A 130,083-nucleotide genomic window follows, 5' to 3' on the forward strand; every position below is an offset into this window, starting at 1 on the left:
TTTATAGTTTTGTAGTGATCGCACTATTAAGAGCGGTTAAGGCTAAGTAACTTGAGCATGGACATGATCATTTGAAAATGGATGCACACTATGGTCACTCAGGTTTCTAGAAGTTCAAATAAGTGGTTCTCAAACTATATCTCAAGAATATTTGGATTTCATTCAAGACTCAAATCAGAAAAGACAAAATCAGAAAAAGTCTATACACCGGTTTAACCGACGCTCTCAATTTTCTATACGTCGGTTAAACGAAGTCAGCAGAGTCTGGACAAATTCAATACACCGGTTAAACCGACGTGTTTGAATTTAACGTCGGTGCATTGGTCCAGAGTTGGTTTTTCCAGGGAAATTCAAGTTCTATTCACCGGATTAACCGACGCTGTTTGAATCAAGACGTCGGTGCAATTGACCAGTGAGATGGTTTTTCAGAGGAATTTAAAAGTTGTACTCACCGGTTAAACCGACGATAGGTTTGAGTTAACGTCGGTGCAGTTGTCCAGAGACTTGATTTTTCAGTGGTTCAGTGGACAACTACACTCACCGGTTAAACCGATGCTACGTCGGTTAATCTGCCCTAGTTGTAACGGCTAGTTTTCAGAAGAGGCAGTTTACATTCACCGGTTAAACCGACGATGACAATGGGGGGTACGTCGGATTAACCGGCGCTACGCAGTTTTCTGACAGCTTTTCTCCAACGGCTCTATTTGTGTGAGCTGCCTATATATACCCCTCCAATGGGTCATTCCGGGAATCGGCTCTTGCTAGTTCTTAGGCCTCTGTTTTAGGTTGTGGTTTAGTTGTCTGTTACGTTCGCTAGGACCAGTCACGTGTAGGATGTTCCGATCTAGCAGTGAGGCTGTTACCATCGTGGGTTAAGATTAATTGGACTCGATTGAAGCAGTTTTATAGTGATTTGCTCTATTTGTCATATCCGGATACAATCAGATCCCATCTGACACCGGGACTCGATCGGCTCTTCAAAGCCGATGCAAGAGTCGTCCCGGGGAGCCGACTACGGCTCGGACTTACATTTACGCGTGTCTTTGTATGCAGGAAACTGTTCGGAGCACGTCTACACCCTCCTGATCGGGTATAGGTCAGGTGGCACGCCCGGCTTTCACACATCCTCCGGGCGCGTGACGGAATTTGCGGGCCGCCGACGAGGGAGCGGTGCTTGCCTGCGCACCAGCAACCTCCCGGCTCTTTGTGTTGCCCGTCGTTGCTCGCCGGTGGGTTTCGGTCGACAACAGGCCTGTCGCCCTATGGGAAGGCGACCGAGGGATATTTTTGAAATATTTCAAAACGAACATATATTTTTGAAATTTTTATTTTTTTAATATAAAAAAGAAAAAAGCGCCCTACATTGGGCCGAGCGAAAGAGTGACACCTCGCTAGCCCATGAAGCCCAAATTCCCGAGGGCATGGGCTATGCGCGGCCGACTGTGTGTAATGCAGCGTGTATATATGTAACGAGTGCCTTGCACCGTAATTTATTTACTTGTTTCTGTTTGGCAATATAAATTTATATAGAGATTTATAGTAGATATATAGACAAATGAATATATATAGATAGAAATAGGATATTTATTTTTAAAACAAAAAAGATAAAAAAAATAGTAGCTAAAATCTGACGTCTCAATCTCGCCGTCGAAGACGGCCGGGAGCGGTCCTCGGGCATCTCCTCACCATGCAATGCGCGTCTATCATGCCCGACTTGCGGCACCGCGGCGTACCGAAGCTAGGCCGGGTCGCCCGCCAGTGATGACATAAACTCGCCGCACCCGTCGAGGGTGTGCCCGGCGACCCGCCCAAACTCGCCGCGTGGCTCTCCGGCCTAGCTTCACTGTTGTCGTTGCAGTAGAGCGCACACCCATTTGGAGGCCACCAAATTTACCGGTCAAGAGTTCTAGATTCAGATATTTTGTAGTGACTGAATGGAGAGCTGATGCGTGGACCATTCGTGTCTCAAGGCTTCAAAGATTACGATGGCATGGCCGATCACATGCACCGTCAATTTAGGATCGAATGGTGGGAATCTTTTTTACTGACGTGGCCGGTCTGCCCTTGTGCCGACCTTCGGGGCTATCATATATAGAAATTAGGGCCGTGATTAGATTCAAAAAATTTATCCCAGAAACGTCACATCAAATATTTGAGCACATGCATGGAATACTAAGTAAATTCTATTTATAAAACTTTTTACACGGGTAGGTTGTAAATCGCGAGACGAATCTAATGAGCCTACTTAATTTATGATTTACAACAGTGATGCTACCGTAACCGTTCACTAATTATGAGTTAATCATGAATTAAGTATACTCATTAGATTCGTCTCGTGATTTACAACCCATCCGTGCAAAAAGTTTTGTAAATATATTTTATTTAGTATTCCGAAATAGCAAAATTCTCTTTCATCCGTAGCCATCGGATCGCGATTGGACGGGCCAATTTTTTTTTGACCGACGTGGACCTATCGGCAGGGCGTCGCCCTCCGGGACTATCATCGGAATGGTTAAAAGTAACTGCCCTGTGCTCCTCTCCCCGCACTTCACGGGACACGCGGCGGCATGCCTGCGGGCATTTTTGCGAAACCACCCTTCTCTTTTCTTAAAATTGCATCGCAGTCCTTCCACCCATCCTCATCCACCATCTCCTCCTCTCCTCCCCAGAGTCGTCGCTCTCCCCCACCCCCCACCCCCGGTGCCACGTGCCGCACCCCGCTCCCGACGCCGCCCCTCCCTGCCCCCCTCACCGCGGCGCTCCTCCCCTCCGGATCCGGCGAGGGCCGCGGCTGCGGGGGCAGCGGCTGCAGGGCCGGCGGGGCACCCCACCTTGTCTTCCGGTGCGGGTGACCCTTCTCTCCCTCGCCCCCCCTCCTCCGTTGGTGCTGGTGTAGCGGCGGGGCGGCGGCCTGACGGCCCCTTCTTTCTCATCTCTTCATGCACTTCTCTTTCAGCTGCTTTGAATCAATCGTGCCTTGACCTAATCCGCAGCTTCTTGCTCTTCCTGTGCAGGTGCAGATGCTGATATGGATTCCATGACCTGCTCTGAGGAACGCCCATTGCGGCAGCCTTCTTGGGTTTGAGCCGAACGATCCCAGGGTGAGCTTGTCCCTCCTCTGTTCCTTTCCATGTGTTTGCAGTTGCCCTATATTAATCATCTGACACTGGCTTTGGTATCTATTTCTTTTCTCATGTCATTCACAAACCTTTCTTTTACCTATCTTACATAATCAATTATTAGTGTTGGCTATTCCCAGAAATGTTTGGTAGTGTTGGGTCATCCCGTGTGGTGAGGATTTTTTTTCCGTTTTAGAAATTTTTTTGGATTGCAGATGGCTAGATTTGAGATCCTTGCAAACTCAGATCTTCTATAACTAGCTGATGTCTTTTAGTGAATAACATAAGTAGAAGTTCCATCTCAGGTTCCATCTTCTATAGTAATTATATTGTGTTCTTTGTAAAGCTTTTGTTGGAAAGAAGACCTTCTGCTGTCACTGTTTTATTTACTTGTAGAAGGAACAAGAAAATTTTGCTAGCAGTAAGGCTGCTGATATTCTCATCTACCTCAGGAATACACTGAATCACGGGTTCTTAGCTAAAGCAGCAGTTGTTAGATATAAACTAACCACATATTCAGAGTTATGAGGCCTCCAAGCATAGGTGGACAGCCATTCCTTCTAGCAGCATGCTTGCTTGTGGAAATACATTGCTTGAACAGTGTTTAGGCCGATCTGATATAAACCAAACCAAAACTGTGAACACATTGCAGAACCTCTTGCTTTTATGGTTCTCAGTTATCAAACCAATTAGGATTCCTTAATGTGGTAGTGAACCAAACATTGTTCTCAGTGAAGGGTTGTGTTTATTGGTTACCCATTTTTGTGTTTAAACTATTCTGAACTTTTCTAAAGAAAACTATTTCCATACACAATGGGCTGGTCCGGCTGGATGGGCCACCCCCCATAGTTTAGGCCTGAGTCAGGTACGCCTTCTTTGTTGAGTCATGTGCTGCTACTGAGTTATTGCTTGTCTGCTTTAGAAGTTGTGATCATCCTGGAATGTGATAACTTAGCACTAATGTTGGCAAATCTGAGATAGGGTGGGTCTCCATCATTGCATTTCTATTTGTTCGAATCCATGGATTGCATTTCTGTCTGTACTCTAATGATGCAGTTGGGGTATAGGTGTGCGCTCTTATAGACTTGCAAAATTTTGTTCCTCGCCTTGAGACTTAAGTGCGAAGGAATGAAGGGCTCATCCTAAAGGATGTCAATTCCCATGTGATTGTTCAGCTTATATTGCACTAATTTATATGTAAGCCTAAGTCCTGGTATTCTTTCAGCCTATTTTATTGTGGTCTTATTTATTGTACTCAGGAGCTTCCTCATGTAATCAGGGATTCAGGGTGACCCGGTGAAAGAAGAACTAGAGTGAAGGGAAGAGAATTGGAACTATATGGCTGTTCAACAATCAGTACAGCTGAGAGAAGGTAAATTCTTTTGCCAATTTTTCAGATCAGATGAATTCCCTATTCATGCCTCTGTGCTCATTGCCTGTTTTCAGCATGTAATCTTTGCAGAAGAGAGGTGGAATATTGTATGTGTGTTGGTGCAATTATTTTGCAGGACTGCAGTAAAGCATGCACTTTGTTAATTAAATCATCTTAAATTCTGGTGTGATTTTCCCATCTGGATGGTAAACTTTGATTTTCAGCTAAGTGTTTGTTCTTTTTCCAATGCGAAGTAATGGAACAAATTAATTGATATGCTTCTTATTTGTCTTGAAGAATCTGGTTAAAGTAGTAAAATTGAACATGCCCCTCCTTTCTCTAATGAGCCTTTCCTTTACTTTCTCCATGCTTATGTGAAGCTTTCAATTTTCTGTTTAAGCTGTGCCACAGGTTGCAAGACTTAAATGCGAGAAGCCAGAAACAAGGGTCCATTGGTTACTCAATTAAATTTGAAGATACTCCATGTTTTCTAAATTCCAAGAAAAGATTAGTCTTTGACAGCCCATCTGAGCATTGTATGGGATTGCTGTTTCTTTCTCGTATACCAAAAAAAAGTGCAGCAGTCTGAACCTTTTCTGATCAGAAGCATTACTCTGATAAAATAAAATACATGTAAGCTTCTACCCTCACATATACACTGCTTAGATGAATATTATTTCTATCAGTGCTAATCGCTAACCTGCATTTGTGATTCACACTGCTCCTGTTTTTGGATGTTAATGAAGTCCTTGCCTGAACTGTTTTAGTGAAATAGGCAACACATCAAATTAAGTTTTGTGTGATTTCAGATTCACCTGCGGTGAGATTAACTTAGCTTGCCACAGTAAACAGTAACAGTAATTATTTGGAGCTAACTCATGGGATATGACAAGCAATCCTTTCTGTTGTTTGTTCTAATTGTTTGCCTAATTGCAATTACTAATTCGTTACAACTTGAGATTATTAGTAATTGTTTTGGTCTCCTGTTGGCATTAATTTGTATCCACTTGAGACTGAGTACAGTAAAAGAATAATTGTGGCCAGTGATGCATAATAAGGCTCATGCTCGTGCCTCCTTTGGTTTCAGTTATAAAGAACCTAACCTATCTTGTTGCCTGTATATGGAATCGGGATAGCAATTTTATATGTGTTGATCACTCAATGTTAATATATTCTGATATGATTTGATTTGAGTATACTGTACAAGTTTCAGCATGCTTGTTGGTTTATCGTAAGTATTTTCTTATTACAATATAAGCAAACTAACCTTCCTAATATGTATAACTAAGTGGCATTTGAATTAATCTTATGTTACTCTATGTAGACTGAAATGTAGCAAATGAATGATGTTCCCTTCAGTAGCCTTGCTTTCTAATTTTGGTGTATCTTGACACAGGACAAGGCTTTGGTTGCTGCTGCAGATGCACCTGGTAGCTCCTCTACAAAGACATGGAAAAGCACTACAAAGAAAAGGTTATACCTGTCAGCGACCCTATTTTTTTTTTACTTCTACCAGTTGCTTATTGAACATAAAAACCCATATTTGTACTTCTAGGTCCTGTCCATCCCCTAACAAGAAAGTTGCTAAGAAGATATTTACTGGTGAAGAAACTGCAGATGGTAGTTGTAGCAGTGACGGTGGTGCAGCCACCTCTGATTAGAACATGTACCTATCTACTTTCATCAACCTCCTGTATGTAACAGACCAGTGTTGAACAGTATATAACTCTTGCAACTAAGATGTTTGTGGCATTCATACTTTCAACTAGGTTCAGTTTATACCAGTGGAAAGTGATGCAGCCTAGCTTATGAGTATTTAGTACCTCATCTGATATGTAAACAGGGAAAGGATTTTAAGGTAAAATCATTCAAGCTATATGATTAACTCATAACATAATCTGATAGTTTAGTTAACTGATCATAACGTGATATTTTTATGATAAGAAAAATAAGATCGACAAGGCATGTAACCACGTAATCTTGGTTAATCAAAGTGGCCAGCCGAGATAACTTAACAAAATGTATTAAGGCGCAGAAGATAGAGAAACACTATTGTTACTATTTTGTTGATCTTTTTAATTAGCAACCTGCAGTCCTGTTTTTAGAAACCATACAAGTAGCTGATCATTTCGAAGTTGTTACATGTACATGACACATGCTAAACTTTAAATTATTATCCTTTTGCAGTCCAAGCAAGGATGCATGAGCAGTGAAGCTCATGTTGCTTTTGTCTAACAGTTGCAGCCGGCTTTTTATGTGCCCTTGGTCTCCGGCAAGAAGAGTCCAATGCATGGGACCTAGACCCTGCATTGACCTCAATCTGCAAACTGTGTAGCACGGTGTCTAGCTTGCTACCAAATGTGCTGATTTTATATTGAATCCATCTTATACCATGCGTATGATTTAGTTGTTATTTTTTATTATCTTATGCTTACTTACATTTGACAGTTTAAATGGCAGGGCGCGTCGGCGCCTCGCCGAATGTTAGTATATAGGAAAACATGGGCTTCCACAGTCGTGTGGATCGCAGTCGTTAACGGAGGGAGAGATGATTCCTCCGAGCAGGTTCGTTCATACAAGTTACAACTTGCTTTTCCTTATGTCTGCCCGTGCTCGGTTGGTGCAGTTCAGCTCTGCTATTCTGCTAAACATCGTGATGCTCGTCTCCACGGCCGGTACAGGTTCGGCCCGCCCAAAAGGAATAGGATTAGCCTGCCGCGAGGCGAGGCCGCGAGGATAAGCACGCCAACGCCGTGCGAGCATACAAGGGCGTCCGCAACAGCGGGCGATTTGGGCCAGCGATTTCATTCTTTAATCGATGAACAGTAGACACACAGTAGTGTTTGCTAGCGAGGAGTTCGGCGCCGATGGATTTGAGCGACGAGAGAGCGCGCGGGCCCGAAGAATAAATGCAGCCGGCGACGTCGCTAGCAGCTGGCGAGGACCGTTGCGGACGCCCTAAACGCGGCCGCCGTCTGACACAGACTGCTGCGGACGGATCCATCGGGCGGACGCGTGACGAACGGGGAACCAAGCCTTTCCTTTAGGGTCTGTTTAGATGAAATGCAAAACCTTTTTTATTGAAATCTTGCTAATTTAAAATATTAAATGAAGTTTATTTATAAATTTTTTTGCACATATGGATGGTAAATCGCGAGACGAATCTAATGATGCTAATTAAGTAGGCTCATTAGATTCGTCTCGCGATTTACAGCCCATTTATGCAAAAAAAATTTGTAGATAGACTTTATTTAGTACTTCATGCATGTGGCAATATTCGATGTGATAGTTTTTTTTTGCGTTTACAGGTTTACGGGGATGGGAACTGTGCACGGCAGTGCAAGGACCCATGCATCGTCCCACACACGGTTCAATGCACTCGCCCCGGTCGCCGCGTCGATGCAAATAATCAGCTCTCTGGCGTCCGTCCACGCTGTGGCGCGAGCATGCATTTCCGAGCGATGGCGGCCATGGGCCATGTCGCGTCTCGTTTTCCCCGGTGGAGGGGAGTGATAAAAAAATTTCTATCTCTATCCATACTATTTCTAAATTAAATAATATTTATTTGGTCTATCAATTAAAATTCTAATCGAAATCTGAACAAATCAATCTGAATTATAATTAAAATCTGGATAAATTAACACGTGTAATGATCAATGTCTCTCACAATCACGACATGCCGTGTACAGAAAGTGAATAAATATAAAGTTAATTATATTCACTGGTGGTGCAATGTCAGTTAAAGAATAAAGGCCGGATTAATAAACTAGCTAATGAACGTTGCTTGCATTGCCTGCAAGTGAAACCAACAACTACTAGAGTACCGTCTCCAAAAAAAAACAACTACTAGAGTATGGAGTACTAGTTGCCCGGCCCCGGCACCAGGCCTGTGCAGAGACAGGCGGTACCACACGTACACGCGCCGCAGAGGATCGCGTCGCGGCAGCCTGTCGCGGAGGATAGTGGATAAGCACGGGCCTTACCAGCCTATCCATTCCCTCGCCGGCCCGGCCGCCTGTCCCCCTCCGCCTGATTATCGTCTAGCCGCATCATCATCGTCCTTCTTCAACCTTAAAGTTTAATTTATCGTCGCCGCACCGCGCCGCGGCTGGCTCATCAACTCTGCTCGATCCGAGCTCAAAGGCTCAAAGCACGAGGGGTCGAGGGGCTCCATTTTTCTAAAATCGGATCTCGGCTGGGTGGTAGGGCCCTCTCTTCTGCGATCCGTGTCCGAGTTACCGTTTTACCCTTGCTGTTCTCAAGCCACCCCGATGCCGTAGCACTTTCGTTCCCGTGCTCTTGATGAAGTTACCTACATCCAAAGGCGTGCCGGCATAAATCGGGGCCTGTGCGAAATTCTAAAGTGATGCCTGCTAGACTAACCATCTTTATATTTATAGTTGCTAAAATTATATTTTCTAAATCGATTTGCAAAAAATATGATTTCAATCGATCGTTTTTTAACATAAAAGATGAAAGAACAAAATTATAATTAATCCATTAAAGACTCAAAGGATACAAGTATATATGTATATTAATACAGTTGGAGAATTAAAAAAAATATCTATTTACCTTCTCCTTAAGCCAGTTAATTGCGTGAAGAGTTGAAATTGCCGACATGTCGTTGCTGAATTCTCCTCCTACTTTGGGGCCGCCGGCCGGCTGCTGCACCGCGTCGCCGTCGCGAACTCGCGATCATGGCCTCGGCGGTGACACGGTGTTGCCTGTCCTGCCGTCTGGCATCTTCCTCGACAGCTCGGCTCTTGGTGTCGTGACTCGTGAAAAACAAGAACTGAAGATGAATCGGCACAGGATTAAAGGAAGACGGCACAACAACTAAACTGGCGGGCGGCGGGCGTCAGGACTCCTCAGTGTTGCGGGCCTTTTTGTTTTGTGCAGGACAAAGACGTGGTATGCGTCCATTTCATCATTTATATTAGGACCGGCTAAGTAGGAAGAATGTAGAGAGTTAATAGTCTGCTACAAATTCTATTTAGGGCCCAGAAAATGGGGTCCCGTGCAGCCGCAGGGGCCGCACGCCCCTGGGCACGGGCCTGCGTACATCATCGTAGATCGTACCACGTTTTCTCTCCTTCTCGATTGGTTTTGATTAGCTTGCGGGCTCCGACGTGTCTCTTTTTTTTATGGGAACTCTATGCATCTCTTGAGTAGACCACGTCAAAAAAGATTGGTTCAAATCCTTTTGGCAAGTTAAAGCCGGACCGACCGGCCTGATGCACGTATCGACTATTGTTTCTTGGGCTAGGTCGAGCATAACCAGGAATTTCACAGGTTTCTATTGTGGGTTGAAAAATCCAGATCCTCACAATCACAACGGGCTAAAAATTCAAACCCAAATCTGGATTCGTCGAGTCGATTTACCGCACTCGGCGCCCGAGCATATATGAGTGGCGACCTCAATTTTTGTATAAATCATGGATTTATCCAAAACTTGAATACCATATCAAATAATACTCGTTGAAGGTATGAGCGTGTCACTTGTGAATGTAGTTGCTAATAATTCATCAATCTGGCAAAGCAAGATATCAAATAGTTCTCTATGGTTCATGTAAAGGTAACCTCGGTATTTAAAACAATTGAAATATATACCCTATGCATACAGGAAACGTAGTTTCATAAGGTCAGTCTCAATGGAGTTTCATGCAGGGTTTCATAACATTGAATATCATCAATTTTGCTGACGTAACAAAAAAGAGAAAATATAAAATTTTATGGAGGAGAGTTTCAATACCATGAAACCCATCTGACACAATTATCTAGTTTCTAGCTTAGGTAACTATGTCTATGAAACTCTCACTGAGACTTGCCTAATAAACATGCTTCCTTCATTTAGATCAGTGCACATCTTTCGCTCTTTGCATTGACATTGCAAACCAACCATGCCATCGGAATGGTTAAAATCCACCCCTCTGCGCTGTTCCCACCGCGTTTCACGTGAGAAAAGGGACGCGTGTCACGCCGCCACGAGTTCTGGTCATTTTTCAAAAAAAACCCTTCGAGTTTCCAAAAATCACAGCAAAATCCATCGAGCACCAGCAACCACGTTCATAACTTTTCCATTCAGACCCTCAAAATAATATTTATTTCCACACAAATAAGGAAAAATTCGATAATACTATCATATTTGCAACCCCCCGAGCCACTTTTTCGTTTGCCCCCTCCCATAGCCCCAAACCCTAGCCCCTCTCACTCTCCTCCCCGGTGCCCTCTTTCTCCCACGCTCCCCGCCGTCGCCTCCCCTCCCTTTTTCCCTCTCCGCCACCTGCCTCCGTTGCTCCTTCCCGCCGGCGCTCCTCCTACTCTCCGCCGCCGCCGCTAGCTTCCGCGGGATCCAGATCCGGCACGAGGCGTGGCTCGGAGGGAAAGGAGGCGATCCTGGCGAGATCCGCGACGGCATGGTGGCCCGGGAGCCATGCGCGGCACCTTGCCGCGCTCTGCGTCGCCTCTATAGCCCCGATGACCGTGCGCCCCTCCGCCTGGTGCTCGCGCTCAAGCACCGCTCGCGCATCGAAGCTGGTTTCAGCCGCATCGAGGAGGTCGAGGAGCCGCTCGACCCCGTCATCGGCTGCGCCGACTACCCTGCGTCTCAAACCCGCGCCACCGGCCACCACCCGCTCCCGACAAGCGTCATCCGTGGCTCCGCGTGGACCGCACCCCTGGCCAGCATTCACCGACCCGGCCGCCCAACGCCCGCCGCACGGTCCTGCGGCCAGCGCCCCGAGTCCCTCCCCTCCTCACCCCTTCGCACGGCATGGGCCGGCGTGGATCCGCTGAACTTGCCCGCGGCGCGGCCGGCAGCTGCGCCGCATGGGAGACATAGCCACGGTCGGCAGTATCTGTGCCGCGCACGCGAGGAGGAGAAGAGAAGCACCAGAGACCACGCGGCGTGGTCGTGCAGCAGCAGTCTAGCATCATCGGTGACAGCAATGCCAAGGTACGTCTGGGCCTTCCTTTCATCTCTTCTTCACCTTGGGTAGCAACGGCATGACCTGATGCTTCTCTCTCTTTGTTGCAACAGGAATATGGGTATTTCTCTTGACTGAATTCATCCTCTACTCAGGCAAGCTATTGATTTGAAATGCCCCTGCCTCCCTCCTCCTCTCCTTGCGGTAGGAAGGGGGATTTCGTTTTGATTCGATTTGTTCTCTCCCTAAAAAAATTATAGATCTAAAAAATTCCTCATCATGGATGTAGACTGCTCATCAATCTTGGATATGAATCTCTGACCATGTATATGCCAAACTGATTTAGGCGCGTTAGATGTCCCTGATGTTTAATCTTTGTCCTTGAAAATTTTGATACATATTTTGCACTTTTCTAGGTCACGTAGATTGACAGCCAGGGAGTTTAGGAGGAGGAAATTGTTGATGCATGTTTGTGCTGCGGCTGCATATGCAGTTTATGTATAGCGATAAAATTGATCGATCAATGTCGTGGTGTGCAAACCCATAGCCGGGTAGCGTAGTGCACCCGCCTAAACCCAGAGGGTGAGTACTCGGGGGGTAGCTAGGATTAGTCCGATCTAGATACAAGAACACGATGAACACAGAAGGTTTAGAGTGGTTCGGGCCGCCGGAGCGTAATACACTACATCCACTGTGTGTTGTATTGCTTGTGCTCTCAAGAGGATGAGAACGGGATTGTTCAGAGTGAATTCGAGCTTGTGTTGTGTCTGTCCTTGGCTTGGCCTTGCCTTTGGCTTGCCTGAGACTAGCGTGTCCTCTGAATGACTGAAAGTACATCTCGGCCCCTAGTGTGTTTTGGTGGATTGATTGACACCACGATTAAAGGGCTAACTATCTTGTTAAGTATATGAGCAGAAATTGATTATCACAATTGTAATCCATGTGATGAGATGAATCAAGATTCAGGACACATGCTCATATAACAAGATGAATGACATGTTCTAGTATGAGAATATTAACAAACAACAGCTACCATGGAAATTGGGATATGTATCAACGATAAAGAATTTATTCGTATATCCAAATGAAGCTTGTTGATGTAAGTGGAATTCAAAATAACAAGCCAAGGTATTGTGAATGAGACAAAGGTATATGCTTAGGCATAGTCTCACAATTGGAGAAACTTGTCATAAGGAATGTATGATATAGTTGATGATCAAGCAAGCATGAAAGAAATGATGTTCATTGTAATGGCAAAATTAATATGAGTTCAAGAGGGCTCTTGAGGATAAATGGATGGGATCGAAAGGCGTGTTTCTAGAGGCTATGTAAGCAAAGACTTGGCATGAGCAAAGAAACCGATAATGATCAAGTCCAAAAATTCTAAGAGACATGGAGAATTTCATATTGACAAGTGTCATTCATTAGAGAAGAAAAATTGCTTGTGGATCAAGATAGATTTCACTGTAAGTTAAATGTGATACAAGCCTACATGAAGCTATATGTGATGCAAGGATGAAGAGTTGGAATTCGGGAATGGGTTTTGAAACGCCCCGACCCGAAGATCAAGGCTAAACCATGTATTAATTACCGAATAAGGTCTCCGGCATAATACATGTTACATCAAGTGGAGTTCAGAGTCATACAGAGCTTTATTTAACACGTACATGAGGAGTAAAGTGACAACACAAAGCTACACAGAACAACCATAGGATAACAACTAGCATAGCGACATGAAGGACTAGCTCTTCATCCATCACGGCTCCACTCGATCAGCTTGGGTGCGGACACAATCTACTCGTAGTCTTCTGGCACAAAGTCAGGATCCTCTGGAGAAAGATCAACAGGGGTGAGTACAAAAGTACTCAGCAAGCTCCACCTCACCCTACGGGAGGGGAAATGACATGCACGACGCATAATAAGCACATTCTACTAATAATGCAGCTAATGGTATGCAACTCTTCCCGACACAACACACAGTAGGTAGCTCACTAGTTGTCAGGACCACACCGTAGCCTGTCCATACCGTGGACACGGACCATTCGAATGGATTATACACTCTGCAGAGGTCGTACACTGTACCCACACGCTCGGCTGCCCGAACGGACAACCGACATAGCCGACACCCAGCCATGGCTCAACCCCGACTAGTCGCCCCCAAACCCTCGGGTCTGGACCAATCCAGGTCTCACCCCAAAACATATCCACCTCGGATGACTACCAGGTTAACCAGTGGGATTAGGCTAAGGTTTGCCCATACAAACTCATGTGGTCGTACTGAAAGTAAGCTAGGTGAGATGTCAAAACAACTCGGTCCTTATGGTTCACCAGGGCAGCAACCATCCCTCAACATGTCAACTCGAGCCTACCACCACGGTAGCACTCACCTGCCAGTCTACCACCACGGTAGCGCCGGCTCCAGCATACCCAGCTGCCCTGGCCTCAGCCAGATCCCTTCGTATCATATTCTCAGTTCTGGATATGCATGACTACTCAGATGCATGCATGAGCACACTCAATCACTCAAGTACTGGTATATGTAATCGATCTTAGACCCAGGCTACAGCTAAACGTCCTCACATGGATGCAACCGCTCACGTAGGGGTCGATGAAACTTGCCTTCGCTTGCGTACGCGTCGTCGGCGGCGGCTTCCTGCTCGTGGTACGGGTCTTCTGGCTCCTTGGCGGGCTCCTCCTCGGTCACTCCGTGATCTACGGGCGAGAACGGCACAACCGGCAAACAAACACAAGCAAGCAATAAGCTCAAATGGAGATGAAAATAGGAGGAAAAAGAGTTACGTGAAAAGGAGTTGATATGAAGGAGATTTTGAGTTTACAGTATTGATTGGTAGAATGATTTGGATTAAGTGCTCACGGCCTGGGGGTGTTTTGGGCCTTTATTAGTGGAGTTAATGGTCGGGGGAGCTGCCTGCCATCTCACCTTGGCGTGGAACAGCTCGAGGAAGAGGATCAATTATTGGAGCTTCGTTTCGTGAGTGAGTTGGGCTCGGGAGGAGTGGTTCAGCTGGTGGAGCGAAGCGGCTCGGTGCGCTTGGGCTGGTGACGGGGCTCGTCACGGTCTTGCTCCTTTTATAGGCGAGGAGAGCAGCAGCGGCGTCGCGCAAGGACGGCGACGGCGTGGGCTGCGGTAGCTCGCCGTCAACGCGAACAGTGGCAGCACTGAAGGCGTGAGCGCCGAGGCGGCAAAGCCGGCGAGGGCGCTGCAGCGGCGTGGGCGAGGTAGGGACGCGGGAGTGGGCGACACGGCGTGATGCCGGCGGCAGTGCGCGGTCCCATCATGGGGCCGGCATGTCGCGCGTGCGCGAGTGAGAGCGAGCGGGTGAGGCGGTTCGGCGGAAAAAATCTCGGCCGGCACTGTGCGTGGCGACCCCGATTTTTAGCGAGGTGAGTGCTGCCATGACGGGTCTTTTCAAGGTCAATGGTGTGGGTACTCTGTGGCTTCCAGGGAATGATGAAGTTATGGCAAAGGAGGTAGGCGCTGTCATGATTGTCTGGGAATTATGGCATGGTACGGTGACTTGAGAGACTTATATGGAAACGAGATGATTTTTGTCGTAGGTGTAAGCATGCGTATGATGGTTACTGGAGGGAACGAATGTACTAATGCAAGGCAAGAGTATAAAATAGTGTACCTAGTAGTTATGTAACACCTCATATAACGTTAGTATTATTTTACGTTGCTAGTTTAATTGCAACATAAGTTTTATTTTAGTGATTGTTGGAATTTGAGGCGGCCCTACTAAGTTGAGGATCTACACCAACTCACTTCAGAGTCGGTCAGCTTCTAGTTACTTAGTGTACCGGGTCCTTTTGACGGCAGAGCCGTCTTTTGCTTCCGGGAGGCAGAGCCTACCAACAGATGAAGCTGGCTTCCGGGTGGCAGAGCCAACCTTCGATGAAGCCCAGACCCTTTTGTGATCCCGGGTGGCAGAGCCAACCTTCGATGGATCACAACTTATACACTAAGTACTTAAATTTAACCGGGAGACTAACACTGATAAAGACGCTTACCTTATTGAAGCAACAAAGGAACACACCTAGCACACTCTACCTATGCTCACTTCTACCATGCCTTTGAATGTGTGTGGGATGGAGTGGAGTTGTATGGCATGGCAAGGGGTGGCACCCTCCTTATATAGGCACCCATACCCTCTTGGATGAGTGACACTTGTCACAATCTAGGAAGCTCCCTACAAATATCTAAGTTCCCTACAAATATCTAATTCTAGAAAATTCTAAATTTTACCATGGCAAGAAAATATCCAAGCTTCTTGTCTTCTTATGATTCTTGTGGAACATTCTAGAATCTTGTCATGGTGAACAAAATTACGCCATGGTTTATTCATATTTTTATAGAACCTTATAGAAGTTTGCTTTATAAATTTCAACACCCCCCCCCCTTAATCGTGATGAGTGGGATGTTACAAACCTACCCCACTTAGGTTGAATCTCGTCCCCGAGATTCAGCTTCACCACTAAAGAGACTGGGAAACTCGGCTCGGAGCGCATCTTCTCTCTCCCAAGTTGCTTCTGCTTCCGAATGCCTGCTCCACTGAACTCGGCAAATCCTGACTTCTGAGTTGCGGGTTCTTCGCGTCACAGTGTCCAGAATTTTTACTGGTACCTCTTGATATCTGAGATCATCCTGCAGGTCGATTGTCTCTGGGGCCACTTGTTCTTCTGGTACTCGCAGGCACTTTCTGAGTTGGGACACATGAAATACATCGTGTACATCTGACATCTCTGCTGGCAACTGAAGTTTATAGGCTACCGCTCCCACTTTCTTGATAATTGGGAAAGGTCCAATGTAACGTGGGGCCAACTTCCCTCGTACCAGGAATCTGCGTGTGCCGCGAATTGGGGAAACTTTAAGGTACACATAGTCTCCAACTTCGAAGCTGAGAGTACGTCTTCTTTTATCGGCATAACTTTTCTGGCGAGATTGTGCTGCCTTTAGATTCTCTCTGATTTCTGCTATCTTGTCTTCTGCTTCTTTAATAAAATCTGGGCCCTCAATAATGCGGTCACCGACTTCGGTCCACATGAGAGGTGTGCGACACTTCCTCCCGTAGAGGGCTTCAAATGGCGACATCTTTAAGCTTGACTGGTAGCTGTTGTTGTAAGAGAACTCTGCATATGGCAAACTGTCTTCCCAATTTTTGCCATAAGTAAGAACACAGGCTCTTAGCATGTCTTCAAGGATCTGATTAACTCTTTCGGTCTGGCCATCAGTCTGAGGATGATAGGCTGAACTGAAGTCCAACTTTGTACCAAGTGCTTCATGTAACCTGCTCCAGAATCTCGAAGTGAACTGGGTGCCTCTATCTGACACAATCCTCTTAGGTACTCCATGCAGCTTCACAATACGCTCAATATATAATTTGGCTAATCTATCACCTCCATAAGTGGTACGCACTGGGATGAAGTGTGCCACTTTAGTGAGTCGGTCAACAATCACCCAAACTGAGTCATGACCGCTCTGGGTTCTTGGTAGACCGGTGATAAAATCCATACTAACTTCATCCCACTTCCATACTGGGATCGGCAACGGCTGGAGTAATCCACTGGGCTTCTGATGCTCTGCCTTAACCCTGTTGCACACATCACAATGAGCGACAAATCGAGCGATATCCCCCTTCATACCATTCCACCAATACTTCTCCTTAAGGTCCAGGTACATTTTTGTAGTGCCAGGGTGAATGGAATAGGCTGAGTTATGGGCTTCATCCAAGATGGTCCTGCGGAAATGACCTTGCTTAGGCACACATAATCTCTTCTTGAACCACAAGACTCCATCTTTATCTACTCTGAAATCTGGGGCTTTGCCTTCACTGTTGCGACCTTTAATCCATACCAATCTTTTATCCTCCATCTGAGCTTCCTTTATCTGGTCATCCAGGACGGGACGGACACTAAGATTATAGTTGCAAGAGCGGCGTACAACCCTTAGGTTCAACTTCCTCATTTCTTCACTCAGCTCTGGGGCTTGTGTGACTAAGTGATGGCAATATGCTTTACGACTGAGCGCATCAGCCACCACATTAGCCTTTCCAGGATGGTAATGAATTTCCAAATCATAGTCTTTGATCAACTCCAACCATCTTCTTTGTCTAAGGTTGAGATCTGACTGGGTGAAAATGTACTTCAGGCTCTTGTGATCCGTGTAGATTTCACATTTATTCCCAATCAGATAATGTCTCCAAATCTTGAGGGAATGCACCACTGCGGCTAATTCCAAGTCATGGGTGGGGTAGTTCTGCTCATGTGTTCTCAACTGTCTTGAGGCATAAGCTACAACTCTTCCTTCTTGCATAAGCACACAACCTAATCCTTGTCGGGATGCGTCGCAATAAACGACAAAGCTCTTCCGATTATCTGGCAAGACTAGCACTGGGGCAGAAGTTAGTCGCCTCTTCAACTCTTGAAAGTTTCTCTCGCAAGCTTCAGACCAAACAAACTTCGTGTCCTTCCGAAGTAACTCAGTCATAGGCCGGGCTATCTTAGAGAAACCTTCGATGAATCTTCGGTAATAGCCGGCTAATCCCAAGAAACTCCTGATCTCCGAGGCTGAGGTTGGCTGCTTCCATTCTGATACTGCCTTGACCTTTTCTGGGTCCACTTCAACACCTTCAGCTGTTAAGACATGACCCAGAAAACTGACTCTCTGCAGCCAGAATTCACACTTGCTAAACTTGGCATACAACTGGTGTTTTCTGAGCTTTCCCAGCACAATTCTGAGATGTTGTCCATGCTCCTCAGCACTCTTAGAGTAGACCAGTATGTCGTCTATGAATACCACAACAAACCGATCTAACTCCTCCATAAACACCTTATTCATGAGGGTCATGAAAAAGGCAGGGGCATTGGTCAGACCAAAAGGCATCACTGTGAACTCATACTGGCCATAACGGGTCCTAAAGGCTGTCTTAGATATGTCCTCTTGTCGAACTCTGAGCTGATGATAACCTGACCTTAGATCTATCTTGGAGAAGAACTTAGCTCCCTTCAGCTGATCAAACAGGTCATCAATCCGAGGCAGAGGGTACTTGTTCTTGATGGTGACTGCATTCAGATCACGGTAGTCCACACAAAGTCTCATGCTTCCATCTTTCTTCTTCACAAAGAGCACTGGGGCTCCCCACGGAGAAGCAGCAGGTCTAATAAATCCCTTTTGTTGAAGTTCCTCAAGCTGCTTCTTCAACTCGGCAAGCTCTGGGGCTGCTAACCGATAAGCATTCTTTGCTATAGGCTTGGTTCCAGGAACTAAGTCAATAGTGAACTCTACATCTCTTTCTGGAGGCATACCGGGTAATTCATCTGGAAACACATCTGCGAACTCCAGAACTACTGGCACCTCTTCTGGGGATTCTGCTTGGATGTGGTTCACCATGGAGTCTGACAGGCTAGGCTGGATTTGGCATGTGACTGTTAACCCTTGGCGGTTGGTGACTGTCACTGCTCTCTCAGCACAGGCTATGTTTCCGCGGTGTTTGGTGAGCCAGTCCATACCGAGTATGACATCTATCCCTTTGGAAGTAAGGACTACTAGGTCGGCAAGGAATACTACCCCACTTAGGTTTATAGGGATATCTAAAACACCTAAGTGGCAAGGTATATGACCTCCAGGGGAACGGGTCATTAGTGGCCTCTTAAGGGCTATAGTAGGTATATCATGCTTTTCCACAAAGTGGGAGGATATAAAGGAATGCGATGCTCCAGAATCAAAAAGCACTGAGGCTAGAGCTGATTGGACCAGAAACTCACCGAGAATCACTCCTGGTGCATCCTCTGCTTCTTCAGCATTCACATGATTCACTTTTGCCTTGCCGAAGGACTGTTGCTGGCTCTTAGCTGGTGTTGCACGGTTGGCTCCAGTTGGCTGCTTTGGTCCTTGAACAGAGTTGGAGAAAACAGAAGGAGCGGGTTGATTGAGATACGGACAGTTGGCCTTGTAGTGTCCGGCTTCGCGGCAGTGGAAACAGGTCTTCACATTGGTTACTTGACTTCCGCCAGTCTGTTGGGTGCGGAAGGTACTCTGGGTCTTCATAACAGGAGCTGACTGAGTGGGCTTCTGGAAAGAACCGGGCTGCGCTTTGAATGAAAAGGCACCCTGGCTCCTTGGACCTGAGTGAGCCGGATACTGGGTCCTCTGGAACTTCTCCAACTGCTGGGGCTTCTTGCTTTCAAACCGACGTTTGCGTTCACTGAGTTCTGCCTTTCTGTTCCTCTCAGTGGTGATGGCCCTGTTGACCATAGCATTAAAGTCACTGTGGGTGGTGACTTCAACCAAGGTCCTGATTTCAGGGTTAAGCCCACCAAGAAAGGCTTCTTGCTTCTTCTCGTCATCATTTATATCCTCTGGTGCATAACGAGACAACTCTGTGAACTTATGAAGATACTCTGTCACAGTCATACCACCTTGACGAAGCTTTCTGAACTCATCCCTCTTGAGCTTCATAACACTGCTGGGAATGTGATGTTCTCTGAAGATTTTGACAAAGTCAGCCCATACCATCTCATTAGCATTTTCATTTATTTCCCGGTAACTCTGCCACCAAGCAAGGGCTGGTCCCTTTAACTGCTGTACTGCGAGTAAAACCTTGTCTCTGTCATCTGCATGGACCACTTCGAGCTTCATTTCAATCTCTCGCAGCCAATCATCTGCCTCAATGGGGTTATCAGATCCTCCAAACTTAGGTGGCTGCAAGCGGTTGAAATCTGCAATTCTGCTGCCATTGCCATTATGATGCATTGCAGGTCTATTGTTGCCAAGATTGCCTTGAGCTTGAGCTGTGAGAGTGGTCACAAGAACTTGAAGGAGTTGGTTCTGCTGCTGCAGTATGGCTGCCATGTCAATGGGTGCTGGGGCACGGGGAGGTAGCGGCGGTAGTTGCCCATTTTCTGGTGCTTCTGGGGCTACATTCAGAGGGGCTTGGTTTCTCGGGTTGACCTCATCACCGTCTTCCTGAGCATGGAGTCCCTGGACTCGGCTCGAGCGACGAGACATCTACGGTCAAGGAGGGCAAGATTAGGTGACTCCCCTAGTATAATGCTGGGGTATATTTGTATATATAAAATATTTTGTACCGCACAAAGCACACAAACAAATCATTCAAGCACCAAACAAGCATTCATTCAAACAAGCAGGGATACATGACACGACGGATTACAATAACGCGGCTCGACTTTTAAGAGTCGGCCGGAACAACTTGACTACTGGTCCCTATGACACGGTCTTCGGGGTCACTGTTTCCGGGATCTCGGGGAGATGCGGGAGGCGTGGGCGGCACTGATTCACAAATCCTCCTGCGTGGTTGGGACGAGGAACATAGTGGAATTCCCTCTAGGATTGGCAGCTCCGCGGCAGTCCTGGGATGGCGTTCCTTGCGCTTGGCACGGTCCACTAGGTAGACACCCCTAAGGAGCTGACTGTGGCGATCTGCCTGCTCCCTAAAGTTCTCTTCGGCCATAGCAAGGCGGCTTTCAGCTTCGGCTGCTCGGGCTTCTGCCTGGGCTACAGCCAGTTTAGCCTTACGCCAACGGGACTCCGCTTCCTCGGCACGCTGGATTAAATCTCTCACACGCTGATGCAGTTGGTCGCACAAATCGTCGAGGCTAAGCAAATAGCCAGACATAGCGACAACTGTGGGGTTCTTCTCTATCCCTGCGGGGCTCTCCAGGTTGCGGATCCTCGCCGCCCAAGCAGGACGGTTTCGATCCAGCGGGGGAAAGTACTTCATGGGAGTGGAACCCAAGTGCCATTCAAACATCTGGCACAGGTAGCGCAGCGCCTTGCGAGCTGCAAGTTGAATGGTGTCAGGCATACGGGCTCCAGTGGCGGTGACGCTCCAGGGTTGCATCTCTAAGTACTTATCACTGGCGCCAATATGGATGGTGACCTCACAGCTTTCGGTGCCATGCTCCATGAACTCGCGACCCATGTACTCCGGTCGTTCCGGAATACCAAGTCGCACTGTGGCAGCATAAAGCACTCTGGGGAATCCATCTTCGTTGATGCAGTAGGTGGTGGTCCAGTCATCCGCCATCTGATTTTCAAGGGTAGGGTTAGCATAACAAGGACAAAGTTTAAGGAGTAATATATTTTCAAGGATTGACCATCCTACGGCTCCTACGGTCATCGTTTACTACCGGTTCGCGTCCTACAGCCAAGCATGGCTCTGATACCACCTGAAACGCCCCGACCCGAAGATCAAGGCTAAACCATGTATTAATTACCGAATAAGGTCTCCGGCATAATACATGTTACATCAAGTGGAGTTCAGAGTCATACAGAGCTTTATTTAACACGTACATGAGGAGTAAAGTGACAACACAAAGCTACACAGAACAACCATAGGATAACAACTAGCATAGCGACATGAAGGACTAGCTCTTCATCCATCACGGCTCCACTCGATCAGCTTGGGTGCGGACACAATCTACTCGTAGTCTTCTGGCACAAAGTCAGGATCCTCTGGAGAAAGATCAACAGGGGTGAGTACAAAAGTACTCAGCAAGCTCCACCTCACCCTACGGGAGGGGAAATGACATGCACGACGCATAATAAGCACATTCTACTAATAATGCAGCTAATGGTATGCAACTCTTCCCGACACAACACACAGTAGGTAGCTCACTAGTTGTCAGGACCACACCGTAGCCTGTCCATACCGTGGACACGGACCATTCGAATGGATTATACACTCTGCAGAGGTCGTACACTGTACCCACACGCTCGGCTGCCCGAACGGACAACCGACATAGCCGACACCCAGCCATGGCTCAACCCCGACTAGTCGCCCCCAAACCCTCGGGTCTGGACCAATCCAGGTCTCACCCCAAAACATATCCACCTCGGACGACTACCAGGTTAACCAGTGGGATTAGGCTAAGGTTTGCCCATACAAACTCATGTGGTCGTACTGAAAGTAATCTAGGTGAGATGTCAAAACAACTCGGTCCTTATGGTTCACCAGGGCAGCAACCATCCCTCAACATGTCAACTCGAGCCTACCACCACGGTAGCACTCACCTGCCAGTCTACCACCACGGTAGCGCCGGCTCCAGCATACCCAGCTGCCCTGGCCTCAGCCAGATCCCTTCGTATCATATTCTCAGTTCTGGATATGCATGACTACTCAGATGCATGCATGAGCACACTCAATCACTCAAGTACTGGTATATGTAATCGATCTTAGACCCAGGCTACAGCTAAACGTCCTCACATGGATGCAACCGCTCACGTAGGGGTCGATGAAACTTGCCTTCGCTTGCGTACGCGTCGTCGGCGGCGGCTTCCTGCTCGTGGTACGGGTCTTCTGGCTCCTTGGCGGGCTCCTCCTCGGTCACTCCGTGATCTACGGGCGAGAACGGCACAACCGGCAAACAAACACAAGCAAGCAATAAGCTCAAATGGAGATGAAAATAGGAGGAAAAAGAGTTACGTGAAAAGGAGTTGATATGAAGGAGATTTTGAGTTTACAGTATTGATTGGTAGAATGATTTGGATTAAGTGCTCACGGCCTGGGGGTGTTTTGGGCCTTTATTAGTGGAGTTAATGGTCGGGGGAGCTGCCTGCCATCTCACCTTGGCGTGGAACAGCTCGAGGAAGAGGATCAATTATTGGAGCTTCGTTTCGTGAGTGAGTTGGGCTCGGGAGGAGTGGTTCAGCTGGTGGAGCGAAGCGGCTCGGTGCGCTTGGGCTGGTGACGGGGCTCGTCACGGTCTTGCTCCTTTTATAGGCGAGGAGAGCAGCAGCGGCGTCGCGCAAGGACGGCGACGGCGTGGGCTGCGGTAGCTCGCCGTCAACGCGAACAGTGGCAGCACTGAAGGCGTGAGCGCCGAGGCGGCAAAGCCGGCGAGGGCGCTGCAGCGGCGTGGGCGAGGTAGGGACGCGGGAGTGGGCGACACGGCGTGATGCCGGCGGCAGTGCGCGGTCCCATCATGGGGCCGGCATGTCGCGCGTGCGCGAGTGAGAGCGAGCGGGTGAGGCGGTTCGGCGGAAAAAATCTCGGCCGGCACTGTGCGTGGCGACCCCGATTTTTAGCGAGGTGAGTGCTGCCATGACGGGTCTTTTCAAGGTCAATGGTGTGGGTACTCTGTGGCTTCCAGGGAATGATGAAGTTATGGCAAAGGAGGTAGGCGCTGTCATGATTGTCTGGGAATTATGGCATGGTACGGTGACTTGAGAGACTTATATGGAAACGAGATGATTTTTGTCGTAGGTGTAAGCATGCGTATGATGGTTACTGGAGGGAACGAATGTACTAATGCAAGGCAAGAGTATAAAATAGTGTACCTAGTAGTTATGTAACACCTCATATAACGTTAGTATTATTTTACGTTGCTAGTTTAATTGCAACATAAGTTTTATTTTAGTGATTGTTGGAATTTGAGGCGGCCCTACTAAGTTGAGGATCTACACCAACTCACTTCAGAGTCGGTCAGCTTCTAGTTACTTAGTGTACCGGGTCCTTTTGACGGCAGAGCCGTCTTTTGCTTCCGGGAGGCAGAGCCTACCAACAGATGAAGCTGGCTTCCGGGTGGCAGAGCCAACCTTCGATGAAGCCCAGACCCTTTTGTGATCCCAGGTGGCAGAGCCAACCTTCGATGGATCACAACTTATACACTAAGTACTTAAATTTAACCGGGAGACTAACACTGATAAAGACGCTTACCTTATTGAAGCAACAAAGGAACACACCTAGCACACTCTACCTATGCTCACTTCTACCATGCCTTTGAATGTGTGTGGGATGGAGTGGAGTTGTATGGCATGGCAAGGGGTGGCACCCTCCTTATATAGGCACCCATACCCTCTTGGATGAGTGACACTTGTCACAATCTAGGAAGCTCCCTACAAATATCTAAGTTCCCTACAAATATCTAATTCTAGAAAATTCTAAATTTTACCATGGCAAGAAAATATCCAAGCTTCTTGTCTTCTTATGATTCTTGTGGAACATTCTAGAATCTTGTCATGGTGAACAAAATTACGCCATGGTTTATTCATATTTTTATAGAACCTTATAGAAGTTTGCTTTATAAATTTCAACACCCCCCCCCTTAATCGTGATGAGTGGGATGTTACAGGTTTCTAGGTACTAAGCTTGGAGAAGGGCAATTGTGGTTGTGCCGAGGAACCAATGCTAGGGTGACGAAATGTTCTTTGGGTTCAACTTGAAGAATCTTGGTCATGTGTGGTGTTCATGTTTGGAAGTATCAATCTTTCTAGAATCTTATTATGAAGACGGTGACTTGAACTAGAGGTGGATTTCATTCGAAGATAATGGTTCAAGGTCACTAGCTCAAGGAAGATGTGCTCAAAGTAAAGAAGCCAAGTTGGATGCACACCTCATATTGTGATTGATCAACACACGGCTTAGGATGAAAAAGAGAAACTCAAGAAGTTGAAATGTAATTAATCTTTGATCTTGAGTTTAGGTATGCCGTACTATCAAGAGGGATGCATCACAATGGTCTTTGGTTTAGTCTCAGTGCTCAAGTAACCCATGTGAGTTGAGAGAGACACAAAAGCCTCACATACACATATTAACTTTGCTGCTAGGGCAAATCCGGAAGTTCCGGATTTGGCACACGTAGTACTAACGGCTAGTTGGTTTGAAAACCCGGAGGTTCCGGGTTATAGAATCCGGAAGTTCCGGGTTGTAACTGTCACATAACGGCTAGTTTTATTGGGACCGGCTATTTATACCCTTTAGCCCCCTCCTTGGTGCGCCGCTGTTCCAGGCTCTATTCTGTTCATTGCTGGTCGTCCCAAGAAGCTTGGTAGCCAAAGTTGAGCTCTCCCCAACCTCTCTTTGTGAGATTGTGTGATTAGTGTATATTCTTGAGTTGGGTTGAGAGAGTGAATGCTTGAGAGCACTAGAGAGCACAACAAACCTTGAGCATTTGAGATTAGCCGTGATTTATGTGATTCGCATTTGTTACTCTTGGAGGTGAAGCCTCCTAGACGGCTAGGCGTTGCCGGCTAGCTCCCAAGGATTGTGGTGAGCAAAGGCAAGTTTGTTGCAGCACCGATCTTGTGCCACGAGGGCGCATGGTCATATAATGGAAGGACGAGATAGCTTGACCTTGGGGTCGACATAAGCTTCCTCAACGGAGACTAGGATTCACACGTGGGTGCACGGGGTGAATCTGAACTTCGGTAAAACAAATCCTTGTGTTCATCGCATTTACATTTGTTTTGTGGATTTAAGGAGCTCTCCATTAGACACTTGTGTCTTGGAGATATTGTGTTTCGTATGTGCAGGATCTACGTGAACCTGCTCAAGGAACTTCTCTGAGCAGACTCTACAATTGGGGTTTGAATTTACATTCATTTATTAGCACTACTCTTTGTGTTCACTCTGTTCTGAGTGAACTCGGAAGTTCCGGATTGACAAACCCGGAAGTTCCGAGTTCACACACTGTCTAGCCCAAATCCGGAAGTTCCGGATTTGAAACCCAGAAGTTCCGGGTTTGGTAGATAGTGAATTTAATCCGCTGTATTTGAGTGAAAATTTGTAGGTGCGCCTATTCACCCCCCCTAAATTCGGAGTGAATTCGAGCTTGTGTTGTGTCTGCCCTTGGCTTGGCCTTGCCTTTGGCTTGCCTGAGACTAGCGTGTCCTCTGAATGACCTTGCGTACTCCTCCCTTTTATATCTCAAGGGAGGAGTGTACATAGCCGTTGGGTCCCCGACAGATGGGTCCAGCGATGTAGTATAAAATAACATACTGTACAAACATTATGGTGTTGCAGGTGATGGAGATCTTATTCCTGGATTTCCTTGCTTTACCCGTGGGAATCTTCCGTCCGGCATTGCCATGCCCTGTCTTGTCGAAACGGCGCTAGGGCGTAGCTTGCGGCGCAGCTTGCCGTAGCCTGCCGCGTAGCTGAACGGCCGTGTAGCTTGCGGCGTAGGTGGTATGATGAAAGGGTGCTGTGTCGTCGTATCCATTTAATGCGGCAGACGGGCTCTGCGCGGATGCGGCGCATGCGGCTGCACTGTGTACCTCGGTAATATGCGGGCTACAGTGAGGCCTGACAAAAGCTGCCCCGCGTGCCGCGGCGGCAGAGCACGCCTCAACCACCCGCATTGAATGCGGTGGGTGGGCGAGTCTTCCGCAACTCGCGCCCGCGCTGCGCCTGCGGGACACGTGGCGGCCCCAGACCCCGCCCCGGCAGTATATTGGTTCTACGCGCGTGGGAGGTCCGGACGGATGCGGGGAGGTCTCGGACCCATATGGGGGGTCCGAGCCCTCGGCTGTTGGCGCGGAGCTTCCCCTCCTCAGGGACACGTGACGTCACTGGACCCGTTCCCAGAGCGGGGAACGGTTTCAGGGCCGTTGGCCTAGTGAGGTAGGAGCCGGACCCCTGGGACCCGGCTGCTCCGCCACTTAGGGCGTAGTTATGGATGACTACGCGAGTCCTGCCTTACTGCAGTAGGAGTGGGTATCTCTGCTACAGGGTACCGACAATCAACAATAAAATGTATAGGTTCAACAAGATGCTCAAATAATATATTAGTCTGTTTAAATATGATATTAATATCTAGGTTGATAAGAAGTGGAAAATATATAGTTTATAGATACAACAACAACAACAACAGAATATGGTGGTAATTTACCACCTATTACAGGAGGTGCTCTCCTTTTACCATGCTAGCTTCTTGCATTTGGGGGAAAAGATAGTAGGCATTGAACTAAAACAAACTATAGAGTGGGATACTGTAGCAGATCCGCCTAAATTTAACCGAATTAAGTGCGCTAACTATTATCTTAATGAATAATTAAGTTACCACGCACTTAAAACGGTGTAATCCGGCAGTCCGTCGGGTAAATCCCGATTAAACTACTGTACTCCAGGATCACATTTGCACTGAAGTCTCGCACGAAGATGAGCACAGGTGATACAAACATACAGAGATACTCAAATTAATTTACAACACAGGTTTACATAAAAGCTTTAAATACAAACCACAGAGTTCAAATATACAGTGGAAGTTAAAACCGAGTTCGAAATACAATAAAGTACTACGGATGATGATAAAAGTGGGCCTCACATCTTGCCCACGATGTGCTGCCAACTGGCCCGAACTTCACGGAGAAGACGGGACCCACTCGACGGTCCAACCCGTAGTAAGCGGTTGTCCAATCCAGGACGCACAGACCTCCTCGAAGTCAGCGGGGATACAACCTGCTCAGGAGGGTTATAACAACAACCCTGAGTATACTAATACTCAGCAAGGTTTACCCGACTATGGTATATACTTAGCCGACTCCTAGACATGCAGGCTTTTGGCTCTGGGTTTGTTTTGTTGAAAAGGTACTAATGCTGGATCCTTACTTTCAATATTTTAGCTACATTTCGTTTGACAAGTAACAACTAGATTAGCCTAAACATCTAGAGCACACCTGGTAGATCGCATTAAACCTCTATTAAAACCATTCAAACGTCTTCAACTCATTCTTATTTCATCCTTTACTACGATGTGACGAAGTGACCAAGGTTCTCTTAACCGAGAGAGACGGCGAATCGATCCGATTTAACCTTGCATGGTGGACCTAACTCACACGACACGCGTAAACCCCGTCGTGTCACACACATCAACCGTTCCCCTCTTTACTCCGATGTTTGAATCACGCCTGCCAAAACCCGGGTGAAGGGCCCCCACGGCGAACTCCCGGAGACCCGGAGGCGACATACACTCCAACACCCGCCATCATCCCACTCCCAGAGTAGCGGGTCGTGATTCAAAGTATCGTTGCAAATCAGGTAATTAGCTTACCGGTTTCGACTACCTCCTACTTCCGGCATGTGGTTAGTACTGTTCAAACTTGGTCAGCACAGCCAACAACGGTACGGTCCTCAATTGACACAGGCGGAGGCTACTTTTCATTCCTTTCATATCCAGATCCAACTCATCTCCGCCCGGTCTCCATTTCTCTTTACTCATCAACTCATTTCAAAGCCATAGCTAAGGAATCAAGATCCTAAAACTCGCGAGTGACAGTAATCACTCGACTTTTACTGAGATCCTACTTAGCAAAGCATTGCTAACAATACCTGCACACTAGTATGGACTCACAGGTACCTAGGAAAACATGCATACTAGGGTTTCATACAACTCCTAAAACTTAAATGCACAATTACTTAAATAAACATTGAATACTTAAATTAGGGTTATGCTCTGGGGCTTGCCTTGCAGGTCAGCGGGGTTAGCGACTTCTTCGGAAGTGGGTTCGACTGCGTCCTCCTGCTGCTCTCCCGCTTGCGGCTCCTGGATCGGCTCGGCAATCAGCTCGTAGGCGACTTCGGTTTCAGCGTCTACACGAATAAAATATGCCATGCATGAGACTCATGAAAAGATGTAATGCAATGTAACACACAATGAGAGGCACGGACCAAACTCTAAAAGTATTTACGAAGCAACCTCACAACTATGGTTACGACAGAAATGGTTTAGAACTGATGTGCAGTCTTTGATTCTAATGCCTTTTAGCCTGAAGTGTTTCCTTCAAAACAACAGCTACTAAACTACTTAGGACGACTAATCGCACATCTAGAGCACAAGAAAAACATAAAACTACAGACTTAAAATTAACTAACCACAAGAATAAGGGATAAATATTGAAGCTAAGAACTAATTAAAGATCAAAACGTAACACGCCACAAGGATCTGGTAGCACAACTTTTCTATCATGAAAAACTACTGATAAGGAGTGCATAAATAAATTACCAACATTTATTGATATAGAAAAGTATTTCTTTTAGCCCTAGAATGGAAATCAAGCAATATTAGATCCACAAACATGCACATAAGCTATGCACCTGAAAATTTTTCAGTGGACTACACATACAAAGAGTAATCTACTGAATAAATTTCATAATTTTTCGACAACTATAGCCGTAGAAATAAATTAATTAAGCTTAAGCACAAAGCAATTTATAGCACAAGCAACACTGATGTAACACAAGCAAGGATAATTTTCCTCTAAAGTTCTGAACCTCACGAAGCTAACAAAATTGAGTTTGCATTTATAGCATTTTTTGTGATATGATATGCATTTTCAAAGTTTCAGCCGAAATAAAATAAAAGAAAACAAAATCTACCCTTAACCTACCCCTCTCCCTGACCACGGGCCCCACCCGGTAGTGGAACAGAGAGAGAAAGAGAGGGGGGCTCCCTGCTCTGCCTGCCTGCCCCGGCCACGCACGCCGGCGGCGCGCCTGGCGCGTGCGCGGCGGCCGTGGGCCGGCCGGCCAACGGGGCAGCGCGGCCGCGGCCCGCGCAGGGGCGGCACGCGGCGAAGCTAGGCGACGGCTGCGCGCAAGGGCAGGGGCGGCGGCTTGCGGCGGCGGTGGTGGCCGGCCGTTCCGGCCGCGGCGAAGCAGGACGGCCGCGGGAGGGGGCGGCGCGACGCTGAGGGAGGCTAGGCGGCCTCGGGACGCACAGTGGTGGCCCACGGGCTTGCGCAGGGCAGCCCGCGGCGGCACAACGGCTGCGTCATGGCGGCCACGGCGGCGCGGCGGTGGTCCAGCGCCGGTGGTGCGGGATTCGAGCGGGGAAAGGGTTGGGAAGGAAGAGGGGGTCGCGTCCGAGCTCACCGAGGGTTCGATTTGGTTGGAGGGTGGCCGGAGGAGTGGGATCTACGGAGAGGCAGAGCTTTGGGGCTGACGACAATGGTGGACGGCGGCGGCGGCCCGATTCCGGCAGGGAAATGGCCTAATCGAGGTCGGGGCGGTGCGGCGTGGGTTCGGGGTGAGGCGAAGGAGGCTCTGGCGTGAGGAGTCGAGACAAGGCGGCGAGGAGTGGCCGGCGCGGCGAGCGATGGCATCTTCGCTAGGCTCTGCTCGCGCGAGCTCGAGGATGGGGATGAAGGGAAGGAAGGGAGGAGAAGCTTCCGGTGCACGCGAGAGGATAAGGGCGGCGCGCGGAGAACGATGATCGCCGGGATGATCGACGCGTGGAGGAGCTCGCCGGCGTCGACAGTGGCCGGTATGGGCGTCGGCGAGCACAGTGACGAATACAGTAGAAACATAGTGAATTCAATGAATTTTGACTAATTTTTGCTCGCGTTTGACCATCCAAAACTCAAACTTTGATATAGAAACTTGAAATTTGGCCAAAATAAAAGTTGTAGGGGAAGAAAAGATCTACAACTTTACTTTTGGGCGAAAGTTGATCCGAGGCTCGGATCAAGGAGAAAAACGTGCTCGAACTCAGCTAAGTTAAGAGTTACTATGCAAACTCGATTAGCGCTAATGACCGTGATTAACCCTAATTAGCGAGTAACCACATGATTAGCACAAAAAATTAACACCGGGGTGTTACAGATACCCTTACTATTCTTCCACAGCACTGAGCCATGCACCCATGGATCAGAGCAAAGTCATATACAGTTGCTAGATGAATCTATAAGATTTCTTTCTTTTAAATAAATAATATACGCCTTTGTCCTCCGCAATTGTGCTACTATTGGTTCAGCAACGCAAGCATTGATCTGTTAAAAACTTTCCATTCACTTCCTGTATTCTTTTTCACATGAAGAGAGGTACATATTTTTAATGAATTTTTTCCTTTTCAGTGTCTCTAAAGCTAAGCTTCCAGAGTATCCACAAAAGACTGAAGCAGTGCATGTACATTTGCAGGTAACATGCAGATATAATGCAAAGTTTTATCTATAGATGATTTCCTTGCATCAGTGAGGTTTTATATTTTATTATTCCAGTTAAATCAGTTGTGTCTTTGAGCTGTAGTTTATTTATTCTTGAATGAAATTAACTGATCGATACAGGCTGAATTTCCTCTCTACAGTAACCTCTAAAAGTTGACTAGGATAATACATCACATTCCGCTTGCTTTTTCCCCCAAGCTTGTGCATAGTAATAGAATGATATTTATGCTATCTGTGTAAACGAGGATCTTCTTGAATTAGTTGTTTGGTCAGCAAAGTATAAAATGGATAAGCTGGAAAGACTCAGATATGGTCATATGGAAAGCCTGTACGGTGTATGCCCACAGCCCACATGTTTGTTTTAGTAGATTCTTTTGGTATTCTTAGATAAGATACAGAAGGACATGATATGATATGATTGACAAAAATATTTGCTAATGCATTTTTACCTCAAACCATAAGCTAATAAGCTTTTGTTTCTCAAGTTCAGCTTACTAAATTTCAGAAATACTTCAGTTTGCAATTTCTACTTCTAAAATATTTCTTTGCTGCTTTTATGCTGCTGAATAATTGATAGAGCCATGATAGGGAGTGAGTTCTCCAGTCTAGGAAATATGCTTATTGATTCAGACATGTTTTTCTTGTGTCAGCAGGGAGGGTCGTGAATAGGAGCAGCAGAATTTAAACCTTTTCAGAAGCTCTGATCGTTCTTGAACTGGTTACACCAGCAGCATGTTTGGCTGCCCTTTTCTTTTTTGGCTGCGCTACTGCAGCTGCAGCACACCCCACTCTGCCTAGCTCGCTCCTCCCGCATGGCAGCCAGGTCAGCTGCTGCTGCTCAGGCACTATTGGGGATGAGGTAGTATCTTTCTCACAATCTATATATATGCTCATTTAGCCGAAGATGCAGTTTTGTGCATTTGCGCGCCCATTCATCTATATTTGGCTTCCTTATGTTGGTCTGCAGACCACACCACGAGGGAGTAGAATGCTTCATCTACACCTATGGAGTTACCAGCAGCAAGACATGATAGTAATGATGCTCTTACGCATAAGGTACAGCAGCTCTAATACACTAATACTAATCTTTTGGTTTCTGTGAGTGAAGGATGTAGATATAGTATGATCAAATGTAATCATTTTGCATCTGAACAGGAATAAACATGTCTCCAAGTAAAATAGCATAATCCTTTTTAAAAGTTAGGTATGACTCAGCTAAAGTAGATTAAGATCATGAGGTCAAATGAGCTCAAAAAAGTACTGTGTTTAAGCTATTCTGAATCTTTGCAAAAAAAAATCATACACAATGGTCTGGCATTTGCCTATACAATTGGCTGATTTGCCACCTCTGTGTATATTGGATCTCAAATAGTTAGCTATTCAGTGTGTGATCTTACATCTTGTGCTTTTTCTTATGCCTGCAGCAATCTTTCTGTGTTTGAGCAGCAGTCTTCTTGGGTTTGAGCAGCAGTGTCTCAGGGTGAGTTTGTCTCTTCTCTGTTCCTTTTCTACTTATAGAAGGTTTGGAGGTGAAATTTCTGCTATAGATTAGCAACATCCATGCATATATTGTGAATAAACCAGCCTGAAATTGATAGTCTTATTGGGTAACCAAGTTGGTCATTATACGTTGTTTAAAAATATCAAACTTATGAAAAATATCAAATCTCATGAAATTAGTTTGATTGGATAGATAAATATGAGATTCTATAGCACTGAATCAGAGGTGCCTTCCTTATGCATTGACATTTGAAACCTGTCGTCTGAAAACCATACAGGTAGCAGATCATTTGGAATTTGTTGTTACATCTACATGACACATGCTAGATATTAAATTATTATCTGTTTGCAGTCCAAGCAAGGATGCACGAAAAGTGAAGCTCGTGTTGATTTTGTATCTACCGGTTGCGGCCAACTTTTGTGTGCACTTCAACTCCAACAAGAAGAGTCCGATGCATGGGACCTAGAGTTTGCATCGACCTCAACCTGCAAACTGTGTAGCATGGTGATTAGTTTTTGGTTTCAGTTATTTATTGGTAGCTATGCATACTTGCTGTTACATGTAGATTTATGGTGTTCGGATATGCTATAATATTGATGCTCCAAATGCAGAATAAATACCTGATGTTAGGATAGATTAGTACTTGGATATAACCATGGTGATTGAATGGATTGTGATGTTGATGATTAAAATGCCGGACAAACACCTCATCGATATGATAGCTTGGTGCTCGGATATGTTTAGATGCTGGACAAACACCTGATAGGTTGATAGCTAGGAGCTTGATGGATGTGCTGTAATATTTACGATTCGAATGCCGGATAGAGACCGATTGTAATATTTATGATCCAAATGCTGAATAGACACTTATGTTAAATATTGATCTGCTTGTTACTAGATGTGGTTTCGTATTCAATTCATCTTATGCCATACATATAGTTTAATTATTACTTTTTATTGCTTTATGTTTACTAACATTTGATTGTTCAATTGGTAGGGCGCGCATCGCGCGCCTAATGTTCTAGTGAGATATAAAGCACCCCCAATCCACATCAACACAGTGTTTCTTGGTCCCTATCCAATACTATATCCTTCTAGAAAAAACTGTCCAAAATGCTGACTTCTTAGACCACCTGATTCAAAACCCACCCAACGACAAACCAGAATATAATCCGGCCTAATCCAAGATCAGACTACCAGGGGCATCGCGGTAATTTGTCTCCACGAGTCCACGACGCATGCATGCACGGACGCGCACCTGAACGGCGGAGACGGCCCGACCCATCTGATCCGACGGCGGGGAAAACTCGCAGGGATAGCTCCAGAAAAACTCGCGTGAGGCAGTGTGCGGGCCACGTGACCCGCCACGTTATTATCTCGTCCCCCTCCGCCTCCGGCGAGCCGACCGGTGGTTGCGCGCCCCATCTGTGTCAGCTCCGGGCTCCGGGGGCGCCCGGTGGCTCGCCGGCTTAAATTAACCCAAACCCCCGTGGCATTCTCGAGCAGTGCCGTAGTCCCACGCTCCTCCGCCTAGTTGCTTGCTTCGCCATAACACTTTGCTTAATTAGAGCGGCGGTTTCAAGAGGTGGGCGTAGTACTGCTACTCGCCTAGAGGATTTGACTGGTGTAGGAGGGAGTGGGAGAGTAGCTGCGGCTGCGGCTGCGGCGGCAATCCGGGCGGGCATGGGGAACGCGAGCGCCAAGGAGGGGGAGAACGGCCACATGGCGTCGTCGCCGGAGCTGGCGGCGCCCAACGGCGGCGGGAGCAGCTCGGCAGGGGTCACCGCTTCGAGGCCGCCGCCGTTGTCGCGGCCGGACGCGGTGATGCTGGAGCAACCACCGCCCGTGCCCTACCTCTTCGTGCCGCAGGTGATGAACTGATGATGATTTATTGGTACCCAAAAGGAAGGAATGTTTCGAGAGGAAAAAAAAACCCTCTTCTGATGTTCTTGACACTTTCGCGTGATGGAATTGTTCCATTGCCTCGTTTTGTTGGTGCTTCGTGCGGATTGTGGTAATCCTAGGGTCTTGCAGATTAGCAATTTCGTAGAGGAATATTGCTGCTCGGTTGCTTTCTGCTCCTGCTTCGCGGACAAATTCAGTTTTGCTCGCTGTGGAGTTGCTTATTTTTTGTTGGTGACAGAACCTGCGTGCTTTCTTTTCTTTTGTAATCCAACATTGTTAATTAAATCTGTTTCGGCTGTAGGAGTGATGCGTATACCTGGATGTATCCTGCAGATCTGTCGAAGGACTGCAACTTATAGATCTTTGTGATGTTCTCAAAGAATGGAATCTTGTTCAGGATAACAGTGCACCATGCAAACATATAAAAAAAAAGGATCGAAAAAAAGAAAGATAAAGAGATAGGCAGTGCCACAAAAATATTACAGAGGGATTTGGCTGCACCTGGATTCTGCAAACGGATTTGGTAGTTCTGAATCTCGGATTGGGTTGGGTATAGTGGATAAGTAGGCCCCCACATATATACTTATTTAATCCTTCTGTTAGATATTTAGCTGCGGTAGCAAAAGTGACTAGATTTGTAAGTATTTTTGATTGTTCCATTTTTCGTCCACTCCACATTGTGACAAAACGTCTTGGTTTGAGGGCATGTGTTCTCTTTGAATGCATACTGCGGTTCGACAGTCAACGATTTACATTGTAGAACAGATTGCTTGCTCTTGGTTCTTGGATGGTCCCCATAGAAGGGGGAGATGTTAGGCGCCATGATCTAGAAATGTGATTCACTATCAGAAAAGCTTCTCGGAAAGAATCATGTGATTTCAACACAAGTACGGTACTTTATTTGAGGCTGCTTAAATGTGACCATTAGTTAGACCTGCAGCTGCACATTGTAGTATTTGACTGCATCATTTGATTATCTCCTCACCTGCAATTTACATGAGACACAGATGGCTGCCGCTTGGAGCATTAAGCTAGTAAGTCTAGTTGGATGAAGTTTTTTATTGAAGTATTTGTTTGACTCAATGTAAAAGATCTGCCATAAAGCAGATGTTTGGGCAATTTGATCCAACAAAAATGTAACAGTTCATACTCCTAATAACTTCCAGTTGTGTTTATAGTAACTTTGAAGTCATCTTATTACTAGCAGTATATAAGCCTCCCATTGACCTATGAATTCTTCACCACTCATCTTATATTACAATATCGAGTATTCCCACACCAATGTACAGAGACATAACCATACGCTTGACATAGTTATCCACTTGACTTTCTCCTCACAATTTCCGTTAAACTTATGAAAAGTTATGTACATTCTTAACCCTTCACTTTTCTGAAAGGAATTGCTAATCCTATCAGACTCCTGTAATGCTGGGGAATTTATGCATGGATTGCTTTAAAATCCTTTTATTGTAGGAGTATTACCTCTAAGCATATTTCAATATTGCTTAACTCATTTTCAGCTGGGACAAATTGCATTTATTGGCATTGCTGCTGGTCCTGCTTCAACTGACAAGTAACTGTACCTTGCAGGTTCCAGTGACTCCACTTCAGAGACCTACTGAATTTTCTCCTGTTTTCAACCATTCACCGATAAATGGAGCAGACGAGTCCACCACCAACCACTCCCAGGAGAAGGGGATTCCAACTCTGATTACATGGAGTCAAGGAGGAAATGAGGTGTTTCTGGAAGGATCATGGGATAACTGGACATCGAGGTATATGATAAAATCAGACTTTGTGTCTTCAGAAACCTTATTTATTACATCTCAGATTCAGGAGTAAACTCATAAACTCGGCATGTTAATCTCAGGAGAGCATTAGAGAGGTCTGGCAAAGATCACACCATCTTACTGGTTCTGCCGTCTGGAGTATATCATTACCGGATCATTGTGGACGGGCAATTGAGATACATCCCTGAGCAACCTTGTGTAACTGATGAGAGAGGACAACTGGCCAACCTCCTCGATGTCCATGTCAGTAAGGATACTATATTTCTGTTTCATCATTCAAACTTGTGAGAACCTAAACAGCAAAGCAAGCAAATTACTGGGGGTATTTTGCTCTAAGCCATCTAAATAAAGGTGCTCCATAACATAACGGTGTTTCCCATTTCATCTGAAAAACATCTTTAAATTGAACAGGATTATGTGCCCGAAAGTCTCGACAGCGTAGCTGAATTTGAGGCACCTCCATCACCTGAGCACAGCTACGACCTGCAATATCCGGGTGACGAGGAATTCGCCAAGGAGCCACCCACCCTCCCTCCCCAACTTCTCATGTCTGTCCTTGGTGATACTGATAACATGGATGATCAAGCTCCAAAGCCACAGCACGTCGTCCTCAACCATCTGTTCATCGAGAAAGGGTGGGGATCGCAGTCGCTGCTCGCCCTTGGAGTCACTCACCGGTTTGAATCCAAGTATGTGAGCTTTGTGCTCTACAAACCTCTGAGGAGGTGATACTGCTGAAGAAGAAAGGAGTAGCTGACATGGTAGTATTGTACAGAAGGGAACTGCAGGATCCCCTAGCTGTTCTTTTTTTTAGTATGCTTCTGAAAGTAATAAATCGGTTTAGTCGCCTGTGCTGTTCGAGAAAATGAAAATTATTGGTCTGAAAAGGACTTCCCTCCATGTAAAATTATGTGGTCTGAAAATTGTTGGAGTCATGCATTGTGCAGATATCTGGTCTCTGTTCTGTGCTGTAGAGATAACGAAAGAAAGCAGATAGTGAGACCAGCAAATCAGTTAGCAACTTGGTTGTATCGCATGGATAAAGCTGATGTGTCGATTTGCTGGAGAAAGGAAGTGGTCGATGTTTGACGTTGATGGCCACCATACAAACAAAGAGGTAAAGATAACGTTGCGCGATCACAAGCTACCTGGAATTGTCAAGAAGGTACGATGGTGACAGTGGCAACTGGCCATCAAAGAGCTGCTCCTTGTCAGTAGCGGTGGATCTCCAAGATACTAGAAAAAATCGCGGCGTTGCCGCTTGTGGGCAGTGAACATGCCCATTGTATTACTGAAGTTGATGGTTAGTTCAGCCAAAGATAAATTTTGCATACTCCAAATCATTGTTTGAGCTACTGCTTTGTGTATCATAAAAGTGTTTCTTTTTTTTCCCTTTGTAGTTAGGTATATGAGTACGACTAATGTTATCTGAATTATTCTTTGTGTAGTATATTAGTGGTATTTGTTTGTGTTAATTGGAAATTATCATTTACCGGTGATTATATATGTCAACGGTAGATTTTTCTTTTTTTTGTTCTCTATATATTTTGAGGGATAAATTGTCTTGCTTTTATTATATAAGTACCATTTTTTTTGCATTGAGATATATGTATTATGTTTATTGGCTATGTTTGTTGTGGTTGAAGAATGGTGGTAACTATGTGTTAAGGTGGGAAAGAAGAGTTAGTATTAAGCTTTCATATTTGCCCATTAAAAATATAGGCAAAGGTGTACAGTTAAAACAATTATAGTAAAACATACTCTATTATGGATCCAACGCATAAATATATTCATTGAGGATTTCGAAACAATTTAATTTTCTATTTACAATTTTTTCTGTGATTTGCTGCGCAATTTCAAAGTTTGAGCAAATTTATTCGTAATTGGAAAAGAATAATAGATAAGACAAACCAGCATCGGGCCGAATTCGGCCCACTGAGGCCGACGGAGCGAGTGGCAAGCTAGTCCAAGAAGGCTTGGACGGCGGGTTGTATTCCTGAAAAGTTTGGGTTTTTTTTGCAAAAAGAACTGAGAGAGGAGGTTGGACCGCGGGTTGATTTTGAAAAATATTTAGGGTTCTTTTGCAAAATTTCCTGAGAGAGGAGGTTGGACCGCAGGTTGATTTCTATAAAGTCCGAGGACTTGTTTGCAAAATGGCCGGGAAACGCAAGATCCGGGCCGTCCGTCCGGCTGATCCGACGGCCGGGAAAAGCTGGCGACGTGGCCTGCTTCTCTGGCCTCGGAATTGGCCGCGAATTGTAGGGTAAGATTGTATTACGTTTGCAAAAAAACAAAGTATTTTCGGGTCTTCCATGCTTCACGAATCACAACTAACGTTTGTCCGGCTGGGCTAGGTCTGGCCCTAGCAGACCTTTTTCATTTTTATATTAAAAAAAATTTCAAAAATATATGGCGAATAGGGAAATTTTCAAAAATGGGTGCCTGTCGCCCCACTAATGGGCAACAGGGTGGCTGTCGCTCATCCAGTGGGCGACAGGACCTAAATGTAAAAAAAATTACATTTAGGTCCTGGCGCCTAGGGAGCATTAAACAGTGAACTTGTAAAATCGATATAAAATCGTAGAAAAATCGGAAAAATACAAACTCAATTGTTCTGGATTCTATGAAACAAGATCTACAATTTTTGTTACATAAAGTTTTTCATTTGATCAATGTATCTAAATCAAGAAAAATAGTTCTTGTACCTAGAAAATTTGAAATAATTCATTTGGTCTAGTTATACTTATCTAAAATTTACCAAACTTTTTTATAGCTCTTAGGAAATAAAATAATGGTACTGTAAAAGTTATGGTTTCTAATACTCAGTATAGCAGCATGGATAAATAACCCATTTAAATTGGACATATTGCAAGATCTAATTTAAAAACTTATTCTAGAAATGTTTTCTGGGCCTACCAATTTTTTACAAGTCTATGCTCACCATATGAAACACTCTGGCCAAAGATGACATGCATCCAAAGGATGGATCTTAAGATTTAAATAAAAATGCATTAAACTGGTATTTAAAATAGAGCAAGATACATTGATCAAATGAAAAACTTTATATAACAAAAGTTTTAGATCTTGTTTCATAGAATCTAGAACAGTTGAGTTTGTATTTTTTCGATTTTTCTACAATTTTATATCGATTTTACAAGTTCACTGTTTAATGCGCCCTGGGCGCCAGGACCTAAATGTAATTTTTTTACATTTAGGTCCTGTCGCCCACTGGATGGGCGACAGGCACCCTGTCGCTCATTAGGGGGCGACAGGCACCCATTTTTGAAAATTTCCCTATTCGCCATATATTTTTGAAATTTTGATTTTTTTAATATAAAAATGAAAAAGTTCCGGCCCTAGCTTTCCAAGACAAAATTTCCAAGCCCATGATCCAGGCCCAACGCAGCCGATAGGCTCCGTGTTTTAAATCCGGGCTAATCATTTGAAATTTAAAGGTAATCTCAAAAAAAAATTGAAACTTAAAGCCGTAGAGACCATTCTGATACACAAACATGATACGCACGTGTTTTTTACAGGATAAGGGTGGTGTGTAAAACCCAATCTTTGTACACGGCGGAACTAAGTATCCAGGATGATCCAATAAAAGGAGCCATATCTCATTACAGCAAGCTTCAAATTTCAGATATCGACGACGGCAACAACCTTTTACCTTGAGCACCGGGCTCTGAATTTGAGAAACATCGGACTCCTGCAAAGCTGTAACAATGTCTGAACTTAGCAGTGTCTAGCAAGTACCAGTTCCTCCTACTTGGTCAGAAATCTCTTTTGCGGTTCAGGGATCAGGACTCCAGAGTCCTACGCATTCACCGTAGTTGCGACTAGAACAAACAGCGCTACTTCATCAGGCTTGCACCATCTGTATCGCGTTCAACTTCATCCAGAAAACAAATGCAGATTTTACGTGCTTCAGATCAGCAGGACTGCAAGCAGGCTTCGTCGGTCGTGCACACCACAGGTAAAAGAGACAGTCCAATATCATTACAGGAATGTTTGAATGCTTTATCTCGACGCCGCCAGCACTATAAATTGAAGGCCGAACTAACGTCTCCATCCACAAGAATCAGGCAAAGCGCCATAGGATCCTCCTAGCTCCTACATCCTACTTCCAAGACCTCCAATTCCATCTCTTTTAGCGATGGCGTCGCCCAAGATCATCGCCCTGTTCCTCTCCTTCGCCGTGGCGGCGGCGGCGCTGCAGCCCTCGGAAGCGGCGAGGGTCCAAGCCCAGCACGGGATGAAGGCGCCGGCGGCCGCGAGCCACGAGGCAGAGAAGGTGTCCGTACAAGCAGACGGCGGCGCGCCGACACCGCCCGGCCTCCCCGCCGGCGTCCAGCTCCCCCCGGGGCTGCTGCCGGCCATCCTGGGCCTGCTCTTCCCGCCGCTGGGCGGCATCATCAGCATCATCCAGCCGCTGCTCCCGCCGCTGCAGGGCGGCGGCCAGCTGCCGGGCGCCTCGCCTGCCCCGCCGCCGCCGACGGAGTGTATGACGCCGCTGGCGGCCTTGGCGCCGTGCACGGGCTACCTCACCAACGTCACCGCCGTGGCGCCTCCCCCCGGCGAGTGCTGCGACGGGCTCAGGGCCGTCGTCCGGGACGCGCCCATCTGCCTCTGCCACGGCACGAACGGCGGCATGAACCAGCTCCTGCCCAGGTCCGTCGACCCCCTCCGCATGGCCGTCCTCCCGCTCGCCTGCGGCGCCGTGCTGCCGATCCAGACGCTCCTCATGTGCAACTGTAAGTTCTACACATCTTTTTTTTAATAAAAAACCTGCAGCAAGTTACTACGTACAGTATCCTGCATTGTTATTTTCAACAGATTTTATATGATGACTGTCCTTGCAAATTGCAATGAGATTGACCTGATGATCCTGTGTGTATTTGACCTGGCAGCGAACCAGGTGCCGCCGATAATGCCACCCACCCCGCCTGCCACACCTCCTCCAGTGTCACCGTAGACGATGGCGCCGTCGAGGTTGTCTGTCGATACTACTCAGGCTAGTTTGTCTTCTTAATTAGTTTCAAGATGGTACTAGCCTATTAGGATAGTTTAGATTAGAAATTGAAGTCATCGTAGAGAGTGTTAAGTTAGATGTTTGAGTCGTGTTAGTGCAGAGTGAAGTCATGTAAACAGCTCTGTTTCTTGCAACATATATACTACATGATGATGCGTCAGTGGATTGGATGCCATTATTTGCTTCTGATTCTGAGTCTGATCGTACAAGTACATGGCTGCACATCCAATACCTATTTTCATCTTCTGAAAATCATCACTGGACTGGATAGAGTTTGGCGGTGCTGCCGCCGCCTCAATGCCTCGTCTTCTTCCTCTCCTCGCCGGCAGCGTCGCTGCGGACGGCGCGAAGCTTACCCGCGGATGGATGATCGCTGCCCGTGGGCCTTTTTCGTTACAACGGTGCCGCCAATCAGCCAGCCCATCGATCGAAGGCCCCCTTCTTACGCTTTTTTCATTTTTATATAAATTTTTTTTCAAAAATATATGCCAAATAGGGAAATTTTCAAAAATGGGTGCCTGTCGTGGGGGGGCGGGGTGGTTATCGCCCATCCAGTTAGCGACATGACCTAAATGTAAAAAAAATTACATTTAGGTCCTGGCGCCCAGGGCGCACTAAACAGTGAACTTATAAAATCGATATAAAATCGTAAAAAAATCAGAAAAATACAAACTCAACTGTTCTAGATTCTATGAAACAAGATCTACAACTTTTGTTACATAAAGTTTTTCATTTGATCAATGTATCTTGCTCTATTTTAAATACCAGTTTAATGCACTTTTATTTAAATCTCAAGATCCATCCTTTGGATACATGTCATCTTTAGCCAGAGTGTTGCATATGATGAGCATAGGTATGTACAAAATTGGTAGGCCCAGAAAACATTTCTAGAATAAATTTTTAAATTAGATCTTGTAATATGTCTAGTTTAAATTGATTATTTATCCATGCTGCTATACTGAGTATTAGAAGCCATAACTTTTACAGTACCATTATTTTATTTCCTAAGAGCTATAAAAAAAGTTTGGTAAATTTTAGATAAGCACAACTAGACCAAATGAATTATTTCAGATTTTTCTAGGTATAAGAACTATTTTTCTTGATTTAGATACATTGATCAAATAAAAAACTTTATGTAACAAAAGTTGTAGATCTTATTTCATATAATCCAAAACAGTTAAGTTTGTATTTTTTTCGATTTTTCTATGATTTTATATCAATTTTACAAGTTCACAGTTTAATACGCCCTGTGCGCCAGGACCTAAATGTACCTGTCACCCATTAGGGGGGCGAGAGGCACCCATTTTTGAAAATTTCCTTATTCGACATATATTTTTGAAATTTTGTTTTTTTTAAATATAAAAATGAAAAAAAGGCCCTTTCTTTACTGGGCTTGGGCTTGGAGTGAACCAAGAAGGGAAAGCCCAGCAAGATTAGAAGTACGATGATCCGATCCGGTGGCATCGTATCGTGGCCAGTATTTTCACGCAACGCGACTTTTGCGAGCGATCTGCGTCGCGGCGTACAACACTACTACAAGTGCATGTCGAAGTGCACAACAGCTGCACAAGGACACACGTCCGGCTGTTTGGTCTTATGCGTGTGCGGTCACGGAAGCTGCTCGATCGCGCTCTGTCGCTTGACTTGTTCTCGTCGCTCCTTGGAAGGCTAAAGATGCCGCATCACCTCATGGGAGCTGGAAAAAACGCCAACGTTCGTTTCGCGCATGGACGTGGCAGAGGGATTAAAGCTGCCTAGCTAGCCCTATTAGTGCACTACTATTTTTTATTTTTTTAATTTAATTGTAGGTTGTTTTAGAATTTCAGGGTATATATTGATTTTGCTATTCACCTTGAATATACACTATGTCTAAATATATAGATAAATTTATGTATCTAAATCACAAGCAAAAGAAATTATATACCTATACTAAAGTGCCAACATTTGGGGAGCTCCCGTGAGTTATGGCCCCACGTGGGATCCATGGACTGTTCATGCAGGTCCCACATACTGTTTAGGCAGGACCCATTTACTATTCAGACAGGACCCACGTGGGACCCACATACTATTCAAGTGGGACCTGCGCACATTTGGTGGAGCCTACGGTTCTATTAAGTGGGTCTATCTTTCAAAAAAATATATCTTCCTTCCATTATTTGACAATATAAAATATATTTAATTATTTTCTGCATATAAAAATAATAACTAGACTTTGTATACTACATTCCTATGTGGCAGTCCTACTATTTTTTGGGTTTTGCTTTCACTTCGTAAACTCACAAAATATAATTGAACTATTCATTCATTGCTAATCTTACTTTTTTCCCTACAAAAATCAATAATTAATGTAGCCCAATCCATCAAATATACCTATTAACGTAAAAAAAAATTAATTTCTAAGGAAAATTTATCTGTACCTCTATACTAAAATGCTTGGGATTTGCGCGCTCTCGGACTCTGAACTACTATGTCGCTTCACTGTAACTTTTAGATTTGATTTTAATACATCGATGTAATGTTGCTTCGAATATAGTAACAGATAATATCTTTCCATTACTACTTTAGATCAATATTTTTGGTATAGGCGCGCATAGCGCGCCAACCTAACTAGTATTACTCCTATAGCATCACGTGAGTAGGAGTTGGGGATCGGAGCAACACATGACACGCACCGTCTGGTAACCTCTGGAACCACAAAACGAATGGTCCATTCAAATTCAAAGATATAATAAAAGTTGAAATAATTAAAAATATTTCTCATCAAGAATAGATCCACTATATCCTCATAGAGGTTCCATTTGTCAGGCTAAAAAGTTTGACTAAAGGGATAGAGTTCTTTTTTTATATATGAGAAATATTTTCACCAAAATTCTAATTCTTTTTACACCAAAATATCTATCTACTCACCTCCTGTACCCGCATATTACTTTCTTTGTCACACACTTTACTATTTTTGCACATGCATTCACCCATAATTCACATCATTATTTATTTTGGAATGGTAATAATTGAAATCATTGTTTTATAGAGAAAAAAATATGTATTATTTTTAAAATAAAAATAAATGACATATATCGTTGCTTGATGGATGGAAAATTAAATACGTGCCATCCCACTAGTAGTCCAAAGACTTAAACATATTCTATGTCCGACTTTTATTAATTTTATATTAACACCGTCAACAACAAACACACACCATACATTTAACTAATCCTAGAAAAAAAATCACATACCGCTGGCCATAGTGTCAAGCTCAAGATGGATTGACGGAACATGGAATCTTTGGTTGCCTAGCGCCAAAGAAAGGGGGAAAAAAGGAAAAATAAAAGCCAAAAGGAAAAAGGCGTGGCGAACCGGATACAAAAACCACGGCTAGAACTTGGAATCCTCCCATTGCCTCACCGCTGCCTATAAAACCGGCCCGCGGGCCGGGCCTCCCCGTTCCCCCATCCGCGCAGGCCAACCAACAGTGCCCTCCCTCCTCTCCTTCCGCGTCGCGTGCCCTCGCCGCAGCCCATCCCCATGGCAGACCAGCTCACCGACGAGCAGATCGCGGAGTTCAAGGAGGCGTTCAGCCTCTTCGACAAGGACGGCGACGGTACCCGCCTCACCTGGCCCCTCCCCACCCTCTCCCTGCCCCGCTAGGTTCCCCGCGATCTATGCTCTGGCGGCTGGATCGGGATCGAGCTTTCAGCCCCGACCGATCCGGCCCGAATTGTAGGGATTATGTCGGAGCCGTCGGGGGTACGGCTCCGGATCCGGCCGGCCGCGTGACGTGGTGCCTAGGGTTTGGTGATCTGTGAAGTAGTTCGGTGGTGTTTTGCCGTTTGGGGGCGTGGGTTGCGCCCAGCGATTCTAGCCATCTAGGGACGTGTTCATTCCCAGCTACCAGCTGTTTATCATCTAGGATTTTGCTCGCAAGGCGGGAGAACAGTGAATTTTTTTATGATTTTGCAGTGCTATCGAGGGGAGATCGATTTGGGGATGATAGTGAATCGTTTACTTTCGGAGATGGGGTTGGAATTCTAACTAATATCTAGGGGAGCATTCATGTACAATGGAGTAATGGATAGTGAACATAGTATGATCCGAGCATCTAACTTTGTGAGACAGGTTATTAGCATAGCGTACATATGGTTGCATGATCTACTCATCAAGTATCGGATATATCTTATGGAAAGGGTAGTTGGATATAGATCATGGAGACTGTATGCTTATGATTTTGAAGAAAGGGTGCTGGCTTTGAGCTATGCCTAGAAATTAAGGTGTGAATCTGTTGTGGTATGGTAGTATGATGTTGAGCAGTGGTCGTTTTAGCTTGGAAGAAGAAGTGTTATAAATGTTATTTTACTTTGATTTTTTTTTTTTTTTGCTATGATACATGATAGTCTTGTAGCATATTTGTCCTGCCTGTTTATGAGCCAACAAGTTGGTCATAAAATGTTTATTGTGTAGTCTTGGACCAGGCATAGTAGTGCACTCTTTATCACACTTTGCATTGTAGCTCATTTCTAAATGTCCTTTGTTCTGTTGAATACATATTTTGACTTTCATGCTAGAGCTGGGTTTGATTACGCAAATTAATAGCTGTGAAGCATGTTTATTAAAGTGGCAGGAAACTGATTATGGGACTAGAATTAAAACCAGTCACTGCATTAATGTGTTCATGTTGCCTGAATTATGGTCACTATATTCTTAATTCCACTATTTATATTGTTATGTGATAAATGAATCCATAACTTAACTGTTTGTATTGAGATGTTGATGACCAACATCATAGATATTTTCTGAAAGTGACCGGCATTTTACTATTACCTGTCATTTTACTTGTTTGGCATAACTTCCATCCTTCTGAGGTGATGCAATACTTTGCTCCTTTAGGTGGCTTTTCATTCAAGCAATGCTTGTTTATCAATTCTTTCCTGCTATAGTAAGCTATTATTGTAATTCGATGGGTGAATGGAAGTCCTTGGCATGCTGAAAGTGATCATGTCATTATTATGTGCTCTGTCTTGTTATAATAATGTGAGCTAAAAATAGCCTTAGTAGCTATGTAGTATTTGGCTTCAAATTGAACAAGCTAGGACTTCTATGATTTATAAATCCTTTATGAGAAGATTGCTTGTTTTCTAATACTAATCTTAAGTTTGATTTGTTTTTCCTTCGGCAGGTTGCATCACTACCAAGGAGCTGGGAACTGTTATGCGCTCCCTTGGCCAGAACCCTACTGAAGCAGAGCTGCAGGACATGATCAACGAGGTTGATGCTGATGGCAATGGTACCATCGACTTCCCAGAGTTCCTGAACCTGATGGCAAGGAAGATGAAGGACACTGACTCCGAGGAGGAGCTCAAGGAGGCTTTCCGCGTCTTCGACAAGGACCAGAACGGTTTCATCTCGGCTGCTGAGCTCCGCCATGTCATGACCAACCTTGGTGAGAAGCTGACCGACGAGGAAGTCGACGAGATGATCCGTGAGGCTGATGTGGACGGTGATGGCCAGATCAACTATGAGGAGTTTGTCAAGGTCATGATGGCCAAGTGAGGAGCAGTCCCCCAAAAATAAGTTTGTCCAAAGCAAACTGAATTATCAGGCTCACAAGCTGTACTTTGTCATGTCCCGTTGATGAGCACGTATCAGTATCATGCAGGTGGTAATGTTGAGTAGTGGTCGGGTTAGGTGGTGTAGTCATGGGAACGCGACATCAGATACCTGTTTCTTTTGATTGTGATGTTGTTATCTTGCATTATTGCGCCTGTTGGAGCTTTAGGATTTGTTGAAGTTCATATTTTCGTGGGTATTGTCTTTCTTTTTTTGCGCAAGTCCTATCTTTCGTTTCCAATCCATCTGCATTTCTGGTAATGTTAAATTTGCGTGCATGATATGTGGGGGTGGATGTTTTTTTATTGGTTCTACCCTCGCTCTAAGTGGCCATGGACAAATCTGGATTGAGCAAGTGTTTGCTTTGACCGTTGTGTTCTTGAGGAGTCGTGCCAAAATCTTTCCAGTATGCCGGTCCAGAGACATTGGACTATGATGGAAATGGAAGTCCGGTGATTCCTTTGATAATGCATCGTTCTAGAAAGCGCTCATGACTAGTGACAGCAAATCTCTTGCGGCGCTGTTCCAGCTAATTATTATTCAGGAACGAATCATGAACAGAGGAACAGATTAGGTGTTGTTCCAGGCTGTTGAAACAAGTTGGTTCTGAAACGACAGTTTCATCACCACTGTCTCCATGGCTGCAGTACGAGTTGGTATGGGGGAAGAACAATCAAGGTGTGGAAAAAAAAAGGAATTGAGTGGTGATTGAGGGGCCGTTTAGTTGCAAATGCGAAAATTTTTGGATGTCACGTCAATAGTTTGACCAGATGTCGGGAGGGTTTTTCGGGCACTAATTAAAAAACTAATTTCAGAGCTCACTTGGAAACCACGAGACGAATCTTTTGAGGCCTTTGACCGCGTCATTAGCACATGCGGGTTACTGTAGCACTTATGGCTAATCATGCACTAATTAGGCTTAAAAGATTTGTCTCGTCATGTACATCCAAACTGTGTAATTAGTTTTGTTATTCAATTACATTTAGTGCTTCATACATGTGTTTAAAGGAGAGGTGAAATTTTTTGGGAACTAAACGTTTTGGGAACTGAATTGTTAACCTTTGATTTCAGCTGCTCCCCTCTGTCCCCCTCTTTGGCTTCTCTGATTCTGGCAGACCTCTTTTAATACTGCTCGTGTCAGCTGCCGGATCTCGATTGGTTGCTGCTAATCGTGATGGGTTAGGTGAGGATCATGGCGGCATGGCCTATCTTTACATGCACCCTAGATTGCCAGATTGGATCACGCCAGGGGTGGATGAAACGTCGCTTTTGTGATTACTAGGTGCTGCCACTGAATCGATTTAAGTTTGGCTATTCCCTGCCTGACCAAGAAAAAGTGGCTTATTGCCAGATCGGAGATTGGAGATGGTTTGGCTTTCCCTTTTGACCTGTCGGAATCGAACCATAGAAAAACTCTGCACTACTTTCTCGAGAAAAAACAGTTAGCTGGTGTGCTGGGAGAGCGAGCAGCTCGGGCGAACATGGCGGAGAAGCTGACGCCGGAGCAGGCCGACGAGTGCAAGGAGATCTTCGACCTGTTCGACGCCGACGAGGACGGCAAGGACGCCGCACCTAGCTCTCTCCGCCGCCACGCACAAAAAAAAAACTATTTTTTCCCCGTCTCCTTCCCCTGCAGGTCGCATCGCCACGGGCGAGCTCGTGACGGCGCTGCGCTCGCTGGGCCAGAACGTGGACGAGGCCGAGGCGCGGCGCTTCCTGGAGGACGCGGGCGTCCCCGCGGGCGCCGCCGCCATCGACCTCGCGGCGTTCCTGGCCGTGGCGGCGCGCAAGATGGGCGCCAGGCCGTCGGCGGAGCGCCTCGCCGAGTGCTTCGACGTGTTCGACGACGCCCGCGGCGGGTCCATCCCCGCGGAGCAGCTGCGGCAGGTGATGGTGAGCCACGGCGACCGGCTCACGGAGGAGGAGGCCGACGCGATGCTCCGCGAGGCCGACCCCCGAGGCGAGGGCCGCGTCGACTACAAGGAGTACGTCAGGGTGCTGCTCAGGGACAAGAAATGATCCGGTGGCCCGTCGTCCGTCGCCGCCGGTGGCCACGTGCATGTGATCGCCGGGGATCAAGATTATTCGGTGTCTGTCTGTCTGTCTGTCTTAACTTCGTCAGTGACTCAGTGTTGATGAATTCTGGGTTTTGTACCAGTCGCCACAGGCGATTACCATTTCTTCCGGGTAATCTTGTGTTAATCAAGCTACTAGGCACTCTCGCAAAAAAAAAAAAAATCAAGCTACTAGGCCCGAGCACGAGCACGACCGCGATCACAGCTCGCAGGATCCATCAGCGCCGGAAAATTTCAGCGTTCCAATCTTCGTCGTCCGGTGGGCTGGGGGGATCGCGATTGCTTCGTCGTTGGGCTGAGGCCCGTTACATAGGCCAGAGCGCTCGCCCAGAGCCGCAGAGCACGCGCACGCAGCCGCAGCGGCAGCGGCAGCGCGGTTCAGCTAGCTGTTCAGTCCCACCTCGCCCAGCCAAGCGAAGCCGTGGCGTCAACTCGCTATATAAGCAGACCCTGGCCGCCTTCTCAAAGCATACCTTTCTCGGCCTTTTGGCTAAGATCAAGTGTAGTATCTGTTCTTATCAGTTTAATATCTGATATGTGGACTATGTGTCCACTTCGATATTAAATTTATTTTTTGTGGGGAAGGGCCCACCACAGTGGCTTGCTACTGGGGTCCTTGAGCGTCGCCCAGCCGTTGCACTGCTGGCAGGGCCTGGCGCACCCCAACCAAATCTAAATCAAATCTAAATTAAACTTGACGATTGTTTCTATTTTGAATTGAAGACTTCTTGAATCGATTTGATTTGATTATCTCTGCTATTCAGTTGGAGATATCTCTGTTTGGAGCTTATTTGGGCCCGACGGACTCAAAGGGAAGGCCCAACAAGTGCTTCGCTCGCAGACTTCTGCCAGCCCACGCCACGTCAGCCTCGTCCTATCCTCTGGCGACGCCGCGTCACCGACCACGTCCTATCCACTCGCCCCCCGACTGCCTACTGCGCCAGCCATCCAGCACCACCGCTCGCCCCGACACACCCCGCCGAGCGCGAGAGCTCGTCAGGTTCGTCTCCATGGCGGTCGCGGCCGTCTCCACCTCACTGTGCAGCGGCTCAGATCAGCTCGTTCCGAGGCCGAGGTCTCTGGACCACCATCTCGGCCGCTCGCTCCTCTGGGGGCGGATCGCCGGACAATGTCGGCGCCGAAGGCCGACGGTCTTGGCCGCCGCTCGCAAGCCGCCGGGGGAAGCAGAAGAGAAGGTCCCCGCGTGGGCCAAGCCCGGCGCTGACGAGCCGCCGCCCTGGGAGCGCAAGGGCGGGGCCGTGCAGGGGCAGGAAGCCGGGCAGGTGCCGTTCTACGCGTACCTGCTCGCGTCCGCGGTCACCGCCATCGCCGCCGTGCGTTTCTTGCTTGGAAACTCCTCCTTTTTCCTTTCCCCGCACGCGCGATGCGCTCGCCACTCACCGAAGCCTGGCTCGGCGTCTTTTCTGACGAAATGGCTCCACACAGATCGGCTCCATCTTCGAGTACACGAACCAGCGGCCGGTGTTCGGGATAATCGGCTCCGACAGCGCCCTGTACGCGCCGATCCTGGGCTTCTTCGTCTTCACCGGCATCCCGACCTCCGTACGTATAGACATACGCACCGGCACCGTGCCTCCTGTTGTGGGGCCTGCCTGGTGGTTGTTGCTGACTGGACTGACTGAAGAGTTGCCGTGTAAATTTCAGTGGTTTCTGTGGTTCAAGGCCGTGCAGACGGCGAACAGGGAGGCCGAGGAGCAAGAACGCAGAGATGGATTCCTGTGACTTCAATTCATTTGCCGGTGCAGAAGAACAAGCACAACATCGACGGCATACTTAGCCTCGGCTGATGTAATGTATCTGTGTTTTAGAACTGAAGAGAGCTGATCAGTTTGCGGCGGAGGAAAAAAAAGAATATGTGCAGATTAAAGAGGGTTTTTCTATATGCTTGGAGTAAGGTTCTGAGTGTCATCATATGAATGGAAAATATTTGTTTCCTTGGTTTAAAATATAGTGTGTTTTGCACTTGAACTGAATGCTTCTTGCTTCTAGCATTACCCCACCTAGCATTGTTGTTATTGAGCAATTGTGGTAGATCTCCAGTCACATTTTGGCTCAAGTTTGAAATCTCAAGTTCTGACTTCTGCCAAACTGGAAACATACCAAATGTACCGGCAAATTCCAAGTTCAAGGCCGGTCACACTGGGGCCAAAGAAACCAGCTGAAAACTACTTTTTGCCCCCTAAACCCTAAAAACTTTTTGCCCCCTCATTTGACATTAAGGGCTTTGCATCGCCGTCAATGTTAGTGTGTTGTGGTCGTGGTCATAGCAGTGGCCGGCAAATTGTATCCACTGATGATGTCTTGAAGATGAATGTGTGTAAGAAATTTAGAGAGATGGAAGCAGTTTGACAATGAGTAGCATATTTACGATCTGTCTGTACTCTGTCACCACATTCTCTCCGGATGGCCACAGGTTGAGTACGCTGGCAAGGTTGTCGAGTGTTGCCAACAGCACGTTTGGAACTCCTCAGTCCCCACAAGCTTCCTTTCCAATTTTTTTGCATTGTTCTTGTAATTTTCTGTTTAGACTCTGCTTTTTTTATGATTCTATTTTAGGGTGTAGAGAAGTTGGTCCAAGTTGATTCCGGAGGGGTCCAATGGAGAATTCACTTGGTGCACCAAAACTCGGGCCTGTTAATTATGTTCTTCATTGTTCTTTCTTTCTTTATTTTCTCATAGGCGTAAGCAATCCTATAGTCATTGAGCTCTGATAATAAAAACATACGTGGGGTAAAATTGCACTTAACCTTGGAATTGAGAACTTGAATGCTTATTGCATTGTATATAGTGATACTATGATACTTTTGTATGATCGGTATTTTTTTAGCAAATTTGTGTACTTTGAGAGTTCCTGTCTTCTACTTTTAGGCTGTTGCTGGTTTAGCAGCTGATGAGCAGATAGTATCAAGAGCAAACTAGCAAAGTCAGAGTCCGCCAATTATGAAAATTGAAAAATATTAAATCTTGATTATACACTACTGCTTTCTCAGAATTATACTCTAAAGCAGCTGTATGGAGAACCCATGCCTGTAAAGGAGTTCGCTGATCGTGTAGCTAGCTATGTACACTTTACTGGTGACTTAATAATCATTTTTTAAAAATAAATTAGTCAAGGACCTAGTAGTGTGCTTTGATAATATGTCTGCTTGACATGTTTGTTGCAATTTGGTTCAGGATCAGGCCTTTTGGCTGAGTTATTCTTGGAGGTTATCATAGGGATGGGCCGCAGCTCTACATGATCCAGTCTTCAGGGCTGTTCTATGCAACATGCAAGTTCTTACCATTATACTTGAGATTGCCTTCATTTTATCTTATTTAATTGGATTAAGAAAGGAGTCAACGGCATACTGTCTAGTTTATAAGAATATATAGGCCTTATGGTAGTGGCTGGGTTTACCAGCATATGTGATGAGCTGATTTGCATTTCACTTGCATTCGCAACTTTGTTTGATTGTATTAAGAGTAGGATATTGCAAGTAATGTCTATTAGAAATGCGCAGTGCTCGTTTCATGATTTGCGCATTTGTTATTTGACTAAAATGTTTTGGAGCTGCACTGTGGAAAGAGAAATAAGCTGCTAAAACGTGGTCAATCATTTCAATTTAGATTATTTAGCTATTTGTTTTCTGATTCTGCCCTGTTTTCGGATTCTGCCCAGTTCCCTTTGATCCTTTCTTTCTTTTTTCTCACCAGGACACATTTAGTAGTGTCACATTCGTATCATATTGCGCTAAATTAGATTATCGCATAAGGACCCCATCTTAACAGTTTGAAGTATATGACTTTAGGGTGTTATGCTTGTGCTCTGTTCTTCTGTGTACAATTATGCATCAATGACCCCTCTACAGCTATCATTAGTACATATGCTTGTTTTAATGAGTAGCAGTCCATGTCAAATACTCAAATGGGAAAGGTGCTCATATTCTTGTGTTGGGATTCGGGATTAGCACATACCAGAATAGACTTAGTTTTTCATTTTGATGTATAATCTACTCTTCCATCTATTTACCACCTTTTTTTTCCTTTTGGATATTATTAATAAATACTAAGTAAGAAACAATCTCTTTTCTGTATCCATGACAGCAATAATTTGCTGTTACTTATTTTGGAGTAGACACGAAGCTTGGCCAGAGGCTGCAGTTCATAGGACGACGAACAGATTTTGGGCTTGTTTAGCAGAGCTCCGGCTACTCCAAAAACGACTCCGGCTCTGGCTCTTTTAGTGAAGCGGCTTCTCTGATGAAGCTGAAGCTGTTTCGAAAAAACGTTTGGCAAAATAGCTCCAGCTAGCTATTAAAATACTGAGAAAGTATAAAATGACCATGATACCCTTCTTTTTTATTTTTCATTCTTATTTATTTTTCTTTCTTCCCTTATCCTTTCTCCCTTCTCCCCCAATTCGCATCCTCCGCCAGCCTCCCTCTTCGCCCGACGCCCTACCCTGCCCGGTCTTCCGCCGCCGCCCGGCTGCACCTGGGGCACAAGTTCCCGCCGCCGCCGACCTCCTGCCGCCTCTCGGCCGCACTAGGGGCCCAGGCTCCTGCCGCCGCTGGCCTCCCGCCCCGCTCCGCCTGGCCTCCCGCCGCCGGCCTCCCGTCCCGCCCCGCCCGGCCGCGCAAGGGGCCAAGGCTCCCGCCGCAGCTGGCCTCCCGCCCCACTCCACCCGGTCTCCCGCCGCCGGCCTCCCGTCCCGCCCCGCCCGGTCTCCTGCCGCCCGGCCGCGCAAGGGGCCCAGGCTCCCGCCCCACTCCACCCGGTCTCCCGCCGCCAACCTCCCGTCCCGCCCCGCCCGGTCTCCTGCCGCCCGGCCGCGCCAGGGGTGCAGGCTCCCGCCGCTGCCGGCCTCCAGCCCCGCTGCGCCTCACAGCCGCTGCCTCCCACCGTGGCCTGCCGCAGCTCGGCCTCCACGAGGAGGCGTAGTGCGCGCAGGCGGAGGGCAAGGGTAGTAGGGGGTCTCGCGAAGCTACCGGAGCCGCGCGGGGCCACGTTTTTTTGGCTCCGCCTCCACTGAATCGCTCCAGAGATCATGATTCCCGGGGCTCCCCGGGGCTTCATTCTCGGAGCCGTGTCTCTGCATCCCATTTGGGATGGGCTCCAGCAGAAGTCGGTTTTGGAGCCGGAGCCCTCCCAGGGCCTTCATATGAAAAGATGTGGTTGCATCTGTACAACCATTTTCATAGTCGCTAGGGGCTTTGGGGTTCTGGAAAGAGCTGCCAATTGGCAGCAGAATACAATAGGCTAGCAGCCTAGTTCTCTACTAGATTAGAATAACAATAACTGGAGGTTTTTTCTTGGCACGGATTCTTGTGATTTGCCTTATCGAGGTGCTGGTGCCAGTGGCGGTCCTGTTTGAGAGATTCCATGATTCCACACCAGAGAGTAGTGTATACTTCTGTTGAAAACTAGCCTTAATTAAAGTGGCATGTTAGAATTACCCCCAGAACCGATCATTCACAATTAGCGCAACTTAAGTCCTCTATTGCTCTTGAACCTTATTCATTCTTTCCTGAATCTAACGTATACATGACACGACGAAGCCACGGACAAAGCTTTTGAGAGCTGGAGTGGGGGTGTGAAGTGCGATGAATTGGATCAGGCGTCGGTGCGCATAATGTAATAATCGGACCACTAAAAAAGGCTAATTTGTTTCAGTTGGGAAACCCTTGTTGTCCCGGTTTCCCAACCGAGAACGCCAGGCCGGGACAAAGTCCTTTTGTCCCGGGTCTGGCAACCGGGACAAAAGATAAACCAACCGGGACAAAAGGTGCTGCCAGCGCCACGTGGCTGGCGCACCCTTTTGTCTCGGTTGGTGTTACCAACCGGGACAAAAGGTCCCTTTTTCCTGATTTTTTTTTCTATTTCAATTATACTTTTGCATTTCAATTAAACTTATGTATTGGAATTCAGTGTGTATGATCTCCACTAATATATATATAGTTACTTATATAATATTTGTCCTATATAGTTTTCATATATAAATTAATTCACTTATATATATATACACATATCTATACATGTGAATTCCTTTACATATGAAAATGTCTAGGACCAATATTATATAAATATATACTCCCTCCTTCCCCGTTTATAAGGCATGGTGAAACATGACACGGTCTTCTAAACAACACTTTGACCATTTATTTATCATATATTATATCACTTTTGATTATAAACTTATAATCATTGTAAAATATATTTGATTATGAATCCAATCATATGAAATTTGCATTATAAAAATAAAAATTTAATAGTCAAATTATTAGTCAAAGATGACAAGGTTTGAATCTTGATATACGTGTATGCCTTATAAACAGGGAAGGAGGGAGTATATATTATTGGAGTGCTTATATATAATACATACATACTCATAAATAGAAATTTAATACATACACACACATATATATTTACATAGCTATATTCGTTCTTAATTACATATATATGCGTATATTATCATATTTGCTGCGATTGTCAATATTAGATAGTCCATCATAGTAGAATTCGCCTTTTGGATCGAGGACTTGCTCAACAATAAATCCGGACAATTGTTCTTGAATCGCCATAATCTTTTCCTCCGGTATGAGTTTATCGCGCATCTCCTCGACCTATGGAAAAAAGGGATAATTAATTTCGACTAATTAAAATACGAGTTCAAATATTAACAAGTTTTTTACTTACTTCCTCCTCCCAATCTGTCCAGCCCTTTGGAGGACCTACCAGACCATGGATGTTCTCGCATACATAGTATGCGCATAAATTAGTGTATTGTTTCTGTCTCATACACTTTAAGAGAGAAGAAATTATCAGGTATTTACATGAATATATAATAAAACTAATGAATCGTGCAACCGGGATAAAAGGCCACCCTTTTGTCCCGGTTGGTGCCTCCAACCGGGACAAAAGACCCCTGTCCCCCCGCTGGCCCGGCTAGCCGTTGGACCCGGGATAAAAGCCACATATTGTCCCGGGCCCAAAGGCTGTCGGGACAAATGGCCTGGAACAAAGGCCTATTCTGTAGTAGTGGACGACCGTTGCGGACCAAGAAGCAAGAGCCCTCCAGACCGGGAAATCTATTCCCCGCGTATGCAAGGCGAGCAGAACATGTCGCGGGGAGGGGGGAGGGGGGTTGTGACTGTTCTTCTTCCTCCTCTGGACCCCCACTGTTGGCGAGCTAGGGGAGGAGGAGGGAGCGGTTGGTGGGCGGAGCGGTCGATGGTGGATTTTAGGTTCCGTGTTCCAGTGGCCACTGGACCTAGAGGAAGGGGCCGAGAGCAGCGGTGGAGAGCAAGGAGCGTCGCTGGACCACCGGTTGGCGGTAGCCATCGGTGAGGGTGTGCGACATGTCGGCGGCGCTTTGCATATACAAAGAATAGACGCCCCCCCTAGGCTCTACCCTCGATTTTGTTACATTGTCTTGGAACTTCTTGCTAGCTCGCCTGACATACATGTCCCGGCAGACCTTTCGAAGCAGATGAAAAGTTGGTACGCACACGACGCTCCATTGAGATTCAATGACATTGCCACAGTGACATTGAGTCACTGAGTCGTGACGAACATTGTCTTTCTTGGAATCGTCGGCACCATAGACTACAATACTGCTTCCATCCATATAAGAATACAATTCTTGTTTTAAGAAGAGTCAAACATTTAAATTTCAACTAAAGTTATATAAAAAATTAATAACATTAATGATACAAAATAAATACTATTAGATTTGTTATAGAATATTGTAATAAATTCATTTGAAGATACAAGCGCTAATATTATTTACTATAAATTTGATCAAATTTGAACTAGTTTGACGATACGTATCCCATAGTTGTTTTTTTTAAGACGGAGTAAGTCATGCAATTGATCTAAAAAAAAGTCATGCAATACCGCAAATATATATAAAACAAAAATACCGCGGCATACGCACGAGCTTGTCAGTTTCATTTCCTGGACGCCGAACTGTCTCTCGTCAGTTGGATTCTGGCTGAGGGGTCCCGGTGGGCCACGCCGCGGGCTGCCTCGTGCTCCTCGCCTTTGGGGTTCAGCTTCTGGTGTCTGATCTCTTTCGACACCATAGCAACAACAACAGCGTTTCCGCTCGGCCTCCGCGCCGCGCCCGCGCCCCCGAGCAGAGAGGACACCTTTTGATGTTAGCACTCACAAATAAAGACGGACTTGTTTAGTTTTCTTCAAAATTTCAAAATTTTACGAGATTTTTCATCACATCGAATTTTTTAACGCATATATAAAATATTAAATATAACTAAACAAAATAACTAATTACACAATTTATTTATAATTTGCAAGACAAATTTTTTGAGTCTAATTAACTCATGGTGGAACAATAATTATTAAATATAAACGAAAGTGCTACAGTGCTTTATACCTTAAACTTTATGTATCTAGGCCTGGACTGCAATCTTGTTGTATGCATCGTCGGTCGGCCATAATCGGAACACCATGGTTATCGGCTACAATTACAAATATACGGTGGCTTGCATTCTCAGTTGGCAATGGAGCACGAGATCGGGCCCTTTTGTGTAGTGACATTGGCGGCTTATATTACAACATTTTGATAAGGGCATGTCTTTGAAATTTTTTCCATTCGTAAAAGGTACATTTAGGATTTTGCTTTTCACATCTAGTCTACTCCCTCCGTTCCAAATTATAAGTCATTCCAAGAATTTTAAAGAGTCAAACCATCTCAAAGTTTGACCAAAATTATAGAGAGAAATATAAAGATTTATGACATCAAATAGGTGCACTATGAAAATATAGCTAACAAAGAATCTAATGATATTTAATTGGTATCATAAATTTTATTATCTTGTCATATAAATTTGGTCAAACTTGAAAACTTTGACTCTCCAAAACTTTTGGAATGACTTATAATTTGGAACAGAAGGAGAAGCTTTTATGGGCGCCGGAAATGCCGTGTTTACGCATTGCCTTAAAATATATAAATGTGATACCTCTCAAAACAACATCCTATGGAAACCAACAAGAACACATCTGGACATACTTTTGGTTTCTAATACAAATAAGCTTTTGAGATGCTTTTGAGATGCCAATTTCAAAAGCTGGCTATTCGCTTCAGCTTATGGCTTTTGGTCAAAAGCCAAAAGAAAGATCGAAACAAATAGTACCTAACTCCAACGTCCTGAGTTAGAACTAATGTTGTGATATCTCACCTTAACGATTCAGATTAGTTCACCTAACATTTCCTATTTAAGCAATCTTTCTCAACACATGATTTAGATCCAACGTCTCGGATTGATCCTAGCTTCATATATAACATTCCAAACCCTAACCCTAACCCTAACCCATCCTTCCCTACCTAGCCGCACTGCTCCTTAGATGTTTCCATTGTAGCGCCGCCATCCCACTACCTTGTGTCCACCATCTCTTGTGCCAGCACATCGCATCTTTCCCATGCCCATGGATCCCCGCTTCTCCACCTCAGATGCCACCGTACCCCGTTCCGGAACCCCATCGAGCGATGCCGCCACCATGGAGGGCACCATTGGAGCAGAGGACCCATTGGCATCGCTCTCGCAAGCCTTAGTGGTGTGCGATGCTCCTCTTCCTCTTCGGCAACCTCATCCAACAGATAGCATCCACAACCAAGGCGAGCGGCCCCTCCGCCGCCTTGCCATCCAATCTGATGTTGGTCCTGCGGCCTTCTGGCGTTCCCACTACAAGCACCAGCACATGTAAGTCCCCATATTTTCTAGTCTTAACCTAAATTGCTAGTTCCTAAAATTTGGCAGACGGATAATTAGCTGTGAATCGATCAAAGATGAGTAATTTTATTTGGATATGATAAGCTGCTAAAAAGAATAGTTTTTTGGGGAATTTTGCAAAATTGTCTCTAGTTTTTTTATCCTTTGTGCATTATAAATTCATTGTCCACATGGTGTTTTCCTTTTTATTTTCTGTAGTTAGATATGCTAGATGATAAAATTGTGTGCATGCGTCGATCTTTGGGAACACAGGGTTGAACCAAACCACTTGGCCACCGTTCCTTGTAGGTCGCCACCTTTTGTTTAGCCAGAGTCTGAAAGTGGACGATTTTTATTTTGACGAACTAAACCGGAAGAACCAGTGTAGATCTTTTATGCTTGAACCGGATGACTTTGTGCCTTCGTGTAGGGAAACCTCAATTACAAATTAAAAAGTTCATAATTTTTTTAACAAATTGCCACTGATTTCGACCATGGATAGTGAATACCGCACGAGTGAGGGGACCTGAGGTTTTCATGTTTCCTCCCATGTTGTCTCTGGTATCTCTCTGACTCTCTCGCTCTCCGTCGACCCCTTGCTCCTCTATCCCGCCCTCTGCCAGGTGGAGCAGAGACCAATCCGAGCTTGGATCCACCTCCCCTCTTGCTGGTGAGTATTGCCGGGAGGATTGCTCTAGGCATTGGCTGTGTTTTTAGGGTAGCATTTCGTTGCTGCGGCTGTTGCAATCGAATCCAAATCTCCCTCTGTTTCCCCTTTGTGTGTTAGCTGCTGATCTACTAGTTGTGTGTCACCATGCGGGCTAATTGATGTGTCATCTATCCACGATTAGGTTTTGGTCCTCCCCCGCATGCGAGATCAATACACCATTGTGTAGGTATTGTTTATTTTGTTGAAAAAAAATTGAGGGTTCATTTGGCCGCTGTGTTCCTATCGGCTCCTCCACAATTGGGGTAGATTTAGGGGGTTAAGTTGATGTGGTTGTTTCCTAGGATTTGCTAAATAGTTGTGCTTGTTTGGCCATTATCCATGTGTATTAGAGGCAGTGACGGACCTAGGCTATAAAAATTAGGTGTACATGACCTCTAAATTTTTTTTGTACTTCACCATTTTCTAAATAATAGTCATTATGACTGGTTTGAAATATAAATTATTTCACAAATTAAATGATTATTTTCCTTACGACTTTTGTGCATTATTATATAAATATTATTATAACCATATATGAGCATTTAAATTTTGAAATAGGGTATCTTAGATATAAAATGTGCAAGTCAATATATATGTTGTATATAGTGTACAATATTCCTTCTAATCTTCTGCTTCTACGGGGCTTTCTATATATTTTTTTTGTTATGTTGATTCTATCTGAAATGTTAGGTATAGTTCACTACATTCCATCTCTCTTTAGGCGAAGACCAAATAATAAAGATTTCAAATATCTTGAGTACGGTCTTCTAATACTTTATTTATAGCTCATGTTAGTTGTTATATACATATAGTATATCTATCATTATAATTTTTTGCTCCACTGTATTATTTGAAATGTTGTAGGGTATGTTTTTTTTAACACTAAGGTAGAGTAAGATTTTTTAGCAGGAACAATTTGTTATAATACTAGCAAATATGCCTGTTTGTGGCCACATGATCATATTGTAGAGCATTTTATAACTTCATCTACTTAAAAATAATCACGATATAATTTAATTTTACATGACAACATCTCGTTCAAAATCCTTTCAAATAAAATTTTGACATCTAGCATCTTGACCTTAACAATGCTGGCTATCGCGGCCTTGACCTTAACAACGACGAGGATGCACGCCATATTATCATGCATGCTCGTCTCAGCACTATGGTTTGATGAGTGAGCCAATCCTTTTTTGTTCGCCAATTGTTCGCCCACCGATATTGTCACCGGTTTTCTTGCGCGGTTACCATACAATGCATGGTTACCTTGCGAAGGTCGCCTCCATTTTGATGGGCGGTGTACTTGATCCTGCTCATGACCTTGTCCTTCCCTTCTTGCTAATCATCTATCTACAAAAGAAGATAAGTAGGCCTCGATCTTAAGTTCGAGGTTACTGCAGCCCCGACGTGAACTCCATCCACTTTTAGTTCTGTATCTGATGAATTATTTAATGACCGAAATTAATAACGAGCTAAGGAAACAATTTACTCTTAAGAAATAGGTAAATATATTATTTAAAATGTTAGAAGCCAGTACTTAATAAAATTGTATGATAAAATTTAACATAATATAACTTTCTAGATTTGATTTTAAGAACACATTCATTTTTTTGCAAATCACTATGCTAAAAAAGATCAATACCAACAAGATGTTTCAAATAGTGGATCGCAAGACATCAATCTTTTCAAGATTTTCAATATCGTCAATCCAAACATCATCTGTTGTAAGTACTAAATCAAACGGTTGTTCTGAACATCGTATCATTGTTTTTCTTAATTGCATTTCTTAAGCCATCATCTAAAGTTGAGTTGAAGAAGATAGACGCTTCCCTAACTTGTCTGTTAGATATACGTTTTGCAGATATGCGACCTTTCACTTATAGTAGAAGTTTTGATGATCAGTATTCATATGAAATATTATTTTCTCACCTTTTTTTGTGCTAAAGTTTCATATTATGTGTACGTATCTAAGATTTGGATCGATAGTTATTGGCAAAATAGCTGCAGTGTTAATTAATTGGTATAACATATTTTATGTAGCCAAATAGAACATTATTAAATAAATGACCACATATTTTTATTATTTCATCTATTATATTAAAAAAGATAGCATTATAAAAGGAGAAAGAGTGGTAAATAAATAAAATGCGTCGCTGATTACCTGTTAAACTGCTGAGCACTCACGATTCATCCCTATCATTCAGTAGGGATATCAGAAATGCTTGAGACTTGCAAGCTGTTTAAATTTAATTTGCTAAAATCTCTATTCAAGCTGCCAGCTAGGGTATATTAAGAATCAAGCTGAGCATGGATCTAACCTAGAGCTTCGATCCAAGATCGAGCTATTTCTGTTTACATGATATGATATGTGCATGCATCACTGCTATCTCTATTAAAATTTCAACCATTCAAAGTTAAAAATAATATAGTTAGAGGTTGTAGTTTTCCATTACCTAGCAAGCTGTTGTGTCGCATAAGTTAAAAGAGACACAAATAATAGGACTAAATATCCATATATGTGTTTCTTTTTTCAACTTCTCTTTCCATTTATTAATCAAATTAAATTCGTCTCTTATACGTGCGTCTCCTTATGGTATGACTGCTTTGAAGTCGTTTTGTCGTGGTATCAATAAAATTTAAATTTAAGAACATCTATAAAAAAAATAAAAAAGTAAGAACAGATCGGACTCGGCTCGGGATGCGAGGTGGCAGGCTCGCTCGAGCTCGGCTCATTGACACCCCGCTCAGGCCTCACGGCTCACGACTCAGGCCCTCGGGTTCATCTCATTTTTCTCTCCAACTCTCTCCTCCTTGCTCTTCCTTCGCTGGCGGCGACGACTGGGCGAGCGGCGGCGCCATTTGTCACATCTTCGCCCAGCGTTTGCCGGCGAAGAGCATCCACCAGGTATGCCCGCCCCTTCTCTTCCCTTTCTGCTGTGCGAGACAGAGCACCCCAAACCCTATCAAAACTATTTGTATTCGGATCTGAATCCAGTTACAATATATTGCCTACTAACTTCGATTTCGTTTGCAAAAATTATCGGGTGTACATGTGTATACCCATGTCCTATACTGGGCCCGGCCCTTGGAGGGGACTGTGGGGGATTGAGGGAGAAATTAGTTCATTCCCCTCCAAGCCACTAGGAGAGATTTATCCAAACGAGCCTGGATGTTTTAGGCCTCAGGCATGCTGTTTCAGCGTAGGTTCGTTTGGGGTTGTGATTCCTTAGGTTGGGGGTACTTCTCCCCCATTTCGATATGAGTTGCGCTCGACGGAGGGGGAGAAGCCTCGTCTCGGTGGCACCAGGGACTAGTTCAAAAGGTCGTTTCTTTAAACACTATTGCTATAAGGCCCCGCGAGATTGCGCTGGTGATTGGCGCATTGATGCATGTTAGATCCAATGTGTTTAATTGTTTTTGAAGGTACCTGTGCGGCGAACCTTTTCGGCTTGCTGTATGAAATGTGATTAGTAAAAGCATAACAAGTGGGATGCTCCTCGACCCAATTGATTTCTGCAAGTTAGAATCCCTGGTGAAACTTTGCAGTGAAACCATCCAAATGATTGTTCTGTTTCGTACAAGCTATTTTGCCAATACACTGCAGCTGCCATTCTACCTCCCACTTCATACACCCTTTTCCAACTTCATAGCTGATCACCAGCCAACTTCCTTGACATCATTGACACCCTGTTGCCTGTCGGAGACCAGACCACAGTCCAAAAACATATCCAGTGCACTACTAGTTCTCTGTTCTGAATCTCCTTGCCCCTCCCCTTGTTTGTTGCAATCATTGGCAAATGCACGGTGGTCAAACCATTTGGTTTGGATGGTGGATTCACGATGATTCATATTGAATAGCACAAGGCGACAAGGGCTTGAGGCTTGCTTGTACGAATTTGGTTTTGGCATGGTCGTCAATTATGCGCCAATAATGGCTAATAAATTTGTGTTACATAGAGTTCGTGACAGTCAATGGGTAGTACAAAGTGACTTATGATATAAGAAAAACTACTGTAGTAATTGGTCCTAAAAAAATACCATTATAATAGAATTGTGAAGTCTTTTGTTTGGTGAATATTTCTTTTAGCAGTACTTTGCCAGCACAATTTGTTCAGAAAAAAAATATGCAAAGTGACTTGTAGGGTGAGAAAAGTATGCCAGACTGTCAATAATGCGTGAAGTTCATGTGCAGGTTACATCTGCTTGCATTTTTTTCCTGGGGTGCAGCTCAAGAATTTGTTTTGCAAATGCAATGCTCTTAAGGGGTTTCATTTTCCAATACTGCACTAATATTTTGCTTTCTTTGGCAGGAATTTTCATACATCTGAGATGTACAGGGCCTCAAATTTCATACCTGATCCTAATCAGGAGCTCCTAGATGCCAAGCCATTAAGGTCTTTAGCTCCCATGTTCCCTGCACCCATGGGAGTCAATGTTAATCAGTCAAGTACACCACCATTGGTCTGTGTCACTCCGGTTGGCCAATTCCCAACAGGGTTTGGTGCGGGGAACCTTCCTGCCTTTGGATCGTTTGCTACTTTCAGTGCCACTGCAAATGGAGTTTCTTATGCCGGCACCAGTGCCAACGGCCCCATTGATGCTACCCCTATCTCTGCATACAAGACGAGATCAAACATGTCAGTTGATGGTGATGATGATCCTTACTTGGGTAACCAAACTTTGTCATCTGAACGGAAGAGGAGAGGCCGTCCTCCTGGTTCTGGTGCACATGGCTCAAATGGTAAGTTCAAGAAACCTAAGCCCACGTACAAGAATTTCGTTGCTGGCAAGGAGCTTGCCTTTCTGCCATCTACATCCGATCCCAGGGAGATTGTGGAAGCAGTTCACATGACCTTTGAGGCACTCCGCCGAAGACATCTGCAGATGGATGAAACACAGGATGCTAGCAGACGCGCAGACCTGAAGGCTGGCGCCATCATGATGGCCAGTAACATCAGGGCCAATTCTGGTAAGAGGGTAGGAACTGTCCCTGGAGTTGAGATAGGTGATATTTTCTATTTCAGGATGGAGCTGTGTATCATTGGGTTGCATGCACCTAGTATGGGAGGCATTGATTACATGACTACTAAGTTTGGAAATGATGAGGATTCTGTAGCGATATGTATCGTCTCTGCAGGCGGTTATGAGAATGTGGATGATGACACAGATGTGCTGGTGTACAGTGGTCAAGGGGGAAATAGTAGGAATACTGAGGAGAGGCATGATCAGAAGCTTGAGAGGGGTAACCTAGCTCTTGAGAGGAGTTTGCACAGGAGGAATGAGATAAGGGTTGTACGGGGCTTCAAGGATCCATTTTGCTTAACTGGAAAAATTTACGTATATGATGGCCTCTACAAGATTCATGAGTCCTGGAAGGAGAGAACAAAGTCTGGTATCAATTGCTTCAAGTACAAGCTGCTGCGTGAACCTGGACAGCGTGATGGAGCTGCAATATGGAAGATGACTCAGAAATGGATAACTAATCCTGCTACCAGAGGCAGTGTTCTACTAGCCGATCTGTCATCTAAGGCTGAAATGTTGCCAGTTTGTCTTGTCAATGAGGTAGACCATGATAAAGGACCTGGACATTTCACGTATACTAATCAGGTCAAATACTTGAGGCCCCTTAGTTCTATGAAGCAGTTGCCGGGCTGCGGATGCCAGAGTGTTTGCCTGCCTGGTGATTCCAGTTGTGCTTGTGGACAACATAATGGAGGTGATTTACCTTACAGTTCATCAGGACTGTTGGCATGCCGCAAACCAATAATCTATGAATGTGGTGATTCTTGCAACTGTTCTACAAATTGCCGGAACAGAGTGACCCAAAAGGGAGCCAGGCTACATTTTGAGGTCTTCAGGACCACCAACCGAGGCTGGGGTCTTCGCTGCTGGGACCCTATTCGTGCTGGTGCATTTATATGTGAGTATGCCGGCGAGGTAATTGATGAGCTCAAAGTTAATCTCAATGACAGTGAAGATGATTACATTTTTCAGACTGTATGTCCTGGTGATAAGACTTTAAAATGGAATTGTGGGCCTGAACTGATAGGTGAGGATAGCACATACGTAACAGCGGATGAATTTGAGCCACTGCCCATCAAGATAAGTGCAAAGAACATGGGAAATGTCTCACGTTTCATGAACCACAGTTGCTCACCGAATGTCTTCTGGCAACCAGTTCAATATGACCATGGAGATGACAGGCATCCACATATAATGTTCTTTGCACTGAAGCATATTCCTCCCATGACAGAGCTGACTTATGACTATGGTGTTGCTGGAGCTGAGTCTAGTGGTTCAGGTTCTCGTAGGACGAAGAACTGCATGTGTGGATCACGAAACTGCCGGGGTTTATTTTGATTTGTCAAGACTTACTCGTTGTGGTTAATCAGATTCTGCTAGGTAAGGTTCTTTTACAGATTGGTTTATTTGTTTCATCATACATGCGGATATTTCTGATCATGCAATCTGGCTTCAGTCTGAACACCAGTAGACATGAAAATTCTGGAAGACACATGATTACGTAGTCTAAGAGTGTAGTAGGCTTTTAGCATCTTTTAAAAACAATAAGAGTTTGCTACAAGCTGTAGCTTTTGTCAATATCTGTATCTTTTGATTTATCATCTATCAGGATCTTTCATGCTGAGTAGTACAAGGTAGAGTAAACTAAGAACAACATTTTATTTTTCATGTCCATCTAGTGCACAGAACAAAGCCGCCTTGCACTATACACAACAAATTCATATTATTTGTGATGTGTTACTCCCTAAATTCCTAGTTTTCTGGCTTCATTATATGTATCAGAATCAATCATTTATCTTCCCTTAGTACCAGTTAATTTTATTCTATTTACATTGTGCAAGTTAATTTTGGAGCTGCACATGTAGGGGGGGTGATAGTTTAAGCTCCCCACCTTTCTTTGTTTAGTGTAACGGGGTGTTTGGATCCAAGTGCTAATGCCCCAAAGTGCTAAAGTTTAGCACTATTCTATCCAAACGGGAGTGCTATGGGATGGGCTAAACTTTAACCAAGACTCAAAAACTTTAGCAAAAGTATTAGTGCTAATATGTGCTAAAGTTTAGCACTCAACTTTAGCCCATCCAAACAGGCTCTAAAATGAGCATTAGACTACTACGTTTTGGTTTTAGCCTTGTATCCTTTGTTGGTGGGTGAAATCTGCCTGACATCTTCTGTTTTACTGTTATTTCTGTAGTAGATCAATTCCACCAAGACCCAAGTTTGAGCTATATGATGTTGCGCCACAAGGATGATGCACCAGAAGATGCCGTCGTTTGCGAATGTGAACTATGAAGACAGAAAATCATTGTCGGACTGTAGAATTTCCATTTCCTTTGTCATATGCCGCACACTCGCACTGCGTGGTGTCGGTTGCCCCGCCGTTTGCTCCGATGTTCATACGTAGGGGCATGGATGCTGCTGCTGCTAATCGTGTCTACCAGTCGTACCTGCTTTAGTAGTCCGTAGCCCTGTTTGCGCCGGACGCCTGGCTGTTAGCCGGACTCCTTAGATTCTGTCGTGTAAAGTTATCTGGTCTAGGATCATGTTGCTTTGACTTGATTTCGTCGTCTCCCTTGCCGTTCGTCTTGCGCAGCGTTGTAGCTTGATTTCTGTCAGGTTCATTTTTTTTTGCGGGTAAATCAGGTTCAGGTTTATGCTGAAATGTTCGAGGAGACCGACTGTAGGGTCGAGATGGCGGACTAGAGGGGGGTGAATAATTCTTTCTAAAACTAATTGCGCCGGCTAACCGAAATTTATGCGGAATTGAAACTATTCGCTTAGTCAAGACTTCACCCCTCTAACTATGACTCTAAGTCACCTTCAAAAAGATCTTATACAAAGCAAATGGAGTGCCAAGCTAGCAAGAGCTCTCCTAATAATTCTAATGCCAAGCCACACAAGTCTAAGCACTATACTTCACAAATCGAGGGAGCTCCTACACAATTCTAATGAGCAAAAGCATAAAAGTCAAATCTAAGTTCACTAGATGCTCAAGGACAAGGATGCACAATCCAAATTCAAGAACTCAACTGCTTAGCTACACAATCTAAGCAAAAGCAATTAATTAAGCTACACAAGCTAACTAGTTAAACTAGAGAGCAACTACACAAGCACAAGATATAAATGACAAGGTTTGTGATTTGGAGAATGCAAACCACCGAGAAGAGTAGACAAAATTGACACAGTGATTTTTATCCCGAGGTTCACTTGGTTGCCACCAAGCTAATCCCCGTTGAGACAAGCTCCAAGGTTGCCGCCGATCCTCTTGCTAGTGGTGACTCTCAAGTCACACTCTCCCACGTGGAGTACTCACACCGAGCTCTAGCACATGATCCGGCCGAACCACTTGTTGCTCTTCACGTCTCGCTCAACTAGAGTTGCTCTTCGCGGCTCCCGCGGGGTGAGCACAATACCCCTCACAATCTCTTCTCCGGAGCACCGCACAATCTTCTTGCGGGCTTCAACGGAGCCTCTTGCAACCAAGCCGTCTAGGAGGTGGCAACCTCCAAGAGTAACAAGCACACCGGCTTGCAACACGATCACCTAGTGCCACTCGATGCAATCTCTCAAAGCAATCGCACTAGAATCGCTCTCTCACTCGATCGGATGAATACTATCAAGTTAGAGTGAGTAGAGGGCTCTCAAGCACTCTCACATATGGACACCAAGTCTCCAAGGTGCTCAGCCACCTCAAATGGACGGCCACACCCTCTATTTATAGAGGGAGACCCCAAACTAGTTGTTACACTCAAATCTCGTGAAAACAGAGTTTTCGCGGACTGTCCGCCTCACAGAGACCGGACCGTCTGCCATTCAAAACCAACGGCTAGAACTGCAATGATTATGTGTTAGAGTCGACCGTTAGAGCCCCGGGCGGACTGTCCGCACCCCTGGGGCGGACCGTCCGCGGTTCAAAACTTCGAACCAAGCGATTTGCAAACGTCTCTGACTAAATCTGGAAGTGACCGGCAGACTGTCCGCTCCCCAGGAGCGGACCGTCCGCCGTTCAAAAAGTGAGGACACACAGAAACCGCAGTGTTTCTGTCCCAGAATTTTCAGTAGGAGGCGGACCGTCCGCAGTACAATTTGGACACCCAAGACAGACCTACCAAGTTTCTGCGCCCGTTTCAGCTTTTAAAGGCGGACCGTCCGCCCCCATGGACCGGACGGTCCGCAGTTCATTTTGGACCACCCAACAGAGCCAAAAACGGTTCTGTTCGAGCTCATCCGAGATAACGGCGGACCGTTCATCCCCAAGGAGCGGACCGTCCGCAGGTCTATTTCCAGCAGAAATGTACCTCAGTAAAACGGCCATAACTCTTAGCTCCAATGTCCAAAATTGGTGATCTTGGACTCTATGGAAAGCTTATTCAGAGGGTTACACAACCCAACTGAATATTTGATCCAAAACACAATGGATCAAAGCAGTATTTCACTCCAAGAGCCAACCTAATCTCCGAATAACACCGAAAAGTCTTTCTTGATTCCCCAAGTTGATAAACATCAACTCCAATTCTTTCTCCTTTGCAAATGTGCCAACACACCACGTGAACAACACCACGTGCATGTGTGTTAGCATTTCACAAATGTTTTTAAAGGATTTTCACTTGATCTCACCACGCCACTCGATCCTAGCAACATCGCAATGTTAGATCGCTCAAGTGGCACTAGATGACCGATATGCAAATAAGTTTGCCTCTCTTGATAGTACGGCCATCTATCCTAAATCCGGTCATGCACTTCTCTACACAACCTTTGACCGGTGAAATGAAATGCCCTACAAGTCATACCTTTGCCTTGCGCATTCCATTTCATCTTCCAAATATTGATGCCACACAAGCACCAAACTCCATCAAGCCTTTGCCTTGCGCATTCCATTTCATCTTCCAAATATTGATGCCACACAAGCACCAAACTCCATCAAGTCTTTTGATCATCATCATGAGTCAACACTTGGCTTGATCTTTCTTGAATGATATGATCCACTCCATATTATCACATGACCTCTTTGGTTCATCGATCTTGACCTTGCTCGCTCTTCACCGTTGCCTCGGTCCATCGGCGCCAAATCTTGCCCAAGCTTCACCGCCTCGCGGTCCCTCGCTTCAAAGCCTTGATTTGCCCTTCTCCATTGCAACCGGTCCATCAATCCAAGCCTTGTCTTGATCTTCTCCACTTTGATCACATAACTCCATGTCATGTCTCATATGCAATGAGCTCCTCGATCACACTATATGAGCATAGCATCAACCCTTAGCCATTTCTCCTCCATGGCACATGTTGCTCATACTAGTGTCTTTGTGTGGACTAATCTCCTGTGTATCTCAACATAAACACTTATTAGTCCACCTAAATTGTCACTCAATTACCAAAACCAAACAAGGGCCTTTCACCGACCTGTTCCATGCATCGTGGGTGCCGGCGAATGATGCCGTGTTTAGATCCATTTAGCTTGAATTTTGAAAGGGCATTTTTTCATATTTGAAGTATTAAATATAGACTAATTACAAAACTAATTATATAAATTATCTCTAAACTACAAAATGAATCTAATGAGTATAATTAATCCATTATTAGAGCATGTTTACTGTAGCTTTACTGTAACAATTTAGTGTCTAATTACGGTCTAATTAGGTTCATTAGATTCATCTCGCGATTTACAGTCCATTTTTGTAATGTGATTTTTTTACTACATCTATTATCTTAATACAATAGTGTTAAAAAAAGCCACCACATTCGCCCGAGAGGGTTTAGAAATTCCCACGTTAATCTAAAAAAGAGAAAAACTTACACCGTTGGATTTTATGAAGATCTAACAGTCTATATTATTCTAAAGAATTTATATCACATAAAAATCAATAATATTGGATAAAAATTATATATTTTCTATTAAACTCCGTCGCCGTTAAGAAAACATCACATCAATTAGACTCTGGCTCCATTAAGGAAACATCACAAAATAAGTACATACATGTCCATTTATAGTTACAACAAAGTTTTAGTACGGTTTGTGGCTAATGTTTGTGCACCGTTTGTGTCTAGAATAAGAAAATAAGGAAACGTCACATCACAACACGTATTTTTATGGAAATAAAACTTTTTGTTGCTCAGGTGTCGGGACCAAGTCTAACACGTATTCTCAAGCTTATAATATATAAATATAGCACCAATACAATCAACTTTTTGTCTTGCGCAGACATCTTTTAGCCAGATCTAGCCGAAAGGATTAGTCCATCTTCTCTCGACCAAATCGCCTTCTTTTAGTCAGATTGCAGGGACGCCTTTCTTTGGCCAGTTTGTCAAGGATTTGTCATCTAAATCGCAAGTATTTGGAGAGCGTTAATCAGCTAGCACAAACAATTTGGACCAAGACTAGGGCATCAAATTTATTACCTTGATCCAGCACACTGCTACAGAAGTAAGTAATTTGCAACTATTTAGACCTGAACATGAGCTGACCATCAAATTCTTTTTATACAGGATATATCATTATGGCATGCAAAAGAATTAAACAGTTGACAACAAGTGGACAAGCAGGGAACATTAAAGTTAAAGTAATAAAAATGTGGGAATCAATCAATTTTGCAACCGATGAACTTATGAGCCTAGATATGATTCTTATGGATGAGCAGGTACATCTTTCCCGTTATAATTTTATCATCAAGTAATTTTTTTGTCTTTTTATACATGCATCTTAACAATCATCATCATGTTTAATTACTGAACACAAATTTGAAATTGTTAAAGGGCGAGACTATTCATGCTACTATTTGGAAAACTCTAATCAATAATTATAAAGCCAAGATCAATGAGGGTTCTATCTATGAGCTAAGCAATTTTAAAGTCCAAGAAGATACCAGATATCGTCCAGTTAATAATGCTTTGAAAGTAGTTTTCATTTTTAATACCAATGTCAAAGAAGTGGAAGATTGTTCAGATAAATTTCCAGACTATTACTTTGAGTTTGCCTCTAAAGATACACTGCTTGCAAGGACAAATATAGATAAGCAATACTTAGGTATGTGTATTTTTATTTATTTATTATTTTTAATATTCATGTGCGTTATGATAATAAATAAAGTATCATAATTTAATCACTAATTTGCAGATGTTATGGGATTATTGACAAAGATTAAACAAATAAAATCTAGAATGATATTGAAAAATACAGCTAATCCACGCCAAAAGGATATTCGCGAAATTGAACTTCTTATCATGGTTAACCTAACCGGTGGGAACCGGTCCGGTTTGACCGGTTACCGGTCAAACCGGTCCGGTCCGGTTCCGGTTTCGGCCGGTACCCAACCGGCCAAAATTCAAATTTTAAATTTGAATTCAAAAAATAAAAAATTCTCAAAAAATTCCTAAAAATACTTCAAGGTGTAATGAATCTAATGGTGTCAAAGTTTCTCAAAAATTCATTCATTTAGTATAGTTTGTGGGAATTTAAAGTTAAATCAAAAAAGAAAAAGAAAAAAAATGGGCCGGCCCATGAAGGCCCACCGATCAAACCGGTCAAACCGGCCGGTAAACCGGTCAAACCGGTCGGTAAACCGGTCAAACCGGCCGGTAAACCGGTTGCACGGGAGCTTTTGAATTTCAAACCGGTCAAACCGACCGGTAAACCGGTAAAATCGGCCGGTAAACCGGTCAAACCGGCCGGTAAACCGGTCGGAACCGGTTGTATGGGAGTTTTTGAATTTATTTGAATTTGGATTTGAATTCAACCGGTTTCCACCGGTTACCGGCCTAACCGGTCCGGTAAACCGGTACCGGAGGGCGGCGGTTAGCCCGGTCCGGTCGGATTTTAAAACCCTGCTTCTTATATCAAGGTAAAACTACACAGTACATAGCCATTGTTTTCTGAAATGTTATTACTTTAACTTAATTTGGACTAATGATTGAATTCTATGACACGCAATATTTCAGGGATCAAAAAGTTAAAGTAACATTGTGGGGGAGATTTAGCTCATTCTTTAAGTGAAGATGTTATTGGCAAGCACACAGTTGTAATTGTTACTTTAACAATGGTAGAAGGTTTGCAAGGTTAGTTCTTTCAACACAAGACATCATAAAGATGCGTACTAATTTATGAAAGCTAATGTGTTAATGATCATATAATAGGTATGCTGTCTCTGAAAACTACCAACTGCACAAGATTATATAAGGATTTGGATATCCCTGAAACTTGAAAATTTATTGCTAGGTAATGAAGATGTTGTCCTTTTATTTTTTTTCTTATGCTTATTTATTCTTCTTGTCCTAATACCACATATATTTTAGTGTTCCATATGAAGAAAATGTACCAAAACTAATGGAGGTAGACAAAAGTACACAAGGTACATTAGAGGATCAAATGTTTTATAATAGGAGAACTTTATAGGAAATTACCCAAATGAGGCACGAGAACCCAACAAATCAGGTAATTCATGAATTTCATTTTTTTATTTCTTGATTGTTAAATAACCTTTTGTTGTTCAAAACTTTTCCATGACATTTTACATTGCAGTATTTTGTTTTTACATCAAGGGCCACAATTGTTCGACTAGACAATGATATGTGGTGATACATGTCATGCAATGTTTGCAATAAAATGTGCACTAAAATAGCCAACAAATATCATTGCAGTAAGTGCAATACATGTCCTGAAGCAACAACTCCTAGGTAATAACATTGTGCCAAATAATATTTTACATTTATTATTCATTATCGTGACATTACATTGACAACTTTGATATGACAGATATTGGATTCGGCTCCAAATTAGTGACTACATAACAAGCACTACCTGCAGTATATTTGACGACAAAGCACAAAGAATGCTCAAGACAACAATCACTAACATGCTAGATTCACTTAATGGAAATTATGAAGAGGTTCCTAAGAGCATACAACAGCTTTGTGGAAAAACACTTATCTTTCGATTCAAGCTCAGTGACCATAACTTGACAGAAGGAAATGAATACTATTTAGTTAAAAGAACATTTGAGCTAAATGATAAGCTTGAGATGAAACATTTTGATGATCAAGTTGAGGTAAACACATTTTTCTTTATCTTTATCCTAAAATAATAATCTTTTTATGTATTTGATACTATGATAATTGTCTTCTGCAGGAACATGTCACAAGTGGTTCATCTATCAAAACGTTATCAGGCATGGTTGCAAGTATTGAAGAATCAGAGGATGGCAAACAAATCAGCAATTATACAAGTGGATCTAAAGAAGAAGATTCAACAACGAAGAAACTCAATACTTTAAATAAAAGAAGACGTAGAGCACTGATTGTGGAAGATGACTCAGACAAAGATTGTGATGGCGAACAAATCAACAATGATACAAGTGGATCTATAGAAAAGAATTCAACAACGACGAAAGGAAGATCTCTAAATCTCGAGATTCAGAATTCCAATTAACATAATAGATGAATCAACATGCGAAATCAAGCAAGGAACTCATCTTGCAGAGCTGCTGAAAAAGACCTCTCTAATTTTGTGGGACGAAGCTCCAATGGCTAACAGAAAATGCTTCGAGGCACTAGACAAAAGCCTCAGGGAAATACTCATATTTAACAATGACAAAAGCGATAAAAAACCATTTGGTGGGATGACCATTGTGCTAGGAGGAGACTTCCGACAAATCCTTCCGGTCATTCCAAAAGGGAGGAGAGAACACATAGTGAACGCATCTATCAAGCGATCATATCTTTGGAACCACTTTGAAATTTACGAGCTCACAGAGAACATGAGGCTTAGCTGTATATCAAACGATACAAAACAGCAGCAGGAGAACAAGGAATTCGCTGAGTGGATACTGAATATAGGTGATGGGACCACAACATCAGATGAAGGAGACGAGTGGATCCAAATCCCAAGTGATCTGATGCTAGACACGGGAGATGAACCAAAGAAACAATCGTAAAAAGCACCTATCCAGACCTTTTCAACAACTACCGAGACCCAAAATTCCTCGAGGAAAGAGCTATACTATGCCCAGAAAACAAAACGGTAGAAGAGATAAATGAGTACATAATGAGCCAAATAGAAGGTGAAGAAGTAACATACCTTAGCTCAGACAATGTGTGCAAAGCAACTACAAGCAAAAGCATAGAGCATATATACCCAACGGAATTCCTCAACAGCTTGAAGTTCCCTGGAATCCCAAACCATGAGCTTAGACTGAAAGTCGGCCTTCCGGTGATGCTCCTTCAAAACATCAACCAGTCAGCAGGTTTATGTGATGGGACAAAAATGACAATAACTCAACTTGGAAACAAATATATCGAGGCTAAAATTATTACAGGAACACAGTTGGGCCAAAAAGTATACATACCTCAAATCAACATGTCGCCAAGTGAATCTAAGTGGCCGTTTGTGCTGAAAAGAAGACAGTATCCCCTAACGGTGTGTTTCGCAATGACAATCAATAAGAGCCAGGGCCAATCTCTAAAAACAGTTGGATTATATTTGTCCAAACAGGTTTACTGCCATGGTCAGTTATATATGGCATTATCTAGGGTCACAAACAGGAAAGGGCTGAAGGTGCTCATCGATGACTCTGAATTCCACGGACAGAGTAAAGCCAAAAACATTGTGTACAAGGAGATCTTCTAATCAATTAAGAAAATATAATGTACGGATATGAATTTGATGTTTCAAAAGTCACCATCTCAAATAAATGTACAATTCGAAATAAACAACTCCTTGCAAAAAATATATTCTGATACAAAGTACTTAAACATATGGTGCATAAACGTGAAATGTAATGTGCACTGTTAAATTGCAAACCTAAAAAATTTACAAAGGAGGGAGGCGCAAATCTCCGGCAATGCCGTGGGACGTGCATGCCTGTCGAAGCTCGAGGAGGCCGGCCAAGGGGGCGGGTGGAATCAAGGAGACATCCACCCCGCCACCTCCGACCCATCGCCTCCACCCCTCCGCCTCCGCCCCATCCCCGCCTGCGTACTGGAAGAGGGAGCCTGCCTCGATGCGACCAACAGTGGCGAGCAGATGCAGAGATGACGCGGCGAGCAGATGCGGAAATGGCGCAGTGAGCAGATGCGGAGGTGCCGGCGAGCGTCGTGGACGGAGACGCGCGTGGGGGCAGCGGCGGGCCTCCTCTGCCACGCAGCGCCAGCGCCATCGCGCGGACACCACCCGCCGCGCGCGCCCGCAGTCTCCGCCCGGGCTGCCGCGAGGAGGCCAGCTGTTCGCGGTGCCGCCGCCGTCCCCGATGAGGCCCGCTCTCCCAGCCGCCAGCCCCCCCGCCTCCCCTGCTCGGATCGCCAACCCGACAAGATGCACACACCCGCTGCGCGCCGCACGCCCTGCTCGCCGGCCCCCTCTCGATCTGCTCGCAGGCATCCGGGGAGGCCGTGGCCGAATAAGAATGGGAACGCCTAAGACTTTCTTGCCGTCATCGTCATTCCGTCATATTAGCAAACACAAATCAAAGTGCAGATTCCACTCAAATTAACCCAGCGAGAAATATGGGCCAAAAATAATAGATGGGCCTAAAAAAAATATTAAGATGGGATGCAAACAACGATTCAAGCCCGATATTAAAAAAACTCTATAGTTAAAGAAACATATATTTACGACAAAATATTTTAATACATTAATAAAAAGTGGAAAATAATAAACAAAACTAATAACAAAATTATTAAAAAACTAAATATAATTTAAAATTTTCAAATTGAGAGAAAAATAACTACCATACAAGCTATTTACAAAATTTTTGGAATTTCAAAAAATAAATCTAAACACAGCCTGAAATTTGCTGCCAGAGCGGCCAGTTCCTGATGCTGTTGTGTTGCGCTGCGCTGTGCCGCGCTGACTGGTTCCTGTTTCGGCTCCCTTTCTCGGCGGACCACAGGTGGAGGCTGGAGCGGTTCCTGAAGCGGGACGCTGTTGCTTTGCGTGCGCTTGCTATTTTTCGCTGAAAGCGATGGGCCGAGCCGAATGTACGAGAAGGAATCCGCATCCTCGCAGCATCTCCAGCGGCGCCGCCGCCGTCGTCGCGGCAGGGCACGCCGACGGCCCCGCCCGTCTCGCACCACCCACCTGGCGTAGCGATCTGGCATCGTCGTCATCATGGTAGCTGACGAGTGACGAGCCGCATCGCCCTCGACCGACCACCAGGGTTCACCTAATCGGTGGGAACCAGTCCGATTTGATCGGTTATGGGTCAAACCGGTTCGGCCCGGTTCCGGTTTGAATCGGTATCAAACCGGGCTAAATTCAAAATTTAAATTTAAATTTAAAAAATAAAAAATTCTCAAAAAATTCCTGAAAATACTTCAAGGTGCAACGAATCTAATGGTGTCAAATTTTCTAAAAAATTCGTTCATTTAGTATAGTTTGCGGGGATTTGAAGTTAAACAAAAAAAGTGTGCATACAAAGTATACAAATACAATGTAAAAGTAGTACAAAAGAGGTTTGGAGGGTTCATTTAGACTAAAATATGTTATACAAACATTTATTTAGTATACTTTGCGGGTATTTGAATTTAAACCAAAAAAGAAAAATTTGAATTTGACCAGTTACCAGTCAAACCGGCCGGTAAACCGGTCTAACCGGCCGGTATACCGGTACGAACCGGTTGAACTGAGTTTTTTGAATTCAAATTTGAATTTGACTGGTAGAGTACCGGTAACTGGTCAAACCGGTTCGGTAAATCGGAACCGGTGGGCGTCGATTCCGTGCAAACGGTCAGTTAGGAAAACCTGCCGACCACACGGCCACGGGAGCCAGGAGGACGTGGCTGGCGCGCCGTAGCGGCGAGACCCGCAACCCTCGTCCCTCCCTGGTCCCAGTGTCCCAGGCCGTCCCGTGCCGTGCGTCCCCCCGAGTCGTGTCGCGTCGCGTCGCCAAGACAAACTCTCGATCTCCTCAAACCAGCCGGCAAACGCATCGGCGTCGCGCGCCCACATCCAACCGCTGGCTTGCGCCCCCGGCAACGCAGCGTGACGACACCGCGGATTCGATCCCCTCCCCCTCCAACCTCCGTTGCTTTTCGCTTTTTCCGACCGCTGGTGCCGCCGCCTTTGGGGGGGGGGGGGGGGGCTCAGGAGTTGTGGAGCGAGCCTCGGTCTCGACGCCTCCGTCGCGGGGGGCGCGCCATGGCCGCCGCCGCCGCAGAGGGGTCTCTGTCATCGTCCGCCGCGGCCGTACGGCCGCGATGAGCCCGGCGGTCCGGGTGGGGGCCGCGCCGTCCTCGCCCGGCCGGGGCGCCAGGGTGGCGGCGGCGGAGGAGGAGGCGGTGCTCGCGTGGCGGGAGCTGCGGGGCGGGGCCGCGGCGCTCGCGGCCGCGGCCGAGGAGCGGGCGGCCCTGGCCCGCCGCATCGAGGGCGCCCTCGAGGTGGGTCCGAGCCTGGCTGCCGCCACGCCCGCGAATGGCCTGACCCTAATCGCCCCCATTCTGGCACCGCGTGGTTTGAATTTTTTTCAGAAAATTATTTTCGATGTGGCGTGCAGGTGAGGAGGGAGGCGCTGCGGCAGGCGGAGGCGCTGGGCGAGCTGGGGCGGAGGCTGGACCTCCAGCGCGCGCGCGCGGAGGAGGCCGTCGTCGGCAGGAGGCGGGCGGCCGAGGCCGTCGAGCGGGGGAAGGAGCGGCTGCAGGAGCAGATCGAGCGGGTGCTGCCGCTGTCGAGGGCACTCACCGCCGCGTACCACCGAGTGCAGGTACTCGAACCGATCCTTCCGCGGATTCGCGTCAATGCCAAGTGCAGCCATGTTGAATTCGGACTTGGATTGTCTGCACTTGTGTACGGGAATCTAAAATTCCCGCGCTGATTGCAGGAAGCGAAGGAGGCGTTATCTGGGGACAAGGCGAGGCTTGAGGATCTGCAGAGGCTGCTTAGGACGAGGCAGCGGTGCATGGTTGTCCAGGTTGCTGCCTTGTACCCTGTCAGGATCTTCCATGATCTGCCACAGCATGCAGAAAACCCTCGTGCCGATACTAATGGTGAGAATCCATTACTCATATATGCCTCTCTTGATATCTCTCTTATGATTCGTATAAATGAATTTGCCTGTTCATTCAAGAAAAATTGTTTAAAAAATAATGAGTTTGCTTATTTTGTTCAGCAGTCCCTCTGTTAGCTCTATGAAGTTAGCAAGATACTTTCCTTGTACGCTAGTGTTGACTTGAACTAATTTTGGTATCCATGTATGCCTTTGGTGGTACTCCAACTCAATGTTGGATATGCTAGTCTAGTTGGAGCATCACTCTCTGTGCTCAAGAGACTGGGGGAACCAAGTGGTTGCAGCCGTCACTGCTTAAAAAGAATCCATATTCATTGAATTTTCCATCTAAGTTTTGATACAGCTTGCTTAGGATATTCCTGATTGGATCATAGGTAACATCTGCATTATGTGTTTTTGACCTTTTCCCTACAACAAAACTGAAGAAAAAAAACATTCCAGAATCACCTTTTGAAACTATTTATGATGAGATGACAGAACACTTTCAGGGGAGTGTGGAGCACTTTCAGAGGAAAATAGAACACTTCCAGGAGCATATGGAACTCATGTACCCAGCGTCATTAAATCTCCTCAAGTGCGTGGTTTGACGCTTTTTGGCTGGCAAATTATGAAGCCTAAAAGAAAGCAAAAGAATTACAGTGACAATGAGCTTCAGAGGTCTGCAACTGTTCTGGGGTATGCAGCACATGTAAGTCTGTGTTTTAGCTATTTTTTCACTAATTATAATAATGCGGTGTCCCTCTGAGCAGCATAAGTATCCCAACCCAATTGGGATTATTGTCCCACACAAGGGAGATAATTACCCAAAAAAAAAATAAAAATAAAAATTGCACCATAGCATACTAATTTTGGAAAAGAACAGTTGAAGAACATTTGAGTTTTCATATTTTCAGTTTGGAATGATACAAGGCACTATGGTCCTTTCAAATTTTCAGTTTATCGCAAATTTCAAAAATAATCTACCTGCATGTACCTCTGGTTTGGTACCTGATGCCATCACAAGTTGCTTATCTCTTTTTATTTGTTGTAGGCAGTCTTGCTTATTGCCTCATATCTCGATGTTCCCCTCCGATACCCTTTATGCTTTGGAGGATCCCGATCTTATGTGAGTGATCGCTTGCCTTCAGCTGAAACAGCATGCTCTGCTTCAGCAGAACAGGCAAGCACGCACAGCACCGAGTCTGAACTAACAGAATACCCTCTTTTCCTCGAATGCCAAGAAGACGACTCTGCTAGGGCCTCCTATGCCATTTATCTGTTGCACAAGGTTTGCACTTCCCTCGGAATCTTGTATAATAGCTGCTACTTTTTTTTCTTTTTGCTGCAGTGCTTGTTTGATCTAGTTTTCACCTGCAAACTGAGACTTGTATGTTCATTTGCATGCGGATGATTAGGATACGGAGCAGCTTCTGAACTACATTGGGGCAGAGAGCTCTGGGAGGCACGTATTTGGTAACCTGCGAGAGCTTCTAAGGATCGTACTGTCCAATGAGTATGTGTACAGATGATGGATGGATTCGGTCCGCGTGGTTCTGTAGTGCTTATGCTGTAGAGAGGTGCCATACAGATGTAAGTAGGTGCTTTTTTTCCCCCTCTGTCGATTCTTTGGTGTGATTTTGCCCTATTTCGCTGCGCCAGGTTTTTGTATGCGCAGGAAAAATAGGCATATTAGGTCCTGCTAGATGAAATGAAATGGTGCTACATTATTACATGTGTGGTGTCACATGCGAATCGGCATCTACATGTGCGCTTCTGGTTTCTCTATGAGTTATCCCAGCCCAGACAAACTAGACATTTTGTGCAAGCATCATCATGAATTTGCCGTTGAGGTCATACTGTCTGACCGACACGCCACCTCCTGGTTTCAATTTCAGCACGGTTCTCATCACAGGACGATCGATAATATCCAGAAATCCTCCCGACGGCCATGGCTTTCCAATCAGGCATTCTCGAGCCGGAAGCACGGCACTGATCCGGCGCTGTGCCGAAGAGGCAGCACGGCAAAATGTCTTTTCTATGGTTGGCTCGCTCGAGAAAAGGCAGGGGTCGTTTAGATCTGCCTTCCTAAACCCGGCGCACCAACACCTGATCTGAGCTGTGGCCATCATCGGCGCCACACGTCTGGTCGGCGAGCCTGCCCGGCGGCGAAAGAGGAGAAGCGAGCCCCCCCGGAAAGAGGCTTTTCGGCACCGTCCAGGACCAGGACGCATCCCATCCATCCTGACCCGAATCCCTCACGAAAAAAGCCGCAACGAAGCAGCAGCACATCAGATCAGATGATCAGGTGCAGGTCGGCGGATCCCCCAACCCCACCCGCCACCACCCGCCCACCGCCACACGCTTCCCTCCAATACCACAACCAGACCAGACACGCGGGAAAATACCCCGCCCACCCCTCCCCTCCCGTCCCCGTCCCGCGGCCGCGGCGTGGACGCACGTGCCACCGCCACCCGGGGGCCGCGCCGCTGGCGCGCGGGGCCCGGCGGCTGCTGCCAGTCTGCCACCTTCCCCCACTACCGTGCACCGTGCCGCCATGCCAAATTGCCATCCGCGGCCTTGCCGGTGCGTTGCGCCCGCTCACTCCATGCCCGCCCCGTGACGCCGTGTTCCCTGCCCTGCTGTCGCCTTCTTTTAGTTCCTTTCACCTCGACCACCCGCCCCGCCACCGCCATTGCCGCCCCGCGGCACTGGAGGCGCGCGCCAGCGGTGCGCGGCGCCCCAAGCCTTCCCCCTCCCTCCTGCTGCGGTGGCTGCCCCTGGCTGGCACCGCCGACGGCGATTCGCGCGACCGGGCGAGGCGATCCCTTGGTGTTATTTTAACGCCTCCTTCCTGGCCTGCCTCTGGTTTCCGCCGCTGCCCGCCGGTGACGCCTCCCCTTGCTGCGTTCCCGCGGGGGGCGCTGCACGCTTCGGCTTCTCAGATCCCGAGGGCGGATCCGATCGCCGGCTGCCTAAAAGGTACGATCTGCATGCTATCGCACAGCATCTGCAGCCTGTAGGCGATGTCATCGTTTCCTTTTAACAACGAGGCAGCGAATTAACGATGCTGCCGGACTGATTGCAAGAGGGATCATGTGGATTGTATTCTTGGCTGTGCTTTTGGCATTTATTGTTAGTTTATTATGTTCTGCCTGATTGCCTGAAGCCCTGAACATGCCTTGGTCTAGCCTCGGCCTGGTATGGTCTGGGCATCAGGGGAGCTACAGACTGGTTATTGTTCACTTCATTTGTGGGCTAGCCTAACCTATCAAATTCACGGAGCTGACGTTGCTTGTGTTTTCTTCTGCTAGATTTGTGTAGACAACCGGGAGAGGGCAGGCCATGGGCGTCGAGGCAAAGCAGGATGCTCTGTGCAGTATCAAGAAAACTCTAAGGTGTGCTGTCAGAACGACCTGGAGATGCGCATCTGAAAATTGGGCTCTGTTCGGTCTATTGCTACTGCCCTACCTTCTGTACAAGTATTCACCGGGTTTCTTCGCTTTCCTTCTCTCCAATTCTCCTGTCATTATATGCACGGCCCTTCTCCTTGGTGTACTGCTAAACTATGGGGGTGCACATCGTCCGGAGATCCGTGAAGATGTAGATCTTAAAGCAGACCAGAGATTTTCAGTGCCTGCTATGAAGGAGGACATAATCAGGGAGGCAAGTGTTGGCAGAAGAGACAGTAACAAGTGTATCGATCTGGACGAAAATGTTCCTCTTCTGAAGGGACATGATCAACGAGATGAGAGAGTTGAAGCTGCAGGTGGTAGACCCGTGAAAGTTCTAACTTGTTATGCAGAGAAAGAGTCCAAAGATGCATGTTTGAGCAAGGATAATGGCAATGAGTATGCCAACTTGTTCGAGGATGTGCATCGCAGTAGAGTTGATGGGAAAGAAGCAACCTTAGGTGTATATTCTTCAAGTGAGAATGTTAGGGAAGATGCTGAAATGGTGGCAAGTCCAAACTATGAAGGGAGAGTATGTACAGATTCACAAAGTGGTGAGGTGGTAGATGTTTCAGAACACAAGATTGTTGATGGAGCAGCAGGTAAATGCAGATGGGGTCGTGCTTTTTCTGTACGTCGGAGGAAGAAGCTTGCTGATATAAAGGTAGAGGCTATTAATTCTGTTGTGGACAATCAATTAGATCATTCTCTATGCTCACCACTCACTGGAGTTGGCAACCATGATAGTTCACCAGGTTTTGACCCCGATAATGCTGAGAGGCAATCTCCTGGTGTTTCTATGACCGACACTGGTGCCGTGCTCAATGAGACCGAACCTCTTTTGGGTGCTGATTGCTCTCATCCTCATCGCATCACTAATGATGAGTTGGATAATCATTCCATCGTCACCCCTCATGATTCTCTAGTTGAAAGTGATAGCAATGATGTGACTGAGAATAGCAAGGCCAAAGATGATGGTGAGAAGGATGCTCGGCCTGAGTCTGCACTTCTGTGGACAGCTGACGACGAGAAGAATGTCATGGATCTTGGGTACTCCGAGGTGGAGCGTTTCCGTAGGTTGGAGAGTATGATGGTGAGGAGAAAATCAAGGAAAAGCATAACATTTGATCCTGACAGCATGGATGATGCGGAAATTCCTGGCTCGGCACCTCCTATTCTGCATCCACAAAAGAGCCCCTTCGATTTCCTTTCTGAACAATCGACTGAAACTGGTGTCCCTGCACGTCACGATCTGGAGCCCCAGGAACCCATGGCGGTTTCGCATCAAGACACCCTCTTCACAAGGCACGAAAGCTTCAACTGTGCCAGACCGCCTTTGAGACATGGCTCCAGATTCAAGCCATGCTTTGGTCTGGAGGAGTTCAACTCTGAGGAAGCAGGCGCAAGCAGTTTCCAGAGGCAGTTCAGCGACAGGAGCGTGTCGAGATTGAGCGCCGTCTCCGAATGCGACACGGTCTCGTCGATCGGCGATCCGGAGCACAACGACCTCATAAGGAACTACATCCGCGGCGTGCGCGAATCGCCTAGCCTGCCAAGCCAGGACAGCGATCTTGTGCACGCTGGGAATGAGTGCTCGGAGGGGGTCAGCTTTGTGGACAGTGAAACTGTGAGTGCTGTCATCTGCTGAATGGATACGAGGAGGCATTGGAGTCTTGGGGAACGTTACACTGGAACAAAGCCACAATGTGACTGAAGATCGGAGGAGCTTTGCCGTAGCCCTTGCTCACGACGCATACAAATTTCGTGCGTGTCTTCGCTCGTCTGACAGGGTTTGCATTCTTCCTGTACATTTGCACAGTTGAGAACACAGTGTGTAATAGCGTGTAAAGATGAGGTGCTAGAGTGCTGAATACTTGCACCCAGCACTACTTGATTGTGTTTACTTGTACTTTCCTTTTTCAGTTCTGAATTACCTGGGCCTGCACTGCCGGCAGTTTTCCAGGGACCAGTTCCAGCTCTTGTCTTGTGTGAGGATTCTTTTCCCAAGCTGGATTGGAAGCATAGCGTGATGCCAACGAAAAAGGCTATAGCCATTTCAGTAGCTTCCGCATCAGTTTCCAGCCGCTGCACACACACACACACGTGCTGTAGATGCCAAAAGCTTTCCCTGAACAAGTCACGCGGTTGAAGGAGGAACAGTGAGGTATAGAACCCCAGGAGGACCGAACCATTGGCGGAACCCGTGCTTATAGGGTGTGTTTGGTTGCTTGCGCTAGTCTAGCCAGGCTTATGATCCAAGCCAGGGCAGTTTAAGCCTGTCTTTAGCAATACAACATGTCGTTGTTTGGTTTACTGCTATGAATAAACTTGTACTAGCTAGCTCATATTTGGTTGGTTGGCTTTCAGTGGTACAATATTCTTGCACAAGGTGAGGGTGGAGTTACCCCCAGCCCATCGCCTCCCCCTCGAAGGGGTTCCCGAGCTCCTCGCCGGCCGCGGTGGTGAACACATGGTCCTCCGGACCTCAATCGACCTTTCATGCTCAAATCGATGTTTGCTCCACCCGAATCCAAGTCACGCACGGTGAAATCGAGTTCCACGGCAGCCACCGCCGTGTGGGCGAGCTCCGGCAGTGTGCAGGGGAGCTGCAGCATGGAAGAAGCTCTGAGGGGAGGCACCGCGGGCTTGAACGGCTGCTGATGCTGCTGCTAGAGCGGCGCGGCGAGGTGCCACCGCGCGCAAGCCAGCACCGCCGGCCGCGTCGAGTTGTGCGGAGGCGAACACCGCCGGCGTGCGAGGCAGCACGGCCGGCCGCGCGGGTGCAAGAGCCTCTGGTCGCGTCAAGAAGCTGTGCGGCCATGCTCCGTCGGCGGCTCCGAGCCAGCCGCGCGTGCGAGCTCGGCTTTGCTGCAGGGGAGTGCCGCCGGCCGCGTGGCCAAGCTCCGCCGGCCGCGCGGGGCCGCAGCACGCGGACGAGCGCCGCTGACCGAGGATGAGCTCCGCCTGCTGCAAGGAGTGCCGATAGCCGCGCCGAGCCAGCCGCGCTGGTGAGCTCCTCCGGCGGCGGGGAGCGCTCCCTCCATAGCGAGTGGCTACCGACGGTGAGAAGATTCAGTTCACCAACCGAGGCCCACCAAACTTTGGCCAGCCGGGGCGCAATGCAGGCTGCATTGCTGGGACTGGAAACGCAGGCTGCGTTTCTGATAGTGCAGGCCGTACAGGCCAAAATGCACATCTAGAGCCTGGCTAAGGAAACACAGACCTGCACTATGGAAGTCTGGTTAGACTCTTGTGCAACTTACCAATCACACCCATACACAGAACACAGGTTGCGTTGCGTGCGTGCCGGTCCGGCGAGATTCATGCCTGATTTGACCGATGGCTGGCCCAGTTTCACGATCAGATTGGCCTTTCTTTTGGGATAAGCTCAATAGCTTCCGCCGCCGGGCGCTCGCGTCTTTGGCGTTTTGTCGCAGTGCACGAGACTCGTGTCACCCGTGACCCATGACATGAAGGTCCTAAAGAAACCTCTGGGTTTTGGTGTGGTCATTGGTCCCAGCCTCCCAGGCTTCTAGTAGCAGCGACGGACCGATTGGATGATCAGGGTTTCAGAGATAAGAGGATGGCGTCAGCCGCGATATTGTTGTCGTCAAAAATAGTATTAGGGTCAAGTTACTACTAAGTGTTTCTCTATCAGCTTTGTTCTTTTTTTAAAAAAAGAAAATAGATAAAGATTGCACGACTAGCACACGGTAAAACGGAAAATCAAAGTAGGAATCTCGAGTGAGCACCAGCCGGTACGGGGTGACCGCAGGCCGCTGCCGGGCTGCTGGATCAGCCCGTCTGTCGAGGCACCAATCAGCCGGCAGGCCGAAGGCACAAGGAGAGACGAGCAGACGACACACGGGTCACCCCGCCAAACCCCTGTATTGCACGATCCCCGCCGTCGCTTCGCGGGGCACCGAGACGCCGTGGAATCGGAATTACACACGCCGAGCCACTAGCCACACATGCCGCTGCTGCCGGTTTGGTTTGCTCCCAAGCCCGAGAACCAACGTGGGAAGCCGCGGCGGAGTTGGGCAGCGGCGCTGGCGACTGGCGTCTTTCGGCGGCACCGCAACAGCAGCAGGGCGTGAGGTTGTGATCATGCGAACCCTGTCGTCGTCACGCTGGCGAACGGGATTAAGCTTCGTCTGGATATACTTGTAGGATCCTCTAATCCGTTCAGGTGACTCGAAAGAAATGAAAGAATCCAAGGGCAAAGGCAGGTTAAGCTGACCACAGCGGAGGGAGCAAGAGCAAATTTGCTCCCTCCTCGTTTCTCACGCCCTCTCTGCCTACAGTGCCAAACAGTACATCTACAGTGTCAAACAGTATATTTGCTCCTTCATTTCCTCCTTCCACTGTGGACGGTCTTACCCTACCCTGCCGCCAGACCAAGGACGTGGGGCCGGGATGTCATGGACGCTATTCACAAATATCTCCGGCTCTGGGACCCACAGCCCCAGCAGGTCCTGCCGCCCTGGCCCTGCAGACTCCTGCCGGCTGTACTGGTGTGTTTAGATCTTACTCCCAAAACGTAAATATCATTTCTCGAGTCAAATAATTTCAATTTTAAATAAATTTATACAAAATAGTACTAATATATATATATTACAACATAAGTATTTTTAGATTAATTATGTAATATATTTCTATACTACATTAATTTAAAGACACAAATGTTTGTATTTTTTTTATAAATTTAGGCAAAATTAAAAGTGTTTGACTTCTCGGAAAGCGAGATTTACAGTCTTTTTGGGACGGATGGAATATAATTTTTTGTCTAATCATAGTTTAATTAGACTTAAAAAATTTGTCTCGCAATTATATTCAGTGTTATGGAATAAGTTTTGTTAGTTATCCATATTTAATATTTCTATTTAGTTGTTAAACGTTCGAAGTTATTGTAGCGCTGAAAATATTTTGAGGTCTAAACACACCCTGCAGTAGAAATTTGAACTTGAATCGGACCCATCTCAATTTGGCCAGACAAGGGCACCAACCCCGGCTTCAATGCGGCAGTGGACGGAAAACCTTCACCACCTGTCGTCACGCGGCCCCACTTGCAGGGACTCCCCCATCGCGGATCACCGGCGGACCGACCTGACCTCATCAGGTCATCATCAGAGTCGCCAGCAAAGAGAAAAAAATGGCCACTGAACAGTGAGCACATGCTGACGGGAGCAGGGCCGCCGGCACCGCGAGTCCGCGAGTCCCCCGACACGACATTTTTTTTCCACCCAAAAGTTTGGCAGCTTGGACCGATCGGCGACCGATCGATACATCCGAAGCCGACCACCGCCGGATAGCGCGCGGTGCCCGGTGGCGGCGGAAACGGTCAGCCAGCTTTCACCGTCCGGACATGCAAGCTTGCCTTGCCGAGGGCACTCGCAGCTTGCACCAGTTTGCATCGCGTCGCGTGGTGACGTGGTGTTGCCACTTGAGAGAGGAGGGGGAACTAGGAAGATCGCGGCCCAGCATGGCAGCACTGCGGATTTTGTTTTCTTTTCGGAGAACCAGCTGCTCGATCGGTGGATTCCATGCGGCAGCAGACTGGTTGCGGTGCCGTTTCTATTGGCCTTGTTTGGCAACGCTAGGATTCTAGCGCGCACAAATCCCGAAAAAAGAATTTCGCATGCATGAAGTACTAAATGAAGTCTATTTGCAAAACTTTTTTAGGGATGGGTGTAACTTTTCGCGACAAATCTAATGACGGTAATTAATCGATGATTTGCTACAGTGGTGCTACAGTAACCATCTTCTAATCGCGCGGTCAAAGGCCTCATTAAATTCTTCAGGGTCACTAGCGCGGGGGTTCTGAAGTTGATTTTGTAAACTGACTTTGTTTGACACTGTAATTAACAGTCAAAGCGGCACTATTCACTAGCGCTAGAATCCCAGCGCGCATCCAAACAAGGCCATTAGCCTACTGACAGCTAGCATGACTGGAAGCGGTCGGTCTTTATTTTTTAATGCAGGTAAATCAGACGGATCAAAGGAAGACGACACATCTATGTGTTAGCCTGATCCCAGCTGCTCGTCACCGGCTCGGTAGATCTTTTGGGAGCCAGGCACCCCTGGTGGGCCCTCCCCGGCAGATTTTGTTCGTGCCGCCACGCGAGCTAGCGCACAAGCCGCGAATCGCCGGTCGAAAACGACCCGCCGTGGCCGGCAGGCGGCAGCGACGCGCTGGCCTGGCCGCGTGCGCCCGCGCCGCGCCGCGCCGTGGCGTGGCGTTCGCGCAGAGGAGAGGAGAGGAGCCTCATATCCGGGTGGGGGCATCCGCCATGTCGGCCTCTCGCGACCAAGCCGCCACGCCATGCCGATGCTCCTCCTCCCGAGTCTCCTCTCGTTCCCTCTCGCGTTTCCTTGTCTTTTTTTTCTTCTTCTTTGAGTGGTCGGGATGCTCCAGTTGAGGACGACGGCTGCTGGGATTTATTTTATTGCTCGTGAAAAGTTTTCTAACCTCCGTCGCGGCGTCAGCCGTGGGAGATGGGGGATGGAATTAGCATCCGATTCGCGTTTCGGTTTCGCTGATGGAATTGCCCCTGAGGCTGCTTAGCGTTCTGAATTGAGGTTATGCGTGTTGCTTGGATTGCTCAGGTCAGGTGATACTCTTTTATGTCCGAGACAGCAACCTTTTATGATTAGCGCACACCACACTATACTAGTAGTCTCACTGCAGAGGGAGACTGGTCTTTTAGGATGGAATGAGTAGTTCTTGAGGAGAACGTGCTGCTTTAAGCTGGACTGACTGTTGTCCTCCTGCTCTCGAATACGAAATTATTAGGATTTTTTGAAACTGAAATTATTAGGATTTAATAAACGCACTATACTAGTAGTGGATTAGGGGGGGAAAGGACACTGTCCTGCAGAGTTTAACCCCATCACGGTTCCGCCGCTGACGTGGACGGACGGCACGGAGCCGTTAGTTACTTAACGGCGGCACCACCTCTCCGAGCCCAATATTAAAGCCGCGGCGGACGGTGAGAGAGAGAAGGGAAAGCACTCGCCACTCGCGTCGCAGCACTTCCTCTGCATCTCTCTCTCTCTCTCTCTCTCTCTCTCTAGAAAAAATTGAAAAGAGAAGGGAAAAATCCCCAACTCCTCGCCCCATAAACCCTAATCTCGTCGGATTCGCACCACAAGCCTCCCAAATCGAAGCCCTCCGGTGGTCCAGCCGCCTGCGGGAGCTGAGCCGTGCTCGGTTTGGTGGAAAATTCCGGGGTTTTCTGCGCTCGGTGCCGCCATTTCTCCGGGCTGTTCCTCCGAGGGCAGCGGCTCCCCGGCTCGGGTTCTCCGGTGCTCGCCGGCGCCGGATCCGGACGTGTCCCGGCGAGAGGTCGGGTTTCGCGTGGGGTCGGTTCAGCTTCGAGCTCGATTTGCCCGCTTGAGTTGGGTCGCGGCTGCCGTGGCGGTGATTGAGGTATACCATTCTCGGATTTGCTTGCTGCGATTCTTGATTCGAGGTCTTTCTTACGGTACTTATGATGCATGTGGCCATGTGGGTTTGATTAACCACTTGCCATTTTTGTTTGCTCGCTCGCCCCTGTTCTTACCGCCGATGTTCCCCTTCTGTTCAGGTAGTCGCGTCGATTTTGGGGGCGCGAAGGTTTCGTTGCGAGGCAGCAGCGTTTCTTGGTAATCCTTGGGTCTTTCTGCCGTGCGATGCACCCCAAGGCTCGAATCCACGCGGACCCGGTGCTGGAGGTCGACCAGTTCGACTGCCTGCCGGATTCGCTCGTCCTGCTCATCCTGAACAAGGTGGAGGACGTGCGGTCGCTGGGCCGGTGCTCCGCCGTCTCGAAGCGGTTCTGCGGGCTTGTCTCCCTCGTCCACGACGTGTATGTCAAGATCGACCGCGTCGTGGCGGTCGACGGCGACGCCGAGGACACGCTCAACCTGTCCTCGCCCAAGCCTCGGAACATCTTCTCGCACTTCCTGAAGCTGATGCTCTTCACAATCATCAAGCCGTTCCACAGCATGCGCAACCCGAATGGCAATGGGAGGCCACTGTTCGCTCAGCTCTCACAGCACTCGCCAGCCCAGGTGCTCCGGAACTTCACGCACATCCGGAATCTTCGGGTTGAGCTCCCCTCTGGGGATGTGGGTACCGAGGAGGGAGTGCTCCTGAAATGGCGGGCAGAGTATGGGAGTACACTTCAGAGCTGTGTGATTCTGGGCGGTACCCGGGTTGATCGCAGGCCTGTTGGTGGAGAGCATGAACCATCTTTGGAGGATAATGGAAGCATGCCAGAGTCTTTCTATACCAATGGTGGGCTGAAACTCCGTGTCGTCTGGACAATCAGCTCTCTGATTGCGGCATCAACGAGACACTATCTTCTCCGGTCAATTATCAAGGACCATCCCACACTTACAAGCCTGGTACTAACCGACGCCGATGGCCAAGGCACATTATGCATGGGGGCGGAACAGCTGAAGGAGTTCAGAGAGAACCAGTTATCAGCCTCAGCATGCTCCAACAGGACTCAGGTCCCAGCCTGCAACATGAAGCTCAAGTACGCCCCATATCTCGAGCTGCCTGGTGGTATAGCTTTGCAAGGTGCTACGTTGGTGGCTATCAAGCCATCGACCGAGGGAAGCAATGGAGGCCATACCAGCCGTAAGGAAACTGATGCTTTCATCTCTGGAGCATTTGATGGGCCATTCAAGGTAGCTGTGAAGGCACTGACGAAGAGACGTACTTACCTTCTGGAGATGAATGGCTTCTAGGTATCCGCAGTTTTCATATCTAGCTTGGTGGTGCTAGGCATGGCACCTTTAGTTGACCTTTCCATCTGTGTAATATCCAAGATGGCGCCATCTCTAGATTTCTAGATGGTGCTTATCTGCTGTTTTAGCTCTTTGTACAGTGGTGACATTTGGCTCTATGAAAATCACATGAAGTTAGTGTATCTCTTTTTTGCTCACCATTCTGCATCCTGATGCCATGTTTGATACTGTAATGTATACTTCTGTCGACTCTTTCCAGTGAAACAGCCTTGTGTTTCTCTTCTTGTTGCCCTACCATGTGTACAACTGCATGTATAAAATATTTCTGTACATTTTGCTGCTCGTCCAGTATTTGTTGGTGGTCTGGTGGAAGTTGAAAGTAGCCTTGAAAGAGAAGGGAGAGCCAGATTATGCCTGCAGGTACATGACATTCATTTTGGGATTGTGAAATGAAAAAGACCGATCTGATACTGACCGATTCATGCAGGAGGACAACTTCCGCTCGGTTTAGATTCCCACGCTTCTTCGAATGTTTTTAATGCATAGTCATTGCAGGCTACAGTTGTGAGATGCTTTCCTGAAGTTGACTTCACTAATGGTTGTCTATCCTACTGCTTGGCAAAAGAACCTGCAATTCCAAATTAGTTATCATTGGTCAATGATCTCTACCATCAATTTCAATGATACGTTGAAGACTTCATAACAAAAAAAAATCAATTTGTTAATATCATTCCCATGTGATTTGGATCATGATCTAGATCATTAAAGCGCATTGGTAATTTGGTAATGGAGTTTCTGATGGTGTCCACTTCTCATATCCATTCTTATAACACTTCTTTCAGATCTTTGAAAGGGTAACACATAAGCTTGGCCCCAAAAGAAATCCCTCTGCACTACTAGTATTAGTATTTAGCTGCCATGAGTACTTTTTTTTTCAAGCTATAGTTATTGAAGAGTTTGGAAAATATTTGGATAGTGCCTAAGTTTTGACGTTTGTATTCCTTGAAAACAAAATGGTTGTATATTCACGCGTAAACTTCATATCAAGTTGCGGATATCACTAATACTGGTTGACATGTATGGATTAAGAGATATTATATTTTAATATAAACTGAACAACTGGCGCATGATATTATGGTTAAAATGTTGCTCAGTTTCTATTATTGCGATCATGAAGTTACCTTTGGCATAAAAAGAGTTGTGTAGCTACTTTGCTGCTACGGTGCTACCAATCTACCATCTTGTCTCTTCTTTAGAATGTTCTTCCTGCAAATCTGTGAGCTTCCAGAAAAACTGCCCACCAGCTGGGACTGGTTTTGTTAGCCTGATTGCATGATTTCGTTTTGTAGGGTAACCCACCTCAAGAAAGGGCTTCCAAAGGTTTCTCTTCTCAGAATGCAGTGGTGACTTCAAGAAGCACTAACCTAAAAGACACAACCTTAATTGCTCATCTGTCACTTGGTAAGGCAGTGAGGAATTTAACGGGCACAATTTTTGGCAGATTAAGTTGGTTTTACTCTACAGAGGAACCATCTGTGGAGTTGAGTAGTGATGCCACTTGCAGTGAAATCCGTACTGGATGATGATATCAGTTGACCCACATAATGAAGGCGCATGTGCAGATCAGTCATTGAGAAAATAAGTCTGACAAGTAATCAACACCATCCATCTCTGAAGCTGCTTTTATTTGCTCTTATCCATTCAGCTCTTCAGATCGAAATATGATCGGATCAAAGCACATTTGTGCAAATCAAATCAAATCGGATCAGCATCAGTATCTTATTCATCTTACCCTGAGGTGGAGTCTCGAAAACGATGGAGAATGCTTCTCACGAACCCCAAAAAAAAAAGACAATGGAGAATGTACTATATCAAGATCGTAAGTCAACCCCTTAGTTGACTAGAGAAGCAATCCCTCATCTATGATGAGTTTTTGCAAGCAACAACTGTTCAGTTCATTGCGAAGATCACAAGTTGGAAAATACCATAAATGTCGCGCTAACAATAGAATGAATGCACTATTCATTAAATTTAAACTATAGGATAATCACTAACCAGAATATATCATACATGTTTGTTGGCGAGCTCATATGGAAAACAAAATGAAAAAAAAGGTAATCGTGCAAGGCCGTTAGGGGAAAGCAATATAAATATATAATCAAATGGAATCAATCTAGTTCGTCCTGAAAAGCAGCAGCAACCAGCGAACAAAGTTAGATGTGCGACACCATGAGTAAAGCTGTTTCCTTCAACAGACTTTCACGAGAAACATTCTGTGCGATCTATGATCTATCCACCACAAAATTACCCCACTTCCCAGTTTCAGACCATTCAAGGACAGTCAAAGATGATAGACATCAAAGCACTTATCCAAGATCAGGCTATTCCTTGTATTTTTTTACAGGTAACATCTGATCAGCGAACGTGCAATAAAATCAGTTTGTTGGGCTTGCAACCTCTGCAACGTAAGTGGCTTCTCGTAGTCCCTCCTTACATGCCACCGAACTTGGAAACGATGAGGGCCAGCATAAGGGCGATGTTGATCATCTATACTTGCCTAGCTCCATTTTCTTCTTGAGTGCCTTCTGTCCATGGTATATGAATGAATCGATGATGCCAGAGACAGTGAACACGCCTGAGGATCACGCAGACCAAAATTAGTTAGTTGCATTCATATAATGTGTAACACACCAAAAATCTTAAAGCTATTTATACATAACTGCAATTCATTGTGAATGCGAAAATCCAGTTCCACAAAACCTCATCTTTAGTGTGTATTACAGCCAAAATCTCAGCTTAAACTATTTTATCAGGGATTTATGCAGAACCGCTACAGATGATAACTGTGGGCAGTTAATTCCACAAAAGGTTTGCCAAAAGTACTATCTAAGAATTACTGTAAAGCTTCATTTATGTTGGAGTGAAGACTGAAAAGGTAGCAATCTTTCGACAAGTGATACTAGAGTTCATAATAAAACAAAACAGAATTAACTAGTTCGTGCATAAACTAGAGTTGATGATCATACCTCCCACAATAGCACAGAGATTCGTCAGATAGTGGAGTAGGGATCTATTTTCTTCTGTGAATATCACCTACAAACAACAGGCAGTTCAGTTTTATAGGGTCACCGACCTGAAGAACTTAAGTGAGTATCTTTCAATCTGAGAAGACTACAAAAATACTAAGCAGACTAATTAAAACATTTCAGAATCAATTATTACAATCATAGGTTTGCTTGTACATTGCTCATGTGAATATTAGGATTCCTGATGGTCATGCACAAGTATGTCTGGAAATTTTGAAGTATGGCCTGCAACTTCACATGCATGCAACTTATAAAATAGAAAAGTGGGTAAAGAAAGCTATTGCCTTTAGCATTGTCCCAGGTGTAATTGGATAATAACAGAAAGCACAAATTGTACATAAATGTGAAGTTATTATGCACAGCTGCAAACAGGCGAAAAATTGGAACTAACAGACTAAAAGCGGGGAAAAAAAAGGCAAAGCCAAGGAAGAACGATGCAAGCATAAAAATGCTTATGCTATACAGAAAACCGTATATGCATCTTTATCCTCTCCATTGTTACCTTTATGGGTGAGAAATCATAGAAGAAAAATACACCAGGTTGGGGTTTTGGACGAATATTTCCATCACTGAAGTGCTCCGTCACCGAGAACTGGGAATGAAAGTAACAGCAAGATATTTATTGTTTGAGGGGATAAAAGGAACTATATAATCATTCAATTAATTCCACAAACCTGGTTTGAATGAATTTTGTGCCCTCTTATATCAGTGTATATTGTAGGGACAACCTGGGTACGAAATTCATAAGTTTTTTATGCAACGATGGCCAGTAAATGCTTTGACCAAGAGCAGCATTTAGTCGTTGAACTAGAACAAACATGGATGAAGACTCACTTTTATGAAATACTGGTATGTCCCGTCTGATGCTGGCTGTGTCCATTGAGCACTGTGTTCATAAATCGTGAAGTGGATAAGAAAACGAAATTTCCAAGAAAAAAAAACATATTTAGGATAACAGGAATTCTTGGGAAAAAAATAACACCATTTTGTGCTGAAAGAGCTAAATGTAAATACGTACCCATCAAGTGGATTAACCACCCCAGGGAATTCTGTCCCAAAGGACAGTTTGTTTATTTTGTGAGTGATCTGGTAAAGTTACAAGCTAAGGTATTAGAAACACTGAATGAAAACACCAAAAAATAAGGGGGGCAAACATTCACGTGATCGACTTACGTTGAAACCTCCTTCAAGTAACGATAGCTCCGGCACATCTATGTTTGATTCATAAAATCCTTTTCCTGGGGCAAAGTGGAAATTTCCAGCAACCTTACTGACATCTATAAAGCCGTGGACATTGCAGCCTTCACCTTGCTGAGTTTTAACTCTTTCAACAAAATCCTCTCTTGTGCACTATAACAATCACAAACACCATTGAATCTGAGGAATAAAGAAAGTGTGCAGGAAAGCTTAAAAGCACAAAAGGTAGTTGCTTGCTAATTAGAAACCAACACATGACGTATACAATTCTAAGGTTCATTCTGAACTAGAGTATCAGGCAAATGACATCAAACAATTAGTTCAGGTATGCAAAATGTCATTGTAGGCACCAATTTCTGTTATTCAAGGCAGGTGATGAGTCAAGGAACAAAAAATAGGCAAGGGACATCGTGGAGATGGTGATTTCTTAAGCAGTGCACTAATTGAGCACTGCACAGTTGATAAAGTAAGATTCTCCCAAAGAAAAGCTGTATGTAAAACTACAGATGCCTGGTAATATAGTTGCTATACCTGGTCAATTAGGTCAGGATTTGTAAGGGCCCATCCTTTCTTCTTATATGCCTCCCTGACTTCTTCGCAAGAATTACAGCATTGCTCATCTGACTGAACTCCAAATAGATGCAAACAAAACAATGTTAAAAGGTAAGAAAACAAAATATGGATAAGGAATGCTGAAATAGAAGTTACAATCAAATAAAATGGCGCAAAGAAACAAAATTTACAAAAAGGTGCACATACCTCCTCAGCACCATAACATGTGCCACAATATTGTTCACCTTTGTCAAGCCTTCCTCCATGCTTTTGCAACGGTCTCTCGATCTATACAAAGATTTAATCAAGGATATGCATGAAATAGCTAAACACACAATGAAGCCACATGAAATAGCTAAGCGCACAATGAAATAGCTATAAGCCCACAATCTGACAGGTGTATCAATTGGTTGGCTCAACTTTTGAAAGAAAGGGTAGAAATTGTACTCATACTTCCATCAACCACAATTGCTACAATAGTCACAGAAACATGCACATACAGTATTCATTGCCTGACCAGGGCACTCAAGTCCTATGTTTCTGCAAGTCTGAAACAGACATCACTAACCTTTGTTCCACCAATGCCTTCTTTTCTTGCTTCAATAACATTACCGTGTGAATCTAATCTTCTTTTCTCAATATCATGCCTCTGCAGGGAAAAGAACAATGGAGCCATTATATGTAAGATCAACAAATAAATTAAAAGATCATCACATAGTAAGATGACTTCAGAACATACAATATCATGATGCTGCTCTCCACTAATATCCGTCGTATCAACGCTGAGGAGAGTGCAAGGAATGCTTGGAAAACTAATATCAAACTGCAAAACAGAGCTAGTATTACAAAAGATAGTAATAACTAACAATTGTCAGGCACACACTACACTCATAGTTCTTAAAGCGTTAAGGCGAGGCACGGCGAGCGACCCCGTCTGCAAGGCGAGGCGACGCCTAGGCGAGCAAGGCGACGCCTAGGCGAGCAAGGCGACGCCTTACCCATATGCCACAGGGAGGAAATGAAAAGAAATAGGAAATAAAAAGAGTAAAAAAGGCAAAGAAGAGGGCCCAGCCCAACAGTTAGGCCCAGCCCAACAATATCATCTCCACGACTCCACCCTCCAAAACCCTCGAGCTCCTCATCCGCCCGACGCCGCCGCCGGTCCGCTTGCTGCTCCGGCACTCTGCCCTCTCAGCTCTCCCTCTCCCTTCGCGCCGCCGGCCCGCCGTCGCTCCTCCGCCCGACGCCGCCGCCGGTCCGCCCTTGCTGCTCCGCCAGACGCCGCCGCTGGCCCCGCGCGACAACACTACCGGACCCGCGCGCCGTCACCAGGCCCTCGCGCCGCCGAAGCTCGTCGGCGCTCCCTCTCCCACCTTCCTCACCATGCTCAGGTAGGCCACCACCCCCTCCCTCTTGTTCCCCTTCCCCCGCAGATCGTCGAAATCCTTCCCCTCCTCTTCCTCTCCCTCCTCCCTCACCCTCCCTCTCAGTTTGCTTCTCTTTTGACATGGCGTCGGCGGACGCCTTGGATTTTTGAGCGCCTGGACGACTAGGCGTCGCCTAGGCGACGCCTTAAGAACCATGACTACACTACACTACAATGTATGTGTATGTCTATTTAAAATAGAAACAACTGATAACCTGTACATCTAATCTAATTGCCAACCGTATCAAAAAAATAATAATCTAATTGCCAATTGGTACAAAAGAAGTACTAACATTTACTCGTAGCCTTTCTCCTCTTGATGTGTCAACCACTAACTTAGTCTCTGTTGCTGAATAAAAATATGACCCTACGATAATATGATGCAAGCAGAAAAGTCATTAGTAGCTGCTTCACTCTGCATATTTAAGCAAAAGATGTAACATAACAACATTTCCTTAAAAATAATGGTATGTTAGTAAGAGGAACAACATCAGCAGTACATATATTTCAGATGTGGCAACAAGTTGATGTTAAGTTTCTCAAAGAGCCATAAAAATGTGTGGGTGGGTAGATTTGGGGGTGGGGGGGGGGGGGATTGAGCACAAAATGGCCCATGGATTTCCTGACAGGTCGCTAAAATTTGGCAAAGACACGTAAACTACAAGGCATAATAGCCAAATTACATCAGTGCTACTGCTAGGCATAAGCCTTACTTGGGCCATTTTGGTTTGGACAAACACCAAGCAAGGTAACATGTCTTTATTTTAGGATGATGAGCGTATTCCTCAATTTTATTGTCATTTTGGCCTAAACTTTGCAGCTTTGCCAGAACAATATTATGCCCCAAGACACAGTGATAAATTAGCTAGCACTTTGAGGGAAACACTAGCCAAAAAAATTGTTTCGGGTAAAATGTCACACACAGACAGATGCCATCACAACACTAACCCTTGTTTTTTCTTTTTGAAGAAAATCACTGACCCTTGTTGATACCCACGAAAGGCAAAACGTGAAACAGGTACTGCTGCCTCAGGGTCACAAAAAGGTGTTGCGAGTCGGTGACAGTCCAAACATGCAGACTAAAAATAGAACCTTTCTCTCCACTAGAGTTTACTGAGACACAAATAGTAACTGCAAAGCAGAGCAAACCCTCAGAATCTAATTGCTTGCACGCGTGATTTTGAACACGAAAAGAAATATAAACCCAAAGCTCATACGTCAGCACATAAATCCAGGTGTCAACAAGGAAATTTAGAGTATTGTCCCCCACCAAACTGGCACAACCGCAGGAACGAAACCGAAAGCCACTGAAAATCCAACCTTTAGCACCTCAATGTATTCCAATTACACATTAGGATCTGTGGCAATGCTCAAATGTAATTTCTGTCTACCAAAACTGGGATACCACCCACCAAAAGCAGTAGAGCTAAAGCCCAAAAGGCCGCTTTCATCTAGAAGTGCATGCGCACGCTCGGAAGCTTCTCGAAATCAAACCTATTTTCTCCCAACACAATCATCACGAGCGTCATTGAAACTGAATCTTACCCAAAATCAGAAGACATGCGATCCGCCCAAACAAAACACGCCTCAGAATTCAACTTTTCTTTTTGTAAAAGAAAAAAGGTTGTAATCCGATTTTTTTTTTTTTTGAAAAGCTGTAATCAGAATTCCACAACCATGCCGGGCCATGAAGCCATGAAACAAACTCGGAGCAGCGCCGGCCGCGGAAGGGGCACTTACTGGTCTCGGAGATGAAGAGCAGCAGCATGACGACGGCGGCGACGAGCGTGACGACGCCGCCGGAAAGCGTCCGCTTGTAGAAGTCCTCGTTCACCTTGGGGTACGCGTCCAGCCGCTTGAGCTTCTGCAGGAACGACTCCATCTCCCCTAATCTCTCCAACTCCACCCGCCGCCGCCGGCGCAGGACGGCAGCGCGCTCGCGCTAGCTCTGGAACGGTGGAACCCTAGCTCGCCCCCGCGCCCCTGATCCGAGCTCCCGAGAGCAGCAGCAGGCAGCCCGGCCCGTGCAAACCGCGGCGACGCGGGGGGCTTTGACCGCCGCGATTCCGCTCGATGCCGCCGGGGTCGGGCTCGGGTCCGGCCGGTCAATAGATTTGATTACGGGCGGTAATGGTGGGATTTAGGACAATATCCTCGCACGCGCGCCACGCGGCGGGACGGGATTGGCCGGCGGCAGCGGGAATGCGTTGGTCTCCGCCGACGTGGCAGGCCCGGTTCAGTTGGGAGGCTGGTGGGGGGACGGGTTTCGGAGGAAACTGGGAATTCCTGCTGGCACACGGGATTAACAGGTGGTGGTTTTGTTTGTTGGAATTTTCTTAAAACAAATCTTTGCTTTGGGTGTTGAAGAAATTCAAAATTATGCCGTTTTTTCACTTGAATATGACAAATCATATTCATGTTTGGTTTTTTGGGACTCCGGGTGAGAGATTTTGGTTGGTTGGTGCGCTAACCAGGCTCCCGCAACAGTTTGCGGCGTGCTAGGTGTGGACCTGTCATCTGTGGATCTGTGCCGGGCTGCTAGAAGGTTCGGAAAGGTCAGCTCCCGACCTCCCGTTGACGGTGCAGTCCACAGCGCGTCAAAAAGCGTACAATTTTTTTCCAACGCAAAGAGCACCTTGGAAGCTGATCTAATCTGCGCGACGACGGTTCTGACCTGTTCTCGCGTCGGCGGCATGTGCTCATTCATGTGCCAGCTTCAAAAGCGTGTGGCTCCAATGGTAGGTCCAGCATCAGGAGAAAGCATTTTTGCTTACAGGACACATCATTGCCCAGATGCTGGTATGTAGCATTCCGTACACGTCGTAGCGAAAGATATGGTAACGACACAACGGGCAGCAGGTGGAACAATGTTGGCACAAAAGAAAAGGATGCGCGGAGATAACTATGACACGTCGCCTTCACAAGATGCAAAACCAAACCAGACGATCAAGGAATCATACCAAGTTTACTGGGCAACGCAACCACAGCCAACCAGCGTTACCCAGCAATATCACATATACGTTACCCGCTTCGATGAGACAACGGAATAATTATGACGATCTCATCAAACAAAACCATAGATATGCCATACATAACAACCATATGAGGTATGTATGCAAGATCAACTCATCATAAGACTAAAGACAAACAAGAAACGGCCATTGGCCTGGCAAGGTCTGAGCCCTATATCTCATCTCAACTAGGGATAGGCAAAGCTCGCTCCTCTTCTTTGCTCACTGGGCGCCAGGGGTGGTGCTGATGATGTCCGAGTCACCTGAAGCACAAAAGAGTTAGCAGTTGTTTGTTTACAGATAGGCACTCCAAGTCACCTGAATAAGGTGGCAATTCAAGGGAAACAAACCTGGGTCAATGATACTGAGGCAGCACACTCTGTAGTACTTGCCGCAGGCAGTGCCGAGATCAACATTGTCTGGAAAACAGAAGGGCAGTGACATGTGTAAATACACATAATACCAATCATCATGGAATAGTCTAGTGGGGGGAGAGAACTTGAAAAATATTGTCCAGAAAGAATGACAATGATCTTACTTCCATGGAAATGATGCACGCTAACTTTGGCAAGCATGGCATAGTATTCGATCTCAGACTTCCTAAGCGGAGGGCAGTTGTTCGCAAGGATGATCAGCTTCCCTGAACGAAGACAAATACGACTGTTAGATAAAAAGAACATGAACTAGACAACCGGCACTAGAACCTAGTTCAAGTCCGCCGAGATGTCAAAACAATATTGTTTGCAAAATAGTACAAGAGAAGTGAGTAATAGTTAAGCAGGCAAATCAGAAGGGTTCCAGGTGTCACTTTTGCAGCTGATAGCTTCAAACTAAAGATCCCATTAAACAACATCATTCAACAACAATATGTTTTAAAAAAGTATGAACTCCAATGAAGTAGAGATCACAGAAACTACATTCAAAACATCACATCTAAATGGATCGACCCTATATTAAATTTATATTTTGCATACCAAGCTAATCCCATCACTCGAACATAAAAGAACCGCATAGTACAGTCCATGGAGATGAGGGAAACACCACCAAGAATGAAATAAATAAATATTCCAACATCCAATTGTCTTCCATATTTAGTAGAAATCATGGAAGCTTTAATCAAGAGGCTGGAATCGTTCTAGGGCGCTGCATTCATCTCAAAGGCACCGCAAAGTTAAGCCAAAGAGCCAAACTCCAGTCCCAGTTGTAAGCTATGGAACAAAACAGACCATGTTTATACAATGGTTACACCCTGCTAGAAAAATCATTGATATATCAAAAAAACAATCAAAGATCACTTTTCAGACATAATCAAACCACTTGAAACAACCAACTAGAATAAGAAAATAACCCCAACGATAAGTCAAATATTTCAACCCCGATATGTTCTCCAGATAAGAAGAAATAAAGAGAACTATTAATCAAAAGGTTGGCATTGTTCTAGGGTACTGCATTCATCTCTAAGGCAGGTACAAGGAAGCCAAAGAGCCAAACTTCAGTCCCATCCTACACTTCAAAAATACAAAACCTGAAGACCTACAATGAATGGAACAAGTGGGCAATGTGACTCGAGAACTTGTAAACCTACTAAACATTTAACTACCTACAAATAATTGTGAAGGAAGGGCATGCAGATTTCTTTACTACAGAGGAAAAAACTAGAGCATAAACAAATTCCATAACAAATTTGGTAGGAAGCAAACAGCAGCTGACATTCCTAAACCATGCACCACCTTAACAGATTGCTAAACACATCACAAAACGATTTCACACGAATATAAGCTAATCTATTCCAAATTAAACTTGAAATTCAACAGGAGGACTCCTAGGGTTCAGATGTTCACACGCCTACAAATCCATACAGGCCCCGTTTGGTTCACGCTACGCTACGCTATGCTACGGGAGAATATTCTATGTATGAAGCAGTAAATGAAGTCAATTTGCAAAACCTTTTCAGGGATGTGTGTAACTTTTCGCGACGAATCTAATGACAGTAATTAATAGATAATTGGCTACAGTGATGCTACAGTACTATTTTCTAATCGCGCGATTAAACAAGATTCTTCAGGGTTCCTAGCGCGGGGTTCTGAAGTTAGTTTTGTACACTGACTTTATTTGACACTTTAATTAGCAGTCAAAGTGTCATTATTCACTAGCACAGCGAAAACCAAACGGGGCCACAGCTGCCGCGGAGACTACGGTGCCATTCCGATGGAACAAATGGAGAGCTATGCTCAGAAAAGAAATGGGATCGATACCCTTGGAGTTGCGCAGCGTCTTGAGGACGGTCTTGTAGCCGAGCGTGTACTTGCCGCTCTTCATCACCAGCTGCAGCTTGTTGTTGATGCTCTCCGTGCTCTTCTTCTGCACAGATCGAAAACCATCAGGAAAACAACAACACGGACGAAAACACTGACCGCGAAATGGGAGGAATAGTGCACGAGAAGATCGGTTAGGGTTCGTACCGACTTCTTCGTGGGAGCCATCGGATCGAGCGGCCGCGGGCGGCGACAACCGAGGGCGGCGGCGCGAAGGGTGGCGGCGAGCGGCGGCGGCGCGAATGGGCGGCTCGTTAGGGTTTAGCATCAGAGGGAGTATATAATGGGCGGCCCCGTAGGCCGAAATTACAGAGTTGTCCCTGGGCCTGGATAGAGTTGGACCTTGCTGGGTTTCGTCAAGCCCAAAATTTCTAGATGGGCCTATACGTCCAACATTTTGTAAGGCGGGGTGGGGGTGTCATATCCTGGTTAGCTTATGGGCTCGCCTCCAGTCGGAAAACCCTAACCTGAGCACCTACCCCGCTGCCGCCGCCGCTGCCGCCGACGGGTCGCCTCCTGCTCCGCGGTGAATACATTGCTGAAGATGGGGAAAGGGGGGAAGGAGAAGGAGAAGAAGTCGCTGGACATCCTCGCGGGGTCCGACGAGGACTCCGACAGCGGCGGCGAGGACCTCTCGAAGATCCAGATCAACGAGGAGTACGCTCGCCGCTTCGAGCACAACAAGCGGCGGGAGGCACTGCAGCGCTACGAGGAGCTCAAGAAGAAGGGCCTCGCCCCCGCGTCTGATGACGAAAGCGACGACAACGAGGAGTCGTCCGAAGAGGAGGAGGACGAGGACGCCATCGCCTCGCGCCGCGTCGACCGACGCGTGTTCGAGGTGATCCGCCGCATCCGCAGCGGCGACCCCCGCATCCTCGACAAAGACGCCAAGGTTTACTCCTCGGAGGAGGAGGGCAAAGAGGAGAAGAAAGAAGAGCCCAAGCAGAAAAAGAAGGCTAAGAAGGAGAAGCCTCTATACCTCAAGGACGTCAACGCCCGACACCTGCTCGAGGAGGGCCCTGAGTTCACAGCTCAGACCAGCCGGAGTAGCAGGTACGATAGGATCGCCTACGATGAGCAGCAGAAGAAGGGTCTGCAGGCTTTCCTTGAGGCAGAGAAGGAGGTTTTAGGTGATGACGACGACGACGATGATTTGTTCCATGAGAAGCCGAAGGCTGGAGCAGGCGCCGATGACGAGGAGGATGAAGAGGAAAATGAGACGAAGGAGCTAGCTGGTGAGGTTTTTGGGAAGGATGAGGAGCTGGACGAGAACGAGAGGTTCTTGAAGGAATTTTTCCTTAAGAGGCCATACCTCGAGTCAGGGAAGGAGAAGAAGTCCTATCTGGATGATATGCAGGAATTGTCGGACGTAGAAGAGATCAATGAACAGGAAATATACGAGCATGTTTACAATTTCCGGCATGAGGAGGCTGAAGCATCAGGGGCAGTGGTGGCAGACCGGGTAATGGGGCATTCAAGGGTTGTTGAAGGGTCTGTGAGGAAGAAGGAGAGCAGCAGGAAGCAGCAGCGGAAGAGCAAGGAGGAGAGGATAGCCCGAGCTAAGCAAGAGCAAGCTGAGGAGTTGAAGCATCTCAAGAATCTGAAGAAGAAAGAGATTGCAGAGAAGCTTGAGAGGATCCGGATGATTGCCGGGATTGAAGGCGATGCTGCATGTAAGCTTGGTGCTGATGACCTGGAGGAGGATTTTGATCCAGAGGATTATGACAAGAAAATGCAAGAGATGTTTGATGACTGTTATTATGAGGCTGATGATGTTGATCCTGAGTTTGGAAGTGACGAGGAGATGGATTTGGAGAAGCCAGATTTTGACAAGGAGGATGAATTACTTGGGCTTCCTAAAGGCTGGGCTAGTGAAAAAGATAAAGAAGAGTCTAGTGCCACAGATGGGAAAGCTACAAAAGGGAAGATCTCTCTCAAGGACAAGGTCGAGCTTGAGAAAGAGATGGAAGAGTACTACAAGTTGGACTATGAGGACACTATTGGAGATCTGAAGACTCGATTCAAGTATAAGAAGGTTAATCCTAACAGTTTTGGTCTGAGTACCTACGACATATTGGCATCTGATGACATGGATCTGAACCAGTATGTTTCCATGAAGAAGCTAGCTCCTTACAGGGAGAGTGAATGGAAGGTAACACATCATAAGAAGTTGAGCAAGGACTTGATCCTTGGAGGCCAGAAGAAAGAAGGGAAGAAGGACAAATCTGGCAAGAAATCTAAGTCTGCTGAAGGTGGCTCTAGTTCTTCAAAACCAGAGAAAGACAAGCTGCCAATTGAACAAGAGTCAACTGATGACAAGAAAAAGTCTACCAGAAGCAGCAGAAGGAAGCGCCGTAATGAGGATCTGAAGATACCCAGTGGTCGTCTAGAGGCATATGGAAAGATAAATTCAAAGCGTCACAAGAGCCATTGAGCTTTGGAGATTCATCAAAGTACATCTAGGGAATTTTGCTTTTCTTTTTATGCATTTTGGAAGGGCTGAAATCTTATTTGAGAGGCTTTGCTTCTTCTTTGGGAGTTGCAAACCAGTGTCGTCCTAGTAGAATTATTTCTCTGAATTTTGCAGACAGTGTTGTGCACCTCCTTTTGTGAACCATATAGTTTAATTGCCTTGAAGTTTGCTGCAACTACATTTTGTGTTACCTTTTTTTTGTCTCGATACATTTTGTGTTAGCTAATTTTCTTGAATTATCAAACAATCCTGGTGATCAATTGGCAGATGAACTAATGTATGCCTATTGCACTTGCCCCTACTATTGTTGGTATTATTGTCAATTAGCATAGTGCCCGTGCGTTGCTATGGGTGATAAAAAAAATGTTAAATTCATTCACAAAAGATTCATACGAGATCTGCAAACGAAGTAAGAAAATGACATCAAGCACTAGAGAAAAATAACGTCGTTAAAAGTGGACTTCATCAAAATGTCATCCAGCAAATGATTTTGCTAGTATACTATTATGAAACTGGGATCTCCTGATATAATGCATTTTCTCTCTTTTCCAGTTTATTTATTATTTATATTTGTTATTATATATTCTGTAGCCACCTATAAACTGACCATTGTAACCCTATCTTTTTTTTTGAAAAATTTGTACCCCTATCTACTTCAGAGTAAATCGGTCATACTTCGTCCTCCATCTAATCTGTCCTCTCCCTCGTCCCCTCTTGCCTCCACACTCCTGTCGCATCACCGCCACCTATGAAGCACCAAACTCCAGAGCACCTCATCCCGAGCCCCGACTCCAACCGTGCAGGTCGAGTTGGTGGCGTCGACGGCATCCCATGTCCGCAGTGTGCATCGCCAGAAGCTGTTCCTTCGATTTAATTTTAAAGGTTCGAGTATGCGAAACTGAGTCCATTCGTTTGGCACCAGAAATCTGCAAGCTCATCCATATAATTTTGCATCTCCGGCATCAATTTTCCTTAGAGAAACCAGGAAATCCGCATGTGACATGCCTCATCTATGGCTTATTGGCTGGCTTCTTGCATAGAACAGATGCATGCTTGCTGGTTGCGTCAGCACAGCTCGCACTCGACCGTGCGTTTGGTTGGGTGACTTAACTCCCAACCAGGCTTCCGGTAGCCAGCTGATGCGTGTTTGGATGCCTGGGTAAACGTCTTTAGCCTGTCCCCGGTTGTGCAGTGGAGGGCTGTTGGCCTGGCTTCGCGGAAATGCGAGAATCGGCCGTTTCCGCGGAGCCAAGCTTAGCCAAGCCGTTTCGGGCGTGTCGATTCACCTTCTTTCCTTGTACCGTCATCTTCTTCCCCCGCTTTGCAGCTCCCACCAGCACCGGACTGGAGTGGCAGCGGCGCAGGGGTCACCTGCGCCCAGGGAAGCTCCCCAGCAGGGTCGCGGCGCAACCATGCAAGGTGGTCGAGGGGTCACCCGCGGCCGGGGGTAGCTCCCTGCGAGGCCCCAGCGCAGCCACACGGCGGCGGAGTTGTTGGGGACACCACCTTCGGTCCGGTCGTCGAAGGTGCACGAAGACAAGACGTCAGGAACACTGAAGTCAACAAAAGGGAGCGAGCGAAGAAGATGCCCGTCTTCGCCTGTCTTCGTGTCGGAAGGCGAAGACGGGCGAAGACCGGGCGACAGTCCCGTGGCGAGGAGTAAGCAGCGGACCCCATGATCTTCGTCGATCAGGACGAAGAGGACTTCCTGGGGTTGAGGGTCCGCTACTGAGCTGTAGCGCACTTACTTTGTAACGGGAAAATTACGTGTGCGTCTAGGAATATTCCGAGTATATGACCGTTGTAAGGGTGTAAAAGGGTAATTGTACACTGGAGGTGTAACGCCACCTATAAATATCCCTTGTAATGTTCATTGATGGGACACATTGAATAGAGATAGAGAACATTTTCCACTTGATTTGCGTGCTCATTCATTACTGTTGTAGTGTTCGCCCATTTTGGAGACACTCTCCACCAACAGTTTAGCGTCCACCCGTCGGTTCGATACACCACATGGCGGCGACGAAGAAGAGAGGAGCCAATTCGGCAGACACGACGACAACGTCTTCGCAAGACGAAGTGGCGGCAGCGCAGGCAAACGGGACCAGCAGCGACGGAGTCTCCGTCGACACATTCGCAGATGGGCAGCTTGAAGTCAACCTTCTGGACATCGGCGTCTTAGCCGAGGATATCGCGGCGATGCGTCGCATCGACGCTCGCATCGAAGAGGCAAGAAGAGCTCAGCGGCAGGCTTTGGAAGCAGGGCCATTGGAGCCGCAGATGATAACAAAAGCGAAGGGGAAGGAGACCATGCTCACCGAAGCAAAGCGTCAAGAGCAGTACAACAAGTTGAAGGAGGGGGAGCTTCGCTGCAAGGCACTGCAGGAGAAGCTCCGCGCACAGCGGCTGCAGCTTGAGAAATTGCAGGCACCAACACCACCACCGCAGAAGGAGATGATTGCAGTCAACCCACGGCAACACAAACCACAAAGGTTCCACCCAAGGTTCGTACCGATCGAAGAGATCTCTGACCATTCCGAGTCAGGCGGCAAAGAGCACTACCGAAGAAGTCAACAACGAATATCACCATTGTCCGAAGAACTGGAGGAGGTGCAGTGGCCTCATCGCCTCAACCCAGCAATACTGCCACAGTTCGATGGGGAGTCGGATCCCGAAGAGTTCCTCCTCAAATACGAAGCCACCATAGAAGCATCAGGAGGAGGCACCGCGTGTAAGTCGAAGGCGCTCGTCCTCGCCCTAAAGGGCTTGGCACAGCGTTGGTATGCAAACATTCCACCAGGAACCATTCTGTCTTGGAAGCAGCTTCGCTTCGAACTGTGTGCAAGTTTCCGTGCCTTGAGGCCCGACGAAGTCACATCGTGTGATTTTCACGATCTGAGGCAAGGAAGCATGACCTTGCAAGAATATCTTCAGAGTGGCATGAAGCTTCGCGCAAAAGCACCAAATATTGCCGACTAGAGCATCATCGATTCGGTGGTGAAGGGGATCAACCTGGGACCATGCGGAGAATACATATCCCGGCGCAAGCCGAAGACAGTGACGAAGCTGTTTGAGATATTGCAAGAGTATTGCATATCCGACCGTGCAAAGAGGAGAAGGCTTGAGGAGAAGAATGAGCAGAAGAAGTCACGAAGCAGTGAGAGGTCCCATTCAAAACTGTGGCACGCTGGCGAGCCGAAGCAGAAAAGAACAGTGAACAACATCTCCGAAGAAGAACCCCGAGAGTCCAGACACCATCACCGGGGGAAAGGCGAGAGGGACCGCCACGAAGAAAGGTCCAACCGCGATGATTGTCACCATCGCGAAGAACGACACAACAAAGGCCGAAGAGACAGCGGCGGTCGAAGAGAGAAAATTGCATTCTGTTTTTTTTTCACGGAAAGAACAAAGGCCATTGGACAAATGAATGCCCTTTCGGCATTGAAAGAAAAGAAGAGTTTGATCGGCAGAATTCCCAGCCAGCGAAGCCAGTCAATCATAACTCACAGTTGCCACCATAGTCTTCGGCAATGGCAAACACTTGGGCTCCTACGCCAAATTGGCCGGTGTCATACCCGGTTTTCAACTACAATCCGCTACCGTATGCACCACCTCCGCAACAATCCGTACAAATGCTACCACCTCCGCAGTACAGCCAGGCATGGTCGAGGAGTTCCACACCACTGTCTTACGACACAACGAATCTACCTCCACCCCCAAAGCTCGAGCCGGGGCAGATACTAGAAAAAAGCAAGCGAGGGACCCTCCGGCAGCAGGGTTAACATCATCAATGCCATCTCCGGAGGGTCCAATGAACCAGTACTTGAGACGAAGAGACAATGCAAAGAATACTTCAGAACTGTCTCTCATGTCAGCGAGGGCAAATGCTTCCGAACAACTTGGTCGCACGTCCCGATATCTTTCACACAGGCATACCTTTGGCTGCAACACTACCCACACAATGACCCCCTCGTCATCAAGGCCAACATCGGCAAGAATTCAGTGCACTTTGCAGGGAATGATGTAGGGAGAATTTTGGTGGATAATGGGAGCTCCGCAAACATCCTCGTATGGCAGTGATTCGTAAAAATGGGTTTCACAGAAAAAGCCTTGCATAAGTCACAGTATCCGCTCATTGGCTTCGGAGGCAAGATAATCGAAGCTCTTGGCAAGATAGAGCTCAATGTCACATTCGGCGAAGGGGCAGCACAAAGAACCGAAGCAATCACCTTCGATGTGGTTGACATCAACTACCCCTACAACGCCATCTTCGGGCATAACACCTTGGTCAAATTCGCAGCAGTAATTCATCAATCGTATCTATGTATGAAGCTGCCTTCGACCGGAGGAATTATCACAGTTTTCGGCAACTAGGAAGAAGCAAGGAGATGCGAAGACAATGCATCAAATGCAAACAAGAATGTCCATGTCATTGAAACACAGGATGAGGACACCGATGCTGCAAATAGCGAAGAGCCAGAGTCAGGAGGAGTATCTCCGGCGGAACACACGAAGAAGGTGCCTTTGTGCGAAGATGTGCCTGACCGAATGGTAATCATCGGAAAAGGGCTCGAAGTGTCTGAAGAAGCCAGACTCATACAGTTCCTCCGCAACAATCAAGATGTCTTCGCTTGGTCCTCTTCGGACCTGCGAGGAGTCAGTCGAGAAGTCATCAAGCATGGACTCAGGGTGAACCCGAAGGCGAAGCCAGTAAAGCAGGGCCAAAGGACAATGTCCGAAGAAAGGTAGAAAGCTGCTCAGGCCGAAGTGCAAAAGCCGCTGGACGCGGGCGTCATCTACGAAGTCCATTACCCAGAATGGTTGGCAAATGTTGTCATGGTGCCGAAAAAGAACAGGAAGTGGCGAGTGTGCATTGACTTCACAATCCTGAACAAGGCGTGCCCAAAAGACGAATACCCACTACCGCGTATAGACACCTTGGTTGATGCGGCAGCCTGCTCGTAGATGCTCAGTATGTTGGATTGTTTCTCCGGTTATCACCAAATTTCCATGAACAAGGCAGACGAAGAAAATACCAGTTTCACCACCCCCTTCGGGAAATATTGCTACGTGAGAATGCCAGAAGGCCTTCGCAATGCCGGGTGCACTTTCAACAGAATGATCAAGAAGGTACTGGGAGATCAATTGGGGAGGAACATCTCCGCACATGTCGACGATGTGGTTGTTCGAAGCAGGAGGAGGGAGGATCATATCCAAGACCTTCACGAGACATTTGCAAACCTTCGCTGTCACGGACTAAAGCTGAACCCAGAGAAATGCGTCTTCGGTGTTTGAAGAGGGAAGTTGTTGGGCTGCATGATCACCGAAAGGGGAATCGAGGCAAACCCAGAGAAGATCGAAGCCATAAGGCGGATGAAACCGCCAACAACAAGAAAAGGGGTGCAGAAGTTGACAGGCATGTTGGCTTTGCTGAACTGATTCATATAAAAGTCAGCGGAGAAGTGCCTTCCATTCTTCAAGGCGCTGAAAGGCTCAGGCAACATGGAATGGGGCAAAGAGCAGGCGAAGGCTTTTGAAGACCTCAAGCAATATGTTGAAAAATTGGTAGTCATGTCCAGTCCTTCGGAGAAGGCAGAGTTGCTATTATACATCTCCACATCGGGCGTAGCTGTTAGTGCCGCTCTCGTCGAAGAGCGCACGATCGAAGGGGCATTAACACAAGTGCCTATATACTTTGTTTCCAAAGCCCTCAACGGTTTGAAATTGCTGTATTCAGAAATGGAGAAGATGGCATATGCGGTGGTCATGGCTGCACGAAAGCTTCGCTACTACTTCCAGAGCCACAAGATCAAGGTCCCAACCTCTTTCACACTTCGGGACATGTTTGAAAATAGGGAAGCCTCCGGCAGAATAGGCAAATGGGCTACGCAGTTAGCCGAGCACACCATCGACTTTGTCTCCAGATCAACAATCAAGTCGCAGGTCTTGGCAGATTTCATCGCAGACTAGACACTTGCTGCACCTTCACAGGAACAGCTGAAGATAGAATCAATATGGCAGCTTGAATGTAATGGAGCTTACTAGAGAGATGGAGCAAGGGCTTCGGCAGTGTTGACAGCACCTTCGGGCACACAGCTGAAGTATGCAGTCAGACTTGGCTTCAAGGGGTGCACCAACAACGTCGCAGAATACGAAGGCCTTCTCTTGGGCCTTCACAAAGCAAGAGCGCTGGGCGCGCGAAGATTGTCAATCAGGTCGGATTCAGAGTTGATCACAGGCCACATCAATAAGTCCAATAGAGCTCTCAAGCCTGAGTTGGTGAAGTACTTGGCAGCAGTGCGAAGTATGGAGAAGTATTTCCTCGGGTTCAGTATCCGCAGTTTCTCCAGAACAAAGAACAAGCAAGCCGATCAGCTGGCGAAGGCAGCAGCACAATTTGATCCTCTACCACCAGATGTGTTTTTCGAAATATTAAAGCAGGCCTCCGTCAATTGCGCCGAAGAGCCAGCAAAGTTTATCAACGTGATAACCAGCGAAGACTGGAGGGCCTCCATCATGGCCTATCTTCGCGGGCACTTCGTCCCGGAGGATGAGAAGGAAGAAAAAAGGATGGCGCTTCGTGCCCGAAACTACATAATCATGGGCGAAGAGCTGTATCAAGGGGGGGGGGGTTTGCGCACCACTCCTAAAGTGCATTTCGCGAGAAGAAGGCAAGCAACTACTCGAGGAGATACATGTGTGGATGTGTTCTTCGCACATCGCGACGAGGGCCCTAGTAGGCAAAGCTTTCCGCAAAGGATTTTATTGGCCCTCGGCTGTGGCGGACGCTCGCGATGTGGTTCGCACATGTCCAAATTGCCAAAAGCATGCCCCATACAGCAAATTCCCACCCGACGAGGTCCAGCTACTGCCTCCGGTATGGCCCCTCACGCGATGGGGCATCGACATCATTGGGCCATTACCTACTGCTCCAGGAAACTACAAATATACCGCTGTGGCGGTAGAGTACTTCTCCAAATGGGTCAAAGCCAAAGCGCTCAGGGACATCACGGCCGGAGCCTTACAGAAATTCTTTTGGCAGAACATTGTCTGCTGCTTCGAGGTCCCAAAGGAGGTTACAGTGGACAATGGCAAGCAATTTGACTGCGCAACTTTCAGGGAGTTCACCATTCAACTTGGCACCAACTTATGCTTCACGTCGGTCTACCACCCGCAGTCCAACAGCGCGGTGGAAAGGGCCAACGACATCATCTTCGCAGGCATCAAGAAAAATATCACTGAGCTGCCGAAGGGGAAATGGGAAGATGAACTACCGAGGGTCATATGGTCTCATAACACAACAGAGTCGAGGACCACCAAGTTCACCCCCTTCAAGCTTCTATATGGCGAAGAAGTCGTAACACCCGAGGAAATCATACTCAAATCCTGGAGAACAACTGAAGGGGCAGAAAACATCGAAGAAGACATCAAGCCCTCGATCAACACAATCGAAGCTGGCAAGATACAAGCAGCAATTAACTTGGGAAAATATCAAGAAGAAACACGAAGGTGGAAGAACAAGAAAGTGAAGCCCAGAGACATCAAAGAGGGGGACTTGGTGCTTCGAAGAATACCGAAGGCTAAGCAAAAAGGCAAGATGCACAGCAAGTGGGAAGGCCCATTTATCATTGCATCCATGGCAAGGCCGGAGGCTTGCAGGCTCCGCACACTAGAAGGCACTGAAGACCCTTATTCGTAGAATAAGGACATGCTACAGAAGTACTACGTGTAGGAAATGTGTAAGAACCACCGGAGGGAAATAACCGAAGGGGCTTGTAGAGCAAATTTTTTCTTTTTGCATTTTCTTTTTTTCATTTGTAAATCCGCACTGTGGCAGAACCACATGAATTATCTCGGCTCAAGTGCGCTGGCCATCACCATAAAGGCAACACCGACTCAAACGCACTTCAAACGGAACAATTCTTGGTCTGTCGGGTAACGTCCCGATACAACCACCGGATCTCGGATCGAACAAGCATACCCCGCACGAAGGCGAGTCCAGAGATATTACAACCATATATCTTACAACACAGGCATAGTAGTTTTTATAACAAGTTCAAAGTATTAATACAGGTCCAAACTCAATAAAATGTTATACAAGACATAAGTTTAAAGTTCAGAGTTTAAACAGAGGAAAGAAAACACGATGGCTACAACACGTCGCAAAAGGATACCAAGCTAGCCCAAGCAAGGTATCACTCGTCGGGGTCATTGCCGGCCGTAGACGGATCCCACTCTATGGACCAGCCATAGGGCAAAGAGCAGGGCCAAGTCAGACTAGCGGTCTGGTCCTCAAAACTCATACCTGAAACAGGATTCAACAGCAAGACTGAGTATACTAATACTCAGCAAGACTTAACCGTCAACGGATATACTTAGTCCACTTAGCTAGACTATGCAGGGTTCTGTAAGGCTCTGGTTTTCCTTTTGCTGAAAAGCAACAAAGAGTAGGTCCTTAATTTCACATTTTAGCTTTCAATATTCTAGTTGATTAACCATTCTATGTAAGCAGCTAATTCTAATCAACCATGATGGAACTTTAGTCAAACATCAAGATTGATCATAATAATATTACTCTAATTACTCTGTGTGGCAAAGGGATCAAGTAGTCTCAATATCTGTGAGAGACAGACGATTCGAATCGGATTTCCAACCTTGCAAGGTAAACCTAACACACACGTTTGGAATACCATCGGGTCGTTCCCAAACAACCGTTGACCTTTCATTCCGGCTTGTGGATAGGGTCACTCTCCCCGACTACAGGGCACCAACTTTCTCCCTGCACCCGTGGTGTTGTGCAACATAAACATAAATAAAAACCTATCTCTAAGAGAAAGTGAAAGGTATATCCACTCACCGGTCCGATCAGCTACTAGGCTTACCGCGTACCATATTTACGGCATGTGGCTAGTACGTTCAAACACTTAACCACCGCTACCACACATCGCGACCTTAGCAGAATTCATCAACACAGATGGGGTCTCACCCAAGGTCATGATATCGAACATGACCCCATCCGACGTCCTTATAGTGATTGCAGATAAAAGAAAACAAGCAACTCCTATTAAGCTCGCGAGTGACAGGCAATCACTCGACTTTTACCGGTCCTATAAGCATAGCAAATACTCGAACTCAAGTCTAGTGTTTAGTACATAGGTTCCTAGGATCATGCATCTAGGGTTTCAATTCAAATCCTATGAACTGTAAATGCACAAGTAAGTAGTATATAAAGTGCATAATTTGAAATACTGGGTTTATGTCCGGGGCTTGCCTTCGCGGTAGTCACTAGCTAAATCAGCCTTGGGCTCTTCCGGACTTTGGTCCGGGTCTTCAGTCAGTGTAGTGCCGTTCACCTGGGCTTCTTGATCACCTCCTTCGGACTCCGGGATCAGCTCGTACGTCCCGTCCGCTAGAACAGTCATATCTATATGTGATGCAAGAAACGGTATTACAATCATACACACTTCGCGATAAAGTTGCGGTCTAACAACTAGCAAACATAACTTAGCATATGAACAATCATTTATAGAGTAGTTATTTAGTATGTCTTATTACACAAAACAACATGATTAACCTCACAAGACAACTTGATTATCTTCACAAAGTAAGTTTTAGTTAGTTCACATAGCATGTAAATCATGGTTTGCTAAGAATTAAGTAACTCAGTACACAAACAACATTTAAATTCAGAAAAATTACTTCAAATAGGAAGTATAGAGAGAAATCTATCCTGTAAATTTCATACCATTTCATGCTGCCAATTATTTAGAATAAAACATTTACTCAGACAGCACCTATAAAAATATTAAATTCTATAGACTAAACTACAGCAAATAAGAGGCTATAAATTTAACAGGATATCGATACAGATCTAGCACAACTACTGTAAAATTTTCAGAATTTATCTAGGCTTAAAACAGAAGTAATAATTTTGACAAAATTAAATCACATATGGTAAAACTAATTAATATAGAAAGTTTTATAATGTTTCTGGATCCTAAATTTTACAGACATGAACATATGACCAAAATAGAGTACTACAAATATTCTCAGATTTTCTAAGCAAGAAACTATTTATTATGATTAAAGCCTACTTGACAAACATTAAATCAAATATATAGCTAAACATATCTAAAATTTCTCAAACTTGTGCAACAGCAAGGTTTTAGTGACATGCATGCATGGAAAAAGTTTGAAACATAGAAATTTAATATTTCTACCAGCATAAATACATTAGCAAAACTAGTAGATCTAGGAATCTTGAAACTTTGACCTAGTTAAAGATGTCAAAAAGGGTTCAAATTTTTACCAGGTACTAGTAACGCTGTAAGGCACATTCTAGCCAAAAATCACATGAAGTTACTAAGTACAACTCCTAGAACAATTAAAGCCTATTTATTCTATTCTTTCTCTTGGATTAACATGCAGACCAAAACTGAAGATGTGTATGTAACAAAACTTGTAGGTCTTGTAACAAGAATTCCAAAAATTTGGATTTGTATTTTTCTGATTTTTCTACGAATTTCTAGGCATTTTCAAAAGTCACTGATTTGAATTCTAGAGTTCATGTCGTTTTTACACTTGGACCCCTGGAATCAAATTTCTAAATTATGAATAGGTCCTTCGCCGGGAAACAAGAACAGAGCCGCTGTTTCGGCTCGGATTCCGGTGAAGTTCGGCACCGGTGGTGAGGGAAAGGTGGGGAAAAACAATGAGGAGATCGAGCCGCACCTTTTGGTGGCCCTGGCTCGGTGGGAGATGGTCGGGAGGGGACTCGTCGACGGCGAACAGCGGCGGTCGGCTTAGGGGATCGGCGGCAAGGATGCTCCGGCGGTCGAGGGTGGAAGAGGAGTGGCCGGGGAGCTGCGCGAGAGCGAGGTGGAGCTGAAGGTGGGGTCTGCGCGGGCAGAGCGACTGTGGAGGAGCGGGGCGATGGTGAGCTCGAGCTCGCCGGCGTTCGGGTTGGCGGTGGCGGCGTTCTGGGGGTTTGGGGCGGGGAACTGGCGAGAGAGCGAGGGGATTGGAATGCGGGGGTTCTCCTGGTGCTGAAGCGCACGAGAGAAGGGGAAACCGGGGCTCTTCCCCGAGCTTGCCACGGCGGCGGCGAGGTGGCGGCCGCGGAGCATGACCGGGGTAGCGTGGCGAGGGAAAGGGGGCTCCAGCGCGGGTGGAGTGGGGCCAGAGGGTTGCGGGGGTGCCGCGTGTGGCGGTGGGCAGCAGGAGGTGGCCTCCCGGCCTCCCTGAGCGGCGGCGGCGCCGCTCTGCGCCGGCGGCAGAGGAAGCAGAGAGGGAGAGAGGAGGAAGACACTGGCTGGACCTGTTTGCAATTTCAGAAAAGTTTAGGGTTCCTACTGTAAAATAAAAATAACTCCTAAACTAGGGCTCAAATGGAAAAGAGCCCAACATGAAAGTTGTTCAACTTTTCAAGATCTACAATTTTGATGTTGTGCAAAATTTGATTTGACCAAAGGTTGAAAGGTTATTTTGAAAACATAGAACAGATTTCGAATTTAATGGACTTTCATCTTTTCCAAAGCAGATTCACCTTAATTTCAGACTGAAAAGTAAAATTTCCTGCCATGTAATGATTACACTGAATTTTACAAAGAAACCCTCCACAAAAGCAATATTCACCCATCTTATTCAAATTATGATACTCCGTCGCCGAGTTGTCGTGTCTAACTGGTGTAGCAGACTGACGTGCGTGGCGTGAGTGGCGCCAGCGGCTGTACAGTGTACCTTGGTAACGCGCGGTCAACAGTACAGTCTGGCGAAAGTCTCCTCGGGCTCTGCTGTGGCAGAGCGCACTTAACGCCTCCCGCATTGAATGCGGTAGGTGGCCAAGTCTTCCCGGGGAAGCTTGGCAGCCGCGCGCGTATCTGTGTCTGTGGACACGCGACGACTCCGGACCCCCCAGGCGGGGTGTCTGTTCCCTCCCTGCCGAGGGGTCCGGATAGTATATGGGGGTCCGGGACCCCGTGGGAGGTCCGGGGCCCCCGGCTGTTTTGTTTGAGTGCTCCCTTCTCCGGGACACGTGGTGACACCGGACCTGACCCCGAGCGGGATGCGGGTCCGAGACCATTGGTCCGGTGAGATGGAGTCGGACCCCAGGGGTCCGGTTGCTCAGCTCCCCTGGGCATAGTTACGGATAACTACGAGTCTTGACACAGCAAGAGGGGGTACCCTAGTCCAGATGTACCGACAGGCTTCTCCGGTACGGAAGCGAGGCGCGGGAGCTGGAGCCAGAGCTCAAACAAACGGGCCCTACATCCGCCGCGCGCCTCGTCACCAGCGGGGAATCCTCGCCATCCCCGTGCCCTGCGTGTCCTTGGGCAGCGGCACACCACACCACTGGATGTCTTCATGTCAATCCATCCGCGCTCCATGGTACTGAGGTGCGATGTGCAGATCATTTGTGGGCTGTCGAATCTGCTGGTTGGTGGTGCTCGTTTGTTTTTTTATTTTGAGGTCCTGTTTGGAACGGCTCCGTCCGCCACTGCTCCGACTCCGCACTACACTAACCGACATTGTGCTGCACTGTAACACAGAGCTGAAACCACCAGCTCCATGCTACAGCCAATTGTGGGAGGGGAGGAACCGCCCGCCCCAAGCTACAGCCAATTGCGGGAGGGAAGGAGCCGGTGGAGCTAGAAAACTATGGCTTTACCGGCTTCTCGCTACAGTACCACTACAGTAGCTACAGTAGCTGGAGTCGGAGCCGGTGAAGCCCGGCCAAACAGGCCGAAAGAGCAGAATGCTTGTGATTTGATGAAGTGGATTGAATATTTCCGTGCTAGCTTTTGTCGCTGGATGAAGCATAATACAAGGGAGATGATACTTTTCGTTTTCTGATTTCTGTTGTTGAAGTCGATTTGTCTCTGATAAATTATTTTTTTTTTCTTGTTGAAATTTGACTGGGCTACAACGGCCAGCTCGCGAGCTAACTGAGCTAGCTCGAGCTGCTCACTGAGCCGAGCCGAGCTGACTTTTTAGCTCGTTTAGTTAACGAGCCGAGCCGAGCCAGCTCCTTATCTTTTTTTTTTGAGCAGGCCAGCTCCTTATCTAGGGAGGCAAATGGCGCTGCCGCTACGAGACCCATCTCCCTGCCTTTTTGTTCGAGCTGCCTGGGCGGGAAAGGAAAGCGAGTTGGTGAGAGCGCAGAGGAGAAAAGAGGAAAAAGGAAGCTCGGGCCGGCTTGGATTCTTGTGGCTGAGGGGGCGACTGGTTTCTCTTCTGCTCTCCTGCTCTCAAGCCGCGGCGGCCTTTCTTCCAACCCACGGCGGTGGCGCCGGCGCCGCGCCGCTAATCTGGTACGCGCTCTCCATGTGTGTGTGCTTCGATCTGTGCTCGTGTTCGCAGTTGGGGGGTTGGGGCGGTTGGGGCGGGCAATGTGGGTGGAAGGGGAAGAAAGATTGAAAGATGTTGTAGCAGTAGTACCGGACAAGCAGTAAAAACCAAAGCTTTTTGTCTGGGGTTCCACGCGGTTCTTGTGACGGCTGCCGTTCCCCCCGCATTGGTTGTGTGGTCGCACGTATTAATGCGCCCCGTTTCGGTTTTCTTTGCCATCGTTCTCTTGAATCTTGAATGGATTTTCTTTTTAACTTCTGATTTTTGGTAGTGGGTGGTAGAGATGTTCTCCTGTTCTTTCTTCTCGAAGATTTCTGTTGGGGGTTCTGGTCTGCATTCTGTCTCCGATATGGGGTTTCGAGGAGATTTGGTGACGGATGGATGAGAGCGGGTTCCCGTCGTCTTGAAATCCAGTTTTTCCCTCCGGATTTAGGGATTTCTTCCTTTCGCATGCCGAGTGGTTTCGATTTGATTTCTTCGGCGGGTTTTGAGGGCTGATTGCCTCATCCCTCTGCGGCATTGTGCAGGCTGGTTCTTGCAGTTATCGTGCTACAGGATTTAGGTGGGATTATTACCTAGTTCTCGAGCAACGAGCACGACCCCTCCACTCCCCCCAGTCCCCTCCACCACGACTGCCATGGTGCTGAAGGGAAAGGGCAAGCTGGTGGCCTCCGATCCCACTAGCGGTGTCACCACCAAGGCCTCCGCTTCCCGGCGCGGCGAGAAGCGGCGTAGGGGCCTAGGCGACGAGGCAGAGCCTCCGCCGTCCTTGCCCGACGCGAAGCGCCCGGGCGGCCGCTGCGGCTGTGTCCCCAAGACCGTGGACGACTACGACCTCGACAATGGTACGTGGCCATTTGATTCCTGAGGCGAGCATTGGTAGCATCGTGCATCCTACGTGGATCGACGCGTAGGTCACAGCATCTCCAGCAGTATCCAATAAAATCTTTCCCAATAATTATCTAATGGGGATGTTCTAATATTTCTTTTATGGTTATTGCCATTGGAGGAGTTATTTCTGCAGTTCCCCAGTACTCATCCCAATCCAACTATCGTATTGGGAGAACTTCAACTCCCCCTTTATTTGGGGGAGTTGAGGTGAATCATTGGTTTGTCCCAATAATTATTGGGAAAATGGAAAAGAAAAGGAGATTTGCTGGAGCACTATTTTTATATGAACTCTTCCAATATAGTAATTTTTTTATAAACTCTACTAATATGGTAGTTGGATTGGGGAACGAGTAGCTGTTAGAGATGCTCTTACATCATCTCCAACGAAATTTGCTAGAGTGCATTTTTCCCCATTGTTATCGCTGGCATTGGTTCAGCACTGTTCGTTCAATTTGCTGTTCACTTCAGGTTGCATTCTTGGAGAATCAGCACTGTTCGTTCAATTTGCTGTTCACTTCAGGTTGCATTCTTGCAGAAGCAAGGGCGGGGCATGAGCAGCAATTCCCGCTAGGCATGCCAGTGCTAGAGTCGTTGATGCGCAGCAAGAAGCCCTGGGAATACGCTGATAAGCTTGTTCCCTTTGTGCACTTTACCCGTCATGTGGGTACAGCCTACACTTCTCGCTGATCCCTCTGACTGAAAAAAAAAGATTGCGGGCTCTCTGATGATGCCTTTGCTGCTGCTGCTGCTGCTTAACCTTGCAGGTGCGGGAGATTACTGAAGCCTGCTCAAGTGAAAAGTTGCGCTGGACCCCTGAGGCGCTTCTTCTATTAAAAGGAGTGAGTACTGAAAAAGTCTTATGTACTATATGGGTTGATCATAAAACTTATTTTTACCTAGTCCTTTGCACCTAAATTGTTTGCTATAGTAGTATTGATTTGGAATCTCACAAGCAATAACATAAGAGAAGGATGAAATTGCCTCCAATGTCATATGTGATGTGTCCTACTCAGTGAAGCTTGCATGTTTGGTTTAGGATACAATTTGTATCTGGCAATAAAGATCGTATTGCACTCAACTAGGCCATTTAAACTCCATCTGTAGCACAGAAATGAGGAATAGGAGGTGACCAGTGTTATCTGTAATTGAGGAAGAGGATATCTCTATCAATCCTGAAATTTGGATACCTTTCTATGATGTTCTTTCCGAACCGGAATAGCACTTGATTACATTCACTTGAGTAAACCACAAATCCGCTGCAACAATTTGTGCAGTCATACTTGATTATTGTTGTAACTTGGTTTGGGTGTCTCTTGCAAGAAATGCTATCTTTAAGTTGGCTAAGCACCTTGTTGACTAAGGACTTACCTTGCTGACCAAGGAAAAAACAGTAAACAAGACTTATGCTAACCATACTAGACTAATAGGTAAGTAAGCTAACACAAGGATTATTTCTAAAAGAGAACATAGGGTTTTTCATTACATGTCACGACTCAGGAAAAGTTCAAGGGCCTTGCCTAGATTTTTTAACCATTGTCAAGTGTGTTTTCTTTTACGTGTGAGATTGTTCCTCTCACTGTGTGCAGGAAGCAGAGGTTTACTTGTTTGATGTGTTTGCGGTTGTGATTCGGTTGGCTCGAGATACTTGTAAGTTGTCACAGAATGAACACCTTCTTCTTATCGTAGTTATTAGGCTATATCATTTTGTGTTCAAGTTGATTACATGATTCTTTTTTAGCATTCTTCTTATGTTTGATGTCATAACTGATTTAGCTATTATTTGAAGTGACAAAATTGTCAATAATTTGATATGCGATGTAAATTATAAAAACATGTGCAGTAGACTGTCTGTGCAAAACTGATAATACCTCTGAATCCACCACTTTGTACTTGTAGTGGCGCAACCCATACCATGGTATGGGAAGAACACAAGGCTCACACCAGAGCAAGAAGAAACCGTGTTTGCTTTGTCATGTGGGACCTCTGGCATTCCGGTGTATGTTCATAATATGAGTTATTCCGATGTCAAATCAAGATCTATGGTATGATGCTAGCAGCAACTTGCATGCTGAATGACAACCTGCTTTTGATTGGCTACTAATGTGTACCGCATATTGTTTTGTAGTGTTTACCTGGAGAGTATTGTCAGCGTTTTCTAGTCCCTCGCCTGGGTTCCAATGTGGGAAAGATCAAGATATTTTTTGGTAACAACTTGACTAGCAGTGAGGTCAAGTTTTCAACATTGAGAGAAAATTTCAGGCTTATTAAAGGATGGCATGACTTCATAAAAAATAACTGCATCGTGGAGGGAAACAACTATGCTTTCACATTTGAGGAAGAGAAAGAGGGAAGCCCTCTGTCAATTAGGGTGGACACACTTAATGGTACAGTGCTAACAATCTAATTTGGTCCTTCTGTGCTTATTCTGTTCATAAGGTGGTATTAGAATGAACCTGCACGAATATGGTTGTCAAAATATTCCAGTAATATCGGAATTAATCAGATATTACAAGCTACTCAGCAAAAGAACAAGGAAGACAAGTGAGTGTGCAACAATGCAGCTCAGATGAATTCACACCTAACTGTCAGAAAATATTGGTCGCTTTGATTCCAATATGGTCAAACACTCTTTGTACATGTAAGGCTGCTTGCTCCAACATAGTCACTTTTTAATGCCACTCTTCTCTAAATCTCTAGTGTCACACTAGGCAGCACTGCAAAACCACCGCCCCATCACCTTGCTGACCGTCCATTGCCACTGTCAGGCTGGGACTCTTGTTATTTGATCGAGACATTCCAATACCTATTTATATGATGAGATTTAGTGCGCAACTAGTGGCTTCTTACTTACAAGGACCTGTTTAGCTTCCACGTTAATGTGCCATGTGGAAGTGAAGTCAAATAGAAATCCCTAGGTTTTCATGGGGATTACGGAACCAGGGCACACAGATCTATCTTATCCCTAGGTTTTCATGGGGATTAGGGAACCAGGACACACAGATCTATCTTTCTCTGCTTTGGTTCGATTTGGGCTGGTGCCTATTTTGCTAACTGAGTTTTCAGATATTCAGAGCTGGCTTTAGCTTGCAAGTGCTGGTACATGGAGTGACTTTTATGTTGCTTTCTCGCAATGTATGGTTTTCTTTAATTTCTTTGTGCGGTAGGTTTCTTTTGTACCAAGTGATGGCTAATGACACCTATTATCAGAATTTGTTTATGCCAAAGAGAGAATCAAGGAATGACAGTTATATAAGTAGGGAGGTTAGGTCTTGTTGATTGGAAAATAATAGTATGGGGTACAGCTCGTCTTTGTTCAAGGTGCCATTGTGCCATCTTCAGGTTTTACGTTCTTTCCATTTCTTAATTGTGTTTTTGGAAGAAAAAAAACTATAGGGGTGCTGGATTCAGAGTATGGCCAAGAACAACATCAGAGGCCACAGCGATCCCGGGAAGCCACAATACCATTGGGGTATATGGCGGCTGTTAGGAGAACTGCTAGCACGCTCATCCCGTATTTGCATTTTGCTCGTATGGTGGGTGATGCTCTCATTCTTATCTTGTCAATAGAAATATTTAGAATGCAGACCTTCCATGAAAGCCTGCTTTCAGGTCGCTGACTGCTGCCCAAGCGGTTCTCGTGTGAAGCGCAATAAGCTCCTATCTTTGCATGAGGTCAGTGTTCGAATTTCAATGTAAATTTTTGTATGGATAGAATTCTGTGTTTAAGTCCTCTCCCTTAGGATAGAATTCCAGAACGATGGCTTAAGAAATTGATTACTTATCCTTATTGTAGATTCCATGTTTTGTCTGGAGGTGACCTGCTTGGTGCAGGTTGTTTGTTAGGTCTAAGGCTAAACGTAGTGTTTTAAAATAAGACCATGTCACACTTAACTACACTGTTTAACCCCACTGGTGATTTGGAATGTGGTGCTTAACAGATAAATGGGGATGAGTTACCTGTAACTGTAACTAACGAACTAGAAAATGTCCCTGCAATCAAGAAATTTGTGTAAACTTGCTTTAGGTGCCTCTTGCTGGTAATGCCATCTTCTCTGTATCACAGGCCAAAATTGGCTTCATTTTTCTTTACTAAAGAAAGATTAAAATTGTCATGAGCATTTTTAGAGTCGTTTATTCCTCTCTTTTTTGGCCATATGCAGGCAGCAGTGGAGCACTTGGTATCCCTGTATGAGTTGGTGTATCAGTTTGCGGTGAATCAGGCTGTGGCGAATCAATTTGCCACCGGTGTGAGTAAGTTATCACTGGATGAACGCTTTTCTCCAAAGTACTTGTTACACTGAATGGAAATGTGCATTACAGTATTCTCTTATAATTTCTGTGCTTGTGTCTGATGTGATATCTGATTTAGATCTTTTTTGAAGTGCCAAAAAATCTAGTAATTTAGTGAAAAAATCAATAAAATGGACATATATCAACAATTATAGCTTAAAAAAAACTCGGCCTGCGGGGGGAAGAAACCCCCGAGCATTATATAAGAGAAGACCTCTCACGCAGGCCGAGAAAATCCCCGAACCCTTGCCCCACCCTTACACGGGGGCGCCGTTACCCTTGTGAGTGCGGGCCGGTACCTTCCTTTCGCGCTTTGGCATGGCGGTAGGCGAGGGGATTTTTTTAACCCCAGCCTGAAATTCGCTCCCACCAGGAGTCGAACCCAGGACCTAAGGAGTGCTACTGAGGCCACCTAACCAGTCCAGCTAGGCACCCTTTCGCAATTATGGCTTAGAGCGGCCTGGAATCTGCTGATGCTTAAGAATTTTAGCCCTGCTTCATATAAATACTGTGATGAGTGATGATTTAAGATATAAAAAAAAAGTTAAAGAAACTAGGTTTCTTGTATATGTTTATTTCATACCCAAATAATAGGAAGGCTGTTGGCATTAGAATATACAGAGTCATAGCTGATGATACCTTCAAATTTCTAGTGACACCATACATCAGTGACTCCACAAAGCTGACGCCGGAGGAAGAACAAGCTGCAATTAGCTTGTCGCGTGACTGTGCCCCTGGCACTAGGACGTACATTCGGACCATCCTGCGTTCCGATAAAAAAAGATTGGTACGTTGCGCCACCAAGCATCCCAAAACCCGATCTTGTTGGCTATTACTACCGCTAAATGTGCACCATTTATTTCCCTCTGTAGGAGTTCCAGAAAAAGTTCACTGTGAACTGTCTGTATCCCTATCTTTGTTCGGCCAGGTGTAAGGTTTTCGCAGATAACAATTTGATGACCGCGGTTGAGGTTAACTTCCGTGCGATGCCGAAGGAAGGGAAAGCGGGCTTTTATGGTGGATGGCCACGCTTCATGGAGATCAACGGTATCAAGATAGGTGACGTGTGCGCCTTCGCCTTCAAGGAAGAGAAAGAGGAAGAGGTTGCTCCTCTGTCAGTAAGGGTGCGCGTCCTTAGGGCAGCTCCCTAGCTTGCTCGTATGCAAAAGCTGGGCATTTGAGAGTTTTGAACCATCTAGCTGTGGCTTGCATGAGCTTTGGCACTTCCAGGGAAAAAAGTAAACGCTGGAGCTGGGTAGATGAGCAAGTGATGTATTTCTTGCCAATGTTCTTAAGGCGTTGCCTAGGCGACGACTAGGCGTCAAGGCGCCCTTGGGGTGGTAGGCGTCCCCCTCGCCTTGCCTGCATGCGTATGGCGTCCGCCTCAGTCGCAAGGCGTCCGCCTAGGCATCGAAAGGCGTCCTCTGGACGCCATGGAGGATGAGGCGGGCGCCATCGCTGGTCTGTGCGGGAAATCGAGTGGGAAACAAAGGTTGGGCGCGAAATCGAAGTCCAGTGCTGGCTTAATGGACCGACGGAAACAAAGAAGAGGGGGAAACAGAGAACAGAGCGCGGAAGAACTCACCTGGCGGGGCGACGGCAACCCCGCAGCCTCGCGCATCTCCTCGTCTGTGAGGAACCGCGCGGCCCTGCGCATCTCTGCCGGTGCGCTAGGACCTGCGCCGCCCTGGGCATCTCCGCCGCCCGCGCGGCACCGCCTTTGCTGGTCCACGGCCCCATGCGGCCCCGCCTCCGTGCACCTCCTCTGCTAGTCCGCGGCCTCGTGCGACCCCTGGAAGACTGCAATGGCCGGGTAATTCCTTCCCTCTGTTCTGGTCTGCTGGTCTGCTGCTCAGTGCTCTCCAGTCTTCCTTCCCTCTGCTCTGCTTGTGATTTCCGTTGCTCTCCTTGTGCTTGCTCTGCTTTATGCGTGGCTCTGTCAGCCATTTAAAAATCAACTCATATGTTAGTGGCTATGTAATTTGTGCCTCTTTTGTTTACTAATTGAGCCATGTGATGTTGCTTTGTGCTTTGGGCTAGCTAATGTATACTTTATTACTGTCAATTGGATTAGTATAATGTTTGCTAGATTAGATAATACTATATTGCTCTCTCAGTTGTGCTGTGCAAGTGCTCTCTCAGGTATGTATATGCTACTAAATTTTGCTGTCATGGTATATTTAGGATATGTCTATGGCGTCGCCTCGCCTCGCACCTTATACGCCTAGGCGTTGTGAGGGACTGAGGGGGGTAGGTCGCCACGAGTCGCCATAGCGCTGTAAGAACATTGTTTCTTGCTGAGCACTCGATCGTCGGCGAGGTGCTCTTTTGTCCTGAGGCAAGCATGTGTTTTTGGCCCAAGTGTTTGGGCAATGCATCCTCTCTTTTGTAAGTAATTTCTGCCGTGTGGCGGCAAGCTCAGAAACTCCCAGCTGCCTGTATGTATTGTATGCTGGTCTCCATCGATCATGATTCATTAAAGCAAGGTGTCGCCTCTGTTTCTTTTCCTAAAACTAGGCGGGCTACCTGCGCGGCTAGATATTATATAAGGTTACATTTGCGCAGAGACGAACCACGTTGTGGAACTCTGGCGGCAAGTCCTATAGATTGTTTTTACAAAGTCAACATGTTCTCAAATGAGTTCTGTTTACATTTTTTAAAAAGGTAAATCTGTCTCATTTATAAAAAAGATGATGACATTAACTTGTTTTCCTCATATAAATTTTGTTTAGATCTGTGATTAATGTATTCATGTGCCGCATGTTATGTACAATGGTTGCGGTGAGCCTGGCTAATAAGATAAAGGGTATTTTTGACTAACTTTATTATAATGGCAGTGGTGGGTAATTTAAATTTCTCTTATTTTCTCGTAAGGGGTATTTTTGAATTATTTTATTATAATGGCAGTGGTGGGTAATTTAGATTTCTTTTATAAATAATAAGATAACTAGTAAGGTGGTCCGCGCAAATAGTGCGGGTAGCTAACTTGTTTTATGATAATATTTGGGATCCTTTTAATTTAAAATTAAATGTATTCAAGTGATTTTGTTCGTTGTTTCATTATCATTATTTTTTTCTGAATAGCCTAGTTTAAGATATCGCCTTTTATCATATTATTTTATCACGCAAAACATGTACATGATAAAAGGAAATATCTAATGTATAAACATAGTTTAAATGCATAATTTCACTAAATTATATTATCTTGGAGTCACTATGGATCCTTAGTTTTTAGTTGTTTCATAGTTTTCTATTTGACTTATGTTTTTCTATAGTTTCACAAAAGTCTTTACTTCTAAAATTATTTCGCTGATGTGTACCAATGCCTCATGCGTCCTCCCAAAGCTAGGAAGCCTCTCAGCCTTCCACCAGTGATTTACCTATTGTATTCTGTTTCTCACATTTGCTCCACTAATCTTTCTCTAGACTGGTGCCAAAAATTTAGGGCACAGCGAATGTCCTCAACTCCCCCATTGCACCTTGATGATTCTTTTTTTTTAAATTGCACCTTGATGATTCTACAAACAGTAATTCACTCTGGCACTTATATACTACGCACTTAATGTAATTGTTATAGGTGTGCCATCCTAAGATGCTTTTAGTTTACCCTTGTATCATAGAAAATCTATTCGTTATGTCATGAATCCACTAAGATCAATGGTGGAGATATTTATATTTTGACCTATTATTGTGGTAATTTATAAACCCATGAGCAAGTCTATTGGATTCATTTAACACTTAAGTATTATATGGGGATGTTTGGATTTCATATTAAACTTAGCTTTGTTATTTGGATGCCAAATAAGAGGGTTAAATATGGGCTACTCCATATTTAGCCCATGGGCACCTAGGGATAAATTTGGCGCTCCTATTTTAGCCAATCCAGACACCCATGGATTGATTATTTTTCTTTTGTCCCATCATAATTTCAAATGGATAAAGAATGATATCTTATTATTTGGTCAAATTTCATCATTTATGGTACCTCTATTATTATGTTCTTGATACTGATTTGATTATTTATCTTTTCTATTATTAAATTTCTCTTCAATTGAAGCTATACCTACATATGTTATTCTACACCTTAGATGTAGCTACACCTAAAATTACTAAAAAAAAATTAGTAATAACTACTACATATGATTGTTGACACTGTTTTACTGTGTGGTTCACTAATACGACAACTCTGTTTAGTAATTTCAAGTGGGTTCATGGTAATAGATCAATTGTAATTTTTATGGGATCTTTGTCTACCCCATATATAGGCATGGTAATGGACCATGGTTCTAATACCCCCCTCAACATCAAACTCAACGCTTAATTATTTTTAGCTAAAATATATATATAATATGAGCCCCAATTCTAGCCCGATCCTTAAAATGTCTAGGCTAAATTTTAGACTATTTATCATCCTACCTATATACCATCCTCATACTACCTTTTGATCTTTGTGCAAGTAAGATTCCCCACTTTCTTCTCTCTATATGATGTTTTTCAATATGAGCCCCAATTCTAGCCTGATCCTTAAAATGTCTAGACTAAATTTTAGACCCTTTACCATCCTACCTATATAGCACCCTTGTACCACCTTTTGATCTTTGTGCAAGCAAGATTCCCCACTTTCTTCTCTCTCTATATGTTGTTTTTCTTCATTCTCTCTCTCTCGCCACAAAGTGTAGCGTCTAGATCATTAATGGGTCGAAATTGAGTTGTTTATCAATCTCCAATGAAACTAATATCTCACTATAGCTCGAACCCACATGCATATGTAATTGAGATCAATAGTGACAATACGAACACACCATTCACCAGGCTCACATTATCAGTTGAGTTGAGCGATCGCATGCTGTCCATGTTCAGCGTTGCATGCATTGCAGGAGAGGCAAACACATGATTGTATTAAGTTGTGTTTAATTTGCAGGAGAGGCAAACACATGATTGTACTGATATGAATCATTGAATCTGTCTTGCTTGCTGTGTCCAAATGCTTCCAGTCAACTCCGATGATCACCAATGCAAACGGCAGCAAGCAACTATCTGCCAGCCCGAGATCTTGAATCCTGACAGGCCACCTGTAACTTGAACCGAGCAATCATAACTCTCACGGATAAGCTCATATTATGGATGTACCGAGCTCCCTCTTTGCCCCAGCGAACACTGTCACGGGAGGGAACCTATTTGCCATGATGGTAAGCGCAACATAAGTATATAGGGTCAGTTGGATTCATGCCACTCCAATTTCTTGAAATTGGATCTCATGTTGAAAATCATGCCATTTCACGGAGTTGTGGTGGCATGAATCGAATTTTCCCAAGTATATATGGATGCGTGAACTCTGAAAAGGACATCAAGGCGAAATGAACAGTCTACTGGTGGACGGGCAAGCAGGAATGCAAATTTTCTAATCCCAAATTTTGATATTTTACCAATCGTGTTCATTATGAACTCTTAGGGCATGTACTAATTTTTTTTAATATTTTAATTCCGAAATTAGCTATTTATTGATCGTATTTGATACGGACTCTTGAGTTAGTTTAGGCCGTTAGATCTTCATAGAATCCAATAGTGCAAATCTTTTTTTTTAGATTAACGTGAGAATTTCTATACCCTCTCGACGAACGTGGTGTCTCTTTTAACACTCCTTCATTAATATAATAGATAGATAGATTTCTCTTCAATACTGACAGCGCTGTTGTCCCTTTGTTTTGCTCTTCTTTCGGTTTTATATCTGAAGCTGTCGCGACTGCCACACATTCCACACACGCATTGGCAATTTTGTTGACACTCGCATCTTGTTCTCTGATTCTCTGTATCCGGGACACCAATCCGTGCTGCTGCTGCTCTGCAGGCATTTCGTGGAAGCTTATCTGACGACGGGCACCGTCGCGCTTCGGCTCGCGGCGGTGCTCGCGTGTGGTGTCCCGCGCGCAGCTCGGCGGCCGTCCCGAGCCCCAGCAGCACGCACAACGGCCGCCCGCCACCGTACTCGATACGGACAACGCCTCGCCGCGCACGGCCGACTACGGGCTCACGCCTAACTCGACGGGCGGCGTGGCCAAGAAGCGCAAGCAAGCGTTCTCAGATCAGAGCAGCCAACGACGATGAATCGATGATCTCTTGACATGGACACCGCCGGCTACGGCAATCAGCGACTACATACAGGCGGTTCCAAACAGCGACATTACCAGCATTCTATGCTTCTTTTTTTTTCTTCAAACAATGCCCTCCCTGTCTAAGAGGAGTTCAGGCGTTACAGCGCGGAGAGAGGCCATTGCCCTGGCCTACGCACACAGTGATGGCCATCTAGCAGCTGGGCACGCACGCGCCCCCCTGATGCAGCCGCGGGTTGTTGGCGAAGCTGCAAGGGGATAAAATAAAGAGACGAGCACGATTAGCGGAGCTGGGCACAGTTAGTTAACGACAGGGTTCTCCTTTTCGTTTTTGCACCGAATCCCGCCATCCCGCGGAAACGGAATTTCGGGTGAAATTTCACGAAATTTCGGTAATTTCGACCGAAAAGTAATTTTGAATTCGAAAAACGAAATTTCGTTGCATACCGGCCGAAATTTCGGTTTTGTTGACCGAAATTTCGATGATTTTGACCGAAATTTCGGTTTTGTCATCGTAAAATGATGGAAATTAACAGAAAATAGTGTGTATATATGGAAAAATTGAAAATTTTGGCAAAATTTCCCCTGATTATGTGTATATTGACAGTTTATAATGCATAACATATATATATATATAACTCCACAAAACAATGACAAATACACCATTTAACACATAACCCATGTCCAAAGTCCACACATACAACGTAATACATCCAAAGTCCATTAGAATTATTACACATAACTCATGTCCAAA

At 45.9% G+C, this 130,083-nt stretch overlaps 13 protein-coding genes, 5 long non-coding RNA genes and 1 other non-coding gene across 40 annotated transcripts; 15 read left to right on the forward strand and 4 right to left on the reverse strand.

Moving 5' to 3' along the window:
- The first annotated feature begins 2,693 nt into the window (after positions 1 to 2,693).
- Positions 2,694 to 8,049, forward strand: LOC120698291. 12 transcript variants are annotated; one of them, XR_005684796.1, is made up of 8 exons: positions 2,898 to 4,316; positions 4,399 to 4,491; positions 4,903 to 5,124; positions 5,888 to 5,964; positions 6,047 to 6,157; positions 6,679 to 7,056; positions 7,173 to 7,539; positions 7,800 to 8,049. It is a non-coding gene; the product is annotated as an uncharacterized LOC120698291 (long non-coding RNA). The 12 variants fall into 12 exon arrangements; XR_005684803.1 differs by lacking the exons at positions 6,679 to 7,056; positions 7,173 to 7,539; positions 7,800 to 8,049 and adding an exon at positions 2,694 to 2,848 and having other exon boundaries at positions 3,015 to 3,101; positions 4,187 to 4,316; positions 6,047 to 6,275; XR_005684802.1 differs by lacking the exons at positions 6,679 to 7,056; positions 7,173 to 7,539; positions 7,800 to 8,049 and adding an exon at positions 2,694 to 2,842 and having other exon boundaries at positions 3,015 to 3,101; positions 4,187 to 4,316; positions 6,047 to 6,275.
- A 24,683-nt stretch (positions 8,050 to 32,732) lies between these two features.
- On the forward strand, positions 32,733 to 33,312 carry LOC120701314. The gene is made up of 2 exons (XR_005686043.1): positions 32,733 to 33,124; positions 33,232 to 33,312. It is a non-coding gene; the product is annotated as an uncharacterized LOC120701314 (long non-coding RNA).
- A 688-nt stretch (positions 33,313 to 34,000) lies between these two features.
- On the forward strand, positions 34,001 to 37,655 carry LOC120698292 (SNF1-related protein kinase regulatory subunit beta-1-like). Of its 2 annotated transcripts, XM_039981829.1 has the most exons (5): positions 34,348 to 34,489; positions 34,827 to 35,559; positions 36,116 to 36,300; positions 36,396 to 36,558; positions 36,727 to 37,655. In XM_039981829.1, exons 2-5 carry the CDS (start codon positions 35,533 to 35,535, stop codon positions 37,042 to 37,044), a joined length of 693 nt encoding a protein of 230 aa, XP_039837763.1. In that variant the 5' UTR covers positions 34,348 to 34,489; positions 34,827 to 35,532; the 3' UTR covers positions 37,045 to 37,655. The 2 variants fall into 2 exon arrangements, with proteins under 2 accessions (XP_039837762.1, XP_039837763.1); XM_039981828.1 differs by lacking the exon at positions 34,827 to 35,559 and having other exon boundaries at positions 34,001 to 34,489.
- A 2,721-nt stretch (positions 37,656 to 40,376) lies between these two features.
- On the forward strand, positions 40,377 to 41,522 carry LOC120701315 (non-specific lipid-transfer protein C6-like). The gene is made up of 2 exons (XM_039985419.1): positions 40,377 to 41,069; positions 41,226 to 41,522. Exons 1-2 carry the CDS (start codon positions 40,472 to 40,474, stop codon positions 41,288 to 41,290), a joined length of 663 nt encoding a protein of 220 aa, XP_039841353.1. The 5' UTR covers positions 40,377 to 40,471; the 3' UTR covers positions 41,291 to 41,522.
- Positions 41,523 to 44,716: 3,194 nt separating this feature from the next.
- Positions 44,717 to 47,160, forward strand: LOC120698293 (calmodulin-2). Its single transcript, XM_039981830.1, has 2 exons — positions 44,717 to 44,945; positions 46,518 to 47,160. The coding sequence occupies exons 1-2, from the start codon at positions 44,870 to 44,872 to the stop codon at positions 46,889 to 46,891; spliced, it is 450 nt and encodes a 149-aa protein (XP_039837764.1). The 5' UTR covers positions 44,717 to 44,869; the 3' UTR covers positions 46,892 to 47,160.
- A 1,052-nt stretch (positions 47,161 to 48,212) lies between these two features.
- On the forward strand, positions 48,213 to 49,158 carry LOC120698294 (probable calcium-binding protein CML9). The gene is made up of 2 exons (XM_039981831.1): positions 48,213 to 48,505; positions 48,585 to 49,158. Exons 1-2 carry the CDS (start codon positions 48,430 to 48,432, stop codon positions 48,965 to 48,967), a joined length of 459 nt encoding a protein of 152 aa, XP_039837765.1. The 5' UTR covers positions 48,213 to 48,429; the 3' UTR covers positions 48,968 to 49,158.
- Positions 49,159 to 49,492: 334 nt separating this feature from the next.
- On the forward strand, positions 49,493 to 49,689 carry LOC120701622. The gene has a single exon (XR_005686187.1). It is a non-coding gene; the product is annotated as a U2 spliceosomal RNA (small nuclear RNA).
- On the forward strand, positions 49,509 to 51,017 carry LOC120698295. Of its 2 annotated transcripts, XM_039981833.1 has the most exons (3): positions 49,911 to 50,357; positions 50,470 to 50,586; positions 50,689 to 51,017. In XM_039981833.1, the coding sequence occupies exons 1-3, from the start codon at positions 50,034 to 50,036 to the stop codon at positions 50,764 to 50,766; spliced, it is 519 nt and encodes a 172-aa protein (XP_039837767.1). In that variant the 5' UTR covers positions 49,911 to 50,033; the 3' UTR covers positions 50,767 to 51,017. The 2 variants fall into 2 exon arrangements, with proteins under 2 accessions (XP_039837766.1, XP_039837767.1); XM_039981832.1 differs by having other exon boundaries at positions 49,509 to 50,586.
- An 11,193-nt stretch (positions 51,018 to 62,210) lies between these two features.
- LOC120698296 (histone-lysine N-methyltransferase, H3 lysine-9 specific SUVH1-like) lies at positions 62,211 to 67,063 on the forward strand. Of its 2 annotated transcripts, none has more exons than XM_039981835.1 (3): positions 62,211 to 62,368; positions 63,774 to 65,865; positions 66,677 to 67,063. In XM_039981835.1, exon 2 carries the CDS (start codon positions 63,793 to 63,795, stop codon positions 65,821 to 65,823), a length of 2,031 nt encoding a protein of 676 aa, XP_039837769.1. In that variant the 5' UTR covers positions 62,211 to 62,368; positions 63,774 to 63,792; the 3' UTR covers positions 65,824 to 65,865; positions 66,677 to 67,063. The 2 variants fall into 2 exon arrangements, with proteins under 2 accessions (XP_039837769.1, XP_039837768.1); XM_039981834.1 differs by having other exon boundaries at positions 66,680 to 67,063.
- Positions 67,064 to 70,538: 3,475 nt separating this feature from the next.
- Positions 70,539 to 71,007, reverse strand: LOC120698298. Its single transcript, XR_005684806.1, has 2 exons — positions 70,876 to 71,007; positions 70,539 to 70,796 (listed from the first exon to the last, which is right to left on the reverse strand). It is a non-coding gene; the product is annotated as an uncharacterized LOC120698298 (long non-coding RNA).
- On the forward strand, positions 70,973 to 71,476 carry LOC120698297. Its single transcript, XR_005684805.1, has 2 exons — positions 70,973 to 71,114; positions 71,230 to 71,476. It is a non-coding gene; the product is annotated as an uncharacterized LOC120698297 (long non-coding RNA).
- Positions 71,477 to 72,716: 1,240 nt separating this feature from the next.
- Positions 72,717 to 75,888, reverse strand: LOC120698299. Its single transcript, XR_005684807.1, has 2 exons — positions 74,814 to 75,888; positions 72,717 to 74,686 (listed from the first exon to the last, which is right to left on the reverse strand). It is a non-coding gene; the product is annotated as an uncharacterized LOC120698299 (long non-coding RNA).
- Positions 75,889 to 77,528: 1,640 nt separating this feature from the next.
- Positions 77,529 to 80,231, forward strand: LOC120698300. Its single transcript, XM_039981836.1, has 6 exons — positions 77,529 to 77,841; positions 77,958 to 78,164; positions 78,282 to 78,447; positions 78,956 to 79,155; positions 79,498 to 79,734; positions 79,862 to 80,231. Exons 1-6 carry the CDS (start codon positions 77,662 to 77,664, stop codon positions 79,973 to 79,975), a joined length of 1,104 nt encoding a protein of 367 aa, XP_039837770.1. The 5' UTR covers positions 77,529 to 77,661; the 3' UTR covers positions 79,976 to 80,231.
- A 747-nt stretch (positions 80,232 to 80,978) lies between these two features.
- On the forward strand, positions 80,979 to 83,870 carry LOC120698301. The gene is made up of 2 exons (XM_039981837.1): positions 80,979 to 81,425; positions 81,758 to 83,870. Exon 2 carries the CDS (start codon positions 81,789 to 81,791, stop codon positions 83,541 to 83,543), a length of 1,755 nt encoding a protein of 584 aa, XP_039837771.1. The 5' UTR covers positions 80,979 to 81,425; positions 81,758 to 81,788; the 3' UTR covers positions 83,544 to 83,870.
- Positions 83,871 to 88,890: 5,020 nt separating this feature from the next.
- LOC120698302 (F-box protein At4g18380-like) lies at positions 88,891 to 90,912 on the forward strand. Its single transcript, XM_039981838.1, has 2 exons — positions 88,891 to 89,324; positions 89,482 to 90,912. The coding sequence occupies exon 2, from the start codon at positions 89,567 to 89,569 to the stop codon at positions 90,629 to 90,631; it is 1,065 nt and encodes a 354-aa protein (XP_039837772.1). The 5' UTR covers positions 88,891 to 89,324; positions 89,482 to 89,566; the 3' UTR covers positions 90,632 to 90,912.
- Positions 90,913 to 92,762: 1,850 nt separating this feature from the next.
- LOC120698303 (endoplasmic reticulum-Golgi intermediate compartment protein 3-like) lies at positions 92,763 to 99,009 on the reverse strand. The gene is made up of 13 exons (XM_039981839.1): positions 98,633 to 99,009; positions 97,186 to 97,259; positions 96,206 to 96,289; positions 96,035 to 96,115; positions 95,674 to 95,754; positions 95,446 to 95,538; positions 94,891 to 95,067; positions 94,736 to 94,803; positions 94,552 to 94,603; positions 94,392 to 94,445; positions 94,220 to 94,309; positions 93,658 to 93,724; positions 92,763 to 93,266 (listed from the first exon to the last, which is right to left on the reverse strand). Exons 1-13 carry the CDS (start codon positions 98,772 to 98,774, stop codon positions 93,175 to 93,177), a joined length of 1,155 nt encoding a protein of 384 aa, XP_039837773.1. The 5' UTR covers positions 98,775 to 99,009; the 3' UTR covers positions 92,763 to 93,174.
- An 834-nt stretch (positions 99,010 to 99,843) lies between these two features.
- On the reverse strand, positions 99,844 to 102,525 carry LOC120698305 (60S ribosomal protein L30-like). Its single transcript, XM_039981841.1, has 5 exons — positions 102,366 to 102,525; positions 102,159 to 102,264; positions 100,442 to 100,543; positions 100,254 to 100,322; positions 99,844 to 100,166 (listed from the first exon to the last, which is right to left on the reverse strand). Exons 1-5 carry the CDS (start codon positions 102,384 to 102,386, stop codon positions 100,126 to 100,128), a joined length of 339 nt encoding a protein of 112 aa, XP_039837775.1. The 5' UTR covers positions 102,387 to 102,525; the 3' UTR covers positions 99,844 to 100,125.
- A 129-nt stretch (positions 102,526 to 102,654) lies between these two features.
- LOC120698304 (protein kri1-like) lies at positions 102,655 to 104,883 on the forward strand. Its single transcript, XM_039981840.1, has one exon. The coding sequence runs from the start codon at positions 102,763 to 102,765 to the stop codon at positions 104,650 to 104,652; it is 1,890 nt and encodes a 629-aa protein (XP_039837774.1). The 5' UTR covers positions 102,655 to 102,762; the 3' UTR covers positions 104,653 to 104,883.
- A 12,887-nt stretch (positions 104,884 to 117,770) lies between these two features.
- LOC120698306 lies at positions 117,771 to 125,725 on the forward strand. Of its 8 annotated transcripts, none has more exons than XR_005684811.1 (14): positions 117,772 to 118,001; positions 118,566 to 118,883; positions 119,450 to 119,589; positions 119,694 to 119,768; positions 120,516 to 120,576; positions 120,826 to 120,971; positions 121,055 to 121,313; positions 121,433 to 121,567; positions 122,323 to 122,462; positions 122,539 to 122,601; positions 123,090 to 123,180; positions 123,873 to 124,006; positions 124,148 to 125,032; positions 125,404 to 125,704. XR_005684811.1 is itself a non-coding variant. In XM_039981842.1 (13 exons), the coding sequence occupies exons 2-13, from the start codon at positions 118,676 to 118,678 to the stop codon at positions 124,368 to 124,370; spliced, it is 1,731 nt and encodes a 576-aa protein (XP_039837776.1). In that variant the 5' UTR covers positions 117,774 to 118,001; positions 118,566 to 118,675; the 3' UTR covers positions 124,371 to 125,284. The 8 variants fall into 8 exon arrangements, 3 of the variants coding, with proteins under 3 accessions (XP_039837777.1, XP_039837778.1, XP_039837776.1); XR_005684808.1 differs by having other exon boundaries at positions 117,774 to 118,001; positions 124,092 to 125,032; XR_005684809.1 differs by having other exon boundaries at positions 117,774 to 118,001; positions 119,465 to 119,589; positions 124,092 to 125,032.
- Positions 125,726 to 130,083: the final 4,358 nt, after the last annotated feature.

This window comes from Panicum virgatum, chromosome 3K (genome assembly GCF_016808335.1).
Source record: "Panicum virgatum strain AP13 chromosome 3K, P.virgatum_v5, whole genome shotgun sequence".
Lineage (NCBI taxonomy): Eukaryota > Viridiplantae > Streptophyta > Magnoliopsida > Poales > Poaceae > Panicum > Panicum virgatum.

What these genes read in the sequence shown, in the direction of transcription:
- LOC120698292 (XM_039981828.1), top strand. Translation starts at nt 34,304, where the DNA reads ATGGGGAACGCGAGCGCCAAGGAGGGGGAGAACGGCCACATGGCGTCG. An exon ending in TGGGATAACTGGACATCGAG is followed by an intron (nt 36,301 to 36,395) that starts GTATATGATAAA and finishes TGTTAATCTCAG; the next exon opens with GAGAGCATTAGAGAGGTCTG. An exon ending in CCAACCTCCTCGATGTCCAT is followed by an intron (nt 36,559 to 36,726) that starts GTCAGTAAGGAT and finishes TAAATTGAACAG; the next exon opens with GATTATGTGCCCGAAAGTCT.
- LOC120701315 (XM_039985419.1), top strand. Translation starts at nt 40,472, where the DNA reads ATGGCGTCGCCCAAGATCATCGCCCTGTTCCTCTCCTTCGCCGTGGCG. An exon ending in GACGCTCCTCATGTGCAACT is followed by an intron (nt 41,070 to 41,225) that starts GTAAGTTCTACA and finishes TTGACCTGGCAG; the next exon opens with CGAACCAGGTGCCGCCGATA.
- LOC120698293 (XM_039981830.1), top strand. Translation starts at nt 44,870, where the DNA reads ATGGCAGACCAGCTCACCGACGAGCAGATCGCGGAGTTCAAGGAGGCG. An exon ending in CTTCGACAAGGACGGCGACG is followed by an intron (nt 44,946 to 46,517) that starts GTACCCGCCTCA and finishes TTCCTTCGGCAG; the next exon opens with GTTGCATCACTACCAAGGAG.
- LOC120698294 (XM_039981831.1), top strand. Translation starts at nt 48,430, where the DNA reads ATGGCGGAGAAGCTGACGCCGGAGCAGGCCGACGAGTGCAAGGAGATC. An exon ending in GTTCGACGCCGACGAGGACG is followed by an intron (nt 48,506 to 48,584) that starts GCAAGGACGCCG and finishes CTTCCCCTGCAG; the next exon opens with GTCGCATCGCCACGGGCGAG.
- LOC120698295 (XM_039981832.1), top strand. Translation starts at nt 50,034, where the DNA reads ATGGCGGTCGCGGCCGTCTCCACCTCACTGTGCAGCGGCTCAGATCAG. An exon ending in TCACCGGCATCCCGACCTCC is followed by an intron (nt 50,587 to 50,688) that starts GTACGTATAGAC and finishes TGTAAATTTCAG; the next exon opens with TGGTTTCTGTGGTTCAAGGC.
- LOC120698296 (XM_039981835.1), top strand. Translation starts at nt 63,793, where the DNA reads ATGTACAGGGCCTCAAATTTCATACCTGATCCTAATCAGGAGCTCCTA.
- LOC120698300 (XM_039981836.1), top strand. Translation starts at nt 77,662, where the DNA reads ATGAGCCCGGCGGTCCGGGTGGGGGCCGCGCCGTCCTCGCCCGGCCGG. An exon ending in CCCTCGTGCCGATACTAATG is followed by an intron (nt 78,448 to 78,955) that starts GTGAGAATCCAT and finishes GAACACTTTCAG; the next exon opens with GGGAGTGTGGAGCACTTTCA. An exon ending in TTCTGGGGTATGCAGCACAT is followed by an intron (nt 79,156 to 79,497) that starts GTAAGTCTGTGT and finishes TATTTGTTGTAG; the next exon opens with GCAGTCTTGCTTATTGCCTC.
- LOC120698301 (XM_039981837.1), top strand. Translation starts at nt 81,789, where the DNA reads ATGGGCGTCGAGGCAAAGCAGGATGCTCTGTGCAGTATCAAGAAAACT.
- LOC120698302 (XM_039981838.1), top strand. Translation starts at nt 89,567, where the DNA reads ATGCACCCCAAGGCTCGAATCCACGCGGACCCGGTGCTGGAGGTCGAC.
- LOC120698303 (XM_039981839.1), bottom strand. Translation starts at nt 98,774, where the DNA reads ATGGAGTCGTTCCTGCAGAAGCTCAAGCGGCTGGACGCGTACCCCAAG. An exon ending in ATCCTGACCTAATTGACCAG is followed by an intron (nt 95,068 to 95,445) that starts GTATAGCAACTA and finishes TGATTGTTATAG; the next exon opens with TGCACAAGAGAGGATTTTGT. An exon ending in CATACCAGTATTTCATAAAA is followed by an intron (nt 94,446 to 94,551) that starts GTGAGTCTTCAT and finishes TTTCGTACCCAG; the next exon opens with GTTGTCCCTACAATATACAC.
- LOC120698305 (XM_039981841.1), bottom strand. Translation starts at nt 102,386, where the DNA reads ATGGCTCCCACGAAGAAGTCG. An exon ending in TGGCTCCCACGAAGAAGTCG is followed by an intron (nt 102,265 to 102,365) that starts GTACGAACCCTA and finishes CGATCTGTGCAG; the next exon opens with AAGAAGAGCACGGAGAGCAT. An exon ending in CCTCAGTATCATTGACCCAG is followed by an intron (nt 100,167 to 100,253) that starts GTTTGTTTCCCT and finishes TTTGTGCTTCAG; the next exon opens with GTGACTCGGACATCATCAGC.
- LOC120698304 (XM_039981840.1), top strand. Translation starts at nt 102,763, where the DNA reads ATGGGGAAAGGGGGGAAGGAGAAGGAGAAGAAGTCGCTGGACATCCTC.
- LOC120698306 (XM_039981842.1), top strand. Translation starts at nt 118,676, where the DNA reads ATGGTGCTGAAGGGAAAGGGCAAGCTGGTGGCCTCCGATCCCACTAGC. An exon ending in CGCTTCTTCTATTAAAAGGA is followed by an intron (nt 119,769 to 120,515) that starts GTGAGTACTGAA and finishes CACTGTGTGCAG; the next exon opens with GAAGCAGAGGTTTACTTGTT. An exon ending in AGCTCCTATCTTTGCATGAG is followed by an intron (nt 122,602 to 123,089) that starts GTCAGTGTTCGA and finishes GGCCATATGCAG; the next exon opens with GCAGCAGTGGAGCACTTGGT.